The 133,856-nt window shown below is 64.8% G+C and overlaps 9 protein-coding genes across 27 annotated transcripts; 2 read left to right on the top strand and 7 right to left on the bottom strand.

Annotated features, from left to right (window-relative positions):
• Positions 1–34,156: 34,156 nt before the first annotated feature.
• MAFA (MAF bZIP transcription factor A) lies at positions 34,157–35,176 on the bottom strand (the record flags this gene model as incomplete). The annotated part of the gene is made up of 1 exon (XM_081111705.1): positions 34,157–35,176. The coding sequence occupies one exon, from the start codon at positions 35,174–35,176 to the stop codon at positions 34,157–34,159; it is 1,020 nt and encodes a 339-aa protein (XP_080967831.1).
• Positions 35,177–39,172: 3,996 nt separating this feature from the next.
• On the bottom strand, positions 39,173–81,979 carry ZC3H3 (zinc finger CCCH-type containing 3). 2 transcript variants are annotated; one of them, XM_081111680.1, is made up of 12 exons: positions 81,913–81,979; positions 79,147–80,449; positions 77,891–78,087; positions 66,802–66,955; positions 54,775–54,962; positions 49,964–50,006; positions 49,712–49,873; positions 49,549–49,618; positions 47,707–47,838; positions 41,889–42,304; positions 41,081–41,424; positions 39,173–39,598 (listed from the first exon to the last, which is right to left on the bottom strand). In XM_081111680.1, exons 1-12 carry the CDS (start codon positions 81,956–81,958, stop codon positions 39,567–39,569), a joined length of 3,087 nt encoding a protein of 1,028 aa, XP_080967806.1. In that variant the 5' UTR covers positions 81,959–81,979; the 3' UTR covers positions 39,173–39,566. The 2 variants fall into 2 exon arrangements, with proteins under 2 accessions (XP_080967806.1, XP_080967807.1); XM_081111681.1 differs by having other exon boundaries at positions 41,889–42,073.
• A 3,123-nt stretch (positions 81,980–85,102) lies between these two features.
• GSDMD (gasdermin D) lies at positions 85,103–90,694 on the top strand. 2 transcript variants are annotated; one of them, XM_081111702.1, is made up of 12 exons: positions 85,103–85,443; positions 86,173–86,443; positions 87,259–87,497; positions 87,674–87,866; positions 88,438–88,606; positions 88,700–88,805; positions 89,065–89,118; positions 89,341–89,436; positions 89,565–89,770; positions 89,850–89,991; positions 90,082–90,170; positions 90,287–90,694. In XM_081111702.1, exons 3-12 carry the CDS (start codon positions 87,284–87,286, stop codon positions 90,524–90,526), a joined length of 1,509 nt encoding a protein of 502 aa, XP_080967828.1. In that variant the 5' UTR covers positions 85,103–85,443; positions 86,173–86,443; positions 87,259–87,283; the 3' UTR covers positions 90,527–90,694. The 2 variants fall into 2 exon arrangements, with proteins under 2 accessions (XP_080967828.1, XP_080967827.1); XM_081111701.1 differs by having other exon boundaries at positions 85,160–85,474.
• A 1,061-nt stretch (positions 90,695–91,755) lies between these two features.
• Positions 91,756–97,269, bottom strand: MROH6 (maestro heat like repeat family member 6; the record flags this gene model as incomplete). The annotated part of the gene is made up of 14 exons (XM_081111699.1): positions 91,756–92,847; positions 92,989–93,054; positions 93,168–93,270; positions 93,459–93,578; positions 93,806–93,973; positions 94,238–94,411; positions 94,484–94,627; positions 94,725–94,839; positions 94,947–95,084; positions 95,165–95,349; positions 95,531–95,648; positions 96,393–96,547; positions 96,678–96,830; positions 97,015–97,269. The coding sequence occupies 14 exons, from the start codon at positions 97,267–97,269 to the stop codon at positions 92,612–92,614; spliced, it is 2,130 nt and encodes a 709-aa protein (XP_080967825.1). The 3' UTR covers positions 91,756–92,611.
• A 1,774-nt stretch (positions 97,270–99,043) lies between these two features.
• On the bottom strand, positions 99,044–102,699 carry NAPRT (nicotinate phosphoribosyltransferase). Of its 2 annotated transcripts, XM_081111703.1 has the most exons (13): positions 102,448–102,699; positions 102,121–102,248; positions 101,960–102,042; positions 101,643–101,773; positions 101,442–101,557; positions 101,026–101,222; positions 100,799–100,939; positions 100,442–100,526; positions 100,257–100,337; positions 99,685–99,787; positions 99,446–99,600; positions 99,252–99,359; positions 99,044–99,169 (listed from the first exon to the last, which is right to left on the bottom strand). In XM_081111703.1, exons 1-13 carry the CDS (start codon positions 102,671–102,673, stop codon positions 99,107–99,109), a joined length of 1,617 nt encoding a protein of 538 aa, XP_080967829.1. In that variant the 5' UTR covers positions 102,674–102,699; the 3' UTR covers positions 99,044–99,106. The 2 variants fall into 2 exon arrangements, 1 of the variants encoding a protein (XP_080967829.1); XR_013997107.1 differs by lacking the exon at positions 99,446–99,600.
• Positions 102,700–103,873: 1,174 nt separating this feature from the next.
• Positions 103,874–116,010, bottom strand: EEF1D (eukaryotic translation elongation factor 1 delta). Of its 15 annotated transcripts, none has more exons than XM_081111692.1 (9): positions 115,587–115,638; positions 109,616–110,703; positions 108,029–108,152; positions 107,596–107,667; positions 104,944–105,043; positions 104,768–104,868; positions 104,419–104,634; positions 104,066–104,260; positions 103,874–103,968 (listed from the first exon to the last, which is right to left on the bottom strand). In XM_081111692.1, the coding sequence occupies exons 2-9, from the start codon at positions 110,701–110,703 to the stop codon at positions 103,930–103,932; spliced, it is 1,935 nt and encodes a 644-aa protein (XP_080967818.1). In that variant the 5' UTR covers positions 115,587–115,638; the 3' UTR covers positions 103,874–103,929. The 15 variants fall into 15 exon arrangements, with proteins under 15 accessions (XP_080967818.1, XP_080967817.1, XP_080967808.1 ...); XM_081111691.1 differs by lacking the exon at positions 115,587–115,638 and adding an exon at positions 112,427–112,591; XM_081111682.1 differs by lacking the exon at positions 115,587–115,638 and adding an exon at positions 112,427–112,441 and having other exon boundaries at positions 108,029–108,149.
• Positions 116,011–116,177: 167 nt separating this feature from the next.
• On the top strand, positions 116,178–118,079 carry TIGD5 (tigger transposable element derived 5; the record flags this gene model as incomplete). The annotated part of the gene is made up of 1 exon (XM_081111079.1): positions 116,178–118,079. One exon carries the CDS (start codon positions 116,178–116,180, stop codon positions 118,077–118,079), a length of 1,902 nt encoding a protein of 633 aa, XP_080967205.1.
• A 3,272-nt stretch (positions 118,080–121,351) lies between these two features.
• Positions 121,352–126,336, bottom strand: PYCR3 (pyrroline-5-carboxylate reductase 3). Its single transcript, XM_081111708.1, has 6 exons — positions 126,205–126,336; positions 124,011–124,075; positions 123,286–123,465; positions 122,860–123,072; positions 122,497–122,589; positions 121,352–122,353 (listed from the first exon to the last, which is right to left on the bottom strand). Exons 1-6 carry the CDS (start codon positions 126,302–126,304, stop codon positions 122,171–122,173), a joined length of 834 nt encoding a protein of 277 aa, XP_080967834.1. The 5' UTR covers positions 126,305–126,336; the 3' UTR covers positions 121,352–122,170.
• A 1,853-nt stretch (positions 126,337–128,189) lies between these two features.
• On the bottom strand, positions 128,190–133,286 carry GFUS (GDP-L-fucose synthase). 2 transcript variants are annotated; one of them, XM_081111706.1, is made up of 11 exons: positions 132,635–133,286; positions 131,779–131,934; positions 131,349–131,463; positions 130,338–130,466; positions 130,183–130,256; positions 129,830–129,963; positions 129,622–129,686; positions 129,221–129,287; positions 129,060–129,139; positions 128,830–128,929; positions 128,190–128,557 (listed from the first exon to the last, which is right to left on the bottom strand). In XM_081111706.1, exons 2-11 carry the CDS (start codon positions 131,922–131,924, stop codon positions 128,502–128,504), a joined length of 966 nt encoding a protein of 321 aa, XP_080967832.1. In that variant the 5' UTR covers positions 131,925–131,934; positions 132,635–133,286; the 3' UTR covers positions 128,190–128,501. The 2 variants fall into 2 exon arrangements, with proteins under 2 accessions (XP_080967832.1, XP_080967833.1); XM_081111707.1 differs by having other exon boundaries at positions 131,779–131,862; positions 132,635–132,744.
• Between the last annotated feature and the right edge of the window lie 570 nt (positions 133,287–133,856).

The raw sequence follows: 133,856 nt of genomic DNA, 5'->3' as shown, positions 1-133,856 counted from the left end.
TCTCTCCCTTCCTCTCTGTAAAAAACCAATAAAATATATTTAAAAAAATAATAATAATTAAAAAAAAAAAAAAGAACAGCCCGCAGGCCAACACTCTGGGACTGGTTTACGGACCCTCCTCCCGCCACCCCAGACGCTTGGTCTCTGCTCAAGGGGAGCCCAAACCTCAGGTGTCTCTTCAGTAAATGTCCCACCCCAATAATGCTCCACCCCCATAATGCCCCACCCCCATAATGCCCCACCCCAATAATGCCCCACCCCAATAATGCCCCACCCCAATAATGCCCCACCCCCATAATGCCCCACCCCCATAATGCCCCACCCCCATAATGCCCCACCCCCATAATGCCCCACCCCAATAATGCCCCACCCCCATAATGCCCCACCCCCATAATGCCCCACCCCCATAATGCCCCACCCCAATAATGCCCCACCCCAATGGGCTGGGCAGGGGCAGAAGGGGGGGGGTGGGGGAGGTGCTCAGGGACAGGCATGGCCTCTGGAGCTCGGAGCACAGGCACCGATCGCTCGCCCACAGGGAGGCACAGTTCTGCTGGGGAGGGGCACCAGAAAGGGTTTTGACGGATGACTAGGAGTTCTCCAGGCTGACTGAAGACGCTCCAAACAGCCCGGCCATGGTGGCTCAGTGGTTGAGCGTTGACCTATGAACCAGGAGGTCAGGGTTCAATTCCTGGTCAGGGCACATGGCCGGGTTGCAGGCTCGACCCCCAGTAGGGCACGTGCAGGAGGCAGCCGATGGGCGATTCTCTCTCATCATGGATGTTTCCATCTCTCTCTTCCTCTCCCTTCCTCTCTGAAATCAATAAAAATGTTAAAAGAAGCAGCAGCAGCAGCTTGAAAAAGCCTGGTGTGGAGAGGGGAGGGGAGGGGAGAGGCGACGGAGAGCAGAGGACCAGTTCCTGGGGCTGCGAAGGGGTTTGCAGGGCCAGGGCCGCCCTCCGAGGGCCACCATGGGTGCGGGTGGGAGCGCGGCTGGGAGGGGTCCTAGAACCGGACACAGCAGCTCCAGGCCGTGGGCTTGGCGTCTCCTTTAGCGCCCAGAGCGAGGCCCAGACCTGCCCAGGGTCACACCGCATTGGGGCAGGGCTGGTGGGCGGACACTTCGGGGCCCTTTGTTGGGGTTTGACTGGGAGCCCCCAGGGCAGGCCCAGGCTCCACCCCCACATGTGCAGCTCCCTGTGCTCCGCCCTGGAGGGAGGGTGTGGGGGCTGCATCCAGCCCTGCCCCCCGCACCGCCCCACCCCTGCCCCCCCTACCCCCACAACTGAGCAGCTGGGTGACTAAGATTCACCTGCTCTTGGAACGGGTGCTAATAAATATTCTTAAAGAGGGAAACCAATCAATGGCCCGGACACGGCCATGTCTCCAACTGGCGGGCAAGCAGTTTCCCACACCTCGAGGGGGGGCGGGCGGCCACGGATCGAGGGCCAGCAGGCTGCCCTGTGAACCCTCTGGGGGCTGCCAGCTGCCGCCCGGGCTCCAGGGACCCGTCCACCCTCCCGGGCAGAGCACAAGCTGCAGGCCAGCAGCCCAGACCTGACCCCTTGGCCTGCGGGCTGCCACCCACTGCCCACCAGGAGGCGGGCTGGGGAGAGAATGAGAGACTCCCATTCCCTTGTCAAGGTCAGCATACACAGGAGCCTCCAGCCAGAAAGGGACAGGCCCTGGCAGTATCCAAAGCTCCAACCATCCAGCCAAACAGTAATTTACGTAATCAAGGAGCCAATTCGACATGTTTCCACCAAGAAAGCAGTGGTTCCCGGGGCAAAACCAGTGACGCCCAACAATGATTGTTACAGTCACACTGATGGTTCAACACAAAAACCTTAACACAAATACTAACACTAACCCTAACCCTAACCCTATCCCTAACCCTAACCCTATCCCTATCCCTAATCCTAACCCTATCCCTATCCCTAACCCTAACCCTAACCCTAACCCTAACCCTATCCCTAATCCTAACCCTAACCCTAACCCTAACCCTATCCCTAACCCTAACCCTAATCCTAACCCTAACACTAACCCTAAACCTAACCCTACCCTAACCCTAACCCTATCTCTATCCTTTTCCCTAACCCTAACCCTAACCCTAACCCTAACCCTAACCCTATCCCTATCCCTAACCCTAACCCTAACCCTAACCCTAACCCTAACCCTATCCCTAACCCTAACCCTAACCCTAACCCTATCCCTAACCCTATCCCTAGCCCTAACCCTAACCCTAACCCTAACCCTATCTCTATCCTTTTCCCTAACCCTAACCCTAACCCTATCCCTATCCCTAACCCTATACCTAACCCTATCTCTATCCTTTTCCCTATCCCTAACCCTAAACCTAACCCTAACCCTAACCCTAACACTAACCCTATCTCTATCCTTTTCCCAATCCCTAACCCTAACCCTAACCCTATCTCTATCCTTTTCCCTAACCCTAACCCTAACCCTAAACCTATCTCTATCCTTTTCCCTAACCCTAACACTAACCCTAAACCTAACAATAACCCTATCCCTAACACTAACCCTATCCCTATCCCTAATCCTAACCCTAACCCTATCCCTAACCCTAACCCTATCCCTATCCCTAACCCTAACCCTAACCCTAACCCTAACCCTATCCCTAACCCTATCCCTAACCATAACCCTAACCCTAACCCTAACCCTATCCCTATCCCTAACCCTATCCCTATACCAAACCCTATCCCTAACCCTAACCCTAACCCTAACCCTAACCCTATCCCTATCCCTATGCCTAACCGTAACCCTAACCCTAACGCTATCCCTAATCCTAACCATATCCCTATCCCTAATCCTAACCCTATCCCTATCCCTCACCCTAACCCTAACCCTAACCCTAACCCTATCCCTATTCCTAATCCTAACCCTATCCCTATCCCTATCCCTAACCCTAACCCTAACCCTAACCCTAACCCTATCCCTAATCCTAACCCTATCCCTAACCCTAACCCTAACCCTAACCCTAACCCTAACCCTATCCCTAATCCTAACCCTATCCCTATCCCTATCCCTAACCCTATCCCTAACCCTAACCCTAACCCTAACCCTAACCCTATCCCTATCAAAAACCCTATCCCTAACCCTAACCCTAACCCTAACCCTATCCCTAACCCTATCCCTAACCCTAACCCTAACCCTAACCCTAACCCTATCCCTATCCCAAACCCTATCCCTATCCCTAACCCTATCCCTAACCCTATCGCTAACCGTAACCCTAACCCTATCCCTATCCCAAACCCTATCCCTAACCCTATCCCTAACCCTAACCCTAACCCTAACCCTAACGCTATCCCTATCACTAACCCTAAGCCTAACCCTAACCCTATACTAACCCTAACCCTAAACCTAACCCTATCCCTAACCCTAACCCTAACCCTAAAACTATCCCTAACCCTATACCTAACCCTAACCCTAACCCTAACCCTATCCCTATCCATAACCCTATCCCTAACCCTAACCCTAACCCTAACCCTATCCCTATCCCTATCCATAACCCTATCCCTAACCCTAGCTCTATCCTTTTCCCTAACCCTAACCCTAACCCTAACCCTAACCCTATCCCTAACCCTAGCTCTATCCTTTTCCCTAACCCTATCCCTAACCCTAACCCTAACCCTAACCCTATCCCAATCCGTAACCCTAACCCTAACCCTAACCCTAACCCTATCTATCCTTTTCCCTATCCCTAACCCTAACCCTAACCCTAACCCTAACCCTATCTCTATCCTTTTCCCTAACCCTAACCCTAACCCTAATCCTAACCCTATACCTAACCCTATCTCTATCCTTTTCCCTATCCCTAAACCTAAACCTAACCCTAACCCTAACCCTAACACTAACCCTATCTCTATCCTTTTCCCTATCCCTAACCCTAACCCTAACCCTAAACCTATCTCTATCCTTTTCCCTTACCCTAACACTAACCCTAAACCTAACCCTAACCCTACCCCTAACACTAACCCTATCCCTATCCCTAATCCTAACCCTATCCCAATCCCTAACCCTAACCCTAACCCTAACCCTATGCCTATCCCTAACCCTATCCCTAACCATAACCCTAACCCTAACCCTAACCTTATCCCTATCCCTAGCCCTATCCCTAACCCTAACCCTAACCCTAACCCTAACCCTATCCCTATCCCTAGCCCTAACGCTATCCCTAACCCTAACCCTAACCCTAACCCTATCCCTATCCCTATGCCTAACCGTAACCCTAACCCTAACCCTATCCCTAATCCTAACCATATCCCTATCCCTAATCCTAACCCTATCCCTATCATTCACCCTAACCCTAACCCTAACCCTATCTCTATCCCTAATCCTAAACCTATCCCTATCCCTATCCCTAAACCTAACCCTAACCATAACCCTATCCCTAACCCTATCCCTATCCATAACCCTATCCCTAACCCTATCCCTATCCCAAACCCTATCCCTAACCCTAACCATAACCCTAACCCTAACACTAACCCTATCCCTATACCTCTCCCTAACGCTATACCTAACCCTAACCCTAACACTAAACCTAACCCTATCCCTATCCCTATGCCTAACCCTAACCCTAACCCTATCCCTAATCCTAACCCTATCCCTATCCCTAACCCTAACCCTAACCCTAACCCTATCCCTAACCCTATCCCTAACCCTAACCCTAACCCTATCCCTATCCCAAACCCTATCCCTATCCCTAACCCTATACCTAACCCTATCGCTAACCCTAACCCTAACCCTATCCCTATCCCAAACCCTATCCCTAACCCTATCCCTAACCCTAACCCTAACCCTAACCCTAACGCTATCCCTATCACTAACCCTAAGCCTAACCCTAACCCTAAACCTAACCCTAACCATAACCCTAACCCTAACCCTAACCCTATATCTAACCCTAAACCTAAACCTAACCCTATCCCTAACCCTAACCCTAACCCTAAACCTATCCCTATCCCTAACCGTAACCATAACCCTAACCCTAACCCTATCCCTATCCATAACCCTATCCCTAACCCTAACCCTAACCCTATCCCTATCCCTATCCGTAACCCTATCCCTAACCCTAACCCTAACCCTAACCCTAACCCTATCCCTAGCCCTATCCGTAACCCTATCCCTAACCCTAACCCTAACCCTAACCCTAACCCTAACCCTAACCCTAACCCTAACAGTAACCCTATCCCTATCCCTATACCTAAACCTAACCCTAACCCTAACCCTATCCCTATCCATAACCCTATCCCTAACCCTAACCCTAACCCTATCCCTATCGCTATCCGTAACCCTATCCCTAACCCTAACCCTAACCCTAACCCTATCCCTAACCCTAGTTCTATCCTTTTCCCTAACCCTATCCCTAACCCTAACCCTAACCCTATCCCTAACCCTATCCCTAACCCTAACCCTAACCCTATCCCTATCCCAAACCCTATCCCTATCCCTAACCCTATACCTAACCCTATCGCTAACCCTAACCCTAACCCTATCCCTATCCCAAACCCTATCCCTAACCCTATCCCTAACACTAACCCTAACCCTAACGCTATCCCTATCACTAACCCTAAGCCTAACCCTAACCCTAAACCTAACCCTAACCATAACCCTAACCCTAACCCTAACCCTATATCTAACACTAACCCTAAACCTAACCCTATCCCTAACCCTAACCCTAACCCTAAACCTATCCCTATCCCTAACCCTAACCCTAACCCTAACCCTAACCCTTTCCCTATCCATAACCCTATCCCTAACCCTAACCCTAACCCTAACCCTATCCCTAATCCTAACCATATCCCTATCCCTAATCCTAACCCTATCCCTATCCCTCACCCTAACCCTAACCCTAACCCTATCCCTATTCCTAATCCTAACCCTATCCCTATCCCTATCCCTAACCCTAACCCTAACCCTAACCCTAACCCTATCCCTAATCCTAACCCTATCCCTAACCCTAACCCTAACCCTAACCCTATCCCTAATCCTAACCCTATCCCTATCCCTATCCCTAACCCTATCCCTAACCCTAACCCTAACCCTAACCCTAACCCTATCCCTATCAAAAACCCTATCCCTAACCCTATCCCTAACCCTATCCCTAACCCTAACCCTAACCCTAACCCTAACCCTATCCCTATCCCAAACCCTATCCCTATCCCTAACCCTATCCCTAACCCTATCGCTAACCCTAACCCTAACCCTATCCCTATCCCAAACCCTATCCCTAACCCTATCCCTAACCCTAACCCTAACCCTAACCCTAACGCTATCCCTATCACTAACCCTAAGCCTAACCCTAACCCTATACTAACCCTAACCCTAAACCTAACCCTATCCCTAACCCTAACCCTAACCCTAAAACTATCCCTAACCCTATACCTAACCCTAACCCTAACCCTAACCCTATCCCTATCCATAACCCTATCCCTAACCCTAACCCTAACCCGAACCCTATCCCTATCCCTATCCATAACCCTATCCCTAACCCTAGCTCTATCCTTTTCCCTAACCCTAACCCTAACCCTAACCCTAACCCTATCCCTAACCCTAGCTCTATCCTTTTCCCTAACCCTATCCCTAACCCTAACCCTAACCCTAACCCTATCCCAATCCGTAACCCTAACCCTAACCCTAACCCTAACCCTAACCCTATCTATCCTTTTCCCTATCCCTAACCCTAACCCTAACCCTAACCCTAACCCTATCTCTATCCTTTTCCCTAACCCTAACCCTAACCCTATCCCAATCCGTAACCCTAACCCTAACCCTAACCCTAACCCTATCTATCCTTTTCCCTATCCCTAACCCTAACCCTAACCCTAACCCTAACCCTATCTCTATCCTTTTCCCTAACCCTAACCCTAACCCTAATCCTAACCCTATACCTAACCCTATCTCTATCCTTTTCCCTATCCCTAAACCTAAACCTAACCCTAACCCTAACCCTAACACTAACCCTATCTCTATCCTTTTCCCTATCCCTAACCCTAACCCTAACCCTAAACCTATCTCTATCCTTTTCCCTTACCCTAACACTAACCCTAAACCTAACCCTAACCCTACCCCTAACACTAACCCTATCCCTATCCCTAATCCTAACCCTATCCCAATCCCTAACCCTAACCCTAACCCTAACCCTATGCCTATCCCTAACCCTATCCCTAACCATAACCCTAACCCTAACCCTAACCTTATCCCTATCCCTAGCCCTATCCCTAACCCTAACCCTAACCCTAACCCTAACCCTATCCCTATCCCTAGCCCTAACGCTATCCCTAACCCTAACCCTAACCCTAAACCTATCCCTATCCCTATGCCTAACCGTAACCCTAACCCTAACCCTATCCCTAATCCTAACCATATCCCTATCCCTAATCCTAACCCTATCCCTATCATTCACCCTAACCCTAACCCTAACCCTATCTCTATCCCTAATCCTAAACCTATCCCTATCCCTATCCCTAAACCTAACCCTAACCATAACCCTATCCCTAACCCTATCCCTATCCATAACCCTATCCCTAACCCTATCCCTATCCCAAACCCTATCCCTAACCCTAACCATAACCCTAACCCTAACACTAACCCTATCCCTATACCTCTCCCTAACGCTATACCTAACCCTAACCCTAACACTAAACCTAACCCTATCCCTATCCCTATGCCTAACCCTAACCCTAACCCTATCCCTAATCCTAACCCTATCCCTATCCCTAACCCTAACCCTAACCCTAACCCTATCCCTAACCCTATCCCTAACCCTAACCCTAACCCTATCCCTATCCCAAACCCTATCCCTATCCCTAACCCTATACCTAACCCTATCGCTAACCCTAACCCTAACCCTATCCCTATCCCAAACCCTATCCCTAACCCTATCCCTAACCCTAACCCTAACCCTAACCCTAACGCTATCCCTATCACTAACCCTAAGCCTAACCCTAACCCTAAACCTAACCCTAACCATAACCCTAACCCTAACCCTAACCCTATATCTAACCCTAAACCTAAACCTAACCCTATCCCTAACCCTAACCCTAACCCTAAACCTATCCCTATCCCTAACCGTAACCATAACCCTAACCCTAACCCTATCCCTATCCATAACCCTATCCCTAACCCTAACCCTAACCCTATCCCTATCCCTATCCGTAACCCTATCCCTAACCCTAACCCTAACCCTAACCCTAACCCTATCCCTAGCCCTATCCGTAACCCTATCCCTAACCCTAACCCTAACCCTAACCCTAACCCTAACCCTAACCCTAACCCTAACAGTAACCCTATCCCTATCCCTATACCTAAACCTAACCCTAACCCTAACCCTATCCCTATCCATAACCCTATCCCTAACCCTAACCCTAACCCTATCCCTATCGCTATCCGTAACCCTATCCCTAACCCTAACCCTAACCCTAACCCTATCCCTAACCCTAGTTCTATCCTTTTCCCTAACCCTATCCCTAACCCTAACCCTAACCCTATCCCTAACCCTATCCCTAACCCTAACCCTAACCCTATCCCTATCCCAAACCCTATCCCTATCCCTAACCCTATACCTAACCCTATCGCTAACCCTAACCCTAACCCTATCCCTATCCCAAACCCTATCCCTAACCCTATCCCTAACACTAACCCTAACCCTAACGCTATCCCTATCACTAACCCTAAGCCTAACCCTAACCCTAAACCTAACCCTAACCATAACCCTAACCCTAACCCTAACCCTATATCTAACACTAACCCTAAACCTAACCCTATCCCTAACCCTAACCCTAACCCTAAACCTATCCCTATCCCTAACCCTAACCCTAACCCTAACCCTAACCCTTTCCCTATCCATAACCCTATCCCTAACCCTAACCCTAACCCTAACCCTATCCCTAATCCTAACCATATCCCTATCCCTAATCCTAACCCTATCCCTATCCCTCACCGCTAACCCTAACCCTAACCCTATCCCTATTCCTAATCCTAACCCTATCCCTATCCCTATCCCTAACCCTAACCCTAACCCTAACCCTAACCCTATCCCTAATCCTAACCCTATCCCTAACCCTAACCCTAACCCTAACCCTATCCCTAATCCTAACCCTATCCCTATCCCTATCCCTAACCCTATCCCTAACCCTAACCCTAACCCTAACCCTAACCCTATCCCTATCAAAAACCCTATCCCTAACCCTAACCCTAACCCTAACCCTATCCCTAACCCTATCCCTAACCCTAACCCTAACCCTAACCCTAACCCTATCCCTATCCCAAACCCTATCCCTATCCCTAACCCTATCCCTAACCCTATCGCTAACCCTAACCCTAACCCTATCCCTATCCCAAACCCTATCCCTAACCCTATCCCTAACCCTAACCCTAACCCTAACCCTAACGCTATCCCTATCACTAACCCTAAGCCTAACCCTAACCCTATACTAACCCTAACCCTAAACCTAACCCTATCCCTAACCCTAACCCTAACCCTAAAACTATCCCTAACCCTATACCTAACCCTAACCCTAACCCTAACCCTATCCCTATCCATAACCCTATCCCTAACCCTAACCCTAACCCGAACCCTATCCCTATCCCTATCCATAACCCTATCCCTAACCCTAGCTCTATCCTTTTCCCTAACCCTAACCCTAACCCTAACCCTAACCCTATCCCTAACCCTAGCTCTATCCTTTTCCCTAACCCTATCCCTAACCCTAACCTAACCCTAACCCTATCCCAATCCGTAACCCTAACCCTAACCCTAACCCTAACCCTAACCCTATCTATCCTTTTCCCTATCCCTAACCCTAACCCTAACCCTAACCCTAACCCTATCTCTATCCTTTTCCCTAACCCTAACCCTAACCCTAACCCTAACCCTATCCCTAACCCTATCCCTAACCCTAACCCTAACCCTAACCCTATCCCAATCCGTAACCCTAACCCTAACCCTAACCCTAACCCTAACCCTAACCCTATCTATCCTTTTCCCTATCCCTAACCCTAAACCTAACCCTAACCCTAACCCTAACACTAACCCTATCTCTATCCTTTTCCCTATCCCTAACCCTAACCCTAACCCTATCTCTATCCTTTTCCCTAACCCTAACCCTAACCCTAACCCTAAACCTATCTCTATCCTTTTCCCTTACCCTAACACTAACCCTAAACCTAACCCTAACCCTACCCCTAACACTAACCCTATCCCTATCCCTAATCCTAACCCTAACCCTAACCCTAACCCTATGCCTATCCCTAACCCTATCCCTAACCATAACCCTAACCCTAACCCTAACCCTATCCCTATCCCTAACCCTATCCCTATCCCAAACCCTATCCCTAACCCTAACCCTAACCCTAACCCTAACCCTATCCCTATCCCTAGCCCTAACGCTATCCCTAACCCTAACCCTAACCCTAACCCTAACCCTAACCCTAACCCTAAAACTATCCCTAACCCTATACCTAACCCTAACCCTAACCCTAACCCTATCCCTATCCATAACCCTATCCCTAACCCTAACCCTAACCCTAACCCTATCCCTATCCCTATCCATAACCCTATCCCTAACCCTAGCTCTATCCTTTTCCCTAACCCTAACCCTAACCCTAACCCTAACCCTATCCCTAACCCTAGCTCTATCCTTTTCCCTAACCCTAACCCTAACCCTAACCCTAACCCTAACCCTATCCCTATCCCTAACCCTATACCTAACCCTATCGCTAACCCTAACCCTAACCCTATCCCTATCCCAAACCCTATCCCTAACCCTATCCCTAACACTAACCCTAACCCTAACCCTAACGCTATCCCTATCACTAACCCTAAGCCTAACCCTAACCCTAAACCTAACCCTAACCATAACCCTAACCCTAACCCTAACCCTATATCTAACACTAACCCTAAACCTAACCCTATCCCTAACCCTAACCCTAACCCTAAACCTATCCCTATCCCTAACCCTAACCCTAACCCTAACCCTAACCCTATCCCTATCCATAACCCTATCCCTAACCCTAACCCTATCCCTATCCCTCACCCTAACCCTAACCCTAACCCTATCCCTATTCCTAATCCTAACCCTATCCCTATCCCTCACCCTAACCCTAACCCTAACCCTATCCCTATTCCTAATCCTAACCCTATCCCTATCCTATCCCTAACCCTAACCCTAACCCTAACCCTAACCCTATCCCTAATCCTAACCCTATCCCTAACCCTAACCCTAACCCTAACCCTATCCCTAATCCTAACCCTATCCCTATCCCTATCCCTAACCCTATCCCTAACCCTAACCCTAACCCTAACCCTAACCCTATCCCTATCAAAAACCCTATCCCTAACCGTAACCCTAACCCTAACCCTATCCCTAACCCTATCCCTAACCCTAACCCTAACCCTAACCCTAACCCTATCCCTATCCCAAACCCTATCCCTATCCCTAACCCTATCCCTAACCCTATCGCTAACCCTAACCCTAACCCTATCCCTATCCCAAACCCTATCCCTAACCCTATCCCTAACCCTAACCCTAACCCTAACCCTAACCCTAACGCTATCCCTATCACTAACCCTAAGCCTAACCCTAACCCTATACTAACCCTAACCCTAAACCTAACCCTATCCCTAACCCTAACCCTAACCCTAAAACTATCCCTAACCCTATACCTAACCCTAACCCTAACCCTAACCCTATCCCTATCCATAACCCTATCCCTAACCCTAACCCTAACCCTAACCCTATCCCTATCCCTATCCATAACCCTATCCCTAACCCTAGCTCTATCCTTTTCCCTAACCCTAACCCTAACCCTAACCCTAACCCTATCCCTAACCCTAGCTCTATCCTTTTCCCTAACCCTATCCCTAACCCTAACCCTAACCCTAACCCTATCCCAATCCGTAACCCTAACCCTAACCCTAACCCTAACCCTAACCCTATCTATCCTTTTCCCTATCCCTAACCTTAACCCTAACCCTAACCCTAACCCTATCTCTATCCTTTTCCCTAACCCTAACCCTAACCCTAAACCTAACCCTACCCCTAACCCTAACACTAACCCTATCTCTATCCTTTTCCCTATCCCTAACCCTAACCCTAACCCTATCTCTATCCTTTTCCCTAACCCTAACCCTAACCCTAACCCTAAACCTATCTCTATCCTTTTCCCTTACCCTAACACTAACCCTAAACCTAACCCTAACCCTACCCCTAACACTAACCCTATCCCTATCCCTAATCCTAACCCTATCCCAATCCCTAACCCTAACCCTAACCCTAACCCTAACCCTAACCCTAGCCCTAACGCTAACCCTAACCCTAACCCTAACCCTAACCCTAACCCTAACCCTAACCCTAAAACTATCCCTAACCCTATACCTAACCCTAACCCTAACCCTAACCCTATCCCTATCCATAACCCTATCCCTAACCCTAACCCTAACCCTAACCCTATCCCTATCCCTATCCATAACCCTATCCCTAACCCTAGCTCTATCCTTTTCCCTAACCCTAACCCTAACCCTAACCCTAACCCTATCCCTAACCCTAGCTCTATCCTTTTCCCTAACCCTATCCCTAACCCTAACCCTAACCCTAACCCTATCCCAATCCGTAACCCTAACCCTAACCCTAACCCTAACCCTAACCCTAACCCTATCTATCCTTTTCCCTATCCCTAACCCTAACCCTAACCCTAACCCTAACCCTATCTCTATCCTTTTCCCTAACCCTAACCCTAACCCTAACCCTAACCCTATCCCTAACCCTATCCCTAACCCTAACCCTAACCCTAACCCTATCCCAATCCGTAACCCTAACCCTAACCCTAACCCTAACCCTAACCCTAACCCTATCTATCCTTTTCCCTATCCTAACCCTAAACCTAACCCTAACCCTAACCCTAACACTAACCCTATCTCTATCCTTTTCCCTATCCCTAACCCTAACCCTAACCCTATCTCTATCCTTTTCCCTAACCCTAACCCTAACCCTAACCCTAAACCTATCTCTATCCTTTTCCCTTACCCTAACACTAACCCTAAACCTAACCCTAACCCTACCCCTAACACTAACCCTATCCCTATCCCTAATCCTAACCCTAACCCTAACCCTAACCCTATGCCTATCCCTAACCCTATCCCTAACCATAACCCTAACCCTAACCCTAACCCTATCCCTATCCCTAACCCTATCCCTATCCCAAACCCTATCCCTAACCCTAACCCTAACCCTAACCCTAACCCTATCCCTATCCCTAGCCCTAACGCTATCCCTAACCCTAACCCTAACCCTAACCCTAACCCTAACCCTAAAACTATCCCTAACCCTATACCTAACCCTAACCCTAACCCTAACCCTATCCCTATCCATAACCCTATCCCTAACCCTAACCCTAACCCTAACCCTATCCCTATCCCTATCCATAACCCTATCCCTAACCCTAGCTCTATCCTTTTCCCTAACCCTAACCCTAACCCTAACCCTAACCCTATCCCTAACCCTAGCTCTATCCTTTTCCCTAACCCTAACCCTAACCCTAACCCTAACCCTATCCCTATCCCTAACCCTATACCTAACCCTATCGCTAACCCTAACCCTAACCCTATCCCTATCCCAAACCTATCCCTAACCCTATCCCTAACACTAACCCTAACCCTAACCCTAACGCTATCCCTATCACTAACCCTAAGCCTAACCCTAACCCTAAACCTAACCCTAACCATAACCCTAACCCTAACCCTAACCCTATATCTAACACTAACCCTAAACCTAACCCTATCCCTAACCCTAACCCTAACCCTAAACCTATCCCTATCCCTAACCCTAACCCTAACCCTAACCCTAACCCTATCCCTATCCATAACCCTATCCCTAACCCTAACCCTATCCCTATCCCTCACCCTAACCCTAACCCTAACCCTATCCCTATTCCTAATCCTAACCCTATCCCTATCCCTCACCCTAACCCTAACCCTAACCCTATCCCTATTCCTAATCCTAACCCTATCCCTATCCTATCCCTAACCCTAACCCTAACCCTAACCCTAACCCTATCCCTAATCCTAACCCTATCCCTAACCCTAACCCTAACCCTAACCCTATCCCTAATCCTAACCCTATCCCTATCCCTATCCCTAACCCTATCCCTAACCCTAACCCTAACCCTAACCCTAACCCTATCCCTATCAAAAACCCTATCCCTAACCGTAACCCTAACCCTAACCCTATCCCTAACCCTATCCCTAACCCTAACCCTAACCCTAACCCTAACCCTATCCCTATCCCAAACCCTATCCCTATCCCTAACCCTATCCCTAACCCTATCGCTAACCCTAACCCTAACCCTATCCCTATCCCAAACCCTATCCCTAACCCTATCCCTAACCCTAACCCTAACCCTAACCCTAACCCTAACGCTATCCCTATCACTAACCCTAAGCCTAACCCTAACCCTATACTAACCCTAACCCTAAACCTAACCCTATCCCTAACCCTAACCCTAACCCTAAAACTATCCCTAACCCTATACCTAACCCTAACCCTAACCCTAACCCTATCCCTATCCATAACCCTATCCCTAACCCTAACCCTAACCCTAACCCTATCCCTATCCCTATCCATAACCCTATCCCTAACCCTAGCTCTATCCTTTTCCCTAACCCTAACCCTAACCCTAACCCTAACCCTATCCCTAACCCTAGCTCTATCCTTTTCCCTAACCCTATCCCTAACCCTAACCCTAACCCTAACCCTATCCCAATCCGTAACCCTAACCCTAACCCTAACCCTAACCCTAACCCTATCTATCCTTTTCCCTATCCCTAACCTTAACCCTAACCCTAACCCTAACCCTATCTCTATCCTTTTCCCTAACCCTAACCCTAACCCTAAACCTAACCCTACCCCTAACCCTAACACTAACCCTATCTCTATCCTTTTCCCTATCCCTAACCCTAACCCTAACCCTATCTCTATCCTTTTCCCTAACCCTAACCCTAACCCTAACCCTAAACCTATCTCTATCCTTTTCCCTTACCCTAACACTAACCCTAAACCTAACCCTAACCCTACCCCTAACACTAACCCTATCCCTATCCCTAATCCTAACCCTATCCCAATCCCTAACCCTAACCCTAACCCTAACCCTAACCCTAACCCTAGCCCTAACGCTAACCCTAACCCTAACCCTAACCCTAACCCTAACCCTAACCCTAACCCTAAAACTATCCCTAACCCTATACCTAACCCTAACCCTAACCCTAACCCTATCCCTATCCATAACCCTATCCCTAACCCTAACCCTAACCCTAACCCTATCCCTATCCCTATCCATAACCCTATCCCTAACCCTAGCTCTATCCTTTTCCCTAACCCTAACCCTAACCCTAACCCTAACCCTATCCCTAACCCTAGCTCTATCCTTTTCCCTAACCCTATCCCTAACCCTAACCCTAACCCTAACCCTATCCCAATCCGTAACCCTAACCCTAACCCTAACCCTAACCCTAACCCTAACCCTATCTATCCTTTTCCCTATCCCTAACCCTAACCCTAACCCTAACCCTAACCCTATCTCTATCCTTTTCCCTAACCCTAACCCTAACCCTAATCCTAACCCTATACCTAACCCTATCTCTATCCTTTTCCCTATCCCTAAACCTAAACCTAACCCTAACCCTAACCCTAACACTAACCCTATCTCTATCCTTTTCCCTATCCCTAACCCTAACCCTAACCCTATCTCTATCCTTTTCCCTAACCCTAACCCTAACCCTAACCCTAAACCTATCTCTATCCTTTTCCCTTACCCTAACACTAACCCTAAACCTAACCCTAACCCTACCCCTAACACTAACCCTATCCCTATCCCTAATCCTAACCCTATCCCAATCCCTAACCCTAACCCTAACCCTAACCCTATGCCTATCCCTAACCCTATCCCTAACCATAACCCTAACCCTAACCCTAACCCTATCCCTATCCCTAACCCTATCCCTATCCCAAACCCTATCCCTAACCCTAACCCTAACCCTATCCCTATCCCTAGCCCTAACGCTATCCCTAACCCTAACCCTAACCCTAACCCTATCCCTATCCCTATGCCTAACCGTAACCCTAACCCTAACCCTATCCCTAATCCTAACCATATCCCTATCCCTAATCCTAACCCTATCCCTATCATTCACCCTAACCCTAACCCTAACCCTATCTCTATCCCTAATCCTAAACCTATCCCTATCCCTATCCCTAACCCTAACCCTAACCATAACCCTATCCCTAACCCTATCCCTATCCATAACCCTATCCCTAACCCTATCCCTATCCCAAACCCTATCCCTAACCCTAACCATAACCCTAACCCTAACCCTAACCCTATCCCTATACCTCTCCCTAACGCTATACCTAACCCTAACCCTAACACTAAACCTAACCCTATCCCTATCCCTATGCCTAACCCTAACCCTAACCCTATCCCTAATCCTAACCCTATCCCTATCCCTAACCCTAACCCTAACCCTAACCCTATCCCTAACCCTATCCCTAACCCTAACCCTAACCCTATCCCTATCCCAAACCCTATCCCTATCCCTAACCCTATACCTAACCCTATCGCTAACCCTAACCCTAACCCTATCCCTATCCCAAACCCTATCCCTATCCCTAACCCTATACCTAACCCTATCCCTAACCCTAACCCTAACCCTAACCGTAACGCTATCCCTATCACTAACCCTAAGCCTAACCCTAACCCTAAACCTAACCCTAACCATAACCCTAACCCTAACCCTAACCCTATATCTAACCCTAACCCTAAACCTAACCCTATCCCTAACCCTAACCCTAACCCTAAACCTATCCCTATCCCTAACCCTAACCCTAACCCTAACCCTAACCCTATCCCTATCCATAACCCTATCCCTAACCCTAACCCTAACCCTATCCCTATCCCTATCCGTAACCCTATCCCTAACCCTAACCCTAACCCTAACCCTAACCCTATCCCTAGCCCTATCCGTAACCCTATCCCTAACCCTAACCCTAACCCTAACCCTAACCCTAACAGTAACCCTATCCCTATCCCTATACCTAAACCTAACCCTAACCCTAACCCTATCCCTATCCATAACCCTATCCCTAACCCTAACCCTAACCCTATCCCTATCGCTATCCGTAACCCTATCCCTAACCCTAACCCTAACCCTAACCCTATCCCTAACCCTAGCTCTATCCTTTTCCCTAACCCTATCCCTAACCCTAACCCTAACCCTAACCCTATCCCTAACCCTAGCTCTATCCTTTGCCCTAACCCTATCCCTAACCCTAACCATAACCCTAACCCTATCCCTATCCGTAACCCTAACCCTAACCATAACCCTAACCATAACCCTAACCCTATCTATCCTTTTCCCTAACCCTAACCCTAACCCTAACCCTATCTCTATCCTTTTCCCTAACCCTAACCCTAACCCTAACCCTAACCCTAACTCTAACCCTAACCCTATCCCTATCCCTATCCCTAACCCTAACCCTAACCCTAACCCTATCCCTAACCCTATCCCTAACCCTAACCCTAACCCTATCCCTATCCCAAACCCTATCACTATCCCTAACCCTATACCTAACCCTATCGCTAACCCTAACCCTAACCCTATCCCTATCCCAAACCCTATCCCTAACCCTATCCCTAACACTAACCCTAACCCTAACCCTAACGCTATCCCTATCACTAACCCTAAGCCTAACCCTAACCCTAAACCTAACCCTAACCATAACCCTAACCCTAACCCTAACCCTATATCTAACCCTAACCCTAAACCTAACCCTATCCCTAACCCTAACCCTAACCCTAAACCTATCCCTATCCCTAACCCTAACCCTAACCCTAACCCTAACCCTATCCCTATCCATAACCCTATCCCTAACCCTAACCCTAACCCTAACCCTATCCCTATCCGTAACCCTATCCCTAACCCTAACCCTAACCCTAACCCTAACCCTATCCCTATCCCTATCCGTAACCCTATCCCTAACCCTAACCCTAACCCTAACCCTAACCATAACCCTAACCCTAACAGTAACCCTATCCCTATCCCTATACCTAAACCTAACCCTAACCCTAACCCTAACCCTATCCCTATCCATAACCCTATCCCTAACCCTAACCCTAACCCTATCCCTATCGCTATCCGTAACGCTATCCCTAACCCTAACCCTAACCCTAACCCTAACCCTATCCCTAACCCTAGCTCTATCCTTTGCCCTAACCCTATCCCTAACCCTAACCCTAACCCTAACCCTATCCCTATCCGTAACCCTAACCCTAACCCTAACCCTAACCATAACCCTAACCCTATCTATCCTTTTCCCTAACCCTAACCCTAACCCTAACCCTATCTCTATCCTTTTCCCTAACCCTAACCCTAACCCTAACCCTAACCCTAACCCTAACCCTATCTCTATCCTTTTCCCTAACCCTAACCCTAACCCTAACTCTAACCCTAACCCTATCCCTAACCCTAACCCTAACCCTAACCCTAACCCTATCTCTATCCTTTTCCCTAACCCTAACCCTAACCCTAAACCTAAGCCTATCCGTAACCCTAACCCTACCCCTAACACTAACCATAACCCTAACCCTATCTCTATCCTTTTCCCTAACTCTAACCCTAACCCTAACCCTAACCCTAACCCTATCTCTATCCTTTTCCCTAACCCTAACCCTAACCCTAACCCTATCTCTATCCTTTTCCCTAACCCTAACCCTAACCCTAACCCTAACCCTATCTCTATCCTTTTCCCTAACCCTAACCCTAACCCTAACCCTAACCCTAACCCTAACACTAACACTAACCCTAACCCTATCCCTAACCCTATCCCTATCCCTAAACCTAACCCTAACCCTAACCATAACCCTATCCTTATCCCTATACCTAACCCTAACCCTAACCCTAACCCTATTTCTATCCATAACCCTATCCCTAACCCTAACCCTAACCCTATCCCTATCCCTATCCGTAACCCTATCCCTATCCCTAATCCTAACCCTATCCCTATCCCTATCCCTAATCATAACCCTATCCCTATCCCTATCCCTCACCCTAACCCTATCCCTAACCCTATCCCTATCCCTATCCCTAATCCTAACCCTATCCCTATCCCTATCCCTATCCCTAACTCTAACCCTAACCCTAACCCTATCCCTATCCCTATCCCTATCCCTATCCCTATCCCTAACCCTAAGCCTAACCCTATCCCTAACCCTAACCCTAACCCTAACCCTAACTCTATCCCTATCCCTATCCCTATCCCTATCCCTATCCCTAACCCTATCCCTAACCCTAACCCTAACCCTAACCCTATCCCTATCCCTATCCCTAACCCTAACCCTAACCCTATCCCTAAACCTAACCCTAACCCTATCCCTATCCCTAATCCCAACCCTATCCCTATCCCTATCCCTAACCCTAACCCTAACCCTAACCCTAACCATCACCCTATCCCTAACCCTAACGCTATGCCTAACCCTATCCCTAACCCTATCCCTATCCCTATACCTAAACCTAACCTTAACCCTAACCCTAACCCTAACCCTAACCCTAATCCTATCCCTATCCCTAACCCTAACACTAACCCTATCCTTAACCCTAACCCTAACCCTATCCCTAACCCTAACCCTAACCCTAACCCTATCCCTATCCCTAATCCTAACCCTATCCCTAACCCTATCCCTAACCCTAACCCTAACCCTAACCCTAACCCTAACGCTATGCCTAACCCTATCCCTAACCCTATCCCTATCCCTATACCTAAACCTAACCTTAACCCTAACCCTAACCCTAACCCTAACCCTAACCCTATCCCAATCCCTAACCCTAACACTAACCCTATCCTTAACCCTAACCCTAACCCTAACCCTAACCCTATCCCTAACCCTAACCCTAACCCTAACCCTATCCCTAACCCTAACCCTAACCCTAACCCTAACCCTAACCCTAACCCTAACCCTAACCCTATCCCTAACCCTAACCGTAACCCTAACCCTAACCCTAACCCTAACCCTATCTCTAACCGTAACCCTAACCCTAACCCTAACCCTAACCCTATCTCTAACCCTAACCCTAACCCTAACCCTATCCCTAACCCTATCCCTATTCCTATCCCTATCCCTAACCCTAACCCTATCCCTAACCCTGCTGTGCCGGGGGGTGGGGGGGGGGGGTGCCTGCTACTCAGAAGGAACAGTCCAAGCCTGGCCTGGAGCCCCCCTCCTGTAGCGCCCCCTCTGTCCCTGCACCCCACCTGCCGGTCCTCCTGGGACAGGGTTGGAAGACTGTGTGGGCGCCCTCAGTCCAGCCTCCATGGATTGGGGTGGGGGGGGGGGTGGCCGTGGGCCTGAGTGTGTGGCTTGGGGACAGAGTCGTGTTGAAATCAGGTAACTGTGCGGCCACCGGCGGGGGGGGGGGGGTCCCCCCAAAGGAGCACCGCCCCCTCCAACAGCCCACGGCGTCCGCCCGTCGGGCACCCTCCCACCCCCCAGGGCCACCCTGCGGGTTCGTGCTTCTGCGGCTGGTCAGCAGCTCGGCCACCACCCCCCGCACCCCTCACCCGCCCCGAACCACCGCCGAGGTGGCCCCGGGGTCAGCCTCCTGGGCCGGTCCACGTGGGCGAGCGGTTGGGAGGGAGGCCGGGCGGGGGAGCCCGGACCCCAGGGGTGCGGTGGACGGCGGAGGCCGAGCCGCAGCGGTAACTACAGTCCAGCAGCCAATGGACGTCTCGGGCGGCGGCGGGTTTAATGGTCCCTGAGGCCCGTGGCCGGAGGCGCTGAGCTCAGCATCCCCGGGCAGCCCGGCCCGGCCCCCATAGAAGGGGGGGCGCTGTCCTGTGGGTGCCCAGGCCTCTGCTGACCCTTCCTGCGGCCGGAACTGCCTGCCCCGCCCGCTGGGCGGGGGGGCGGGGACCCGTGGAAGCCCCTGGCACCCCCACCCTGTTCTCACCGGCCCATTAAGCGGTGACAGCTGCTTCCTGTCTGCCCAGCCTGGGCGGGGGCACAGCCCCAGTCCCTGCCCATCAAGGACCTGGGTCCGCAGTCCCCTCCGCCGGGTCTGGGCTGGGCCTCTGAGGGCAGCCCCCCGCCGTGGCCCCTTGCCCCCCAGAGAGCGGTGTGACCAGAAGGACGCTGTGGAAGATGGGGGAGCAGCTCCCCAGCCAGAGCGCGTTCCTGGGGAGCCAGAGCGGGGGGTCACAGGGGGCTGAGGTGGACCCTGCGGGCCGGGGTTGGGGGGTACACTTGCAGCCAGCGGGACGGGCTGGGACAGGCTGCAGCCACTGCCTTACTGGCCTGAGCAGTCGGGTGCCGGCCCGGGGGGGGGCACTGCTGGGAACCTGGCTCTCCTGGGGTGCCAGCACGGCCGGGGGACTGCGGGCCATGGAGGGAGGGCTCCAGGCCCCACTGTCTAGGGGCCTCCTGCCAAAGTGGCCCATGTCCCCCCCCCCCCCGCAGCAGTTCCCATGACCCCTGTGGGGGAGCAGGTGGGGCCACACGGGTGGGACCTGCCCCCGCCCTGCCTGCTCCCCGGGCTCCTGGTCGCAGACTCCCTCCTGCCGCGTCCCCGGGTCAGACGGACACTCCCGGGGTGTGTGGCCGCGGCTCGTTTCTAGTGTGAGCTCCCCAGTCTGCGTGGGACACACGGAAATGGTGCTGAGCCCGGCCGGTGTGGCTCAGTGGAGAGAGTCGTCCCGGGTTCGATCCCGGTCAAGGGCACGTACCTGGATGCAGGCTCCATCCCGGGCCCCAGCCGGGGCTCGGGCAGGAGGCAACCCATCCACGTGCCTCGCACATCGATGTTTCTCTCCCTGTCGCCTCCTCCTTCCACTCTCTCTAAACATCAATCAGAAAAAACAACCTCGGGTGAGGGGGAGCACAGACAGAAATAAAACAAAATAAAATCATGTTGCTGATCTGGGCTTCTTGGGTGAGTCCGGCCTCTGCGTACCTCCCTGGGCAGAGAAGGACCAGCCCCCCTGCCCGTCCCTGCCCGTCCCTGCCCGTCCCTGCCCATCCCTGCCCATCCCTGCCCATCCCTGCCCGGCCCTGCCCGGCCCTGCCCATCCCTGCCCGGCCCTGCCCATCCCTGCCCATCCCTGCCCATCCCTGCCCGGCCCTGCCCATCCCTGCCCATCCCTGCCCATCTCTGCCCGGCCCTGCCCATCCCTGCCCATCCCTGCCCGGCCCTGCCCGGCCCTGCCCATCCCTGCCCATCCCTGCCCATCCCTGCCCGGCCCTGCCCATCCCTGCCCATCCCTGCCCGGCCCTGCCCATCCCTGCCCATCCCTGCCCATCCCTGCCCGGCCCTGCCCAGCCCTGCCCGGCCCTGCCCATCCCTGCCCATCCCTGCCCATCCCTGCCCAGCCCTGACCATCCCTGCCCATCCCTGCCCGGCCCTGCCTGCCTCCTTCCCATATTTCAACCTCCCACTTGCCTGGGCCCCGCCGCTGCGGGGATTAATTTGGGAAGGACAACGTTTACATTAACCGCTCATTTATCGACGTCTGCTTGCTGGGTCAATGGCCAAATTTATTGTCTCACAAGATGGGCCTGATCGAGCCGAGTGCCCCCCCAAAGCCGGTGGACGAGGCTGTCAATAGGCAGCTGCTGACTGGCTGCTGCCTCTGCTGGGGGCGGGTCTCCAGGGACAGGGGTGCCGGGCCTCACCCTCACCCACCGCCGCCATGGCCCTTTGCGGCTGCACCCGCCCCGCCCAGGGGTGGCCCTGCCCGCAGGCCGGGGCCTGACCCGGAGGCCAGGGCAGGGCAGGGTGGTGGGGGGATATTAGCGCGCTGGCTCCCCGGGCTCCTCCCCAGTGCGGGGACGGGGGGGGGGGGCAGCGACAGTGGCCCCAGGAATCAAAGTGATCAGTTACAAAGGTGGTTCCTGCAGCAGGGGAGGAGCGTGGGGAGGCTCAGGGCCCCGGCGGGCCCCGCCCCCCACTGGGCAGGAGGGGGCAGGGGAGCGGGTGGGGGTGCAGGGGCCTGAGCCCTGGCTGCTCCCCTCTCGCCTCCTGTGAGGGTGGCGGTGCCGACACCGTGTCACCTGAGCAGAGGAGGCTGAGGGTCTGTGTGGACAGATTGGGAGCATCAGGTTCAGGACACCCGTGCCCAGGCCGGCTGCCTCCTCCCGCTCCCTGTCCCGTGGGGCCGTGCAGCTGGGTGGGGAGCGCCCTGCGGGGCACCTGCAGGTGCCAATGTCCTGGGCTGGGGCTGGTCTGCAGAGCGGGGGAGGCCGAGGGCCAAGTGCAGGACCACGGTGGGGGGAGGGGGCGAGGGGGGCAGTGCCGCTCCGAACGGAGGTGAGTCCTGGTGTCTTTTGAAGGGAGATCACGTGGGTGTGAGGGAGGCAGGCGCCCTGCCTGTGGGGGGCTGGCCAGATGGGGCCGGGGTGCTGGAGGCAGCTTCGCTGGCTGCACCTTGGGGCCCACCCCTCCCCCAGCCCCTCCCAGGCCGTCCCCTCCCCTCCCCAACCAGATAGGACCCAGAGCCTGGTGGGCAGAGGCCAGGGGGCTGGTCCCTGGGCTCGTATATCCGTGGGCAGCCAGGCCCGACCAAGGTGACCTGCTTCACTTAGAGCCCCTGAGAGCAGGGCCCAGAGCGGGGGACGGGGCCAGAGACTGGGAGACAGAGACAGGGAGAGACAGAGAGACTCAGAGACAGGAGAGGAGAGGGAGGGAGAAGGGGGAGCCCCCTCCCCGCTCCTCAGAGACCCCCCTCCCTCCCTCGGGGGCAGGGCCACCTTTGACAGAGATAAATGCATGGAATTAACACTTTTTAAAAAATATGTTTGTATTGATTTCAGAGAGGAAGGGAGAGGGAGAGAGCAACATCCATGATGAGAGAGAACCGTGGATCGGCCGCCTCCTGCCGCCCCGACGGGACCGAGCCCGCAAACCCCCGGCCTGCGCCCCGACCCCGAGGCGCGCCCTGACCTCCTGGTTCACAGGTGGACGCCCCCGGGCAGATCGGCTTCTCTCAGATCGAGCGCACCTGCGGCTCCTTTCTCTGGGCGCTGGGTCCGGGCGCTGTCTGCAGGGACCGCCCGCCTGCCCCCGCCCGGCGCCAGCGGGGCTGTCGGCTTCCCGCCGCCTCTGAGACGCTGTGGGGTCCTGTTCCTCCTCCCACAGCCCAGCCGTCCCGCCCGCCCAGGTCCTCCCCATGGTCAGGTGTGAGCCCAGCTCTGCTTGGCCTTGGCCGTGGGTCCGGTCCCCCCCTTCTGTCTGTCTGTCCCCCTCCCTCCCTCCCTCCCTCTCCCTGACACTCTCTCCTCTGTGGCCCTCCCACACCGGACGCCCCTCCCGCTCCCTCTGGGCCCCCCGCAGGCTGTCCTGCCAGAGCCCCTTGTCCTGGACCCTGACCCCTGCTCTGCTGCCTTAGGTGCCTCGACCTATGACCCAGGAGGTCAGGGCGCGATCCCCGGGCGCAGGCTCCATCCCCGTGGGGGGGGCAGGAGGCAGTCGGTCCCTGATTCTCTCTCATCGTGGACGGTCCCATCTCTCCCTCTCCCTTCCTCTCTGACATCAATAATATTTCTTAACAAATGTCCGTGTCGCAGCCCTGGAGGGCGGGCGGGACGGGGTGCTGCTCCCCCCTCCGCCTGCGACCGCCGGCCCCAGCTCTGGGCCCCTCTGCCCTCAGCTTGGGAGTCGGGGCTGGAGTGCGTCCTGCTTCACCCGCGGCCGGAAGTGGGAGCTTGGTGGCCGGCTGTCCCTCCTGGGTGGTCGGGGGGCAAGCCATGGGGACCTGGGCAAGGGGGGAGCTGCCTCCCCTCACAGGCGCCGCCCCCCCCCCGGCCGCCCCCTCCCCCGGGCCAGGTAGGCAGCCAGCAGGGAACCCTGTGTCCGATGGGCGGCCGCTCTGGGGGAGCCCCTGCCGGCTGAGGTCACCTTCCAATCTCAGCAGCTGCATTATTCATGCGCAGCGTGGAGAGCGGCCTGAAACCCAACCCCGGGGCTCCGGTTCCCACCCCGTGGGGGGCAGGGAGAGCCTGTGCCTGCGGGGCCTGGCAGGTGAGCAGGTGGGTGAGGTCACCGGCAGGGCCCTGGCTCCAGCACTGGCCTCCGGTTTCTGGGCCTGGCCTGGCCCCAGCCACCTGGGCGGCCATTTCAGAGGCAGGAACCTCCCCGGCCCCGGGGCCGCCACGGCCCCACCGCCCTGCGTCCCTCCCCACCCCCTGGGCAGGGCCTGGCCTCCGGGCTGTCCCAGCACCTGCCTGGCGCCCCCTGGTCCGGGACCCCCAGGCGTCCGTCCTTCCGTCCACTTGTCCGTCTGTCCATGGACGCCTCCCCCAGCAAGACCAATGCCCCTTCCCCTTCCGGCCCGCCCTCCCCTCCCCTCCCCCTCCCCCTCCCCCTCCCGCGCCCAGTGAGCAGCTGTGGTGAGTGTTCCCACTGGCTCCCCTGGGTCTCGAGCGTTAAGGAGACAGGAGGTGCAGCTGGAGTTGAATTTGTTTCAAGGAAAGAGCAGTGGCCTGAGAGGATTTAAAGTGAGGCTGCGCCCAGCCGGTTGGGCAACGACCTAAGAACCAGGAGGTCACGGTGGATTCCTGGTCACGGGCACGTGCCCAGGCGGGGCCTGCAGGAGGCCAGCAGTGGATGGTTCTCAGGTTCTCATCATGGATGGATGTCTCTCTCTCTCTCCCCCCTCCTCTCTGAAATCAATAAAAATATATTATAAAAATAAACAATAAATAAAAGAAGGCCGTACCCCAGAGCCCCTCTCAGGCCCCCCACCCCGTTCCCCCCTCTCTCGCCCCCGGGATGGGCGGGTGGCTGGGGAGGGAGTGGAGGGCGGGCGGGTGCACAGACCGTGTGGGCCCAAAGCCGACCTAGAGCTCTGGGCCGGCTCTTGGGTCAAGTTCACGCCCACCTGCGTCCCAGCAGATCCGGATCCGGCTACTCCCCGCCCAGTGGCTCATCTGGAAACAAGAGGTGGTCCCCGGAGCCTGCCTCCTGGGGTGCAGCTCAGGGATTGTGGCTGGGCCGCCCCCCCCCCCGCCTCCCCCGCCCTAACGGGCTGTCAGCCGTGGCCTGTGGGGACTCCTGCCTGGCAGGCGCGTGTCCAGGTGCCCTTCGGCCTGCGGCTGCTTGGAGTGGAGGAGGGGGAGCCGGGCGGGGGGCCTGGGGGTCACAGGTGGGCCAGGACCCTGAAGGGGCAAGAGCACACAGCCAGCCGAGGCCAGGACGCCAGGGCCGGAGGCTGCGGACAGGTGCCCGGGGAGGAGCAGTGCCCCCGCGGCCTTCGCCCAGCGCTGCCAGGGGGTGCCGAGCGGCAGAGCCCTGTGACTGAGGTGTCAGAGGGGACAGCGAGGCCACGGGAGGAGCCACAGGGACCGAGGCGGATGCAGAGGTCAGAGGTGACGGGACGGCCGCAGCCCAGGACAGGGCAGGGCTGGGCGGAGGGAGCGCCCGCAGGAGAGGCGTGCCCACTGCCAAGGTTGCCCTTCACCCTCCCGCGGTCTCCATCAAGCCGCTAATTAGCATCCTGACCGCTCAATTAATTAGGCTGCGCGCACTAATTATAGCCCAGTGTCTGCGGGAGGCAGCGCTCTCCCTGCGCCCCGGGCCCCCCGGAGGCGAGGTTTATTGACCAGAAAGGACCTGGTCAGGCAGCGGGTGGGGTACCTGGTGAACGAGGAGGGAGGGAGGCAGGAGGCCCGTCCTGGGGGCACCCCCTCCCCCCCACCTGCCCCCAGGCCCCTGGAAGTGAGTCCACCTCTGGCCTCCAAGTGTCTGCCTGGGCCACCCCCCGAAGCTGCAGCTGAAGTTTCCAGGCGGGTGGGGGTGGCCTGGACCCCACACTGGAGGCCACACCCCTGCCTGGCCTCCGCTCTGGGAGCCTGTGCGGGACAAGGCTCCTCCTCCCTGCAGCCTCCGTCTCAGGCCCACAGGGGCCTGGAGGGTGGGACGCCCCCCACACCCCCCCGTCTGGTCACGCTGTTCAACTCACTACCTGTCCTTCCTGACCCCCACCCAGGGCCGGGCACAGGCCTCTCGGAAAACCCAGCCCCAGACACCTCCCTGTTCACGGCTTCATGGGCGAACATGGCCAATTTGGCACTTGGTGTTTCTCAGAAATTCACAAGGTTGTCTTACGTTGATGGTGATGATGGTGGTGATGGTGGTGATGGTAGAGGTGGAGGTGGTGGTGGTGGTGATGATGGAGGTGATGGTGATGATGATGGTGGTGGTGATGGTGATGGTGATGGTGGTGATGGTGGTGATGGTGGTGATGGTGGTGATGGTGGTGATGGTGGTGGTGGTGATGGTGGTGATGGTGGTGGTGGTGGTGATGGTGGTGGTGATGGTGGTGATGGTGGTGATGGTGGTGATGGTGGTGGTGGTGATGGTGGTGATGGTGGTGGTGGTGGTGATGGTGGTGGTGGTGGTGATGGTGGTGATGGTGGTGATGGTGGTGATGGTGATGGTGGTGGTGGTGATGGTGGTGATGGTGATGGTGGTGGTGATGGTGGTGATGGTGGTGATGGTGGTGATGGTGATGGTGGTGGTGATGGTGGTGGTGATGGTGGTGATGGTGGTGATGGTGGTGATGGTGATGGTGGTGATGGTGATGGTGATGGTGGTGATGGTGGTGGTGGTGGTGATGGTGGTGATGGTGATGGTAGAGGTGGAGGTGGAGGTGGTGGTGGAGGTGGTGGTGATGGTGGTGATGGTGGTGATGGTGGTGATGGTGATGGTAGAGGTGGAGGTGGAGGTGATGGTGATGGTGGTGATGGTGGTGATGGTGGTGATGGTGGTGATGGTGATGGTAGAGGTGGAGGTGGAGGTGATGGTGATGGTGGTGGTGATGGTGGTGATGGTGGTGATGGTGGTGATGGTGATGGTGGTGGTGATGGTGGTGGTGATGGTGGTGATGGTGGTGATGGTGGTGATGGTGATGGTGGTGATGGTGGTGATGGTGATGGTGGTGATGGTGGTGGTGGTGATGGTGATGGTGGTGGTGATGGTGGTGATGGTGGTGATGGTGATGGTAGAGGTGGAGGTGGAGGTGATGGTGATGGTGGTGGTGATGGTGGTGATGGTGATGGTGGTGGTGATGGTGGTGGTGATGGTGGTGATGGTGGTGATGGTGGTGATGGTGATGGTGGTGATGGTGGTGATGGTGGTGATGGTGATGGTGGTGATGGTGGTGGTGGTGATGGTGGTGATGGTGGTGATGGTGGTGATGGTGGTGATGGTGATGGTAGAGGTGGAGGTGGAGGTGATGGTGATGATGATGGTGGTGGTGATGGTGGTGGTGGTGGTGATGGTGGAGGTGATGGTGGTGGTGGTGGGGGTGACAGACACAAGGATCCATGCCTACTGGTGCTCCTCACAGGCTTGAATTGCAGGTGCCCAGTGAGTCTGAAGGAAGCCCTGGTGTCTGGGGAGGGCAGGGCAGGGTGTAGGCCCAGGGCACGGGGTCCTCAACAGGGATTTCGTGGACTCTGGGTTCCTGTGTCTCCTGAGACCCGGGCCTGACCCCTGACCTCTCCCAGCTGGTGTTCAGCCGCGCAGGAGACCACGGGCCCTCTGCCAGCTGGCTCTGGGCCTGGTGCTGCCGGGACCTGGGCAACAGGCTTGGGGGGAGGGAAGAGCGACGCTGGGTGCGGGTGGGGTGGGGAGGCAGGAGCCTGTGGGCTGACAGGTCTGAGGGGAGGCGCAGCCCCCTGACCAGTGGCGCTGGGCGGCCCCGAGGACCCGAGGTGCCCGAGGCTCCCCCTGTGCGCTGGGCCCCGGGCGGCAGGGCAGGGCTCGGAGTCCCCGCTGGTGGGGCTCAGGTCCCAGCCGAGACGGGGCCCCCAGGACAGGCCCTTTGGGGAGTCACAGAGGCCCAGCCACACCCAGATGGGAGCCGCCCGGGAGGGAGGAGGGGGTGCTCTGTCCCGGGTGTGAGCCCCATCGGGCTCTGGGGGGGACGCTGTGGGCGCTGCCCGGGGAGGAGGCCCCATAAGCTCTGGGAGCCGAGAGCCAGGACCTTGGCCTCAGGCCCAGGAGGGCCCCCCCCCCCCCCGCCCGGGTGCTGGGCGGGCCGGTCCCAGGCCGTGGGCAGAGCAACTTGGGCGGAGAGGGCCCCGGCCTGGCCCCCACCCTCCATGGTGGGCACTGGAGTCAGAGGCAATTACTCAGTCGGCGTCCTAATTACTGCAGATCGCCCATTAGAGGGAAATTATCATCAATATGAGATTAGCCGCAGCGGGAAATGGAGGAAGGAAAGTGCTTGCCCGCCCGTTGTCCCCGTCATGTCCTGGGGACGAAACGTTTACCGACCTAAGGCCCTCCCTCCGCCTGCGGCCCAGGAGCCCGGTCCCCAGGGAAAGCCTGGGAGGGGGTGTGAGACTGGGGGGGGCACAGGCGTCCCCCCTCAGTGCCTCCCCAGAAGCCACCGGGAGAGGACCCGGCGCTCAGTGGTCAGGGGCCTGTCCTGCCCTCAGAACCCGCGCAGCGCTGACCTGTGGGGGGGTCGCCTGCCGTCAGAGTCAGGGACCCGCCCCCACGGGCCTGGCTCAGGGCAGGGCGTGCGGCTCTGGGGCAGAGGACTCCCGGTGGGGTGTTCGGCCCCAGGGCCCGGAGCTGGTTGTCCCCACCCCTCCCCTCCCCCTGATGGGGTCCCCCTGAGCCGGGGGAGGCTCCGCTGGGGTGGCCCTGGGCGGTGGGGGTGGAGCGCGGCTTGAACCCAGCGGGGGGCCTGCGACCCCCAAGGAAACCACCGGTGGCCTCTGCCCGGCCTGCGCCTCTGACCCGAGGGCCCTGGGAACCCGGATCTTAGCGGAGCTCAGGGGCCCAGAGCTGCTCCTCCCGGGCGGACCCCACCTGGAGGAGGGGGGCGGAGGGGGAGGGGAGCCCCCCCCCCCCCGCACCCGGCTGGCCCTGCCCCTCCCCCCACCTCACCGCCTGTCAGGTCGGATGCCGGGCGCCCCCCACTTCTCTGCGCCCCCCGCCGGGCCCCGGGGCGCAGGTGAATGGACTGTGACAGCGGAGCCCCCAGCAGCTGAGGGGGTCGCGGTGAATTAGGCGGCGCCGCAGCAGCCAATTACTGGTCGGGGCTCCGTGGGCACGTGGGGGGCGCAGGCACCTCGACCTGGGAGCCTGACAGGCTGTGCGCTGGGGGAGTGGCCGCGCCCCCTGCCCCCTCTCTCTGCCTTGTGCACCCCCAGCCTCACCCTCCCCCACCTCCTGCCGCACCTCCACTCTCCCTGCCCCTCCTCCTGCCTCCACCTCATGCAGACCCTCGCCCCACCGCCGCTGAGGGGACCCCCTCCCCGCTTCTCCCACATCCCAGGCCCAGCCTCCCGCAGGTCCCTTCCAGCGAGCCCCCGCCCCCGTCCCCTCTTCTATTTTTTAAAGAATATATTGTATTGATGTCAGAGAGGAAGAGAGAGAAACATCAGTGATGAGAACCACTGATGGGCTGCCTCCTGCACGCCCCCCGCTGGGGCGGAGCCCGCGACCTGGGCCTGCGCCCTTGACTGGAACTGAACCGGGACCCTTCAGTCCGCAGGCCGACGCTCTATCCGCTGAGCCACGCTGGCCTGGCCACCTGCTCTCCTTTCAGCAAAACTCCCCTGAAGTGACCCCGCCCACAGCTGTGGGGCAGGAGGAGCCCAGTCCGGACCGCCTCTCCGGTCAGGTCGCCCTGCACCCACCCGGCGAGGCCCAGGCTCCCCAGCCCTCTGGCCGGTCGCTGGTTGCTGGCCGTGTCCTTGCGCCCTGGGGCGCAGGCCTGCACCCTCTCATGGGCGGCCTAGGGGCGCTGCCACCCCCCCTGAGGGCACCACAGTGGGCCCCCCAGCCCTGCCCACCTCCCCGCTCCCCTGCGCCTGCCTCTCCCAGGCCCTCGGCTCCCACACCTTGGGGACCCCAGTGGGGGCCCTGCCCCTGGTGGGCAGTGCTGTCCCCATGCCTATGGCCCTGGCGCACAGGTTTCCCGAGAAGGAACGAGTTTCTTGGGGGCCAGGGCTGTCCACTCACTCAGACCCACCTGACTCCGGAGGGTGGGGTGCTCCTTGGAGGGCTGGGCCCAGGCCCCCTGTCCCAGCACCCCAGCAGGGCCTCCTGGCAGGGCCTCCGGAACCACCGACCAGGCAGCTGGGTGGGCCCTCAGCGGCCCCTGCGTCTCTTCCATGGGTCGCGGGGTCAGGTCGGAGTGAGGCATCGTTGATGGTCCCCACGGAGGCGTGGCTGGGGGACGAGGGGACACTTCCCACCTGGAGGGCATCGCCTTGCTGGGCACTGCGGCCCCGGTCAGAGTCTCCGAGCTGTGCTGCGTGCCTGGAGGGTAGGGGGACCCTGTGGAAGCAGGGATGAGGCCCACGGAGCCTTGGGCAGGAGCTGCTGGCCTTGGGCCCTGGGTGCTGGGCCTGGGTGCTGGGCCTGGGTGCTGGGCCTGGGTGCTGGGCCTGGGGGCTGGGCCTGGGTGCTGGGAGTGGACAGCTGGTGTGGGGTGGCCTGGTCCCCATCTTGGGAATCTAGGAACAGAGTACAGCTGGGGGGGGGGGCGTGGGAGTGACCTCCATCCTGGCTGGCGGCTGTGGTGGGGCTGGGTGCTGGGGACACGCGTGTGGGAGCCTGTCGTGTGCACACCTGTCTGGTGTCAAGTGTGTGCATGTGGCCCTGTCACCTCCCAGGTCATGTGACCCCTCAGCCCGCTGGGCCCACCCAGCTGGGCTGCACGCTGCAGAGGAGCGGCTCCTGGGAACTTGAGGTCTCAGCTGCCCTCAGGGCCCCCCAATCTACTCTAATGTCTCAGCCCTCCTCACGCCCAGACCGCTGGCATTGCTGGCTCCCCGGGTGGGTTACTGCCTACCTCCCTCGGGCACACCTGGCCCCTGCTGGGTCCTCCCTCGCTGGTCAGGAAACGAGAAGGGACCAGGGACGGAGAGGAATTCCCTCCAGAGGCGGGTGGGGCGAGGGCAGGGGCCCACCCATCGCTGCCCCAGGCCCCTCTCAGACCCATGGGCCCAGGGGGCTCCTAGCTGGGCATCTTGGTGCCGCCGCTGTCCACACTCCTGAGACCCGTCTCCGGTCCCTGGGTCCCTGTCCCGTGGCCCACGAGCTCTCAGGCCTCCAGTTCTCACGAAGCCCCAGCCCCAGCGGCTGCACTTCCTCCGCGGAGGGGAGCGGAGGGGCCTGGGCTGCCCGGAGGCGGCGGAGGAGCAGGACGGGCCTCGCTCCGCACTCGCACTCGGCGGGGCCAGCGCTCCCCACCATCGGCTGTTCTCCCCCGAGTCCGCGGTTCCCCCAATGCGTTTGGAAAAGCGTCTCCAAACGCCCAGAGCAGGCCCCCTGCGCCCTGCCTCCCGCAGCGAGGAGTCCCCGCTCTGGGGACCCTCTGCCCCCCCCAGGTCTCTCCTGGGGGGACTGGGGGGAGGGGAGGGGGGCGGCAGGACGTGAGGATGAAGGAGAAGAGGAGGGACGTGAAGTCACAGCCGGGCGCCCGGGAAGCTCCCTCCCCAAACCCACTGGCGCTTCTGCAGGGGGAAGGCTCCCGACCCTCTGGAAACCGGAGGGCCTCCTGCGGCCGCGGCCGCCGTCCTGAGCTGCTGGGACCGGCTGGGCCCCTCCCGGGTCACCCGCAGCCGATTTCGTCCCTTTACCGCCCCCCCCTCCCCACCCGTGGGCTCCGGGCACACAGCTCCCCGCTCGGCGGCTCAGCGCAGACCCTGCGCGCTGGGGGCGCTGCCTCGGGACCTGGGTGCTGCTCCAGCTTCGCTCTGAGTGTTATTCCCAAGCGCAGCCTCGCCTTTCGGAGACAATAAACCAAACGTTGGCGCCGCTCAGCTCGCGGGGCCGCAGCCCTCTACCCGGAGCGGCCGGAGCCCTTCTCCCCGAAAGTGCCAGCCGCGGGGTCACCAGCTCCCTCCCCTGTGAAGGGAGGTGACAGGCTCCGGCCGCTGTCCAGGCCTTGGCCTTGCGGGGATGGAGGCCGGGCCCCTCTTCAGAGGGGAGACCCCAGGCTCAGCGCTGGCCACCAGGACACCAGGCACTGCACGTGGGGCCACCACCAAGGGCGCCCCAGCGGCCCCTCCCCGCCTGGAGGGGCGGGCGGAGGGCGGCGGCTCCCCGTGGCCCAGAGCGGAGGCAGGGCGCGGACCAGGGTCCCCTTCTGATCAGGGAGAAGCGCGACAGAAAGGAAACCAGCGCCCCAGCGACTCGTTTCGGCCTCAGCGGGTTTATTGGTGCTCCCCCTCTTCCCTCCCCTCTTTCCGCAGTTTCCAACAGCCCAACCAGACGGAGCGCGTGGCCTTGCCGCGGCTCCCCACGGGCAGGAGCCAGGACCGCGGGCCTCCCCACCCTCCCGCTCGCCCATAAAGGTCGGGCTTTTTTAAAAAAAAACAAAACCCCACAAACAAAAAGAAACAATTTAAATGAAAATAGAGACACTTTTTTTTCACCCACCCCCATGCCGGGAGGTTCAGGCCAAAACCTCCGCTTAAAATGGTTTTTCTGCTAGAAACGCGGTCACACTTTTTTCTTTCATTCCTCTTGAAGGTTAAATAAGATGCATCTCCCCGAGTCATAGTACCCTCTGGTGCATAGAGAACGCGCGGCGCGGGTCCGAGCCCCCCTCCCCCCTCCACAGGCAGCAGGACTGGGTGCAGCCCCGGCTCCTGGGCCTGCATCTCCCAGGGACCAGGCGGGGCGGGGCGGGGCGGGGCGGGCGGCACATGCTGGGAACGCGGACGTCCAAGGGAGACCCCGGCGGGCAGGAGCGAGCCTCTTCCGGGGCCTTTTCTAATCGCCAAGCGAAATAAATTACAAACACGTCGAAAACAAGCCCGCTTCAAACGGAGTCGTAAACAAGGGCGAGGACTGGAGGCGAAGGAGAAACGAGCGAGGGCGTGCACGTGGGGCTCCCGGGGAAGTCGGGCCCGGAGCCACTTTCCTGGAAATCACTGCGCTCCCCGCGCGGAGGAGCCGCGGCCCGGCAGGTGCGCGGGGAGGGCCTCCGGCCTGGCGCCCGCGGGCCGGGAGCGGGTGCCCGGGGCTGGCCCACGGCGGCGGCGCTGACTCCGGGCGGCCTCGCGTCCTAGTCCCGGCCCGCGGGGTCTAAGCCTCTCCCGGAGGCGGCGGCGCGGGCTCGGGCCCGAGTCACAGGAAGAAGTCGGGCGCGCCCTTGGCCCCGCCGGGCCCGGCCTGCGGCGGCGAGGACGCCCGCGGGAAGCCGGGCCCGCCCGCGCCCCCGGAGCCGCCGCGGCCCGCCAGCTTCTCGTACTTCTCCTTGTACAGGTCCCGCTCCTTGGCCAGGCGCCCCACCTCCAGCGTCAGCTGCTCCACCTGGCCCTGCAGCTGGCACTTCTCGCTCTCCAGGATGTGCCGCTGCTGCACGCGCTTGAAGCGGCAGGACTGCGCGTAGCCGCGGTTCTTGAGCGTGCGCCGCTTCTGCTTCAGCCGGATCACCTCCTCCTTGCTGACGCCGCGCAGCTGCCGGTTGAGCTCGCGCACCGACATGGACACCAGCTGGTCGTCGGAGAAGCGCTCCTCCAGGCGCACGTGGTGGTGGTGGTGGTGGTGAGCCGCGTGGTGGTGGTGAGCCGCGTGGTGGTGGTGGGCGCCGTGGGGGTGGCCGGCGCCCACGTCCCCCGCGCCGCCGCCCGCGAAGCCCTGGCCCCGGAAGGCCTCGTAGGCCGCCGCCGCTGCCGGGTGGTGCGCGCCGTGGTGCCCGGCGTGCTGGCCGCTGCCGATGAGCGCCTCCACCGCGTCCTCCGGCGTCAGGCTGAGCGCCTCGGGGTTCAGGTGGTGCTGGTAGCCGCTCATCCAGTACAGATCCTCCAGCGCCGGCTTCCCCGAGGCGCCCCCGACGGCGCCGGGACCCCCGCTCGCCGCGCCCGGGGTGCCCCCGGCCTGCGCTGCACCGCCGCCGCCCGCTGCGCCGCCGCCGGCCCCGGCGCCCGGGCTGGGCGCGCAGAAGCTGGGCGAGGAGGGCACGGAGGAGCAGGGCGTGCTGAGCGGCGTCGAGGACAACGAGCCGGGAGGCAGGCGGTGGCAGAAACGCTCGGCCTCGGGGGGTTCCTTCTTCACCTCGAACTTCATCAGGTCGAAGTCGTTGACGTACTCGATGGCCAGCGGGCTACTGGGCAGCTCGGCGCCCATCGCCAGCTCCGCGGCCATCGCCCGGGCCCGACCCCGGCCCCGCCCGGTTGCGCCCCAAAGGAGGGCGTGGGGCGGGGGGGAGCCGCGGGCCTCTCCCCCGCTCCGATCCCCAGGGGCGCTGGGTCCCGGCGGGTGGCAGGGGCGGCCAGTTCCTGGCTGCAGCGCCAAGGCGCGCGTGTAAAAGTTTCGCGCGCAGTCAACTCAGTCTCGGCCGCTGGGGACACGGGGACACGCCAGCCGGGTCCTTGGGCGGCTCGGGCCGCGAGCGCGCCCAGGTCACCGCGGGCGCAGGCCAGCCGCCCTCCCCTGTCCCCACGCCGGCGCCCGGGCAGGTGGCCGGGCGGGTGGCGGGGCGGCCGCCGCCTCGGGCTGCTGGGACTCCCCCGCGCTCCCCCCACGCTCGGCCGGCCCCGCCTCCAAGGCCGAGCGCCGCACCGAGCGCTCCCCTTTTATAGAGCCCGGCACCCGGGCCCGCCTCCCTGGGAGGGGCGCGCGCCCTCGGGCCAATAAGAGCCCCAGATCCGCCGCCCTCATTTGCCTATCCCCATGGCAACCCGGATCCCAGCTGTCAATCTCCTGCGGGGAACAGCTGTGGGAAGGGGTGGTGACGGCCACGGGCTGGAGGAGGAGTAGGGCCCTCTGGTGGCCACCGCGGGGGACTGCAGCGGCGGAGGGCGCGGGGGCGCGAGGCAGAGGGTCGCCGGGTGTGGGCACCGGCTCGCGGCCTCTGGGGCCTCGCGTCCGCGACGGGGCGGCCGTGGAGTCGGGAGCAGAGGGTGTCCCTTGGTGCCTCGGTCCCCACCCGCCCCGCTGGCCGGGACCCAGCTGTCCCTTCCCGGCGCTGCCCGGCTGGCGGGAGGCCGCGTCCCGCCGCTGGCGTGGCCGTGCGGGGACCTCCCGGCCTCTTGACGCCGTGACACCCGGCCTGGCGGGCGCTGCGCGGGGCGCGCGGCTATTTTTAGCGCGCGGTTCAGGCGGCTTCGGGAATTCAGTCAACAAAGTTTCATCCTGGCGGTGGGATCCAGGGGTGCGGACAGGTGGGGAGGGGACCGCGGAGGGGGTGCTCGGGGACGGGGTGCGGGGCGGGGCCTGGCGGGCACGGGGTGGGGTGGGGGTTTAGGTGCAGTCGGTGGCCCAGGGCTCGGACAGCGGAAAGGGCAGTGAAGCCAGGGGCGCCCTAGCGGGTGGGGTCCCTGCCCCTGCCCCCCAGGGTCAGTGAGGGAGGGGCCTGAGCAGCGAGCCCCTCCCAATTCTCTCTCCTGCTGTTACATGACTTTTGTAAAAAGTCAGTGTTAAGTGCGGTGTTTATGCAGAAGAAGGAAAGTGTGGCAGGCCGCGGGCAGGAAGCCGCCAGGGGCCGACCACCACCCCCCCCCCGGCCCCCGCCCCCCGCCCCCCCCCCCGCCCCCCGCGTGCTGGGCACTAGCTACCAGGGCTGTGCCTGTTCTGTTCGAACGTCTGTCATTCATCATAAAAATGTCCCTCCACTGGGGCCGACACCCACCTAATAGGCCACAGGCGGCCCAGCCCCGTGTTAGCGGCGCCTCTCTGCCTTCCCTGCGGGCGGGGCGGGCAGGGCAGGGCAGGGGGCAGGGACTCCTCGGACAGGGCCAGGCAGCGCCGGGCAGGATGGAGCTCCCGGGCCCGGCGTTCGGGCCCCAGGACACAGGTTGACAGAAGCATCACAGGGTTTGGGCTGCCCCTAAAGCCCCGTGTCCAGTGAAGCCTTTGCCTGTCGGCGGGGAGAGCGCCGGCACTGGGCTGCCCCTCAGCGCCGGGCTGCTGGGCCAGGCAGGGGTGGGCCCAAGCCCAGGAGGGTGCTGGGGTGGAGAAGCCCAACCCCAGGGCCCACCTGGGCCTCCTCCCAGCTCCTGGTCTCCAGCTGAGGGCGCGGACCCATCACGCTGGGCTCTGTGGCACCCCCCCACCCCCCCAGTCTGCCCAAGTGCCTCCCCTTGTCCTGAGAGGTCACACTGGCGGCTGTGGCCAGGGCGGCCTTGCGGACCAGCTGAGCCCCCATCAGAGACCCCGAGGTCCTTGAGGCCTGTGCTCAGCGACCACCAAGACAGCTGCCCCTACAGTCTGCCCCAAATGTGACGTGCTCCGCCAGACAGTGCTGCCCAGCGGCCAGGGCGGGTCGGCAGGGCATGTCTGTCCCTGGGAGGCAGCTCCTGAGAGGGGCCACCTGCGTGGACATGGACAGGAAGCTGCGCGCCTCTCCTCTCGCACTTCCTCCCCAGGCTATGCCTCCTGGGCACAGTGTCTGCAGGGCCGCACCTGCCCCACCTGGGAGGCTGCTGCCTGCCCGCTGCCATTCTGGGAGTGCCCCTCCCCAGTCCATGCCTCCTCCAGACCCACATCTGGAGTCATCTCTGTCCTCCAGGCCCAGGGCCGCTGCCCTGCCCATGGCCCCACCGGGCACCTTGCCTCTCCAAGGCCAAAGGCCCAGATGCCCGAGGACCCACCAGCTTGGAGCTGAGACAGGCCGCTCCCAGTCTCCTCTGCAGCTGCAGGCCCCCAAACCCCTGGTCCACTCTGCTGGTCGCGCAGCTTCAGGCCTCCTGGACGCGGGCCTGCCCTGCCTGGGGGGGCGGGGGCGCCTGCTCCTGGCTGTCCCCTCAGGTGAGGCTGCGCAGGGACGGCTGGAGAGGGGACAGCCCAGCGAGGATGGCAGGAGCCAGGGGACGCGGCCCTTCCCGGGCGAAAGCCTGCTCCTGGCCAAGGCCCGCGGCGCCCCTTTAGTCTGGGTTGGGGGTGACCTGCACCTTCATCCCCAAGGATCTTCGTCGCCCTGCCTCTTGGCGAGGGGAGCCCAGAGTGACTGGGGCACCCTCGTTATCCCCCCTTGGCGTCCACGCGCGACTAGTATGTTGCTCAGCCGAGGCTGAGGCTGAGCAGGTCCCCTAATGGGTCACAGGGAGTCGGGGGCGGGGGGGAGGGAGTTGGGGCTCAAGGTGGCCATCGGCCTGGTATCTCCCACTGAGGCCCAGCCCTTCCAGAGCCTTCCATGGTGGCTGCAGGCAGTGACTGGTGCTCCGGGCGCTGGGCTACAGCGGGGGCAGTGGGTCCCGGCTTCCCCCCCTTTGCCCCAGGCCTCCCACTGGCAGCCCCAAAGCTTCGCCCTTCGAGGACAGCTCAAGGGCATCCAAGGGCATGTGGAGAAGGCGAGGGGACGCAGGCAGGTCCTGGGCCGTGACCAATGACCAGACGCTGCGCTGCTGGATCAGCCGCCATCGGCTTGGCTCCCGTCACCTTCGGGGCTGGTGCGGAGACCCCACCTCGCAGGGGGCCTGGGGGAAGCAGGGCTCCAGGGTCCTCCTGAGTCCGCCCCCCGCCCCCCAGAGCATGGCCTGGGCCAAGGGGCCTGCGTCCCCAGCTCTGGACAGGGCTGCCCCTTCTACCTGGGCCGAGGGCAGGCAGAGCAACCCCAACTCCAGGCAGCGGGCGGAGCTGCTGGCTCCCAGACCAGGTGGAGCCCCTCCCTCCTCTGCAGGGAACGGGAAACACCCTAAGGCCCGTGCTCAGTCCCTGTCCCAGGTCCCCAAGCTGAGCCCCACCCTCAGCCAGGCTCGGGGTCCCTGTGGAGACGCCTGCAGCGTGGGAGGTGCCAGCTGCCTCCGCCTCAGCCTGCCCGACCTGCCCGGCCCAGCCACTCTCGAGCTGCCCAGGGGCCTCCGGGCGGGACTCGGTGTGGGGACCCCACCCCAGCCAGCTGCAGTCATGGCCCCTGGCTCCCCTGGGCCTTTCCCCACAAGTCACGGTGGCGTGGCCATGAGGGACAGGCAGGGGGGCACCTTTACCCTGCCTGGCCCTGTTCGGGTCCAGAGCCTGGTGGGCAGGTGGGAGGACAGAACAGTGGTCACAGCTCTACCTCCGGGGTCTGCGGCCAGCCCCTCCCCTCCTCCAGGGCGACTCAATCGCAGGCCTCCAGGTCCCACCAGGGGCTCCCAGAGGACCCGTGGGCAGCGGCCGTCCGTGAGCTGTGGCATGGCGACAGGCAGGCAGCCGAGCAGACATGGGACAACCTTTATTGCTGAACAGAAATGCCCGCCAGGGAGCCTGGCTGGTGGCCCCGTGCCCAGACGGGAGTCCTGGGTGAGGCTGGGGGTGCAGTGACCACCACTGCCCCACCCACAGAGGGCGGGGAGCTGGGGGCCTGCGCTGGGTGGGAGGCTGAGGACCCAAGGGTGGGAGGTGCGGGGTGCAGAGGGGCCGGCCAGGCAGCGCCCAGCCCGAGGGAGGGGGAGGCCTGGGCTCACGCTGGTCAGGGAGGCTGGGAGCCAGGGGGCGGAGCGATGGCCCTGCGGCCCCCAGGGCGTTGTGGCAGGCGGCCCTCCTGGGGCGGTGGCGGTGGGGTGGCCTCCTTTCTGTCCAGCGCTGAGGGCTGAGGTAGGCGTGGGCTGGCCCCTCACAGCCGGGGCTTGATGTGCAGAGGTTTCCCTGTTCCGAGAAGGGCAGAGGTCAGGTGCCAGGAGCCCCCTGGCAGGCGGAAGCCCCCCAAGCTCCCTGAGGGGCATGCACAGCAGGGGCACTGGAAGTGGGGACAGTGGCTTCGGACAGGCCACCCGGGATCCAGCGTCCAGCGGGCGCAGGCCTGGCCCGTGGCCCAGGAGGTGGGAGCAGAGCCCTGGGCGGGGCAGGCCCTGGCGGTCGGCAGGAGGAGCTGGGAGCAGGTGCACACCTGGCACCACGCTGCGCCTTCGCGGGAAAGCAGGTGTGTGCAAGCAGCCGGCTGGGGGGGCAGGGCACCGAGGTCCCCGTGGGGGGGGGGGGGCCAGGGCACCGAGGTCCCCGTGCGGGGGGGGGCAGGGCACTGAGGTCCCCGTGGGGGGGGGCCAGGGCACCGAGGTCCCCGTGCGGGGGGGGGCAGGGCACCGAGGTCCCCGTGGGGCGGGGCGGGGAGGGGGGCAGCCTGTGGCCAGGAGCAAGGAGCCAGAGGGCGGAGAGCTGTGTCCAGGGGCTGCTCGGGTCCGCACTCCTGGGGGCCACCGCCTCTCCCTTCCCAGGAAGCCCCCTCACAGGCCGTGTCCACGCAGCTGCCCACAGGCGGCCTCTCCACGTGCCCCGCAGGCTGAGCCCCCAGCCACCTGCTCCGCTGAGCGCAAGCCCAGGAGTCAGGCCCGGCAGCTGGGGCCCCAGGCCTCTGGCCCTCACGGCTGTGGGACAGCCTGGGCGGTGAGGCTCGGCCTCCTGCCCGGGGCCCTCCCCGCCCACCTCCACGGAGCAGGGCGGGCAGGAGGATGGGGCGCCCCACCTGCCTCCTCTGACTCTGGGTTGGCTGCCGGGTTCGGGATCTTACAGAATAAAAGTGGCGGCAGAGCTCCCAGCGGCCCCTCTGCACCCCAGTGAGCCACACCCGAGGGCGGGCCAGGCGGCTCCTTGCCCGAGTGGGGGGTGAGAGGAGGCGGGCGGGCCGGGCCCCTCCGCGTCCGCGTTTGAGCGTGCTCAGCGGAGCTGCTAGAGGAGGCTGCGGCAAGCATCTTCCATTAACGTTACGACCGTGAAATATGACAATAAAATGATGGCCGTATGGTCGCAAATTTGCAGCCCGCCGAGCTGCGTGGGGTTTATCGTCACTCAAACGCGCGGAGAGCTGTAAAATGTTTACAGAAAGGGTCGTTTGCAGCCATAAAATCCTCTTTTCTCTCCTCAACAAGGCTGAGTGGAGCCATTTACCAAGCCCCAAATGCTCATCAGGGAGAGGGAGCATCTGTTCTCTCCAGGAGCGTGAGCCGAGCTTCCAGAACAAATTAACAGAAATGGGTGCTTTCTAATTAAATCAGCCCTTGGCCGCTGTGCGCTCACACCTCAGCCCCGCCCCTTGGCGGCAGGTGCTCAGCCATGGGCCACCTGGAGACTCTGATTGGTGGGTGGGAGCTGGGCACGGAAAGGCCCCTGGCCATGCTGGGGCCGGCTGCATACCTGAGTCCTTGGCAGGGGCGCTCCTGGTGGTCGGGGCCCTGGGCTGGCCGCCTGGGCTGGGCGAGGACTGCAGGGAGATGAAGGAAGGCAGCTTGGAGAGGCCTCCGGAGCCCTTCCCCGCAGAGGCAGCCTCCTCCTGGAGCACCGGCTCCTCCTGGTCTGAGGAGGGGGAGTGGGAGGAGGGGGAGGAGGGGGAGGGGGAGGGGGAGAAGGGAGCCTTCGAGGGCAGGGCACAGGCTGCAGCTGACCCCCGTGCTGAGCAGAGAGGGGAGGCCAGGCCAGCAGCCTCCGAGGCGGGGGAGCTGGGTGTCTGCCTCGCAGGGCGCGGGGCAGCCGAGGGCTTCCTGGGGGAGAGAAGGGAGAGCACCCATTGAAGGGCGGCCGCTCGCAAGGCAGGTCTGGAAGCCCCGGCCAACCACCTGGAGATCCCCTCCCAGCGGCCAGGCTCCCAGCGCCCCCTCCTGGCCCCAGCCACTAGGCATCACCATCCAGGTGCCAGGCCAGCCTGAGCTTGCCCTCCTCTTCCGCAAGGCTCCTTCCCACCCTCGGGCAGGTGGCCACAGGCCCCACCTCAGCAGGCCCTCCCCTGGGAGTGGGAGTCATGGCTGAGGACCCCCACCTCCTCCCTGGGGTAGGGGCAGGGCAGGGGCAGGGGCTGGCAGCACCACACTAGCTGGTTGGGGCCAGGGATGCCCTTGGCTCTGTCCAGCTTGGAGGCCACTTAGGGCTGAGGTTTCTTTTAGGATCTGAAGCCAAAAGAGCTGGGTGGGCTGTGGGGCTGCCCAGGGCCCTGAATGTCCCCCCTCACCTGGGCCCTTGCCCAGTGGAGGCCCTGCTCCTGGGAGGTGCGTGGCTGGGCTCCGGGGCAGGGGGTGCGGATGCCTGGCGGCCGGGGCGCTTCTGGTTGCGGTGCAGCAGCTGGCACTGGGCGCCCCGGGGGCAGGAGCCCCGGCGGGAGAAGTCGGGGCACAGCAGGGTGTGCTTCTTCTTGCACTGGGGAGAGGGCACAGCTGGTGAGGCCTCGTGGGCGGCAGCGTCCTGCTTGGTTGGAGCCCAGGCTCCCTGTGGGCTGGCCGGGCTCCAGCTGCCATCTCTCCAGCATGTGCCCTGAGCAACCCGTATGGCGAGGGCAGCGCCCTGCTGAACTGAGGGCCTGGGGGGCCTGCCAGGCTGGGTGGGGGTGTCCAGGGTGTGAACCCCTCCTCCTGACCACCATCGCCCGTCCTGAGGAAGAGAGGGCAGGGTGAGGAATGGGGTGAGTGGGACTTGGGCCTTGAGGCCTGGGAGAACCTCACTGGGAGGGGTGCAGGCTTCAAGCCCAGGGGTGCGGCCGGTCATCCCAGGCCACTGCCACCGGATCCACCACACCTGTCAGGGCGGCTAATTATACCCTCGAGGGGCAGGCGCTTCGGGCACAGCTTCAGCCCCTGCCGTGGGCCCCCCTCCAGCCAAGGGGGTCCTTTCTCCCCCTCTCCCTGCAGCTGGCTCCGTGGGCAGGGCAGGGGAGAGGGCAGATGCTGCGAGCCTGGGCACCCCAACTGCCCCTCACGTGGTGGCAGCAGGCAGCCGGGGACCCCCAGAGACGAACCTGGAGGAGAGCCACTGCCGAGACCACTGAGCCCACCCAGAACCGAGTTCAGACCCACCAGCGCCGGAGCAGCTACGTGCTTGGGGGCAGCCACACACCGAGAATGCGTGGCCGTGGCCAGGGACACCGCCCTCCAGTGGAACCTCCCTCCTGCACTCGTCCAGAGCCCGGCCTCGGCCTGGGCCCAGCACCCACGCTCTGAGGAGATCTGTGCACTGGCCCACTCTTGTCCCCACCTGGCCCCATGGCCGCAGGGACCAGAAGCTGCCATACTAGGGTGCAAGCCAGCAGGCCCTGCATGGACAAACCTCTAGCAAAACAGACAAAGAAGAGAAAAGTCATACGTTTCCAATAAGGAGTGGACATGGGTAGTTGTCCCTGCAGACACGGGGTAACTAGGGGACACTTCCACTCTCCTACACACGGCCCTGACAAGTTCATGAAGTGGACCAACTGCGCGCACAGCCACCAGGCCTGACGCAAGAAGAAACAGGGCCGACTAGACCTGTGGGCGGCAAGGAGGCTGGGTCAGCATCAACCTCTGAGCAAGAAAGGCCCCACCAGATGGCTTCCCGGGGGAAATTTCCTGAACATGGAAAGGTCAGACACCCACCCCCCAATTCTTCCAAAACTCTGGAGAGTCCGAGGAATGCCTGCCAACCTGAATGGCCCAAGCAATCTCGAAGCTCAACTTGTTACCTCGATACCAATACCAGACAAAGATGCTACAGGAAAAGGAACTACGGTTCATATTCCTTGTGCACAGATACAAAATCCTCCACGAAATGCCAGAGGACGGGTTCAGCACATGTTAAAAGGATTATGTATCATGACCACGTCGGAATCATTCCCAGAATGCAAGGATGGTTCAACACCCAAACAGCCATCCATGTGACCGACCACCCTGACGAAGGGAAGGGGGAAGCACAAGGCTCATCTCAACTAAGCAAAACAACAGACAGGATTCAACGCCTTTTTATGATAAAAACACCACACAAACTAGGATCTAGAAAGGGAGCCCCCTGCACATGACACAGGCCTTCCAACAGCCCGCAGCTCGCCCAGCTCAGGGTGCAGGCTGGCCGCGGTCCCTCGAGGGCGCCCCCTTCTGCCCCTTTTATTCAACGTAGTACTGGAAGTTCTGGCAGAGCAATGAGGCAAAAATAGATTAAAAAACAGCAGGCATCCAAATAAAAAGGAAAGAAAACGATCTGTTAGCAGAGAAGCAGCCACAGAATAGCTGCTAGGTCAGTAAATACACTCAGCCACGTTCCAGGATATAAAACCAACAATCACATCATCACACCCTCGCGATGAACAATGTACAAAGGAAGTTTCAAAACTCTCACTTACAACGCTTAGAAATAAGCCCAAGCAAGGCGGCAGAGGCTGGCACACTGAAAGCTCCGGAACACGGCCGAGAGGACTGAGAGACGCCGCCTCGTGTGGACGGGCAGCCTGACCACTGCAGATGCTCCCAGAGGGAGCCTAACTCAGGACAGTCCCGGCAAAATCCCAAAGGCCTAGGCCAGCGACGGCGAACCTACGACACGCGTGTCAGAGGTGACACGCGAACTCAGTTTTTTGGTTGATTTTTCTTTGTTAAATGGCATTTAAATCTATAAAATAAATATCAAAAATATAAGTCTTTGTTTTGCTATGGTTGCAAAGATCAAAAAATTTCTCTATGTGACACGGCACCAGAGCTAAGTTAGGGTTTTTCAAGATGCGGACACGCCGAGCTCAGAAGGTTCCCATCACTGTCGTAGGAAAACTCACCCAAACGGCCACAGGGAACCTGGAGGCCCCGAGGAGGCAACGCAATCCCGGGAATGACCAGTGTCTGGGGGGTTGCTCCTCCTGATTTCTAAACTTACGCTGAACCTGCTGTGAGAGGGACAGACCGACCAACGGGACAGACAGGCCAACGGGACAGACAGACCAAAGGGACAGACAGACCAAAGGGACAGACAGGGACCAACGGGACAGACACACCAACGGGACAGAGAGGCCCGGAACAAGCCCTCCCACGGATGTCAACGGACCCGACAAGGGCGCCACCATCAGTGGAAAGTACAGTCTTTTCGCGAATGGTGCTGGGACAACGGGACCCCCACAGGCAGAGAAATGAGGTGGCCCCTCTACCACCACAGACAAAAATTAACTCGAAATGGGCCAAAGACCTACACTTGAGGCTGAGACTACAGCACCCCATGCGGCAGGACGGGGGAGCCGCATGGCGCTGAATTTACAAAACGGCATCTCCGGACACGGGGGCGAGGGGGCGGGGAGGCAGGAGCCACAGGAGAGTGACAGGACGGCTCACTGAGCAGCTCACTCTCTGGTAAGGGCTTGGGTTCTAGAATATGTTCATTTCCGTTCAAAAATGGCCGAGGACTTGAGTAGACGTTCTCCCACGAGGACACCCCAGTGATCAGTGAGCACCTGCAGGAATGTCAGCACCGCCGGTCGCCGGGGAAATGCCACCCCCCCACGCGAGCCTCCTCAGGTGCGACTGTAAAAGGGGGGCAGCAGCCGGGAGGGAGGGGGGGCCGCCGCACACGCTGCCGGATGTCGCAGCAGTCGCGCAGGAAAGCCGCGTGGGTCCTCAAGCGCTAAGAGCAGGATCACCCGCCGGCCCCTGGGTTTCACTGTGGGGCGTCTGCCCCGAGAACGGCACCCACGTCCACCCAGAGACTCGGCACCAGCGTGCACAGCAGGATGGTAAAACAGCCGGGCCAGGAGGCAAGGAGCACCGCTCAGCCGCAGAAGGAATGCAGTCCCGAGACCACAACACGATGACTCCCAAACACGCTAAACCAGAGAAGCCATGACCTGCCCACAACAGACCATTCGGAGAGGAGGCGGGCGGGCTGCGCGAGGCTGCACAGCCTTGCACGTGGACTAGACTAGACCTTGGGGCGTGCGCCTGCCCTGGGTGAGCAGGAAGGTACGCACACCGCCCTCTTTACACAGAGCAGCGGCTTTGTGACCCTGGGCGCCCGGATCGGAGGGAAGGCTGGGCAGTTCGCACGCGGTGCGGGGAAGGGCCCATGTGTGAGAACACCTGGCCCCAGAGGGTGGGCCGCGAGCAGCGGACACGGCCTTCCCTTCCCCCGGCGCCTGCACAGAGGCTGCCGCCCCCCATGTGGGGGGCTCTGCACATCCCCGTTTTACAGAAAAGAAAAGGGGCCGGAGTGGCAGGCGTGGGGCCGGCGGCAGAAGATGAGGGCGGGGCCTTGGGTGGGACAGATCCTAGGACAGACCCACAGGGTGAGAAACGGAAGAACGGTGCCCCAACCAGGAAGAGTTCAACTGAAAGGCAAAGCTACCAGGCGGTGGTCAACGGGGGCGCTGCTGCGATCAGAAGGCAGGGAACGAGCGACAGCCAGAGGGCACAGCGTCTGTGAGGCAGGAGAGGGACGCCTCACTGCTGGGAGCCCCCAGGCAGCATGAGCAATAGGAAGTCCAGGGAGGGCCGGAGTGAGGGTGTGGGGCGTGGTTACGGTGTTTTGTCCAGGTTCAAGCCTCGGACTAATGAAGGGACAGGGTCCTCTCACTGCCACGTGCAAGTCCCAGCTGGAGGGCAGGGCCCCCCCGGCACAATCATAGCCAACGGCTGTGGTCGTGAGCTTGACCCTATGGTCTGAACACGTGGCCCCACGTGCCTTGTGCTAGAGTTCGGGTGCATGTAGTTGAGTGGAGTTGGAACTCACGAGAATGCTGTGAACAACGTGATCACGCCCCTGCTTTGCCCCGTGGCATCTGCTACAAAATAAAGACACGGCCTGTGGGCGCTGGCGCTGTCTCCTCATCAGGGAGCAGCGTCCCACCGAGACCCAGCTTTCATTCTCTTATCTGTCTTTCCTTAATCCTTTCACCCCCCCACTCGGGGTCACCCTTGGTTGTGCTGGCGTGGCACATGCGGGCAGGCTGGTGGCAGTGGCAGTGGCAGTGTGACTCGAGGTTCTGTGCAGAGGGGGCTGGAGGGTGCAGGGCTGCAGCGGGAGAGCCAGGTGAGCCTGCAGCACCTGCAGTGCCTCAAACGCAAGGCGAGGCCATATGCCCCTAAAGTGGACAGGGACCGGGAGGGATGTAACCTGCAGAGTTCACACTGATGCAAACCCGACTGAGCTCTCCCTGAGCCAGCGCCACCAGAACCCACGGACGGTACGACGGCTTCGCACGCAGAGGACAAACACAGCAGCTGCGGAACTAGCGGGTGGAGTGGCTTCCGGAGTCTCCCCCGCCACAAGCACACACGCACGCACGCACACGCACACACATGCACACACACGCACACGCACGCACATGCACACACACACGCACACACACGCACGAAGCAGAAGGCCGACACCACACTGAGTGACGCGGGTCAGCAGGCCCCGTGGCCGGTGAGCCCCAGCCCAGGGGCCAGAGCAGCCCGAGTGACTCACACGAAAAGGGACGCCCCCCTTTAACAAGCCGTGGCTCCAGGAAGCAGGGTTAACAATTCCACTCGATCCAGTGGAATATCACCAACTCTCTGGGGCCATTCGGCTGGCACTCCAGGCGGGAGGTGCCCACTCAGCACTTCTCATATTATTTAGAGAATCGAGTTAACCCTCCCGGGCCCGGCTCGCGCCCGCGCGGCCTGCTCAGCGCTTTCCCATCTATAATTACGAGCCGCTATCCATCATGTGGGCCGCGCAGCGCCCGCCCCGAAAGGGGCGCAGTAAGCACTTCCTCCAGGAGCAGCACTGAAACACAGCTCTGACCTTCCTTTTAAACCGGAGGATTTTACAATAACCACCCACCGCCCGACCCCGCACCGGGCGTCCCTCAGGTGACCCGTCCACCCCGCCAGGCCCATCTCGGCCTGGTGGCAGGAAGGGGTCAGCCCTGCCCGGTGCCCCCACTTCCCTCAGAGCCCGGCCAGGCTGCAGGCCCCTGAGGCGGGGCAGGTGAGCAGCTGCCTGTTGGGGCGCCAGGGACTGAGGAGACCCGTCCAGCCCCCACCCTCAGGCCCACGTGGGGACAGGAAGGGGGAGGGGCTCACCTTGGCGCCCAGCGGGCAGTAGCCTTTGAGGAAGTCGGTGCAGACCTCCGCCTTCCGAGACACGTAGACGTGGCTGTAGGGGCAGTCGCTGTTGCTGCAGATCCCCTTCAGGAAGTAGGAGCACACGGGCATCTGTAGGGGGGGGGGGGGGGCGGCAGTGAGGGCGAGGCCTTCAGCTCCTGCACCGGTCAGGCGTCTGCACCCCACTTCCCAGGTAAACACCCCGACTCTAGGGTCCTGCCACATGCTCCACAGCCAGGAATGCGCCGCACAGACTGTGGCTGGAGGCCTCACAAGGTCCTGCCCCAGGAGGAGGGGACACAGCAGGGCCAGCAGGAGCCAGGGCACCTCCTTGGACGGGAGCCGGGCAGCCCTGCCAGGGGCTCAGGACCTGCCCGTCCCAGGCTGTGGGCCGCACAGGGGCAGGCTTTCCAGTGACCTGAGGAGTGGACGCCTCAGTGTCCTGGGCTGGAGACCTGGCCCCTCCTGGGCAAGGGTGGGCGGTGGGCGGTGGGCTCAGCGGGCAGGGAGCCGCCGGGAGCAGCCCCGGTCTGTGGAGGCCTGGCAGGGGCCCGGCCAGCACCCTGGCCTGTGGCAGGTGGCCCAGCTGGGACAGGAAGATGCACAGCCCCCCTCCTTCCCACTGGGAAACAGCCCCGAGAGCCAGCGGGAGTCTCTGACCCCCCCCCGCCCCCCCACCGACCTTTGCAGCTGCCACTTTTCCAGCGACTCCTCTCTGGGACCTCAGCCGCCCACTGTCCTGCAGGAGCCACGCAGGGCCCTGCGGGTCTCCCCCTCCCACTACTCTGCAGGGGCGGGGCAGCACCCCCAGTCGGTCCCCCTGGCTCCCCACGGGCACTTTTCTGGGGGAGGGGGGAGGGGGCTGAGGAGGGAGAGCAGAGAAACAAAGGCGGTTTCCCTGCGTGCGAGTTTGTTTCTAATTGTCTTTTAACGGCAGCGCAGAGCGGAGAGGGGCCGGTGGAGGGGGGGCTGCAGACAACCCCCTTAATGTGGCTTTTGATCTAGAGCCCAAATTAGCTCTAATAAAAAGGATAATGAAGCCAGCTCCACGCCAGGCGGAGCTCCGCCTCGCTGTCAGCACGGCCGTTATCCAGAGGAGACGGCCTTCTCGTTTCAATTAACCTTGTTTGCACCCACGGCGTCCACACAAATAACAGCAACGTTAACGCAGAAGCCGCGGCCACTAAGACGGCCCGGGCGCGGCTTTGGAGCCGAGAGCTAATGAGCCCGAAACTCGACGTGAGTCTCCAAATCGCTAGCCAGAGCTTGGAGCTCCATTAGGGAAAAACGCTGATTCTCCCCAAGCTCCTCAAGGGGAAAAGCTGTTGCCACAGCAGCACTGCCCGCCGCCCGCCCCCCTCCCCCGTAGGCCCCTCCCTGGGCTCCCCGGCCAGCACTGGCCCAGCCTGAACTCCCGTACCCACTGGGACCACACGCCACCCTGGCTCTGCCCCTTGGGAGCCTGCAGATGGGGTCCACTCACCTCAACCCACGGGGTAGGGGCCTGGGACCAGAGGCCCTCTGCGCCCCCGCCCGGTTCCCTGTGATTGGGAAGCCTCTGGCCTCTCAGCACCCTGTGCCCACGGCTGCCGCTTGCCCATCGCAGACCTGTCCTCACAGCGAGGGGCCCTGTGGGCACTGGCAGGAGGCATGGCACAGGACCCCGCCAGGAGGGCTGGGTGAGAGCCGGCTGAGCAGAGTGGGGGCCCCCCCGGGGGATGGAGGGCAGAGCCTTCCGGTCACAGCCCAGCTCCTGGCCGACGCCAGGGGGCCTGTCGGGAACACACCAGGTGCCCCCGCCCCCGCCGGAGCTGCGCTCACCTTCTCCTTGGAGACCTGGTGGGAGAAGGGGCAGGTCCCGTCCGTCTTCTTGCACGTGCCCCGGAGAAACCTATGCGAACGGACGGGGAAGAGGGTTGAGGGCGGGTGAGACAGACGGCCCTTGCAGACCCACGCCAGCCAGCCGCCTGGAGGCCGGGCTCACCTGGTGCACACGGCCACCTTCTCAGGGTCGTGGATGTAGGGGCAGCGCTCGCCGCGGTTGCACCTGCCAAAGCGGTTGTAGTACATGCAGTACTCCTGCTCCGCCCGGCGCCGCTTCTGCCGGGCCTGCCGCACGATGGCCAGGCTGCGCTGCACGGCCCGGCTGCGGACAGGGGGTGGGGTGAGGCCGACAGAGGTGCACAGACCACGCCCCCCCCGAACCCCCCCCCCCCGGGCCACCCCAGGAACATACCTGGCCAGGGAGCGGCTGCAGCTGCCAGGAGGGTCCAGCCGGCCTGTGGGGAGAGGCAGGTCAGGCCTACCCCCAGCCTGGGCTCTGCCCGCTCCTCAGCTTGGCACAGGCCCCTGGGTCTCCACCCTGAGCTCAGACCCGGCAGTCCCCTCCCGGAGACCACCCCCTTCCCGAGGCTGGGTTCCTGCCAGGCCCTGCCTCTCGCCCACACACGTGGCCACAGGCGTGGCACAGGGACCGGCTCTCCAGGGCCATACTGTCCCCTCTGCCTGGGGCAGAACCCAGGGCATGTGGCCGAGTGGCTCTGGAGACGGCCCTGGCTTCCCATGAGCCAGTGGTCTTGTGCATTTAAAGGGAGTGAAATCAGACAGACAGACAGAGGTACGTGGCCATGAGCCAGACACCCTCAGCCCGGCTCTGGGGCCCTGACAAGCAGGTCCAGCTCCCAGGCCTCAGCAGCCCAAAGGGCAGCTGCTCACTAAGTGGATGTGGGGGGGCTTGGGCTTGCCCTGCGGGGGGTCCTGTGGACACTGAACCCCGCCTGTGACACGTCCCCTCCCAGGCGCAGGGCAGGGCGGGAGCCTCCACGGCCACCAGGTCCCATTTCCCGGCAGCTGCTGAGATGGCTCGGCCGGGCGACCCCACGGGAAGCTGGCGGCCGGACGACCCCACGGGAAGCCGGGGCCGGGTGATGACAAAGCACCGCGGCAAAGGCTGTCCCTGCACTTCCTGGCCCGGCAGGCACCCTCCTGGCAACCTTCCCAGGGCCACTGCCTCTGCAGCCTGTGCCGCCCAAGTCCCTGCCCCACCTGGGCACTCGGGAGCCCTCTACAGGCCCGGCCCTCACTGCCTGCTGGAGCGACACCCTGCCACTGCCCCCCCGGCCCCCCCCCCCCCCCGGCACCTCAGTCTCCTCCAGTTAAAAGGGGGCCTGCGCCCTGGCTGCTAGGGCCCAACCTGGAGGTTGCTGGTTTGAGTCCCGATCCCAGTGGGGGCGTGTGGGAGGCAGCAGCGGACCCCTGTCTCTCTCACACCCGTGTCTCTCTCTCCCTTCCTCTCTGAAATCAATAAAAAAACGTTTACTAATAAAAAAAATAAAGGGGTGTCTCCAAGGCTGAACAGCAGGACCCCAACAGGAGGACATGCTCTGCGTGGCAGCCAGGCTGGCGGCGGTGCAGGAGGCGGGGCCGGCGGGGGACAGAGGGGCTCTGGGGAGCGTAGGGCAGCCCAGACCCAGTGGAGCCGGTTCCCAGGCTGGGACACCCCCGGGGCTGTGGGTCCGGCCCCGGAGCACGTGGTGCGTGCACCTGCCCGCTGGCGGGACGGTGCGATGGGATGGCCGGTGCTGGAGGTCCCGGCTGCCACCCAGGCCGTGCTGAGGCCGTGGCGCCGCCCGCTCCTGCCAGGGGTGCTGTCACCACGTGGCTCCTGAGGGGGCCGGCTCACTCCCCTCCCACTTTCTGCTCTTAGAGATGCCAGTGTGGGGCTCGGGCGCTTTGCCAGGCACAGGAGGCAGCTTTCAGACGCTCCGGGTGTTAAAAATGCACATCAAGTGGCGGCAAGGGGGCCGAGGTGCTGAAACATTCAGCTGAAAGCGACCTGGAGCAGGAGGTGTGAGCCTTCGAGAGAACGCGCTTCCCAGGATCTTCCCAAAATAGGCAGCCCCCGCCCCCCCCACCGTGCCCTCCCTGCGGGTGCCTGGCCCTGACAGGCTCTGGTCAGAGGGCGCCCCTGGGCACAGTGCCCCCGCGGAGAGACGGACACCCTAGCCTGGCTCTGGTAACGGGAGCCTAGGAGGCGGCGTGTGGGAGGGAGGGGGGGGCAGGGGTGGGGTGCGGGCCACAGTCAGGCACTCTGTGACCTCGAAGCAGCCATCTTGGGGCCGACAGGTCACAGGCGAGAGGCATGCAGTCAGACCTGCCCAGGAGGAGCCTGCCACAGCGGCCGTGCTCTGGGGCGGGGGCCAGCCTGCAGCCCTGGCAGAGACGGTGGCCCTGGCAGGGGACGAGGCTCCTGCCCCAGCGCAGGGACCCACAGCTCTGGGGCCGGGACTGCACAGGCCCACGAAGTGCCCATCAGAGCCACACCCAGTGCACCAGGTCTCAGCAGGGCCTGTGGGAGGGTCCTGGGGCTGGGCCTGTGGAGGGCAGGCCTTGGACCCAGGAAGGAAGTGCCTGGCCCCAGGATCAGGAGCGGGTCTGCCCCAGGAAGACAGGCTCTGAGCTCTGCGCCCCCCAGAAAGCAACGCCCCCCAGAAAGCCACGGAGGCAGGAGAGGCCGAGGGAGGGTCAGGAGGCTGCTCCTTCCTGCTGAGGCCACAGCTCCTCTCACATGAGGAGAAGCTATTCGGCCAAGTGGGCGCGGGTCAGGGCACAGTGCCAGCTGGAGCCATCGGCCCCTCCCAGTGAGGAGCCCCGAGGGCTCACTCCCCTCTGTCCCGTCCTGTCCCCGCCTGCCCCGCCCTGAGCTGGGAGGGCTGAGCCCTAGGCCTGCCCCTCAGAGGCCACTGAGGCTGGTCAGCAGGTGGCAGCGCGACCTACAGGGCAGGTCTTTGGGGAGGGGCCTCCTGGACCGGTGGCCCCAGGCCCCTGAGGCTGGGGGTGGGGAGAAGGGTGGGGGCCGATTCTGGGGACTGTGCAATGTGGCCGCCACCCTGTGCGAAGAGAGACAGCTCTACCCCAGCAGGTGGGCAGGTGGGGCCTGACTGGGGGGAAGGGTGCACCCCCATAGTGCCCCCGGCGCCGGCCCCTCCCACAGGCTCTGCCTGCCTCCCCAGGTGGCACCTGGGTTTCTCCCTAGGGTTGGACGCAGGGCCCAGCGGCAGCTCTGTGAGGAGGTGCAGACCGCCTCTTCCTCTCTGGCCGCCAGACACTTCTGCCACGGGGACCAGGGGATACGGAGGGGAGGGGCGGGGCCTGCCGGGCGTGGCTCCCGGGTTAGTGTTCGCCCACGCACCCAAGGGTCTCAAGTCTGATTCCCGGACAAGGCTGTGTATGTCAGGCCAGGGAGGAGTCCCTGAGGCCTGGTTTCAGTAAGTGGCACCAGACCCCTGGGGCTGACGGGGTGGGCATGTGGCCCCATGAGATGCCCACTGAAGGGCATTCTGTCTGCAGGCCAGTAAGCTCGTCCAGCCCGTGAGGTGAGGACGCGAGAGCAGAGCCAGGTCCTGCCAGCCAGGCCAGCGTGGGGGTCAGGGGACAAGGGCCAGTGCCAAGGAGGCCCCAGGGGAGATGGGTCAGCGAGTTCAACTACAGGGGCCAACCAGACATCCCTCTGCAGCGCGGCCATGGGCCCGCCCTCTGTGGCTCCGTCACCCAGGAGGAGCCCGCCCTCTGTGGCTCCGTCACCCAGGAGGAGCCCGCCCTCTGTGGCCCCGTCACCCAGGAGGAGCCCGCCCTCTGTGGCCCCGTCACCCAGGAGGAGCTGCCCTCTGTGGCTCCGTCACCCAGGAGGAGCTGCCCTCTGTGGCCCCGTCACCCAGGAGGAGCCCGCCCTCTGTGGCCCCGTCACCCAGGAGGAGCTGCCCTCTGTGGCTCCGTCACCCAGGAGGAGCTGCCCTCTGTGGCCCCGTCACCCAGGAGGAACTGCCCTCTGTGGCCCCGTCACCCAGGAGGAGCTGCCCTCTGTGGCCCCATCACCCAGGAGGAGCTGCCCTCTGTGGCCCCGTCACCCAGGAGGAGCCCGCCCTCTGTGGCTCCGTCACCCAGGAGAAGCCCGCCTCAGGGGAGAGGCAGGTGGGGAGGCCTGCTTCTGGGGAAGGCCGTGGATGAGACCCTGCCCTCCACCATGCCACCGCTGTGTGTGGAGCCTGAGGGCCATGACTACGGGTGCCACCAGCCTTTCAGCTCTGACGTTAGAGGCAACCGACCTGCTGGTGGGAGGGGCTGTCCTGACCCAGCACTGCGCCCTTGGGGCTGAGCCTAGGAGGCCCCGTAGGGAGGCCTGGCCAGCGCCCTGCAACTGCTTTTCGCCAGCAAAGGGATGGTGACGCTGAGGCCCACGGGCAGAATGGAGCCAGGCCTCCCAGGCCCTGAGTGTCTCCCTGGGTAGCCCAGCGGACCTGCCTGGAAGAGGGCTGTGGCGCCCTGAGCCCCACAGACAGAGGCCCTGGGAGCCTGGCCGGCAGGGGCGGGGCCGGGGCCCTGGTGCTGCAACCCCCCCCGCCTGCAATCCTGCCCTTTTTTCTGACAGAACGGGAAGAAGGTAAAAGAGGACTGAAACCACAACATTCCCCGAGTTAATCTGTACCGTAAGCGAACCCAAAGCATCCCCTCCTGCTCGGACTGTTTCCGGGGAGGCGGTGCCAATGTGATTCCAGGGCCGCAGCCCCAGGTGCTCCCTCGCCAGCCCTGCTCACCATACCTGGCTCGTTGCCTTTGTTCAGGAGCAAACACGGGAAATCAGGGACCGCTCAGCCCAGCGAGAGCCCTCGCCTGCCTGAGGGGCCTTCCCTGGGAACAGAGGCTGCAGGGCCTCCCGTCAGTGCCCGGCCTGCTCCCCGCCTCGCCCAACATCGGGGCGAGTTGAAGTGATGAATGCTGCTGGGATTTGAGGAGCAGCCCCTCAAAAGGGGGAGCAGCCACTCAGAAGGGGGAGCAGCCACTCGGAAAGTGAAGCAGCCACTCGGAGGGGGGAGCAGCCACTCGGAAGGGGGAGCAGCCACTCGGAAGGCGGAGTACCCATTCGGAAGGGGGAGCACCCAATCAGAAGGGGGAGCACCCCCTCGGAAGGGAGCACCCATTCGGAAGGGGGCCCAGGAGCATCTTGGGAGTGAAGCCAGGAGAGGCGGGCCGGGCCTCAGGGAGCCTCACCTGTACGCAGGAGGGGCCTACAGGCCCCCTCAGCACTGGGCCGGCCGGGAGTCTTGGCGAGCTTGTTGGCTGTCACCCGGTAGAGCACCCCTCCGATACAGCGGTAGCCTCTGTCCCGCCAGCGGGGGGAGCCGAGCTGGACCCTCCCACCGCCGCGGGCAGGGCGCAGGCGATTCAGCACCAGGGACCTGCAGACACAGGAGATGCCAGTCAGCTGAGCTCCAAGACCCCAGGCGGAGGCCTCTGCTGCCCTGCCCCCCACAGCACAGGAGGGGTGTCCCAACCCCACCAGCCAGGCTCTGTGAGCCCCTGAAGGGTCACGGGGAAGAGACAAGCCTCCCCTCCAACAGGCACACCCCGGAGCCAGGACGGCCTGGGCCCTGGAGAAGGCCCGACATCCTCACTTAGAGACGCCCTGCAGGCACCAGGGCCCCCACAGTGGGATCGGCCACAGGCTCCCGGGCTGGGCTCGGTGGCCCTGAAGCATCCTGGCTGACCTGCCCCCAGCTGTCCCCTGAGCAGCTGCCACCAGGAGGAGGGGTGGGGCGTCCAGGGTGGGACCAGCCAGCCTCCTGACTCCAGAGGGCATGGGGCTCACCCCTCAGGACAAATCCCAACAGTAATTTATTTCTGCGAATGGAGCTTCATTCCATGCCAGCTATGACCACTGTGCAGCCTGCCCCCTGGCAAAGCAGCCTGCCCGTCTTTCTGGACACGCTGCCTCTCCCCCGAGGCCCTCCTCGGGCCCAGCAGGGAGCAGTGAGGTGGAGGCCACAACGTGCACATGGAACCCAACCCCACGTGGGCAGCAGGAGGGCGCCCCTAAACGAGGATGTGATGAGTGCGGTGGGGCAGCACCCAGGCACCCACATAGGCGCACCCAGAACTGAGGTGCTGGGTCAGTAGCCCTGCTCTTGGGCGTGGCCGCCCCCCCCCCCCACCACCACGCAGCCTGCACCCCTCTCCCCAGGCCCTCGGGACGAATCTGCGGATAAGGACAAGCTCCGGGGAGGCACGGGAGGCAGCCGCCTGGAGCACTTCACCCCGTTTCCCTTCATTAAAGTCCAGTCCCGAGCACTGACCATGGGCCCCACCCAGGGACCCCAGAGATGGCCCAGGCCGCCCCTGCCCGTGCGCTCCAGCTGCCCCACAAAAGGCGAGTCTGGGCGGGAGGGTGGGGTATGTGGGCACCCCCTGGGGGAGGCAGCCAGCCCTCCAGGCTCTCCTGAGACCTCGGGCCAGGCCAAGGGGTGAGGAGAGAGGGCAGGGCTGGTAGGGGAGGGTCTTCTCCCGCGCCAGCCCCTCCCTGCAGGCCCGCCAACGCTGGGGCTCTGAGGGGCTCTGCACCCTCCGGAGGCTCTGTGGCCCCTGTTCTCAGGGCAGCTGTGCCTGAGCCCCCATCCCACAGCCCAGAGCGGAGCCCCGGCCAGCGGGGTCAGGGAAACCCTGTCCCTGCAGGGTCACGAGGCCGCCCCGAGGAGGGGCGCACCCACAGAACTGCGGGGAGCGGGCCAGGGCCCGGGGAAAGCCCACCTGCCCTGGAAGACAGGCCCAACCTGCAGTGCCCTGACCACCTGTGTCCTTCCTCACCCGCTGTCCCTGACTGAGGGCTGGGACGGGGCAGGGGGCACCCGCCCGCACACAGGAGCCTCTCGCTGCCTGGGTGTCAGAGCCTCAGCCAATGGCTACCTAATGGCGAGGACAGCCTGTGGGAAGGAGCTGGGCTGAGGAGAGGGGTGAGATTAATGAGGTAATAGCGGGGCCAAGGGCCTGGGGACGCTCCTGCCCTCGCCCAGGGCCTGGTAATTCCTTTTCTCCAGCAGCAGCCTCAGGTCTAAAGGCTTCTCCCTGCGTCCGGTGGGCCCACGCCGCCAGGAAATTTCATTAACGCTGGGAAATAGGAAAGGTATTAAGCGTGGATAATGAAGGCCAGGGAGGGAGCTGTGCCTTCAGACGGTCTTCTTTCTCGCCTCTGTAATAGGAGGCATGAACTTCCCCTTCAAATCCATTTCTAATCCATTTGAAATACTACAGCAAATTATCTTTCCTTCAGCCTGAAAGAGGCCAGCCAATTTACTCCGAATAGAAGTGACGATGCCCCAGGATTTATCACCATAACCTTGACTACACCCCCCCGGGGGGGGGGGGGCACGAAGGACGGGGGGTGGGGGAGACAACACTTTAAGTGAAAATGGGCAGCAATGGGGGCGACACACCAGAGGCAGGTGAAAGAGGAGCTGCCCACGTGTCCTCCGCATGGGGAGCAGCGGGCAGTTCCCGGCCGCCCACCCGCCCGCCGTGAGCACATGGGTGGGGCCAGGCCATGCGGGAGCGGAGGGGGAGGTTCCAGGGCAGAGACCCAGAGGAAGGCACCAGGGTCCGGGCAAGATAGGAGGCTGCGCCGAGAAGCCAGGGACCAGGGAAGGGTGTGCAGGGCTCACCTCGGGCAGACCCGAGAGGGCCACTCTGCCAGGCCCCCCTGGACACCAGGCTCTGCTCCTTCAACCCTGAGGTCCCTCGTGGCTCAGCACACCAGCCCCACCAGCCGCCTGGCACCCTCCTCAGGGACTAGAGAGGGCGGGGCCTCCCCTGGGACAGGGTCACCCGGGGCCAGAGACCCCACACGAGAGTGTGGTGGCGGGCGGGCCGGGGCCGAGGCCGGGGCCACATTCAGGGAGACCCGGCCGCAGGGGCTCAGCCTGGCTCCCAGGTGGAGTCTGACCGCCGACCCCCCTTGGCTGGGGCAGGGGCAGCGAGTGGCCAGGCCGCCCAGGCGGTGCTGACCAGCCAGGGGCGGGGGGCTGGCTGGGGAGCAGAGAAAACAAGCGGGGAAGCAGTTTCAGGAAATGGAGCGCGGTTCTGCGAGGCTGCGAGGCGCAGGGAGTGCGCCGTCAGCAGAAGCGGAGGCGGCTCCGCACAGCAAATCCCAAGTAGGTCAGGCAGCACCACCGTGACGGCTGCAGGCTTAGCACGCTCTCCACAGAAACGCTGACGCCCCCCGCCCCCTGCTCCCAGGCCCGGCGCAGGGCTGCAGGCTTAGCACACTCTCCACAGCACGCTGACGCCCCCCGCCCCCTGCTCCCAGGCCCGGCGCAGGGCTGCAGGCTTAGCACGCTCTCCACAGCACGCTGACGCCCCCCGCCCCCTGGTCCCAGGCCCGGCGCAGGGCTGCAGGCTTAGCATGCTCTCCACAGCACGCTGACGCCCCCCGCCGCCCCCTGCTCCCAGGCCCCGGCGCAGGGCCAGTGCAGCGTGTGCCCACCTGCCTGGCAGAGATGTGGCTCGAGCTCAGAGAGAGCCCACACCCCTCCTAGGCACCCCTCAAGGCCAGCGCAGCTCAGGCCTCCCCTCACGAGGCCCCCCACATGCCGGGTGGTCTGCAGGGCAGGGCTGACAGAAGGTCCTGGGGGAGACAGAGTCCCCCAGGGAGCAGGGGTGCAGCATGGAAGGTGAGGGGGCGGCCCCCCTGCAGCCACTCCCCTGCAGCCGCCTGGCTCTCGGGGCCGCCCCCTCCCTTTCCCGCCACCTTGGGACAGAGGCAGGACCACTGCTGGGCACTGAGGCCTGGGGAACACGGGGCTGTGTACCCTTGGGGGGCTGGCCCGCAGGTCGCCTGGAGGCTCCCCCAGGTGCCGCTCCTTCCTGAGGGAGGCCCCCACCTCTCCCAGGCAACCAGCAGCAGTGACGCCGGGCGCCCTCCAGCCACGCGCTGTGGCCACACTAACTGCGCTGCGTCCATCAGGCCGCGGCCCCGTCACAAGGGCTGGGCTATGTGATGTGCTCACATCTGCTCAATTGGTATTTCGATCGATGGATGCATTACAAGCTTTCCCTATAAGAGCCTAATAAACAACAAGATGGAAAGTAAAATTCTCCATAAAATGACACTTTAAACATCCATTCCAGCCAAAGCTATTGGTGTTTTGTACATTAGCTGCAAAAAACAGGTATTATTGGGCCTTAATGGCCCCACAAGGGGGTGCAGAGTTCAGCTTGAGGGGCAGAGGGGCTGGGGCCCAGGGCTGGGGCAGGTCCTCGACTGAGTGTCCGAGTGTCCCCTCAGCCTTTGGCCCCTCCTCTGCTCCCCCGCCCCCAACTCTCTCCATCACCCCTCTTCTCCCTCTCTACCCTCTGTCTCTCTGTCCCCACCCCACCTGGCCCCGCAGTGGCCATCCCCTGCCCTGATGTGAGCTCCTGAGGCAGCCCGCCACCTGGGCCCGAGCCCGCAGGACCCCTGGCAGGGCTCCGCGTGGGGACAAGCCATGGATGGGAGGCACAGGCAGAGCCTGGCTGGGTTCCCTGGGAGACAGTCCCCATGGGGGTCCGTGCCAGAGGCCCACCCGACCCGGCACCTGCCCTCCCACAGCAGCGCAGCCTGAGGCCCGCAAGGCCTCGCCCCAGTGCCTCCCTCCACGCCCAGCCCTGAACCCGGAGACACCTGCCACCCGCGGCCTGCACCCCGTCCACCATCAGCCCCTGCACCCTCCACCCCGATGCCTCCTGCGGGCCCTGAGCCGCACCACCAGGATGCGGAGACGGCCCATAGACCAGAGCCCTGGCGGCCAAGGCCCCTGAGAAGCTGGCACCGTGGCGTCTGCAGCAGGCGCCTCGAGCTGCTCCGATGGCGCCTCTCGCCTGCTGGGGCCGTCGCTGGGCCTTGTCCTCACCTCTGGTCAGCTGAGGTGCCACCGGCCTGACCCACCAGGACAAGCCCCGCCCCTGATGGGCTCCAGGTAAAGGGCCCCGCTGCCTGCACCCCATTTCTCCAGCTCCCTCTGGGTCGTGCCCCTCACCTTCTGCCCCCTGGCCGGGTTCCAGCCCCCGCCACGGCCACCATCTGCTCTGCCCCTACCCCCCGCCTCCCTGGTGACCCCTAGGACAGTCACCCCGTGAGGTCACGATGCAGCCCAGCTGAGGGACGCGAGGGCAGTCCGGAGGAGGGGTGCGCGAGCTTCCATCTTACACACGTCCCCAAATACGTGCCCAGTAGATCAACGTTTTAAACGTAAAACTTGGAAGAAAATGTCACTGGACTCACATAATCTTGAGGAGGGGCCTCTGTCCTAAGCAGATCAATATACTGCCTTAAGAGGATGACAGACTGAAGTCCACAGAAAAGTAAAAATCCTGTTAAAAATTCCCAAACAAAACTGAAAGGCAAAACTGAGGTTGAAGAAAAAAGAGTCTGATGAAAGGGCGACACGCAGGCCGCCCGACGAGCCTGGCAGACACGCCAGGAACACGTGGAGGCAGACGGACAGGATGCACCTGACAAGGCCTTGAGGGAACAGACGGGCCTGGCGAGCGCGGCCGAGCTGCCCAGAGGCTCCTGGCTGGTGGCCACACTGAGGGGCCAGAGAGATGCAAACGGCCAGCAGGAGGCACTGCCCGGCTGGGCTCCAGGCAGCAGAGCAGTGGCCTGTCCTGGAGGGGCGGTCTCCCCGGAGGAAACCCCAAAAGTGATGAGGAGCGGCTGCAACAGCCTGGCCAGGACCTGCATGGAGGTCCAGCTGTGTCTGCCTAACAGATGGCCAGCGCTCCTCCAACAAGCCTCCCCGGCGGAGACAGGAGGGCCCAGGACGCCTGGGGGCAGGCTGAGGGGGTGCACGCTAGCGGAGCAAGGTGCCCAATTCTTCAGGGAGCCCTCCAGGGCCAAGCAGGCCTGCGCGGCCCCACCCGCCCACACCCCCCCTCGGGCGGGGCAGGTTAGGGACGGGGTGGGCGGGCCTCTGGCCGGAGGGTAGGAGGGGCTGGAAGCGCGCCCCCAAAGGAGCAGCGGGCAGAGGGGACGAGGCTGGCCATCCTTTAGGCCCCGGCCGGTGCTTTATGGCCTTTTTAATTCGGCTCCGGCTACTATTAATGCGGGTAACGCTGAGATTATATCTATTTTCTGGCGTCAGGCTGTGATTTACTCGCGCCGTCTTTCCGGTGGAGGCCCCCGCGCTGCTAAATCAAGCGCCTGCCAATTAAGTGCTGACTGGGGAGTGGACGCGGCCCACAGACATCGCCGCAAATTACCCCGCTCGGCGGGCGGGCGGGCGGGCGCTCGAGCGGGCCTTGCTGACTTCAGGAAAGTCAGGAGCATAAACCCTGCCCCTGCCGCTGGCTCGGCTGCCCCGCCAGGAGCAGCAGGAGCTGGGCCGGACCGAGGGCTGCCCGCCGGCTGAGGGTGGCCGGAGGAAGGGCAGGCAGGGGTCACCTGGCCTGGCCCACAGGGGCTATCTGCAGCTGCAGTGGCCCCGCCCTCAGACACCCCTGGATTCCTGAACCACCCCCACCACCTGCACATGAAGCAGCTGCACAGCCCCTCAGCCCTGATCCTGGGGGACCCACATGGAGAGGGAGGGCCCCGAAGGACACAGCCACACGGCAGGTGAGGGGGCAGGTACAGAAGGAAGGGGGATGGGGCGGGAGGGGGAGGGGAGGCACCAGAGCCACGCAGGGGACGGACACCGCCCAGGCCCAGTGCCTCCTGGGGCCTCCCAGCCAGAGAACCTTGAGTGACAGTGGGACATGGGCCTTGGGACGAGGCGGTGGCCAGGCCGCCTGAGGCTGCCAGGGTCGGAGAGAGCCTTTGCTGTTGGAGCCCCTTGGCCGTGGCCCCCAGGCCCCTGGGCAACGCCCCCCGCACTCCCTCCCCCGGCCACCTGCAGAGGCCCCGGCCATCCTGAGCAAGGGCGGGGGAGGAGTTTGGGGCAGATGAGGCTGGAGCTGACATGGACGCCCAGCAGGACACAGACGCGGGGACGCTGCTCTACCGCCTCAGGACCCGGAGAGGAGCATTGGGACGGTGCTGGACTGCGTGAGGCGACTGGACAACTGGGTGGCGAGGACACTGTACCTCTGCCTGTCGGGCAGTATTCTCAGTGTCATCTGCTCGTCGTTTCCAGGGGCACCAGGGGCACCTCGGGGCCACACGAGGCCCTTAGTACTGGCACGGGGCGGCCAGGGGCCGGGTGCAGCCGAGGGCAACCCTCGCGTGTCCCGTGGGGAAAACCACAGGGACCACCTTCTTGTCCGTCAGGAAACACCCGCCAGCCCACCTGCCGGCCCCAGCTGGTTCCCCTCCCTCCCCTCGCAGACTGCGGGGGGGGGGGGGTGCAGGGTCGAGGCCCCCATCCCCTCATCACCCTCATCCCCCTGCGAGGAGCACGGGCAGGTGACAGCAGAGAGGCTGCCGCCTCCGACAGAGAAATAAGTAAACACCCGGTGCTTTGAACTGGCTTCCAAATGAAGAGTTGCACCCGGCTGTCAGGCCCGCAGGCAGCCCGCACCTCCCGTGCAGGACGGCGGCGCGGCCGTCCATTAGGATGATGGAGGCAGAGGCTGCCGCGCGCCTTCCCTAATGAGCAGCGAAGGGATCGGTAAGCATAATCTCACAGGCAGTCATATTTTATATAATCGCCAAGCAGTTTAAATTGAAAACCCCCAACTGAATCAATATTTACTGCATTGAAACGAAATGAATAGTAATAAGTCACTAAGCTCCCTGTCCTGTTTCATAAAGTAAAAAATTATAAAAAGGAGGAGCACGGCACACGCGGCCATCACGTTAGCTTTCCCGGCACCTGGGGAGCCGTGCCCGCCGGCCCCATAAAGCAGGGTCTCCAAACCCCGCCCGGACCTGCCTCAGCACCACGGGGGTCACCCCACCCCCACCCCCTGCCTCCCGCCCTGTCTCCTCAGGGCGACTCCTGCTCCAAGTTCCCCTCCTATTTCCTCACATTCCGCCCGGCAAGGGGACAGGCGGGGACCCGGACAGGTGCTCTTGGCGGACGCCCCGTGGACGGAGGAAAGCTATGCTCTGACCAGGGTGGGCGCGGGGCTGATGAGGGACAAATGTGCCCTGGGCTGGGGCAGGCTCCCCTCTGGGCTCCAGGTCCCCAGGACATGGCCTGCAGCGGGCAGAGACCAGGCAAGTGAGAGCCTGGGGGAGGGTCCCTGATGGTGCTCTGAGCCCGGGCACACCCACCCGCAGACTCCCGGCCAGGAAACAAGGCCTCGTCCAAGCAGGGGAGGCCGACGCGGCACAGATGGGAAGGGCACTGGCCTCACCACGTTCAGCTCGCTCCTGCCAAAACAAAACCAACTGCCAATCTGAAGCTGGGCAGAGGCCTGAGGTTGTCCCAGGAGAAGAGGAGTGGCCCTGTGCCACAGCACGGTCATCGGGGGACGCAAATGAAACCACGACGAGCCCCACGGCATGTGGACGAGGCGACACTGAAGAGTCAGCAGCACCCGGCTGTCACGGGACAGAAGGCACCGAGGCCGTGGGAGGCGGCAGCTCCACGTGAAGCCACTCTCGCGGCCGGAGGCCTGCACTCGTCCCAGGCAACCGCAGAGAAGCCGTGTGCCCACAGCTGCAGCCCGTCCATCCTCACTCAACGCAGAAACAGCTCCAGTCTACGGGGAGGACTGACGCGTCTTGGGACAGACCCTGGAGCGCCCGGCTGGGGACCACGCTCTGTGGAGGTGGCTGGTGGCGGGGAGGGCAGGGGCTGGGGCCCACGCACCACCCACAGCACCCGGCAGAGGCCCTGTGGCCAGGGGGCCACGCGGTCAGCCTCACACGGCTCCCACAGCCCTGAGACGCTGCACCGAGCACTGGGCCTCTGCTCCCCACAGCGGCAGGTCACAGAGACCGAGCAGGCTGAGGCTGACGAGGCGTGACCGTGACCGTGAGCCCGAGCCGTGGGCAGCACTCCCTGACCGGCCACACTCGGCGCCTGGTCAAGGGGCACCACGTCTCCACTCTCCCCGGAAATCGTGCCTGAACAGAGGGGTGTGAGGAGCAGCGGGGACCAGGTGGACCCGGTCAGTGACCCCGGCGAAGTGCAAACGGGGATCCAAAGTCACCCCAAAAAGTTAAATGTACAATCAGGAGAGGGACAGGGCCTGAGCTGGAGTCCCAGAGCGACCGTCCTCCTTCCTCCCCGCCCCCTGGCCAGCGGCCCCGACTCCTCCTCGTTTCCTCCCGCAGGGCAGCCCTCGCTGTCTGGGAAGCTCTGCCTGGGCCAAGGGGTGACCCGCGGCAGCAGGCACTGCCCCACAATGCACTACACAGCGGGAGGGGCAGCCTTGGGTCCCCTCAGGCCACAAGCCACCGAGCAGGTCTGCCTCGGCAGGGCCCTGGGCAGCCAGGTGCCCCCAGAACAGGCGCTGGGCCAGGGTCACCCGTTAGGTGGCCAGCACTGCCACGTGTGGCTCCCAGCAGGCTCCAGGGCTGGGCCGGCCCCTGCACTTGACCCTGCTCTGCCTCCTGCCCCGCTCATGGTCTCCCCCAGCCACCTGCTTCCTCCACTGGGGGCACCCTCTGTGCCTGGTCCTCCCAGGGACCCGGCGCACCGCCAGGGCAGGCAGCGGGCGGAGGGAGCCCAGCTCCACGGCCTGATCACGACAGGTCTGGGCACGAGCAGGACGCCCTGCTGTGGACGGAGCGGTGTGTCCCCCAAACTCCTGTTGGTGTGAGGGGACCTGGAGGCGGGGCCTTGGAGGTGACGAGGGTTGGATGAGGGGGTGAGAGTGGGCCCATGAAGGATTAGGGTCCTCACAGGAGGGGCTCAGCGAGGAGGTGGCCGTGTGCAGCCGGGAGAGGACTGGCCGGGGCGCCCTGACCCGAGCCTTCCAGCCTCCAGAGCTGAGAGACGATGTACAGGGAAGTCACTGGCCTGGCTCTGTGATGGCGCCCGAGTGGCCCACACACTGCGAACCACACGAACCACACGTGGCAGGAGCAGCGCAGGCCTCGCTGGCCGCGGAAGGGCATGCCTGGGAGGGACTGGCGGGCGGGAACCTGGCTCTGGGGGGACCTACCCCTCCCTGGGCTGAGTTCCTCCTTAATGAGACGTCACTTTGGAGAAGCCTTTCAGAGCCTTCAAATCACAGCCCAAACCCGTCAAGCCGCCCCAGAGAGCCCCGAAATCCACGGCACAGACACAAACGTGAAACAAGATAAAGCGAGGCGCCCGGCGACGGCAGTGCCGTGACAGCGCATTTGTAGCCCGAGGAGCAGCTCAGACGCAGCGGCTTCTGCGGCTTGTTTATTCCGCACTTTCACATCAAATGAATTTGGAGAGAAAAAAGCGACAGGCGGTTTAGGGATATAAGTCACACTTCAGCCTCCGTGCAGATTAATGAACCTGCTGGAAGCCAGCGAGGACGCAGGCAAATCCACAAATCTTACAGCAAAAGCATTCAACCCTCCTCATGAGCCCCAGCCCTGGGGTGCCCTCTGCTAGCCCCCCCAGACCCCAGGCCTGGCAGACCCCGAGCAGCAGGGCCAGTTCTGGGCAGCAGTGGTCTGGAGTCCTCAGGGCCCGGCCAGCTCCTGTGGCCCCGGATCCAGGACGTAGGCCGCCTGGGGAGCTTGAAGCTGCAGCAGCACAGGGCAGCAGTCAGCATTGGGGCCAAGGGCTCGGCCACTGTCAGCGGCTGCAGAGCCTTCCCCTGGTGAAGCTGACGGCAGCGGGTGGGTGGCATCAGACTGGCCACTGGCCCCGGAGAAGCCCTTTCCGCTGCCCCGACGAGCCGAGCCCGGCGCGCTCCTGACAGGCTGGGCAGCTGGCGAGCAGCCACCGTGCTGAGCAGGCAGCCCCGGCGAGGACACAGGCGGCCTTGGCCAGCCACTGGCAGCACTCAGCCCGTTGCACCCGCACCCCCCACCCTGCAGGCCCAAGCCCGGGGCTCCGCTGAGGAGCAGGGCAGCACTGCCTGAGGGCACCCAAGGCCACCGCCCTCCCTGGGGAACCTTCACCCACTGGGCCTGGCCCCATTTACTCATGGACACCCCCACCAGGCCCCAGCTGGACCAAAGCCTAACCCAGCCGTGGGCAAACTACAGCCCGTGAGCCGAATCCGGCCCGTTTGAAGTGAATAAAACTAAAAAAAAAGACCATACCCTTTTATGTAATGATGTTTACTTTGAATTTATATTAGTTCACACAAACACTCCATCCATGCTTTTGTTCCGGCCCTCCGGTCCAGTTTAAGAACCCATTGTGGCCCTCGAGTCAAAAAGTTTGCCCACCCCTGGTAACCCTCCCTGGTGCTCAGAGGCTGGAAGGAGAGGCCCACAGACCACCCCGGAGGCGGGGCCTGGCCAGCAGGTGGGCGGAATACCTATGGCGGGAGGGGAGGCAGGAGTAGAACCAATAAATCTGAACCTCATTCACGACGATCTCTTATTAAGTAAATTAATTTAAGTTAATTCAGCGCGATCCTGGCTCCCGATCACAGTGATTTAGTGAGGGGGAAATTGCATTAGGAAAAGGCCACGCTCACCAGACAGAAGAACGGAAGGAAATTAGACCCACTTAGCACTGTGAATTAATATGGAAATAGCAGGTGTAAATTCAACCTTATCGAGAGAGTGAAAATTATCTTCATAAATTTGTAGAAATAGCCCCCAAGATGCTTATAAATCTATTTAAAACAAAAATATTACAAAAAGTGCAGTAAAATTAACTTAAAATATACTCCCAGCTCTTGCCTCCAGAGAAGCAGGCGCAGGGCCAAGTTCCCTGCGCCTGGCGGTGCGGGAGGAGGGCAGGGGGCGCCACCTGGGCAGGCTGTGTGCCCACATCTGCAGAGGCCGCAGGCGCACCCTCTGCCCACAGCCCAAGCCAGGCGGTCTCAGAGGGCGGCCGGCACCACACTCTCAGCCAAGGCAGGTGGCGTGGGGCGGGCTGCGGCCTCCCTCCCGCCCTCAGCAGTCAGTGTACCGACGACAAGATGCCACAGGTGCTCAGGGCCCAGCCTCTCACCACAAGGGCCTCCTGAAGGACACCACAGCCTCCAGCGCCAGCTGATGGCTCGCTGATGCAGGAGGCATGAGCACGTGCGTGAGCATGTCTGCGTGGTGAGCCACGCGTCTGGGGCAGAAGCTGCTGAACAGAAAGATGAGCTCAATCCCAGCCGGCAAACTGGAGACCAGTGGTAAGCTCGGTGCCCTTGGCCTCAGGCCTGCCTGCAGCCCTGAGCGCCACCAGCCCGGCCCCAGGCCACAGGAGCCTGGGCAGGGCCTCCTACCTGGACAGGGAGAGCCGCCGAGCCCGCCAGGAAGGCAGGGACAGGGGGAAGGGGGATGCGCTGAAAGGCGACACCGGGGTCTTCTTGACGATGCGGTACCGGGTCTTGATCACTTTGCTGGTGGCAGGGGCCGGCAGGGCGTTCAGGTTGGAGGCTGCAGAGAAAACCCAGACGGGCGGTCAGCGGAGGCTGTAGGGACCTTCCAGCCTGACCCCCGAGGCCATGCACGTCCGCACCAGCCCAGCAGCCTGGGCTCCAGGAGAGCCGGGCACAGGCCTAAGCCTGACCAGCCCCAGGATTCGTGTGCGGGAGGTGGGGAGGAGGCTAGTGCCTCAGCAGCACCCCCCATGTCCCCAAGCCTGGGGCTGCACCATGGCAGCAAGAGGCCCCTCAGGCAGGCCTGGGAGGCTGGGGGTGCCCACAGGTTTGTGTACTTGGCTACATCTGTGTTCATTGCAGGGTGACGACACCCGCTTCCTGCCTGCGGAGCGCTCACACAACTGCAGGACTGCTGTGCCCGAGTCCCTTCCACTGGATGCTGACGAGGCCCCCACAGCTCGAGGAGCACGTCTGCGTGCCCAACTGTCATCATCTGCAGCTGCCCTGCCCAGGTCACTAAGCTAATGCCCCGCCTCCCCCGTGGCCCGGCTGCCTGGGCTCCCCCTGCACCCCAGCTGCCTGCACAGCGCCTCGGGCTCTGCTCCCAGGGGCTGCCGGCAAGGCCCCAGCACAGGGCTCCTCAGGATTCCACTCAGAGACCCCCACACCGGCAGCTCGGCCAGGCAGCCCATCAGTGGGGAGAGGTGGGCGGGCCGAGGCTGGGGGCGTCTGTGCCAGGCGAGGCCTCCCAGAAGGCACACAGGGATCTGCCCGGCGGCTCCCCTCCTGCCCCACAGCCACAGGCAGCGCTCTCTCCCGCCCGCGGCCGGCTGAGCGTCTGTGTAGATAATCATGTTATTTAGATAGGATGTTGGTTTAATTCCCTTCATTACAGACTCCCAGGGCTGTAATTTTTTTCTCCGCATGATGTATCCCCGTGGCACGTTTCACTCAAATCAAACCCTTCGTGCCTTTATTGCCGACGAGGCCGGGCGCGCGTTATCAGGCCCGCACACACAGCCTCCGCCCCGCCGTGCAGAGGTCACTTCTAATGACTAATCGATCTCATTAGCTTTCCTAATTAAAAACTTTACTACCGCAATGGAAGACAAACCACAAAAACTGCTGGCATCATATCTGAATGCAGTGTGAGCCCATCCATCAGCAGGGCCTCCCTCCTGCACAGCAGCCGGCCGCCGGGCCTCTCCGGTTCCCACGCTCGGCCGTGGGCAGTGGGGAGCCTGCAGGGCCCCCAGGAGCCCTCCGAGCACGGTGCAGCCACTGGGACCAGCAGGCAGGCAGGCGGCAGAGCCCAGGCCGTCTGGCTTGGCCCCCAGCGTGCACTGCCCTCTCACCAGCCCTGGGGTGGCAAAGCAGGGTGTGCGAAGTGGGGTGGCAGGGTCCCCGGGCCCCCAGCACACTGGGCAGAAGGCAGAGAAGCAGGGGACGTGACTGCCCGGAGCAGTTATGGAACTTCAAGGGCACTAACTGGGGAGAAAATGAATGGCTAATCGCACGATTCTTCCAAGGAGAAGGTGAACCCAGAGGTGCCGTCTGTGCAAAGAGCTGCCTGTGCCACTGCCCGGGAGAGAGAAGGCTGCTCCCAAAACAAGCTGGAGCGGCGGGGGGGGGGGGGAGCGGGAGGAGCAGGGGTGGCGGGGGGGGGGCACAGTGAATCTCCCCGCACCCGGCTGTCTGTCGTTCTCCACGTGCCAATGGGAGCCGGGCACGGAGTGCCTGTCGGATGCCCTAGAAGACAAGCCGCGCACCTAGAGGGTGCCAGGCCAGTCCCCCAGGGGGAGGGGACCATGCGGTGTGGCCTCCATCCAGTGCGATTCCACTTTCTCCAGTTACTGCCAATCCGCTTTTTCTCAACAGCCACCCTGACCTGGGTTCTGTGTCTGCCCACTGCCCCACCTCACCCGCCACCAGCAGCTCTAAAGGCCGCGTCCTGGCTCAGCCTTGTCTGAAGCCACATGGACTTCCGCCCCATCAACCACGCTCCCTCCCGTCACTCGGGTCCCGGTGGACACAGGGCAGCCCAGGGAGCGGGGCCCACCTGGCCCTGGGTCAGAGCCTCGCCCCAGCAGCGGAGCTGCGCTCCTGGGAAATGGTGCAGAAACAGGACAGCAGCAGGCACGTCCGGGACGCGAGCAGAGCCCGGCCTGCGGGCCTCAGGGCCCACGGCTAGAGCCGGAGCAAAAGCCACGCCAGCAGGACCCTGTCTCCGGGGATGGCCGTGCAGGCAAAGTGCTGCTCCTGGGCCAGAGCCCAGGGCCCAGGGGTCGGGGCCTCAGTGCCTCCTGGAAGGCCTGACCCAGGCAAAGGGCTGGGATTTGGCCCCCAAACCCTGCTCGGCTCCAGCCGCGCTCTCGAAGCTGCCCGTCCATCAAGGCATGGCTGAGGGTTAGTCCTGTCTAAGCTCCCTCCTCAGGGATCCCTATGGTCCTGGAGACGGTGAAACCAGGGCTGCATTTGGGGGTAACAAGGATCCTGGGACCCCAAGGGCCGCCATTGGCAGGAAGCATCAGGAGGAAGGCAGAGGGGTCCCCAGAGCACCCCCGTGTCCGCCCCACCGAGGGGAAGCGGGCCCAGTCCCCAGTGCGTGCACACACATGTGGTCGTTCCCCTCGGGCCTGGCTGTCAGCCCCCGGGCCTCGGGGCTCACACCTGTACCCCACCACCTGCACCCAGGCCCTCCAGTTCTGGGCTCAACCAGGCTGGACGGGTCCAGATGCAGGGCTGGGACCCTGATGGCACCCCACCCGTACTGCTGGGAGTAAACATCTGGAAGGGGATCCGGTCTGGGACCTGGCAGAGGGCACCAATGGCCCAGCTTCTACTGAGCTGGTGAGATGCTGTGTGCCCTGCACCTGCCCTCTCAGTGTAAGGTGGGCAGCAGGGTTCCTCAGGAGGCTGAAGGGCAACCTAACCCCCTCTCTCCCCCTGGGCTGGACTGTCCCTCTGCTGCCCTCCAGCCCCACCAGTGGGAGAGCTTCAGCAGAGGGTCCGGGTGGGTGGGCAGGGTGCTCAGAGGACGGCTCTCTCCCTGCCAGCCGCTGCCAGTGCCAGGCAGGGAGCCAGGGTGTGGGAGCCAGGCTGGCGTGAACGCTCATGGGGCAGGCTGGCTCTGGCCGGTGGGAAAGGGAGGACTCAGGAGGCTGGCCCTGGCCGGCTCTGGTGGAGCATCCTTGCTGGGAGCAGTGGAAGCCTCTGTCCCCATCTCCTCTGCACAGACTAGTTCCCATCGCACGGCACGGTGGGCAGGGCACGTCGCTCCCAGGGGCATGGCACAGCGCTCCCAGGGGCATGGCACAACGCTCCCAGGGGCATGGCACAGCGCTCCCAGGGGCATGGCACAGCGCTCCCAGGGGCAGGGCACGTCGCTCCCAGGGGCATGGCACAGCGCTCCCAGGGGCATGGCACAGCGCTCCCAGGGGCATGGCACAGCGCTCCCAGGGGCAGGGCACGTCGCTCCCAGGGGCACAGATGGGAGACGGAGCCCAGGGAAGGAGAGGGACTGCCCGCCAGGCCCAGGAGACCTGCTCCGGTCGCAGGAAGGGCGGCGGCTCCACGGCCACGGACCGGCCTGGAGAGCAAGGAGGCCCCGCCACGCCTGTGGACGGCCGGGCACACACCGCAGACCGCGCCCGCCCCTGCAGGGAGGGGTCCTGCTGCCCAGCCCGGCTGCAGGGGTGGGACACGCAGGCCACAGGGCCTGGCCCTCCGCTTGCTCCTGCCAGGGCAGAGCCAGGCTGACAGCAAAGCCCTGCCCACCCGGACGTTCCCTCCTGTGCCTGTAGCATCCGTTCCTCAGAGGAGCCTCAAAGGCAGCCCAGGCAGGAGACGGGCACGCCCCACCCCCGCGCTAACACGGCGGGAGCTGCCAGGGACGCGCTCTAACAAGCTTCAGACGGGATGACTGGAATCGCAAGCATGAATTTTTATGAGTCTAATAAATCACTCCACTTTCCCTGAGCTTGCCCATGGCTCCTGGCACTTCAAACGCAGAAAAGCGCTGCTGCCATCAGAGGCCTCGGGCCTGTGTCGGAGGGCTGCCCCGGCGAGGCGGGCACACGGCTCCCACAGGCGAGGGGGGCACACGGCTCCCACAGGCGAGGGGGGCACACGGCTCCCACAGGAAGGGGGCACACAGCTCTGCCGGATGGGGGGCGGACCCAGGCCCTGCAGGAGCCCTCAGCGCCTCTCCCTGCGTGGCGAAGACAGGTCGGGCTCCACCTGCAGCCCAGAATCGGGAAGGCACTCGGCACCGCCTTCCTGCAGCCGAGGTGTCCAATCGGCCGGGATCAGCCTGACAAACACTTAGCGATGATCAAGTCACAGCGGCGGCAGCCGGCAGCCGACAGGCACACGTCACCTGAGCCCGCACTGCAGGCTGCGGGCAGGCACCTCGCGATGACAAACAACGTGTCGGCCGCCTGTCCCGGGGCGGCCGTCCACACTACCTGGTGTCTAATGACAACGCTGTCAGCCTGAGACGCAGCCGCCGCTGCGGCCTGTCAGGCCTGTTGGAGGGAGATGGAGGCCCTGCTCTTACACCCACTCGGGTGGCGCCAGCCTCGTCCTGCACTCGCCAAGCAGGAGCCGTGGACGGCGCACATCCCCCCCGACCCCCAAATCTTGTGTCTGGACGGACCAGGTGGTCTGCTCCCTGACAGTCGCTGTAGGTTGTGGGGTGGGTTCCCCTCCCCTCCCCATCGCTCTGTGGGGGCAGGGAGCCCCAGCACACCCCCAGGCTCAGGAGGCGTACCCCAAAGACAGAGGTGACAGCCTGGCGGGAAGCGAGGGGATCCAGGCAGAGCACTCTGCAGCAAGAGATGGCGCTCCCGCTCCCACGGGCAGGGCCGGTGCCAGGCAGGCAGCTCGCGCCCCGGAGCCTCCGTCTCAGGCGGGGAGCAGGGTCTGCACGGAGCAGTGTGCCTACATGGCCGCTGCCCCCCGCAGACCCGGGCAGCCTGGCCGTGCTGTTGGCCCCGGGACCCCAGCCGCTGCTGCTGCAGTGCCTGCCGGGCCCCCGGAGCAGCTAAGACCGTCTCCTGGCGCTGGGGTCCTTCAGCTGGGCCCCCAGGCCTCAGTCACATCACGTTGGCCTCTGACCCTTCTCTGGAGGCGCCCCTAGCAGCCCCCTGCCTCAGGCGGCGCCCCTAGCAGCCCCCTGCCTCAGGCAGCGCCCCGTCCATCCGTGCGTCCATCCTTCCGTCCATCCGTCGGGGTCAGGCCTGCTGGCTGCTCTCACAGGGGCTGTGGGAGGGCACCATGCATCCACGGCCCTGCCCCAGCCTCCATGTAACCCCTCGGATTCAGAAAGGAAGCCCAGAGCAGCGCGGGGTGCACTGAGAGAGGGGAGGCTGCAGCTCGCGAGTTCACCGAGGAGCCACGGAGCCTGCAGCATGGCCCAGAGGACCTGCCGGGACCGCGGCTCTCCGGGCACAGGGCTGGCCCCGGAGCGGTCCACCCCAGGCTGACACACGGAGGCACATCCCTGACAGGCCCCGAACACACAGCCAACACGGAGTAGGCCGGCCGCTCCCTCAGGGAGCCCAGGACTTGCTCGTGGCCAGTGGGACACAGCAGCTCTGCCACAGGCCAGGAGGCCCGGCTCCCGCCCCGAGGCTGAGGAGGGGCAGGCGGGAGGACGCAGGCCCAGGCCGGGGCTCCTCCTGGGGTTTTCCCAGGTGCTGGCCAGCCCTGGCAGGAGCCTGCAGGCTGGTGCTGGCACTGCCCTGCCCCTTCCCCACCGGCTGCAGCTGTGCTGGGGGCGGCAGGAGGGCAGTGTGGCCGGCAGCCCTCTCTTCATCCCCCTCCCTCACAGCACAGGGGTGCGCCCAGGGCCCTGCTCACAGCCACCCAGGACACAGCACAATGTGGGGACAGCAGCCTGAGCCCAACACAGACAATGACCCCCACCTCCCCTTAACGACAAGCAGCAAGGAGAGCAGGCTGGAGATCAGAACTCCCCCCGCCCCTCCAGGCCGCCTCCGGGCAGAGGGCCAGGACCGCACCGCTCGTCCCACAGCCAGTGCGGCCCAGTCCCCACGCCAGAGGCCTGCCCGGCCCCGGGTGCAGAGGAGGCGCAGCGGGTGCCCGGCCCCTCGCGCTGCACCTGGCGCTCGGCCTCAGCGCCTGCCGTTGGCATCCCGGAGGAGCACGTCCACTGGGACCCCCGGCCCGGACAGCAGCCAGGCCGGCCACCGCGGCACCAGGTCCCGGCTGAGGGCGGCCGGCCGCGCCCCTCCTGGCTGCTGCCTCTCCAGGGCTTCGCGGGCACAAAGCAGAGCCCACCCGTCCCTTTAGTGCCGTGCCCTGTGCTCAGCCGCACTGGCAGGGAGGGGCCTGGCACAGCCGGAGGAGCGCCCAGCGGGCCACACAGGTGCACAGGCCCACGCTGAGGTGCCGACGGCTGCCCACACAGGGGGGCCCAGGGCCCGCAGCTTCATCTCCGCCTCAGGAAGAGGGTGGCTGGGCACAGGGTCTGGCACAGCAGTCACTCAACCAGCAGCGTGGCTCCCTGCCCACCCCCCGCCCCCCGCCCGCCTCCCGAGAGCCCAGAGCCCAGCAGCAGCACTCACGGCGCCGACAGTGCTGGGGTCCACGAGGGCACCTCCCAGGGCGGCACCACAGAGAGCGCAGCAGGCAGGGGTGGGGTCCTGGGAGGCCTGGCCGCCTGTGGGAGGTGGGGCAGGAAGTTAGCATCAGATGATCGGGGGCCTCGGCCTGGCTCAGGCACACTCAGTGTCCCTCCCTACGTTCAGGCACCAGCAGGTGGAGGACAGCCGCGCCTGCTCCAACCGCCCCACCTTGTCCTCGCTGTGCACCTGCTCAGGAGCCCCTCCCCGCACCCAGGCTGCTCCACTCTCGGCCTCAGGAAGCCCTGCCCGGCCTGGCACCTCCTCCCTGCCTCCCGGCCAGCTGGCCAGTCCCTCTGTCTTCTCTCTGCCACCCAGAGTCACGTCTGTGCTGCCGTCACCCCTTCTGTCCCCAGGCTGACGGGGCCTCACCAGGCGGGCCCACTGGCCACGTGCCCAGCACAGTGCCCGGAGCAGATGACATTCCGTGACCGCCACTTACCAGGGCAGGGATGGCACAGAGGAGCGCGTAGCAGAGAGAGAAGGCGTCCTGCGGGCGCGAGCTGCCTCCTCCCACAGCCCTGCTGGCCAGCCCTGCTCTGGGCAGGAGACGCCAAGGGGCACGGTGCTTCCTGCTCACCAGGATCTGGCCCGCACCGTCCCCCCCCCCAGACCCACACCCACGTGGAGGTCTGGCCACGCCCTGCCCTGGGGGTGGGAGGGCTGGGCCCAGGAGAGCCGGTGGGACAGACCACAGGGTGGGGGGCTGCAGGGAGAGCCCTGAGGGAGAGGGCAGAGCTGGGCAGCCAGGAGGCCCTGACTCAGGGGCCAGAACACCAGGTGTGACACCTGGGCCACCACCTCCGTCGTCAGACACAAGGAACAGCCCACACCATCCCTACCTGGGACCCAGCCCCCTAGGAGGGTGCTCCCCAGGCACCTGGGTGCACGCTCCAGGCACCCTGAGAACACAGCCCTGCTTCCCGCTCAGCTCCAAGAGGTCGCGGCCGCCCTAAGGCTCCGAGCCTGCCGGGCGTCGCTCGCTCTGGGCAGCGCACTCGGACCCGGACACACACGCGACCCTGCCCGGCTCCAGGAAAGCCATCAGCGCGGCCCGGAAACGCAGCCCCGGAAACGCAGCCCCGGGGCCTCGACAGCCCGTGACTTACACAAAGCTCAGGACTGTGGTGCTGCCGCCCAGCCCCTAACTCAGCATTTCCTTTTCCCTGACGCAAGCCAGACTCCAGGCTTAACTGCTCTCACGCCCTCACGGTGCAGCCGTAGGAAACTGCACCCACTGCACACGCAGGGGCAGGCGAGCATGGGGGGGGGGGGCAGGGGAGCATGAGGGGGGGCAGGCGAGCATGGGGGTCGCAGACACCCCCCAGGCCACACAGCAGCCCCGGGCAGTCACAGCCAGGGAAGGGGCAGGGCGGTGTCAGCACCAGCCTGCAGGCTCCTGCCCAGCTGGCCAGCACCTGGGAAGCCCTAGGAGGAGCGCAGGACGGGCTGCTTCCCAGCACCCGTGGGAGCTGACAGGACACCCGGGAGCCCGGCCCTGGCTCTGCTGAGCTCGAGGTGCCTCTGCTCCCACCGTGCAGAGCCAGTCAGCCCCGGCTCCTGACCGCCCACAGCACCCTGGGAAAGCACGTCGGTGAGGCAATGCCTCCTTCCTGTGGGAACCCAGGGCAAGGCTCCCTCCACGCACTGACCCTCCTAAAGCCCTGAGGCCAGTGTAGGCCACACACAGGGCTGCCCAGTGCCCAGCGCAGGTCCTGGGCTGCCTCCCCAGTGAGTGCAGCTGCTGCCTCGGCCAGGATCGCTGTGCGGCCTGTGAGAGGGAGGGGCTGTGAGAGGGACGGGCCGGTCAGAGATGAGCACAAGGCCTCCTGTCCAGCACAGTCCTGCCCCACAGTGGTGAGCAGCTGGCCAGGCCCACACCCGCCCTCATCACTGTGCAGTCTGGGGCTTCGCAGGCAGGCCCGGCTCGGGACAGGCAGGGGAAGGAGAGGTGGGGCTATGGCCAGGCGTCCACTGTCTGGGGCAGGTGGGCATGGGACCTCCCGCCCCAGCGACTTCTGGGAGCTGATGACCCACCGCCCACCATGGCTTCTCTTTGGCCGCCACAGCACACGCTGCCCACTGTGGAGGAATCGCGTGACCTGCTGTCACCACGAAGCCCCAGCCTGGGGCCCAGGGGTCGGTGGGCTGCCAGCCCCACGGAGCAGGCGGGGACACAGCCCTCCGACCGGCCTGGGTGCCTGGGTGCGGGAGCTGGGCAGCACCCTCTCTGCCTTCGGGAGCCAGGCTCAGGGGCACAGGTGCAGCCTCTGCCATCAGGGTGCCCCAGGGACAGCGCTGGGCCCAGCGAGGCCAGAGGAGGAGGCATCTGGGAGCTGGCCCTGAACCCCCTGGGCGCTGCACTGAGAGAGCCGGCTCCCACGTGGGGGCCGAGGCCGTGAGCACCCCTGGCTGGGTTGCTAATTGCCGCAATTACACGGGCGGTAAATTGGAAACCACTGCTGAGGTCTCGGAAAGGCTCTCTCCTCTCCTGCCTCCTCCAGCGCCTGCCCACCCGAGACAGGCCCCACGGGGGCCCTGTGCAGCCATCAGCAAGTGCTCCCGGCCGTTCCTCAGGCACCCTCTCCGGTCCCCCAGCTGCCCACCGACAGCTGACGGCAGAGTGAAACCGAGGCCCTCAGCTCCCTTAGCACATGGTGGCCCAGGGCCCCCACCCAGTCCAAGTCTGACCGAGCCTCCGAGCCCACAGAGCCAGGCCGCGGGAGGGCAGGGAGCGAGGAGGGGAGCGAGGAGGTGGAGGGAACCCTCACCACTCCGTCCCCAGGCGCCTGCAGCCCCAGCCTGCTGAACAATGCAGTTTTGAATTCAATTAAAGCGATTATCTGTTGTGCCAAATAAATTGTGTACAGCATACATCCTGCAGCACGATACACCTCCGGGCTCATTATTCCCTAACTGTTTCCTCCTGTTTATGCGCTCTCAAATTAAACTGCTGATAATGTGCGCCAAAATAAAAAATGAGCACACCTTGTCCCAGGAAAATTGATTCTCCCTTTCCCTGAACCGCGATTGCCAGGTTTTATACACTCTGTTCCTGGTGATCATTAGTAATTCAATTTTCTTTTTATTAGCCCCTTATCTGCTGAGCAATATAGTGGCAGAGCTGACCTCTTTCGCACGGGTAAATGTTTAAAATCTTTTCCCTGATTAATTTTGCCAGTTAAGAAAAAGAGGAGAAATGGCCCGGCTCTTAGCCATCACAATGAATAAAGCTTAATGTTGATTGTGATGGAATCTCTAATGCCAGGGAAATTGATTGAACGCGGCAATTACACCGCAACAGCCACTCCAGGGAGATGGGCTGGCCTTCTCCTGGCCGCAGCCTTTTGGTTATTTAAAACAATCCAATTTGCAAGGATAATTATGTATTAGTGTTTTATCTGCCACTTGAAATGAACAGGGGAGTTTCGATACTGGCCCCGCATTAGCAGGTTATTGCTGCAAATTACTTGATATCTGCTTTCTTTCACATAAACAGGAAATTAGGCAATCAATCACCAGAAAAAAGAGGGACCGAGGGCTAGGAGGGGCAAGAGCGCCCTCTGCTGGGCACCCGGCCGCACGGCAGGGCGTGGGGCTGGGGCTGGGGCTGGGCTTCCCCACCTGCACCACACGGGGCGCCCTCTCTCTCCTCACCTTGCCACGAAGTCCACGCTCGCAGGCACACGGCGGCCAAAGGGCAGGGGGACAACAGCCCTGCAGCCTGGCCTCAGGCCTCGGGGCCCACGCCCGCCCTCTAGCGGCAGCTCCCCACAGGCCCTCCCGGAGGCGCCCGCCAGCCTTCTCCGAGCCGAGGAGAGCGTAGCCTCCACCCGCTCAGGGGGCGCAAGTCCCAAGTCAAACTGCCTGGGGCCACGCCTGCTCGGCCCCAAACCCTGCTGCCTCCGTATTCCACAGGCGTGGGCCCGGCAGTCCTACCCCACGCTCCCCGCTGGGAAAGGGGACCCACAGGACCAGTGTGCGGGGGCGGGGGGCGGGGGGAGCCTGGCTCTCCAGGGCGGCATCCAGTGACCCCCGCCTCCCCCTTGACCACTCTCTGCGGCCCCAGACCTCCACCACCAGCCCCGCCCGTGCCAGCAGCCCCCCATGTGCTGCCAGCGCCTCACAGCGGGCCACGCCCACCACACTCCCCTCCGCTGGCCCCTAACCAGTGACTCAGCGGGCAAAGCCGGCCCTCCCAGGCCTCCTCCTTCAGGACGGCCGGGCAGCCACCCTCTCATCCACTTCCCACTCCTTCCACCAACAGGAACGCAGCTGGGCCAGCGTGGGGCCAGCTCGGGCTTCCCAGAGCCCCCGTCCCAGGGCCCCTCCTGTCCGCATACCTTCCTTGATGGGGAGGTGGGTGCGGCCAGGAGGCAGGCAGCACAGCCGGTGCCGGGGGACCTGCATCAGGCCCTTGGGGGGGGTCTTCTTCTGGGCAGGGCCGCTCCTCCCCCGCAGGGCCTGCCTCCTGCGCAGGCTGAACTGGCTCTTGGCGGTGGCAGTTGGTGGGGGGCTGCTCTTCTTGTCCCCAGGAAGGCTGCGGAGACAAAGCGGCAGCTCTCAACAGGCCCTCCCCACGGAGGGGGACCCCCCAGCCCACTCGGATAGAGCCCCATGGAAGCCCCATGGAATCGGCCCCAGGAGTTCCCGTCTCGGCAGCACCAGCCTGCAGGCTCCCAGCCACAGCGGAGGATCCCAGGGTCCGAGCCCAGGCAGGCGGGGAGCAGAGCAGTGACCCAGCCCTGGCCCCACCCAGTCTGTCTCCTCCCCTCCGCAGGCCAAGAGCCTCCAGTGGAGCTGGGGAGGGGGCAGAGGAGACGGGGTGTGCACAGGAGCTGCCACCGCATCCCCAGCCTTCTCCGCAGGAGGGACTGTTCCCACAGCTCCTCCTGTCCCTGACACAGAGGCTGCCACCATCCAGAAAAAGATGGGGTCATCCAGAAGGGACAGCAGGGCAAAGACCAGGGTCAGACGGTGGGAAGGACCTGCAGAGGGGCACGCACATGAGGATGGGCATGCGCCATGTCCGATGGCAGAGGCAGGCCCTCTGCATGGCCAGAAGTAGCCACCTGACCCCAGGCCTCACGCCAGGCCATGTGCCATCTTTGAGCCTCCTCAATCCACAGGGTGGGGCTGGGAGGGGACACGTGGTCACCGTGGCAGCTCTCCTCCCAGGGGGGACAGCTCCTCCCACAGACACACTACAACCCCACGTATGTCTAGCCAGCACCGGGCCAGGCAGAGCCTCCTGCCCACAGATCCCGGGCCCAGAGGGAAGCTGCCCAGCAGCCTCTCCGAGCAGAAGCGGGGATTGCTGGCACCAGCCTCCACCCCTCCTGCCTGGCTGGGGACTGAGGCAAGCCCCTGCCCCTGCCGAGCCCCCACAATCACCAGCAGCCCGGCCTCATCCCTACTAACAAAGCTCCCCTCACTCAGGCTCAACCAGCAGAAACCAGGAGGTGGCAAGTGATGCTTCACCTCCCCTCCCCTCCCCCCATCATGGCAGGTGATGCCTCCCACCAGCTGAGTCACCGGGAGGGGGGTGCCAGGCCCAGCCCCGCTGCCCACTCAGGACCCGTGCGGCTGGGACACGTACTTGGCACTCCCCCGCCTCTTGATGATCTTGGTGCGGCTCTTCACTTTGTAAGCCGAGAGCCCTGGGGTCTCACTGAAGAGGGGCTTCAAGCCACTGGGTCCCACTGCTGGCTTGTCCCCCGGGGGGGACCTCGAAGGGACTGGAGAGAGCTGGAAGGCATGGTCCTTGCTGCCAGCCTCCGACTGCCAGCGGAAGGAGGAGCAGGAGGAGGCCGAGGGGCTGGAGGCCTTCCACTGGTACTTGCTGCGGGGAGCGCCCGCGGGGCACCCAGCCGGCTTCTTGGGTTTGGTCTCCGGCTCGGCTCTGGGCTGCAGCTTCTCGGCTCGCTCCGCTGTACACACGTTCTCCGCAGCTGCTCTGGGGCTGAGGGCCCTGCGAGGCGCCCGGGGGCTCTTCGTCGAAGCAGCCACCCATTTGTAGTTGTTTTTCCGGAACTTGTTGTTTGGACAGGACACAAGCAGGGAGGCCTCCGGGGCCTGCCTGGGTCCAGAAGCTGGTCGGGCTGGGCCTGCCACGGAGCCAGCGTGAGCGGGCTGATCGGGGTGGCCGGCATCGGCTCTCCTGTCCCCAAGGAGCTGTGCAGCACAGCCGGCCACAGGGTGCGAGCTCACCTTCACAGTCAGGGCCACGCCACTGCGCTGGGGCCCGGGGGCAGGCAGGAGGCGGGCCTTGACGGAGATGGCGCTCTCGCTGACCGTCCGCCGGGACTCCGAGGGGCTGTCGCTCAAGCTGCTTACAGACTTCACCACCCGGGGCTTGCCGGCCTCCTTCTGGCAGACCAGCTGGCAGTCCTCGGTGCTGTAGGCCCCCTTGGCCCTTCCTGGCTTTGAGGGCGGGCGCTGCCCACCAGGGGGCTCGCCCTCCCCTCCGCGAGGCCTGCGGTCGCTCCAAGGAGGGTCCCGGGGAGCCCCTGCAGCACCAGCCACGCTGGGCTGGGACGGGGGTTTGATCTTGATGACCATGCTCTGGTCAGCACTCAGCTGGACCTGCCTCTCCAGGACACACTGCTGGGGGGTGGGGTCCTGGCCGCCTCCAGCCCCGGGGGTGGGGTGCACAGCACAGTCCCCGGGCGGGTCCAAGGAGTCACCAGGTGGGTCCAAGGGTCCCGGGGGTCGATTCACGAGGGAGTATTTCTTGCGCCACGCAGGCCCGTGGCTCGTGGAGAAGCCCCTGCGGCCGGGACGAGGGTAGCGAGCCCCGAAAGCCCTGCTGCTGTTGTAGACGGGCGGCTGCCAGCGGCCGGAGGCTGAGGGGCCTGGGGCAGGGGTGTTGCCATGGAGGTTCTTGTAGTCGTCAATCAGACCTAGGAGACAGAATCGCAGGCTGACCGGAGGCTCAGAGCAAAATTAGCAACAGTCGGGGGTGAGGGGGCATCAGCTGACAAGACACCCCACAGACCCCCATCTCTCTCCTGAGCCCCTCTGCGGCGGAGACCCTCTGACAGTTCAGCCTGATCCTCTTGGGCCTGTCTTTCCCCTGAGCCTTTTCCCATCAGATCTACTCCAGTCCTGTTTCTGGTTGCCCATCCTGATCATGCACCCCTGTGGCATCATGTTCCCTATTTTCTGGGTCCACAATCCTTTGAAGCCATAGGTGGTGTGGCTCAATGGGATAGAGCGTCGGCCTGTGGAATGAAGGGTCCTGGGTTCGATTCCGGACAAGGGCACAAGCCTGGGTTGCAGGCTCCATCCCCAGTAGGGAGTGTGCAGGAGGCAGCCAATCCATGATTCTCTCATCATGGATGTTTCTATCTCTCTCTCCCTCTCCCTTCCTCTCTGAACTCAATAAAAACATATTAAAAAAAAAAAAAAAAAAAAGATCAGTGTCTCTCAGCGTGAAAAGACCAGCAAGGCCTCCACTGCATACCTCGGCCCTCTGGCTGCCCGCGGATGGGAGGGGTTGGGGCGACACAGGACAACGGGTGCACGATGACCGACAGCGCTGGGCACGCAGCACTTGACAAGAATGTCACAGCGTCCTCCTCGGGAGGCGAGGGCTGGCCCGGGCCGCGGGGAGAACCGGGGCAGGGGCTGACGACCACCACGGCCTTTCCAAGGAGCCCCCCGACAACTGTCCTCGCAGGAGGCCGCCAGGGCTGCGGGCATTTCAGCCCAACGAGCAGCGAGCAGCCAGCCCCCAGCCCCGGGCACCACACCCTCGCAGCCCCAAAGCCGCGTCCACACCTGGGGACACCTCGGGGCAGTGGCCCCACGCGCCAGTCCCCCGAGGCTCTCCCCTACGCGCGTCCCGGTTCCTCAGTCTTCTTTGTGGAAATAACGGGGGCGGGGGGCAGTTTAAGTACAAAAAGCCCGATTGGGTCTAGAATTTGAAACGTTTGGAAGCTGAGGCCTGGCGTCTGGGTCTGGCGTATGTGATGTGCGGAGCGAAGGCGCGTGGAAACGGGGCGCCCGGGAAGCAACACCGCCCTCGCCCGAGCGAGCTGGGCCGCCCGCACCTGCGCCCGCTGCCGGGGCCGGGAGCGCGGGGGCGGGGGCAGCCTCCGCCGGTTACTAAGCGACCGCCCCGCCGCCCCCGCACGGCGCCGGAAAGGCCCGCGGTATCGGTCCGACGAACCCGGGCAGGGCCGACCCCGCAGGCCGTGGAGCCCCTCGGGCTCCACCGCCCGCCCGGCCCACATCCCGCCCGGCCCACCTCCCCGCCCGGCCCGGCCCGGCCCGGCCCCGCTGTGGAGACCGCGGGCGGGCGGAGGGCGTCCCCTCAGCGAGGGGAAGAGCGGGACGCGCGACCCCAGCCCGGCCGACTCACCCTGCAGGAGGCGGATCTGCTGCCGTAACAGCTCCTTTTCCTCCATCTCCCGAGTCTGCGACGCCCGGCCAGGCCCCCGCGACGTCATCGCCGCGCGACCGTCTCCCTGTGGGCGGGGCGGGCGGAGCGCGAGAGGCTCCGAGACTGCGCACGGCAGCCGGGCCCCGGCCTCCGCGGTCGCCCTGGCAACGCCTCAGCTACGCATGCGCAGAGCAGAGGACTGGGCGCGGTCACCGCGGGGCGGGGGAGACGGCCGTGAGGGTCACCGGTGACGGCGCTCTCGATCCCCGCGGGACGGGACGAGTCGCCGCGCAGCTTCGCAGCCTCCGCCTGCCCCCTCTCTGTCCCGCCGCCTTGACCAGCCCAGCCGGCACCCCTTTGAGAATTCCTCCCGCCAGGCTCCCAGGGGGCCGCGGGTTGGCCGGCGGGGACCACTCCTCGCGGGTGCCCCCCTCGCCTGTACCCCGCGCGGAGGGGGAGCAGGAAGTGGTTGGGAGAGAACTGCCCCGGAGGCCATCGTGGGTCCTTCACCCCAGCATCTCGCCCCGCGTCGACCCGCACTGCCAAGTGCAACTCGGCAGAGGCAGATGCTCCCGGAAGGAAATGCTGTTGCCCGGCCGGGGCTAAGAGCGTCGCCGGGTGAACCCGGAGGCCGGGATACGAGCGGGGGTTGCGGCTGAGTCCCCCGGGGGCGCGCAGGAGGCAGCCGATCCCTGATTCTCTCTCTCTCCCTCTCCCATTCATTCTGAAATCCATAAAAATGTGTGTTTTTAATAAGAAAATGGCCCTGACCGGTTTGGTTCAGTGGATGGAGGGTCGAACTGCGGACTCAAGGGTCCCAGGTCGGATTCTGGTCCAGAGCATGTACCTTGGCGGCGGGCACATCCCCAGTAGGGGGCGTGCAGGGGGCAGCTGATGATGTTTCTCTCTCATCGATGTTTCTAACTCTCTATCCCTCTCCCTTCCTCTCTGTAAAGAATCAATAAAATATTTTTTTTTAAAAAGAAAGAAAATGTCATTGGCCAGCTGTTCCTGCAGCCCGGCATTCCCATGAGGCTCCCAGGACCACGACGAGGGTGGCGTGAGCTACACGGGACCGTCCTCCCCTGCGCTCCTCCGGGCGAGGCGCGGGAGAGGCTGCCTGGATGCCGCAGCGCTTCCTCCCGCCGGGCGGACCCGGAGCTCCCGCACCTGAAGCCGGACGAGGGCCCCTCCCGCCCGGGCCCAGCGGTTGGGCTGGGTTCCGCGTGCCCCACCCCCGGGGAGCCGGGCAGGACGCGTAATCCCGCGGCTACGCGCGGGGCCCTCTGCGTGCGGGCGGGGGTCTCCGTGGCCAGCGGCCCAGCAGAGACGAGGGCGCAAGCGGGGGGCGGGGGGGGCGGGCACCGGGAAATTCCGGAGGGAGGGAGGGAGCGGCTGCCCGGGCGCGGACTTCCCGGCACGGGGGCGGGGCGGGGCGGGGCGGGGCGGGCTGCTCCACAGGCTCGGGAGGCCGCGCTGGAATCCGCGGAGCCCGCAGCTGCGCCCGCCCCGGGTCGCTGCGGCCCGGACCTCCCGGCCTCACTAGCCTCGGAGTCCAGGTCTCGGGCGGCCCGCCGCGCGCTCCTTTGAAGCGCAGGGGGTGCCTGGAGCCCGCTGCCCCCGCCAGGTCTCAGCCGCCTGGGCTCGGACCCACTCCTCTCCCGGAGCCCGCTGACCCCGCCCCCGAGCACGCCCCGCGCTCGCTCCAGCGCGCACTCGGGTTATCTCCGCGGTCTGAATGCCCTGCTCTTCCCTCCCAGGTCAACGCCCGCCAGGCCCCATTCCCTGCGAGTCTGGCCGGTCAGCAGCCCCTGACACGGGTGGGTGGGGACGGGCCAGCGGCAGGGGCTTCCTCTCCCTTAGGCCCGCTCGGAGCGGCGTCACCCCCCCCGCCCTCCCCGCCCCCCCAACCCTCCCACCCCATCCCCCCACCCACCCCACCCCCCCCACCCCCCCCCCACCCCCCGCCAACATGCACACGCGGCAGCCCCCTCCCAGCTTCCCAGTCCCGGGACACAGTGTCCTCCCCAGCTCCGCACCCCACCCAGGTGGCCGGACCTTGCCCTGGGCGACCCACCACCTCCACATAACATGGCAGGGGAGGGGGGGGCGGGCGGGACGTGTGCCCCAGGGTTTCTGGGTACCTCCCTGCCATGCGCCATGGGCCATGGGCCTAGGAGGATGGAGTGCACCCCAGCCCTGCCCACTTCCTCCCTTCCTCCCCAGGGGCTCACTTCCTGCCTCTGGGGCTGACCCCCAGCTGTCCTTTGTGAGCCGGGCAGAGGCAACACCACCCCTGGCCAACACGTTGCTTCTTGTTTGGGTTGTTACTAAGAAGCGGATACGACCATAAATGGCGTGGGCCAGGCCCGGTCCTGCTCACCCAGCTGGGCTGTGGCAGCCGAGGGCACTGCCTAAGGCAGGTGGGCACAGTGTGCCATGCTGTCCCCCGTTGCCACATGAATGGCACCTGCCTGACACTCTGCCTCAGACCAAGGTTCTGTGCCCCCTCCCCCCAGTTCTCCCACAGCAGCAAGGAGGCCGTGCAGACAAATGACCGCGCTGGTCACACCCCTGCTGGAAGCCCAGGCCAGGTCACCCCTGAGGAGGCTGCCCCTCCTGACCTGACCGTGGCCTGGAGGCTGCCCGCTGCACCTGGCCACACGGAGCTTTATCTGGGAAACGGAGAAGCAGGTGTGGCTGGAGGAGTCGGACCCACCGGTGGGACCAGCATGCAGCCCCCAACACACGCAAACACAGCACATGCAAACATGCACATGCAAACAACACGTATGAATACACATGCATGTGTGCGCATACAGCGTGCATACATGGACACACATGTGGACACACACCCAGCCCTACTCAGGCTCTTGGAGCTCCTGGCACCACCAGCAAGGATGTCCCCTCCACCAAGGGCTGGACCAGAGCCGGGAGCTCCTCGCCAGGCTGGACGGGCACCCACGGCCCCAGAGGCCCTCAGCTGGCAGCGCTCAGCCCCAGGCCTTCCCCCAGGCCCCCAGCAGGAGGAGAAACCACAGGCAGGCACCGGAGCAGGCCAGCCCCCTGCCTGCCACCCCCAGGGCCTCACCTGCCCGTGTCCTGCCCAGGGTACCCAGCAGTTGAGGACTTCTGCTTGCACAAGATATTGTTTCCTTTGTGTGTGTTGGGGGGGGGGGGCGTGTTTAAAACATTTTTATTGATTTCAGAGAGGAAGGGAGAGGCAGAGAGAGATAGAAACATCAATGAGGAGAGAAAAACATCGATCCATCGGCTGCCTCCTGCAAGCCCCACACTGGAGACCGAGCCTGCAACCCGGGCATGTACTGTCGGAATTGAACCCGTGACCTCCTGGTTGATAGGTCGACACTTAACCACTGAGGCACGCCAGCCAGGCGACAACATTTCCTTTGAATCGGCCTTTCCAGTCACTGCAGCTGCAACAGGCCAGGGCAGGAAGCCACCTTCTGGCTCACAGTGACAGCTCTCACGGTCGGGCACCTGGCACAGGTGCTGATGGGGTGTGTGCAGCGCTTTCGGGGTGCGTGTCAGCCAGCAGCCCCGTGTGGCCTCCCCAGTGAACTCCTGGGTTCAGGGCGAGAGGCGAGGTGTGGAGCAGGACGAGGGGCGCGGCCGCTGCCTTGGCCCAGACAGGATTCGCTGGTGACCCATGACCCAGGGCGGGAAGGGCCGGGTAGTGCCGCCTGCTGCGCTGTGTAACCGCCTCCTTAGGGGAGAACTCAAGGGCCTCGTCACTCCGCTGAGAGCGCACGACTCCGTGGGTGTTCGCATCCTCAGGGTTGTGCAACGCTCACCGCAGTCGGCTAGAACTTTTTCATCACCCCAAGGGAACGCGCCCCTCCCAGCTGTCTCACACACACACACACACACACACACACACCCGCTGCGTGCTGTGTGTGTGGCCTCTCCTGCTGGCTCCTCTCACGGAGGGGGTGGTCTGAGTTCCCCCCTGCTGTGCAGGCACCAGAACTTCACTCCTTTCCAGGGTGCGTGGCTGACGGGGGGGGGGGGCGGGGGGCGGGGGGGTCTGTGTCCCGCTGTTATCTACAGCATGTGCAGGCCGACGTGGAGGGGCTCATCTCCTGACTACACACCCGGAAGGACTGGCTGGGGCGTGCCACGGGCTCCTGTCCCCGGAGCTGGCGGTGCCTGCTCCCTCCCCAGCTCTTGCCCGCACCCCTCACCGCGGTCTGATGTGCTGGTTGTCTGTTTGGACAGCACTCGCAGAAACGTCTGCTCCTCGGCGCTTCCGCGTGCCACAGACATTTGGAAAGGAACCGCCTGGAAGCTCAGCTGGTGGGCGAGGCCCATGGTCATTTCCGGCAGCGACTGGCGGTCCCAGCCGCGTCTGCAGGTTTCACTTTTGGGTCCTGAGCCCACAGCCGGCTGAGCGCTGCTTTGGAGGCTCCAGAGCACAGCCCGGCAGCCCCAGCCCCAGTGACCTCACTTCCTGCGCCTCCGGAACCTGGGCACCAAGTTCAAGGACACGGTGAGCTGCCCCGCATCCCCCTGGCACCCGGGTGGCCCTGCTCGCTCACACTGGGTCAGGGGTGCCGGCCCTTGTGGCAACAACCTGGTCACAGCCCCCTCTGATAACTTCCCCCGCCCGCCCTCCCGCGCCCTGATCCAGGCCCACCCGGGGAAGCCCAGGGCCCCTGGGAAGTGGCCCCCTCACCAGCCAGACTGCGGGTGGGCCCTCCAGGCACCCCTTGGCCCCGCTGATTTCAGGCCGGCCCTGGAGGGGCCCTTGCCTGGGGCCCAGGTCTGCCTGGGTCTCTAAGCCCTGAAGCCTCAGCCTTAGACAAGTGGCTCCTCAGGCTCAGGACACAGAGGAGCCAGGCGTTCTGGGGAGGCGGTGACTCTGTTTCTCCCTCTCCCCCTCCTCACTCCCCCCCCCAACCCTTTGAACACCTCAGCCAGGGAGGCAGTGGCTACAGCAGACAGAGCAGCAGTCTGGGGTCACCCCAAGGCCCCTGCCTTGCCCTGCCCTCCCTCCGGGGTGGCCCTAAGCCGCGTTGGGCCGACAAAGTGATGGAGGCCTGGCTGTGTGACACGAAGCTGACTGCCCCCGTCACTGACTGCCCAGGGCTTTCCTGGGCGGCCCTTGAGGGTTGTGGGAGAGGGTCCCCCGGAGGGACTCCAGGCTCCTTGGAGGGAGGGAGGGGGGCAGGGAGGACACGGTCCCTCTCCGTGCTGGGTCGTGCAGTCAGAGCGCCCAGGACTGACCCTGCGGTGGCTTCGGAGGGAAACAGTGCCTGGTCCTTGGAGGCATCCAGGCGCCCACTGTCCCCCCCTCCGTCCCAGCCCGAGGCCGCCGCCTCCGGGGAGCATGTCCGCCTTCGAGCGGGTGGTGAAGAGCGTGGTCCAGGAGCTGGACCGCCCAGGAGAGCTGGTCCCGGTGGACAGCCTGCGGAGCTCCAGCAGCTTCCAGCCCTACTGCCTGCTGGCCAGGAGGCCCCCCGGCTCCAGGTTCTGGAGGCCCCGCTACAAGGGCATCAACCTGTCCATCAAGGACATCCTGGAGCCCGATGACCCCGAGCCAGGTACCGACGGCGGGCCGGGGGTGGAGCCTATGGTCCAGGACCCGGATGCCCCCCACCCACCCAGCCACCTGGGCCTCAGGCTCTGTGACCCCAGAGGGCAGGTCCTTTTCAAAGGTCCGGTTCCGGGTGGGCAGGTGGGCGTGGCGGGCGGGACCTCAGCTCCGGTCTCCTTCCAGCCGTCCAGTGCATCGGTCCCTACCAATTCCAAGACGCGGTGGATGGGCAGCTGCAGGGCCGCGTGGAGCTGAGCGTCCCAGGGCAGGGCGGGTTCTCGGGTGGGGCCTCCATGTCCGGCAGCTCCAGCGCCTCCATGAATGTGTGCACGCTGCGAGTGGACCCCAACACCTGGGAGGCCATGCACCAGGAGAGGTGAGCCCCCAAACCTGGGGCAGGCGCTGCAGACGCCAAGTAGCCCGGGGTCACGGGGGTCTGTGCTGGGTGCAGGGGAGGCCCAGGCAGGGGCTGCTGGGACCGGCAGAGGGAGGGAGGCCGCAGAAGTCGGGGGACCAGGCCGCAGAGGAGGCGGGGCTGCTGGGGGGAGCGGACACGGGGACACGGTGAGGGGTGTTACCTCAGAGTGGAGACCGAAACGTGAACTCAAGGGGTGGAGGGAGAGAGCGGCCCGTGAGCCGCCGGGGGAGGGGTGTCCACGTGTCCCCGCTGGGCCTCGGCCCTCCTCCCCGCACCCTCACCCCTCCTCCCCGCACCCTCACCCCTCCTCCCCGCACCCTCACCCCTCCTCCCCGCACCCTCACCCCTCCTCCCCGCACCCTCACCCCCACCAGGACCTGGGCCTCCCCAGAACCCCCGGTCCCTCAGCCGCCAGCCCCGTCATCCCTGCCGGGGGACACAGAGGCGGAGGGTGGGGAGGAAGGCAGGTCCCTGGGCGGGGTGTGGAGCGGGTGCACCCCTAACCTCCTGCCCACCCTCCTCGGCGCAGGCGCCTTCGGCAGCCGGAGCACAAGGTCCTGCAGCAGCTGCGCAGCCGCGGGGACGACGTGTTCGTGGTGACGGAGGTGCTACAGACGCAGAAGGAGGTGGAGGTCACCCGGACCCGCCGGCAGGAGGGCTCGGGCCAGTTTGTGCTGCCGGGAGCCACGTGCTTTCAGGTGCGGGACGGGCCCTGCCCAGGGCGGGGGAGGGCAGGGCATGGTGCCAGGCAGATCCGAACCCAGCAGCTCTGAGCCCAGCTCTGTCCCCAGGGCCAGGGCGAGGGCCACCTGAGCCGGAAGAGGACCGTGACCATCCCCAAGGGCAGCATCCTCGCGTTCCAGGTGGCCCAGCTGGTCATCACCGGGTCGGGCTGGGGTGAGCTGGGCTCGGGGTGACTTCTGGGCCCAGACTCCCTGGCGAAGGTGCAGGGAGGCCTGGGAAGAGCCACGCTGGCTGCGGGGGTGCAGGCATCTGGCTGTGCAGCTCTCTGGGTCGGGGGGCCGAGGGTCCTGGGTTCTGGTGTGTGGGAGGTTGCGGTGCACTTGAGGGACAGTGAGGGGAGCCCCAGTGGGTGAGGGGAAGGCCAGAGCCTCGGCCAACCTGCCCCCCACCTCCGCCCCCACCCGGCCGCCAGACATCCTCTTCAGCCCCAACAAGAAGCAGAGGACCTTCGAGCCGCCCCCAGTAGGTGAGGCCCAGGGACCGCAGCCGGGTCAGAGCATGGGGCAGGCTCCCAGCTGCTGAGGCACCTCCTGCACAGCATGGGGCAGCCGGAGCCTGCAGCGGGGAGTGTACACACACACACACACACACACACACACACACACGGCCTCGCCCCTGCTCTGGGCTCCAATGTTGGGGTGTTGGGGGGACGGGCTGCGCCCTGTGCTGACAAGCTCTGCCCGGCCAGGCGACCTGCTTCCCGGAGGAGCAAGCAGCCATCCCCGGCGGCCATCCCTCCGCTTCTCCATATGGTCCATAGTTAAGCAACTCAGTCTCATAGGAGGTCAGTACCTTCCTGCCCAGCCCTGGGGCACCTGGTGGGCTCGCCCTCTTCCTCCTGGGGGTCTCCCCGTCTGGAACAGGGCTCTCAGCCCTGTGGACACCCAGGCAGTGCCAGCCCTGTCCCCACAGATGGGCTGGAGGATGACAGGCAGGCGCCCGCGGAGGACTTCCCCGGCCTGCAGGCGCCAGCGGAGGACTTCCCCAGCCTGCAGGCGGAGGTGAGGGCCTGTGCCCGGCGCCTGGAGAGCCTGTCCGGGCCGCTGTGCCAGCAGCTGCTGACGGGCCTGAGGCAGGTGCTGCAGGATGAGCCGGCCCTGGAAGCCCTGGAGGAGTCGGTGAGCAGCCCTTGGGGTGGGGTCCAGGGGGCGGGGTCTGCCCCGGCCAGTGGGCTCAACGGCCCCCCTGTGCCCGCAGCTGGAGCAGGGCCTGTGCTGCGGGCGGGTGGAGCCCCTGCAGGGTCCCGTGGGCGACATCCTCGAGTGCCTGGTGCTCCCCGGCCGGACGCTGGTGGAGGAGCTGGCCGGCCCCATCGCCTACCTGCTGGAAGCCCTGGCTGGTGAGGGGCCCAGGGCTGGGCAGGGGGGCGCCAGGGTGGGCTTCTCAGCGGGGCCTCCTGGAGCCCCTCTTATCCCGGGTCTCTCCCCAGCGCTGAGCGAAACCCAGCACGTGCTGCTGGCCCAGGCGCTGGAGGCCCAGGCACTGGAGGCCAAGGCGCTGTCAGAGCCCTTGCAGCTGGTGAGAGGCCCAGATGCTGGGGGAGAGGTTGGGCTGTGGGTGGGGCCTGGGTACCTCTGGAAGGGGGTGATGCGGGGGGGGGCCTCCAGGGACACCCTCCCACCCTGTCCTGGCAGGTGGAGAGCCTTTTGGAGCAGACCACGCCGGGGCAGGAGCCCAGGGCCGTGTCCCTGCCACCTGGGCTCCTGGGGAGCAGCTGGGGCCCAGAGGTGCCCACCTGGACCCTGCTGGAGGAATGCGGCCTAAAGCTGCAGGCGGACGCCCCCCAGGCGTCCTGGAGGCCCGAGGCTCAGGGCCGCACGTGTGCGCTCTACGCCTGCCTGGCCCTGCTGCTGCAGCTGAGCCAGCTCTGCTAGCCGCTGGCCTGCCCCGGGCAGCTCTGGGCAGGGAGCGCTGCTGGCTGCCGGCTGCCGGCTGCTGGCTGCCAGCCTGGGAAGATGGAGCCCAGCCCAGCCGAGGCCCGTTCCCCACGGGCCTGGGGGGCTGGGGGGCTGGGGGAGTCAATAAATGTGCTACACAAAGGGAAGATGGGTCGTCGAGTTTTTGAGGGGCTCTAGACCTGGGAGAGGGGGGCAGGGGTGGGACCTGCTCACACAGGAGAGGGAGGGATGTGGACCAGAAGCAGGTGTCCCCCATGGTCTCACTCGGTCACACCCTGGCCCCTTGGGAGTGACCACACGCGGCTGGAGCCCTGGCCCCTCCCCAGCGTGCTGGAGAGAAGATGGGGGGGCGGTGGGGGCAGTTCCACCAGCACAGTTCTCCCCCTGCCTCAGGGACCCTGAGGACACACCACGGCAGGCAGGGCCCATCCTCAGCCTGAGGGGCCCAAAGGGACCGGGCACGTGTGGTGAGCAGTGCACAGACCCTGCACTCCTGGGGCTGCCTGAGGCCCCCGGGGAGGCAGGGACCCGAGCCCGAGCTGCTGGCCCCCGTCCGCGCCTCATCGGGCACATCTGCTCTGAGTCACAGGACCCAGAGCACTGCGGGCCAGGGCCGTGGAGTGGCCGTGCGTGAGGACAGATGGTTATTGATCAGCTGGGAGTCTGCCCTCCTCCCTCAGTGGGCGGGGCCCCCTCACCGGACAGGCAGCTTCAGGATTCACCGAAGAGGAGGCCCTGGATTCCAGGGTTCGGCTGGGACATGAACCCCACACAAACCCAGGGTCCAAGCCCAACAGGGACTTTAACGTGAAAACAGAAGACAGTGCCCCCCAACATGCCAGACCCAGGGACAGGAAACCCCTAGAAATGGACCCCACACGGAGAAGAGGCTCGAGGCCTCTCCAGCCCATTTGTCTCTCCGGGGCCCCGGCCTCCTCTGGGGACCCTCGTGGGGCGACTTGAAAGGCAAAAGCCCGGTGAGGGGTCGGGAGCAGTCCAGGTCTGGGAAGCAGTGAAAAGCGCTGCAGATGCGCTGCTTCTGGGCCCGAGACGCTGCCTGAGGCCCGGGGCAAAGATGGTCCTGGGCAGCCCCCCCAAACCCACCCATACTCCTGCCCACATGCGGCCTTATCTACACCCCCGCCTGAGCCCCATCTCCGCAAGGCCCAGACCCCGGCCTTAGACAGACGGGACAGGACCCCTTCGATCACACGTGTTTACTTCAGGCTCTTTCCGCCGAGTGGGCCGGACCCCAGGCCTTCCTGAGGGTCCCAGCCCGGAGGGGCTGCCCAGCCTCCACCAGGCGGGGTGAGTCCCAGCCCCTCTGAGGCAGCAGCTTGGGGAGGGCTTCCTCCCTGCCCATCAGTCATGCTCTCCTCGCTCAACCCTTGCAGGGCGCTGGGTGCCAGCAAGCAGGCTCAGTCTGGTGAGGTGCAGAGGCCAGCGCCCCACCGGCACCCATAGGTGTAGCACCAGGCCTACGGTGTCCCGTGGGGAGCTCGGTGGCCCCTCTGGAGGAGGCTCGGAGGGCGTCTGACGCTGTGACCAGGAGCAGGGACAACGGTGCGGGCCCAGGACCCCAGGTGTGCACAGGCCAGGACACAGGCCAGGACATGGGCTGGAGGGGGGGTGGGGGGCACAGGGTAGCGGGTGCAGGGCTGCAGAGAGTGGAGGCCCGGCGAGGGCCAGGAGGAGGCAGCCCATCGGGCAGCAGCTCACGGGGCTGTTTCGGCTTCACAGTGTCCTCCACCAGAGCCCAGCGTGGCCGGCCAGGTGTGGTCTGGGCCAGGGGCTGGGAGAGCAGCAGGCCCTGGGAGGGACGGGTGGCCCACGGGTGCACGGGGCTGAGGGTGGACGGTGCGCACAGCGCGCTGATGTCCCTGCAGGAACGTGGCCTTCACGGTGGGGAGCTCCTACTGAGGAGTCCGGGTGCAGCAGGCCTTGCCGGGGCTGGGGCGGGTTTGGGGTGGGGTGACACCCGCGCCCAGGCCCAGGCTGCCCACAGAGCGGTGGGGCGCCCGACTCAGATGCCCAGACCCCCGGAGGACGAAGGGCGTGGGGTCAGGCTCGGCCGGGTCGGGAGCAGCCCCACCGGCCCGCGAGGCTCGCGCGTTGGAAGGGGTTGTCGGGGTAGACGGGCGGGGGCCGGGCGGGGCGGGCGCGGCGCAGGCGGAGGCGGGGCAAGCGCAGGCCCTGCCCACTGCCCTGCGCGCGGGCCAGCAGCGCCACCTGCTGGGAGGATACTTGCGCCGCGGCGACCACGGCCGGCTCGGGGTCGCCCTGCAGCTGCCCCAGGTCTGCGGGGAGAGGGCGGGGGACAGAAGGGTTCAGGCGGGAGGGGCCTCTCAGAACCGACCCCTTGCGCCTGCACACCCGCCCCCTCTGCCCCAGCTTTGCCACCACCTCTCCGGCGCACACCCTGGCGCCTTGGGACTCACCCTGGAACAGGGAGTCCAGCAGGTCCTGGCTGAAGCGGCTGGGGCTGCTGTGATGGACAAGGAAGCCTGGATGAAGGCAAACCCGTGAGTGCCGGCCCCGCCCCCAGCGGGCAGGTGCGGCCCAGCTCCCGGACCTCCGGACCTCCGCCCGCAGGGACAGCTTGACACCGGGGCCTCACCTATGAGCACAGCCGCCGCCCGGCGCAGGGGGTCCTGTGGGCTCCGCAGGTAGCCCTGGGTCTGGCTCAGGAAGCTGGGCACATGGCTCGGGTACCACTGAACCTGGGACAGAAGGGTTCATGGCGGGAGAGCCGTTCTCCGCGGAGAGAGGGGGGCAGGGGGAGTGCCCAGGCCAGGGGTCAGGGCCTGAGGGCTTAGACCTGCCCACCCCCCTTGGCTGGGAGGGTGGAGAGACTCGGTTTGGGGGTGAGTGGGCCACACCCCATCACTGTCACTGTCCCCCTACCTACCAGGCAGTGGCAGATGCGACTCAGGGCCTCGGGGCTGTCGTAGTGGGCCACAGTGACCATCTCCTCCAGCAGGCCCCAGCGCAGGGCCCGGTCACAGCGCACCAGCGTCCACTCTGAGCTCTGGAACAGGGGGGGCGGCGGGGAGGGGACCACACAGGGGCAGAGGTGACTGGGGTTGGCCAGCACGAGGGTTGGACCAGCCCAGGGCAGGAGGCCCAGGAGATGGGGAGCCCAGGAGGCCTGCGCCTGAGGTCCCTGGGGCAGCCCTGACCTGCCAGCTTCGGAGAGGCAGTGGGGTGGGGCCGGGTGGGACCAGCAGCCCTGGGACAGCTGCAGGGGCGACTGACCTCGGCAGCATCCAGGCTGGGGTCATGCAGGCGCAGCAGCAGCGGCACCAGGCTCCTCAGCACCAGCTTCCGCAGGGGCCCTCGAAGCCCCACGCGGAGCCCGCCCCGGCCCCGCCGCACCAGCGTCCCGAGGAGCCCGACCGCCGAGGCGCGGACCGAGTCCCTGGCCTGCGAGGGAGGGCGCTGTCAGGGCGGGCGGGGAGGAAGAGGGTCTCAGGGGTCGGCTGTCCGGGGGCGAGGTCTGGGGGCGAGGTCTGGGGGCGGAGGGATCCTGGGAGAGGGGCGGTACCCTGGGGGCGGGGCCTGTGGAGGGCGGGGCTTATGGAGGGCGAGACTGTGGGGGGCGGGGCCTGTGGAGGGCGGGGCTTGTGGAGGGCGAGACTGTGGGGGGCGGGGTTACGGGGCGGAAGCCTGGGGTCCGGTGGTGCTCACGTCGTCCAGCAGCGGAGGGAGGCGCGACCCCAGCTCGGTGCTCAGGCGCCGCACGGGCGCCCGCGGCTGCTGCAGGACCCTCCGTAGTGCGCCCAGCGCGGCGCCCACGAGTCGTGCGTCGCCCTCGCCCAGGGCGCCCAGAAGCGCGGGGAGCAGCGCCCGCACGTGCCGCACCTGCGGAGGCAGGGGTCGTGGGTGGAGCTCGCAGCCCCGCCAGGCCCCGCCCCGCCCGGCCCTGAGCCTCACCTTCCCGCGGTTCAGCGCCAGGTGGCCGAGGCCCAGCAGGCCGAGCCAGCGCACGGTGGGCTCGGGGTCGCTCCGCCAGGCGCGCAGCCGCTCCAGGATGGCCTCCTCCCGCAGGAGCCGCGCGGTGGGCCAGCTCTGCAACAGCTGGGCGGGGGCCCGGGGTCAGCGGCTCGCGGGCCGGTGCAGGCGACCAAGGCCGCGGTTCCTCCCCACCCACCCACCCACCCGGGCACGGGCTCACCCCGATGAAGAAGGCCATGGCCGTGAGGCGCTCAGTGTCATCCCCGCTGCGCAGCCGGGGCAGCAAATCCGCGAAGAGGCCCCGCAGGTGGTGGTCCGCGTGGGCCACCATGGCGCTGGTGGGAGGCAATGGGAACTCTCCCTCTGCTTGTCCTCGATCCCGGAGAAGCCTCCACCCGACCACCGTCAAGCTCCCGCCTCCGCCCGCCCCGCTGCCTCGCACCTGGCCAGCAGCAGGACACCCTCCAGGTGGGTGTGGGCTCCTGCCAGCCGCCTCCAGCCTCCAGCCTGCTCCATGCACGTGACCACCATGCGGCCGCCGTCCCCAGTGAGCAGGGCCTTCAAGGCCTCCACGGCGCAGCTGGAGGGGGGCGGGAGAGAGGGCCGTGAGGGCGGGTGGGCAGAGGGCGGGCCACCCCCGCTCCCCCAGTGCGCCCGCACCTGGCGTGGCTGTGCGGTGGTCCACGGTCAGAGGGGGCCCAAACCTTGTGGGCGTCGGGGGAGCGTGGGCCCTGGGCCAGCTCGTGCAGCTGTGTGACCAGCGCCAGGAGCAGGTGCGAGTAGAAGCCCCGCGTGGCGCCCACGCAGCCGGACACAGACAGCATCTCCCCGAGGGCGCGAGTGGCCTGTGGAACAAGCCGCGCGCTCAGGCCCCACCGCGGGCAGGAGGAGGGGACGCGCCCCGGACACTCAGGCTCATTACAGATGCGTGTGAGCCTCCAGCCCAGGCCCCCTGTGGCCTGGCCGGTCCCACCCCTCAAGGTGGGGTCGGGGGGTGGCCCGGAGGTGCCGGCTGGAGTCACTTACTGCCAGTGCCTCCTGCTGGGGTCCCGCCCGGCCCTTCAGCGCCCACAGCAGCTGCACCAGCACCTGCCCGTTCACACGCTGGTTCCGGCTCAGGCTGCGCCACAGCTCGGCCGCGGCCCTGGGGGCACGGGGTTCATGAGACATGGTCCCTGCTGGTGTCCCAGGTCAGGGTGGGGGTGGCCACCGAGACTCCAGCAGGGGAGGAGCTGGTAAACCATCCCGCCCCCGCATGCACCCCCAATTCCAGAGGAACAAGGTCAGTGGCTTCTGCGCAGCCGGGGGGCGGGGGCAGCTCGAACCCGTCCCGCAGCGACAGAGACACACCGGCGCCACAAGCACCCACATAGCCCTGGCGGGGGCTCAGGGGTGAGCATCATCCCTGTACAGCAACCAGTAGAAGGGTTGAGGGTTCGATTCTGGGTCAGGGTACATACCTAGGTTGTGGGTTCTGTCCCTGGCAACCAGTCAGTGCTTCTCTTTCACACTGATGTTTCTCTCCCCCCCCCCCCCCTCTTTCTCATCTATAAACATATCCTCGCGTGAGGATTTAAAAAACAACACCACTCCCGTGGAGACTTGTGACCAGATAACTTCTGGAGCCGATTAAACCAAAGAGCCAGGGGTGTTGGGCACAGAAGGCACTCAGCTGGCTGGCCCCCCGCCCCAGGCTGGGCCCAGGGGTGACCAGGAGAGAAAAGCCAGGAACCCAGTGCCCAGGTCTGAGGGGGGGCGGGTAGGAGGTTCTGCCCCATCACAACCTGCCCCCTGGGGCCAGACTCCACCGACAGGTGAGAAGGAGGAGGAAGCTGCGTGGGGAGGGCCATGGGCTGCAGCCCTGGCGAGTGGGCGGGGCGGGAGTTACCGGTCCGGGGGCAGTGAGCAGGGCAGCAGCGCGCCCACCACGTCCCGAGCGTGCTCCAGGGCCAGCGAGCTCAGCACCCGCAAGGCCGCTCGCCGGGGCCTCCCCTCGGCCAGGCTGGGCACCTGCGCCAGCAGCCCCAGCACCAGGGCGTGCACCTGGCGTGGAGAGGCAGGTGTCAGTGAGCGGGCCTCCTGACCCCGGACGGACGTCCCCTCTGCCGCTCCAACCCCCCACCTCCGAGGGGACCAGGCAGGAGCCTTGGGGGCAGGAAGGGTTGGGGCTCACCTGGTCCTCCAGCCGCTGCCCCCGGGCTTCCAGGGCTGAGGACAGGGTGAGCGCCGTTGCCTGTGTCCCTGAAAGGCCAGCCTCTTCCAGGCAGGCCGCCATGTACAGCGCCAGGTCAGAGAGGGCCCCCTCCTCCCAGGAGCACTGGGGGGCCTGGAGCGGGTGGGTGGGGTGTATGAAGTCCCCTTGCCTCTCCCAGTCCTCCCCCCACCCTCTACCCCCACCCCATGAAGTCCCTGCCCTCTTGTTCCTCAGAGCAGCTCCATGCCTGCCCCCAGCTGCCCCCCTTTTCAGATCCCTGTCCCCCAGACCACCCCCCAGCTTTCCTTCCACTCACCTGATGGGCCCCCTCAGGGGCTGGCTCCTGCCCATGGGGAGGGGAGTGGGGCTCCCCGGCAGCTGTGGGGGTGGCTGCGGCTACACCTCCAGGCTGTGCCTCAGGTTGGAGTTCAGGTTGGGGCTGAGGGCCCTGGGGAGGGGGTCTGGTGGGCTGCCCCTGGTTGGTCTGGATCCCCTCAGCCAGAGCTGTCAGGGTGAGGGCCCCCACAGGGCCTCCCCGGGCCCGGGCCCGGCCCCACACACCCCCAGCCATGGCTGCCACACAGCCCTTCGCAGGCCCGGCCACAGCACCGGCCACGGATCCTCCCAGGAAGTCATGCCTGAGCCTGACCTAGAAGCAGCTCTGGGTGGGCGGGGCGGGGAGGCGTGGTGGTGTGTAAGCCTCTGCTCCAAGTATGTGGGGGGTTGGGGAGCCACATAGGTGTCCCCGGGCGTGGCGCCCCCGGACAGACCCAGTGGCTAGCCTGGCCCACGGGTGGTGAGTGGCCTAAAGCCCAGGGCCCAGGGGAGGGACAAGATTCCCAGGAGGTGGTCCATCTGTGAGGGGTGGGCAAGAAGGACCCTTGGCCCTGACCTCAAACCCCGCTGGGCAGGGGGACCCTGGCAGGTGTGGACGCCCGAGGAGGCCCCAGCAGGGTCTAGCAGGCTGGGCCCAGCCCCGGGCTGAGTCAGGTCCAGGCTGAGTCACTGCATTCTGACCCAGCTGGACATCCTGGGGGCAGGGTGACATGAGAGCTGGCACCACCTCTGAGCTGGGGGCAGCCCTGGGGCAGAGCGCACGGGGCCAGGGGAGCTGCACCTGCTGCCTCCCCAGCACCTTGCAGGTGACCTTCAGGGCCCTGGACGGTGTGAGGTGCCCCTCCCCCCAGTGCTGGACCTCGGGGTTTCTGGGAAGTGAGCACACAGCCAAGAGGTGGTGGCCTGGAGGGACCTGGTTCTGCGGTTGGTGTCTCCGACCCTCCACTGTCACCTTAGCCCAGCGACAGGGCAGGCATCGCCCAGGCTGACCCTGGAGCAGGAAGAGCTGGTTGGGCCAAATACCTGGCAGTGGAAGTGCTGGGGAAGCGCCCCAGGCAACACGCCCCACGCCCTGGCCTGCCTGCCCGCCTGCACCTACTGCTGCTCAGACAGGAGCCTGGGCCTTCCCTGTGTCCCGCAGCCTAGACCGTCCTCCTGAGCACGTCCTTTGGGTTTTTCTTACACTTTTATTGATTCCAGAGAGGAAGAGAGAAGGAGATAGAAACATCCATGATGAGAGAAAACCATTGATCAGCTGCCTCCCGCACGCCCCCCACTAGGGATCGAGCCTGCAACCCGGGCATGTGCCCCGACCGGCAATGGAACCACAACCTCCTGGTTCATAGGTCCATGCTCAGCCACTGAGTCCCGCCGGCCGGGCCTGAGCAGTTCTTTGGAGCCCCAGCTGCCAAGGCAGTGGGGATGGACAGGCTTGTCTGCAGGGGCAGGGCCGCCACAGCCCCCCGGCGGCGCCCAGGGCAAAGGTCGCCCAGGCCGAGTTGTGGGGGGCTGGCGGCAGCAGTGGTGGAGGCCTGGGCTTCTTCTTGGCTTGGGAAGCGTGGTGTCCCACTGACCCAGAGCCGGGGGCAGGGCCCTTGGTGGGTGTGGGAGCCCGAGGCCTCGCTGGCACGCAGGAAACCCTGGCAGCTCATCCCCGACCCTGGCTCCTGCTGCTGAGCCTCCAGCAGGGCGAGGCCTTCCACAGCAACTCCCCCAGCTCCCGGGAGGGCCCCCCGGCCCCCCAGAAACTCCCCCAGCTCCCGGGAGGGCCCCACGGCCCCCCAGCAACTCCCCCAGCTCCCGGGAGGGCCCCCCAGCAACTCCCCCAGCTCCCCGTGGCCCTGCCCTGTCCAGCCTCAGATCTGCCCCCCAGGGCCCAGCTCTCGGAGCTCAGCCGCTCCGGCCTTGGCCTGGCTCCCGGCCTCAGCGCAGGCCTTCCTGGGAGCATGACCTCTCATCTGATTGCACCCCCCGAGGCCCTGGGAGAAGAAATGACACGTGACACGTTGTGGGGACTGTTAGCAACTCGTGTTAACTTCCGGCAGCTCCAGGGGGCTCTCCCAGGGGGGCTCTCAGAGGGGGGCTCCGGCGCTCAGCCGCTGCACCAGGGCCCGCAGCTTCTCCGACAGCGCCACCTGCAGGAGGAGAGGAGGCGACGCTGGGCGGCCCTGGGGCAGAGGGCGCACCAGGAGCGGCAGGGCTGGGCGCTCCACCCACCTGGTACCCGGCTGGCGGCTCCAGCCACCTGTGGGCGGGGCTGAGCTGGCTCAGGGACCGCTGGGCGAAGGCCCTAGATTCGGCCAGAGATGGGAGGGGCTCGCACAGCTGAGGGGAGAGAAGGGGCTCAGGGTCAGGGGTCAGGGCTGGATGTGGGTTGCGGGTGCAGACAGAGCGGTGGGTGGAGGCGTCACCTGCCCCTGCTGGACCCAGAGTCGCAGAAGTGGCTCCACTCGGGCCGGCCTCACGGTACAGGCCTCCTGGGCCCCTCGAGGCCAGACCCTCAGCTCCTGGCCGGCCTGGGGCGCCGGCTCCTCCGCCAATTGCAGCAGGTCCAGCAGCAGAGACCCTGTGTCGGGGGTTTGAGGGGTGGGCACCAAGAATGAAGTGGGGGCCTGGGGCGTGGGGGGGCCACAGAGGTGTGGGGCCTCACCGTCCGAGCCCAGGAGCCGGAAGGCGGCCTTGCTCCCAGGCAAGGTCTGCTTCTCGGGGTCCTCGGTCAGCTTCATCCGAGGCTGGCCTCCCACGGACACCAGCTGCAGGGACAGGGTGTGGAGAGAGCTGGACCCTCCCCAACCCATGATGCCCACGGCGGCTGCAGGAAGTGCAAGCAAGGGTCCCAGGACCCTGGTGGACCTTGAACCCATGGCAAGGGCCAGAGTTCTGCACTGACTGTCTAGTCCTGACAATGGGGGCTCAAGCTATTTCCTGACCAAATCCTTCCAATATTCACTGACCTTTAAGATAGTCTGTCTGCTACCGCAATTACCTGCCTAAGAGCTAGATGTGTATCCGACGTTGAATAAAAGGCTGGCGAGGCCTGGGCACCAGTGGAAGTCCTTCCCCTTGATTTGGGCTTGCCCGCCTGGCCCCCAATATTTCCAAATTATTATTTCTTGTCTCGTCTGTTTCATTTGCATGCGGCCCCTCCTCCAGATCCTGAACCCTGAACCACCCGGGCATGGGAACATTCACAGCCCACCCCCCATGGGCCCCTGTCTCTACCTTGTAGACACAGCCCAGGGAAGGCTGGCGGGGGCAGGTGACCACGCTGGTGCCAATGCCAATGACATTCACTTCGCTGCCCTGGAAGGGGAGGGGGGGGCACTGGGCTCAGCCCGCATCTGCAGGCCCAGGGCCCTCCTGGCCACCTCTGCCCGCTCCGCCCGCCCCGCCCCACCCAGCCCCACCTGCTGGGACAGCCGGGCCAGCTCCTTCTCGTCGATGTTGTTGCTGACAGCGATGGGGACTGACTCCAGCCAGGGTGCCTGGAACCTGGGATGGGGGGGCTCAGAAGTTCCTGATTCACCAGGGCTCCCTCCCTCCCTGGTCACGCCCCTCCCACGGAGAATCTGCCCTCAGCCACACAGGCCACTGTGACCCTGCAGGGCCACCATGTCTGCATGGAAATAGGCCCAGATCAGATCTCCTCACTGTGGGAAAGGCAGGCAGCAGAGGGCAGGGGGCAGAGTCCCTCCCTCTCCTTGTCCCGCCCCTATAGCTGCACCCCTGAGGGGGTCTCTCAGCAGACAGCCCCCTGGACTCACTGGGCCCCCGTGGTCCGGAAGAGCGCCCGGATCTCCTGGGCCTGCTGCAGCAGGTCCCCACTGTCCAGCCGCACGCCCACAGCCCGGTAGCCCAGCTCCCCCAGGGCCAGGGCCACCGCCAGGAAGTTGGGAAGTCCGCTTCTGCAGCCGGGACAAGGAGGTGAGGGTCCTGCAGCTTCTCCACCGAGGCCCCCGCCCCCACTGTGTGTGGGGGCGCCTGGCCTCACCTCCTCACGCTGTAGGTGTCCAGCAGGCCCTGGAAGGCCCGGGGGAAGGCCAAGGCATAGGCCACAAAGGCCGCCCGCTCCCCGGGGTGTGGATCCTGCACCCCCAGCCCCAGGTGGGCGCACACACGTTCCAGCCACGCCTCCACACGGGGGGCCAGGTCCACTCTGGGGCCCTGACCAGCAGCCGGAGCCAACATCTAGGGAGAGGGGTCAGCGAAGGGTGGGGACTGAGTTCACCCCTGGGCGAGGGTCTGAGCAGGGGCGATGCCACCTGCCTGCCAGCTTCCCAGGGCCACACTGTGGCTACCTGCCCAGGTGGCTTCTGCCCTTGTGCAGAGGACGGGACCCCCTCCTCCAGGCCGGCCTGGCCTTGGGGTCCGCCCTCTGGAACTCAGGGGGAAGAGAAGGGTACTGACCGGGTCAGGAGGCACCTCCTTGCCGGAAAAGGAAGTGACGAAGGAGTGCGCCAGGGTCCCCACCACGGGCACGCCCCGCAGCTGTCCTGCCAGCACGTTGCTGCTGCCGTCAAAGCCTAGGGCATGGGGCATCGGCCGTGTTCACAGGGCCCTCGGGCTGGGCGTCCTCCTCTGCCTCCCTCCCCTCCTTCCCGGCCTCACCCCCCAGGTAGCTGTAGGTGGAGGCCGTGAGACCCCCGTCGGGGCCCTGCGCGCGCCGCAACCCCATTTCCAGCAGCCGTTTCTCAGGCCCTGCGATCAGGCGGAGCCGCGCCGCGTTGGTAGCAATGAGGCTGTGGGGGAGGCAGGAGACCAGGGTGAGGGTCACGTAGGCCCCAGAACCCGCCCCTCCTGGAGGCCGTGCGAGGCACCCACGGAGCTCGGACCCTGGCGCATGCAGCCACGCCCACACCCCAAAGGGTCGACCTCCCGGAAGTCCAGGGTCACCCCGGCTGGGGGTAGGGGCGAGGGGGCCCCACCTGGCGTAGCTGACCAGGCAGAGGAGGGGCGTCTCCAGCAGCTGCACCACCAGCAGCGGCCCCGACACCTGCAGCAGCGGCACCTGCGGGGAGGGTGTCAGTGGCGGCCGCCCCGCCCCCTCGGGCTCCCCTCCGCCCCGCTCGGCCCGGCCCGCACTCACGCCGGGGAAGGCGAGGGAGCCCTCGGGCAGGGCCCGCACCGTCACCCCGGAGCCGTCCAGGGCCCGGAGGTGCTCGAAGAACGCGGGGTCGGTGTCTGGGGGCAGCACCGCGGCCAGGAACTGCACGTCTGGGGGCGACAAGGGCCGGCGTGGGCGGCGGCCAGAGCGCGGCCAAGGGGGCTCGCCGGGCGGCATCGTTTCCCGACCGAGGGGCTCACTGGGGCGCAGTGAAGGGCTCATCGGGGTCCCCCCCCGGTCGCGCGTGGGGCGAGCTGGCCGGTGGAGGGTCCTGCCCGGGGAGTCCCTGGCGGCGAGCAGGGCCGGTACCTGCGTCGAGCAGGCGGAAGGCGCGCAGGAAGCGCACGCAGTCCCGCAGCCCCGCGGCCAGCGCGAAGGCGCCGCCGAACGGGCTCTGGCGGAAGAAGAGCTCGAACTCGGCGGGGGCGCCGGCCCGGCCCGCGCGCCAGTAGCCCAGCGCCATGGTGACCTGGTACAGGTCGGTGAGCAGCGGCCGCGCCGCCGCGCGCCCCTCGGGGTCCTGCTCCGCCGCCATCGCGCCTGTCTGGACTCCGGCCTCCCCGCCCCGCCGGCCCACGTGACCCCGCCCCCCCAATAGCCGGTGCCCAGGCCTGCCCGTCACGACGCCCTGTTAGCCCTGGTGGACCCGCTCCCGGGAGGCGAGGACGCCCGGGAAGCCACCGCCTTTCCTGGCAACGGAGGGGCGGGGCGGGGCTGCCGGTCTCTGGACGGGGGTCCCCTAGGCCGGAGCGGGCTGAAGTGGGGAGTGTCCCCGTCCCAGGTCACCCAGCTCCTCAGCCCCTTGAAGCACGGTCCCCTCCTGCCTCCCCCAGCTCTGTGCACCGGGTGGGAGGGCACAAGAGGGCAGTGGTGATCCCACCCCCTGCTGGACTGTCCCCGCCCCTCCTGGGAGCCACCGGGCGCGGGGAGGGGCAGATGGTGAGGTGCTTCCCGTCAGCTCCTCCCAGGTGTGGCCGGGAAGCAGCCAGCCTGGTGCCCACCCCCAGCTGGCACCGCGGCTTTCGCCCTGAGCCCCACAGGAGCCCTGTAATACAGAGCAGCCTCAGGGGCCCCACCAAGAGGTGCAGCTCCGGCCACAAGTGGCTGCAGCCCAGGCCTTTCTCGAATGCCAAGAGCAGCTGTCTCACCAGCAGGACTGGCCAGTCCTGGGCTGGTAGGCGGGGCTGGGGGTGGGGCAGCAGGCAGGACTCCACAGGAGTGTCATGACTTGTCCCAGGCCGTCCTCCAGCAATGGAGCACTGTGCTGGGGAGGGGGTGCCCTCTGAGGGCTGAATGAGGACCAGGGAGGGAGGCAGGGTCTCACACAGGTCAGACCTGGGAGCAGATGCCTGGTCACAGCAGGAGGGCCAGGCCGGCCTCGAGGGCCTCTCTTTCCTGGACAGCTGTGGGCCGCACGGGGAGAGTGGAGGGCTGGGTGCCTCCTGGGCCCCAGGGAGGAGTGAAGGGCCTGCCTTCTTCCTGGCCCACAGCTTGAACGGGACATGGCACTTGCTGGGTGAGTGAACACAGGCCGAGACGGGAGAGGGCAGCAGGGTGAGGTCACAGCCACAGGAAGGCTGTGCAGAGGCCAAGCAAGGGGTGATGGTCATGGCCCCCGGGACCACTGCTGTAGGACAGACGGGCCCCCAAGTGGGACACCACTGAGGCCGGGCCTGGCAGCGCTGCTCACTGAATGCCCCCGCCCACGGGGCCCAGACCAAACAGGAGCCAGACAGGGAATTGCAGTCTTTAATGGGGGCAGGGCCAACCGGCTGGGGCTGGGGCTGGGGCTCAGATCTTGTTGAAAGCAGCAATGTCCACACTCTGCACCTGGAGAAAGGAGGGCGGTGGTCACGTGAGGCCCAGTTTCCCAAAGGCCGCCCTGCCGGGCCCTGGACCTGCCCCCCATGCGGGCCTGCTCACTCACATGCTCCTCGAACTTGGTGATCTCCTCCTCCAGCAGGTCGGTGCCCACCTTGTCGTCCTCCACCACGCACTGGATCTGCAGCTTCCGGATGCCGTAGCCCACGGGCACCAGCTTGGAGCCCCCCCAGGTCAGCCCATCCAGCTGGACGGAGCGCACGCATGCCTCCAGCTGGGCCATGTCTGTCTCGTCATCCCACTGGGGAATGAAGGGAGGAGAGGCTGGGTCAGGGGCCCACAGGCTCCCGGCAGGCCCGCCCGGCAGCGCCGTTTACTCCTGTCCTGCCCCCACATTTCTCTCAGCCCGAGATTCCTGAACCCGGGCGGGGAGGGGGGAGGTCCGAGGCGGGCACTCACGGGCTTCACGTCCAGGAGGATGGAGGACTTGGCCACCAGAGCCGGCTTCTTGGCCTTCTTCTCTGCGTACTGCCGCAGCCGCTCCTCCCGCAGCCGGACGGCCTCCTTGTCGTCCTCCTCGTCACTGCCGAACAGGTCGATGTCATCGTCCTCGTCGTCCTCCGCAGCCGCCGCCTTCCTGGTGGGCGGCTCTGCTTGGCGCATGGGCGACACGTGCTGCCAGAGGGGAGGGGGCTGAGACGCAGGCCCCTGGCTGGCAGGCCTCTCACCCTCACTACCCCGGGGCCGGCCTCGGCTCCTCTGGAGCAGCACCAGGTGTGGGGGCTCCGGTCTGCGGGGCAGCGCTCACCTGGGTCTGCGGGGCTGTGGCCCGGTGGGCAGGCGAGCTCTTCTCCAGCACGCTCAGACGGGCCTCCAGCTTGGCGATGGCCTGCTGCAGGTCCTGCACCACTGCGGGGCGAGGGGATGCTGGTCAGACCACAGCAGCCGGGCCCCACCCCTCCCCCACCGAGCCCAGGGCCTCACCTCCTCGCAGGCTCTGGTTCTCCACTTCCAGGCTGGCGATCCGGGTGACGAGCTCACTGTGGTCTCCGCTGGGCCCGCTGGAGGCGCCAGGGCCTGAGCTCTGCAAGGCAGGGGGAGTTGAGGGTGTGGCACCCAACCCACTCCAAGGCCCCCACAGCCACTGAGCAGCACAGCCCCGAGCTGGGTAGGAGGCCTGAGACAAGAGACGCAGTTCCTGTCTTCCCAGCCAGTCACCTGCCATGCCCCACCAGGAGGGGAGGCGGCAGCCCTGTGGGGCCAGGGTGACTTCTCGGCCAAGCAGGAAGCAGGGGGCCCAGGGCAGAAGCTCAGAGCCACGGCTCCCACTGCCCGGTGTGAGGCAAGGAGCAGGACTGCCAGTCCCAGGGGCAGCCTGGTCTGGGGCCGCAGGGGGGCTGGGCAGCATGGCTTTGAGGTGGAAACGGGAGGGGAGAGCAGCTGAGGGGCCCGTGACCAGGAAGGATCATGCCCCAGCAAAGGGCAGCCCCCTCAGCAGCCAGCACAGCGCCTGGCCTTCCCTGCCAGGCACACACCGCCACCCAGGGAGCTCAGCCACAGGGCGCCACAGCTCAAGCCAGAGTCACGCACTCGTGGAATGGCTCTGGGACACGGTGCACCTGGCCCGTTCCCCGGGGTCACTGTCCCTCCTCCAGTGTCCAATCATGATACAGACCTTGGCCTGAGGCCCACCCAAGCAGCCATAGGACAAGCCACTGCTCCGCACCCCTGACCACGGAGAGGCTAAAGGTCTCCAGGCAGGACAGGTGCCGGGTGCCTGGCTCTGTCACTCATTGCGGCAGCGCAAGGCTGACGCTGTCCCATGACCCACCGAGCAGAGCCGGCTCAGGATGGCCAGGGCGCCGTGTGGCTGGAGAAGGAGCACTGACCAGCCAGGGGACCAGGTGGGCTCTGCTCACGCCACTCCCCTCCTCTCGGCGCACCTCAGTGCCCTGCTATAGTCAGTCAACAGCACCCATCAACTCTGCAGCTCCCACTGGACCACCCACACCATTCCCACTAAGACCTCCGATGGCCTGGATCACACAGGGATGGAAGCCAGAGCTACCGCCCCTGCCCACTCGTCCGGCCCCAGCTCCGGAGGCTCCTCTCCCAGGGGTAGTGCCGGGAGCAAGTGAACGGGGTCCTGGCAAGAGGCTGGCGCCTCGAGCCCTGCTGCGCGGCAGGTAAGTGGTGGGAAGACAGCAGGTCGCTGGTACCAGCCCTGCGTCACCAGTCCTCTCCATGAAGGCTATGTCCGCGCCACCCCAGCATGAACTCGCACCCAAAGTTCTGGAGCAGGGCCTCTACAGGGCGACCCCGTCACACTGAGGTCGTTAGGGTGGTCCTAGCCCACTGGCTGGTGTCCTCGTAGGACACACAGAGGCAACAGGATGCAGAGACAAGGGAAGAAACGGCCATCTGCAGGCCAAGGAATGCAGCCTTGGAAGGAACCAGCCCTGCCCACGCCTTGATCCTGGACTCCAGCCTTCAGATTACGAGAAAACGAGTGACGCTTACGCTGTGGTCCGTGGTGCTTTGTGACCCAAGCCCCAGCAGCACACCATAGCTGTCCCCAAAGACCACGACCCAGCAGCTGGCCACCACAGCCAGGCCCGAGGGTGGGAGGAGGAAGAGCCTCCTGGGTGCAAAGACCTCATGCCGCCAGGGCCTGTGTCTGCCCGGCTCACCCTGGGTGAGGTAGGGGGCAAGGCAAGTAGGGGCCACGCCCAATGCAGGGCCTGCTGGGCAGCTGGCGGTGGCACCACTTCCCAGAGGACACCTGCCCGGGGCTGCCCAGCCTGTGGCCAGGGGCCAGTACACCCGAACCAGCTGTGCAGGCAGGCGACCTCACACGGCAAAAGGACTTGGCAGACGTGACGAGGCAGGGAGATGGGAGGCGACCCTGGACTTTCCAGGTGGGCCCAGCGCCACCCCCAGGTCCACAGGAGAGAAAGGCAGGGATAGGAGCCGTGACAAGAGCAGGCCGTGAACTGCTGGCGAGGAGCCACGGGCCACGGAGTGGGCAGCTTCTGAAGCTGGAAAGGCGGGAAGGGTGCTCCTGGAGGCTCCAAGGAGCACAGCTGTGCGGACACCTGCCTCCAGGGCCAGGACACTCCCACGTCCCAGAGAGAGGCCCGGCTCCTCTGGCCAGGGAGGTGGACCAGTAGGTCCGCTGCCTCCTAGGGACACCCTCCTGGCCTGGCAAGGACGGAGGTGGCCATGGTCCATCTGGGACCAGGGAGCCAAGCTGGGCTGCAGGGCCCCTGCCTGGGCCTCAAACTTGATGGTGCTCGCGCTGTGATTTGAACTCCACCCCCTGGGAACCCGGCTCCTCTGGGGCGGTGACGGCCTAGGAGGGCAGGGAGGCTTCCCTTAGCAGAGCAAGCGGAAGGAAGTGGCTGGCGGGAGGGAGCAAAGGAGGGGACCCCGCTGAGCGCCAGCAAGCAGGCGATCCGCACAGCAAGGAGGCAGAGGAAGAGGTGCCTGTGGCCTGGGCCCAGGTCCGTGCCTGCGCGGCAGCCTCGCCCTGGCTTTGCTCCAAGGGCAGAGCCATCAGCAGCACTGGGGGAAGTCATGCGCAGTGGCATGAGGGCGGCGGCAGCGCCAGCCTGGATGCTCGGCCGCGGTACTCACTCCGGCCAGGGATTTCTGGATGTTCTCTCGGGCTCTCGCAATGTCCCGGAGGATCACGCTTGCGCCGTTCTCCTGCAGACAGTGCAGAAAGAACCAGTCTTTTCTTTCATTAAAAATTTTATAATTTCAAAAAAAATAGGAACCTTATGTCCCTCATGTGGAGAGCAAGGAAGCGACGTGCAGGACGGAAGCTCAGCGGGGCAGAGATGCGCGAGGTGCCAGAGCCCTGCCACAGTGGCCTCGGCCCCCAGGCTTGCGCGTGCTGTGCTCCCAGTGGCCTGCAGACCGTGGGTATGTGCTGCCTCGTGCTGAGACAGGAGCAGTCAGGACCCCTCCACAGACCCCAGGAGCAGCTAGGACCCCCCCACAGACCCCCACCTCCAGCACCTGGGGCAGTGCCAGAGCCACCCAGCGCCCCAAGCACAGCCCTCACCTGGCGCGAGGAGCCCGTCACAGGCCCGTTCATCTGTTCATAGAATTTCCTTTCTGCATCGTCGTATTTGAACTTGTCGAACCAGATCTTCTCGTGCACGAGGAAGTTTGTGGCCATTTTCCTGCTGGGAGGAAAGGAGAGGCTGACAGCCTGGACTGCACAGGCCCCTTCTCGCAGCCCAGATGCCAAAGGTGCAGGGTAGCCGCCAGTGCCTGGGAGACCAGGCCTCCAGGCCCCACGGCAGAGCAGGGAAGCCCCCCATCCACGCCACCTGTTCCCACTGCCACGCGGCCCCCTTCCGTGCACAGGCCACAGTCCCAGGCTCGCCCCAAAGACCAGCGGCTCTCAAAGTGTAGCCAAGACCTTCTGGGGATCCTGAGGTCCCCCCTTTTCCAAGCACACATCAGTGCAAAGCTGGATTTGAGTCCGACAACACACACTCACAGCTGAACACACTGCCTCTTACTGAGCAGACACTAAAGATTTCAAAACGTAAAACAAGGCCACCTGCTCAGTGAGTCCTTACAGGAAAGCTTTCTCATGAAGTGTCCACCAGCGTGTAGCAAGCTGGTCACTATTCCCAGTGCACACTTGCAGCACCTCGGCCAATGTGGTGGACCCGCAGATAAAACAAAAGCTCTCCAGGGTTCCGAGATCAGTCAGTTTGAGAACTACTGCTCTAGACCTGGGCCCAAGCCACAGCCGGCCCGGTGTCCGTCTATGCACATACTACCGGCACAGACGCCCCTCTGCTGCGTTCCCCCAGCCCAACAATGTGGGGCAGCTGCCCAGACCTGGGCCCGCAGAGCCCTCTTGCTCCTCACCCGTCCCACCGCTCCCTGTGCCCAGGAACCCAGGTCCTCAAGTGGCCTCTTGCTGACAAGAGGAAGTGGGTCTCACCCAAGAAAAGCCAGCTCCATGAACTCGGCTCCTGCCCCATGCCCCCTCCTCCACGATGAGCCGTGCCCTGTCCCTCACGAGGCCAGTCCTGTCAACCCATCAGATCAACCCTTCAGAGGGCAGAGCAAAGGGGCTCCCACCGGGAATCGGGGGCCAAGCTGGCGCCCCTTCCCTGGAGACCCAGGGAGCCTCTGCAAGTCCCACTGGCCCAGCCCCTGCACCACAGGGCCTCTAGCTGCCCTCGAGTCCATAGTCTTTGCCCACCTGCCTGGGAACCCCTTCCCTGGCCAGGCACTGGATGCCCCCCCCCATCCCCCTCCAGGCCCCTGACCTGGCTTCCAGAGACCACGGCTGCACTGAGTGGAGCTGTCCTGGGAGGAGGCCCCGGGGCCACCAGGCCGAAAGTCTGCCTCGCTCAGCGCATCCTTCAGACTCAGGCCAGTAGCCTGGCCATGGGCGGTACCGGTGGGCCCAGGAGCCTCCGCTGCGCCCCTAGGAACTGCTGACAATACCCTGCATGGGGCAGACTCAGCCCTGAGCTGTGACCCTGGAGGCTGCACCGCCCAACCCACTCCTGCATCCAACTTAGCCGGGTCCGGGGGTCTCGGGAAGAGCTCGCTGGGGTGGGGGCAGGGAGGGGGTGCACGCGGCCCCAGCCCAGGCACCCATCCAGCATGTTTCTCCTACTTGGGTCTCACGCTGGACATGGACGGGCCAGACCGGGCACTGGGTCGGTGAACCAGAGCCGTGGATTCGAGGCGCCAGGCCACGCGCAGGGCCTCGGCAGCGTGGTGGCGGCACTCTGCACCGTCGTAGGCGGGCTTGCTGAGCCAGGGCGCCTCGGCGTCCTTGTGCAGGAAGTACCAGTAGGGCAGGGCAGACGAAGGGACGCCCCCCTCGGCCCGCCTCAACTCAGCCCGCTTGCTTCCCACGGCGTTCCGGGCCCGCCGATCTCGGCGGGCCCGCTTGGCATTCTCGGCCTGGCTGGCTCGCTCCTGCAGGCGCACCTTCCCGGGGGGGTGGCCGTCGAACAGGGCCTCGTAGAAGCCCCTCTCAGCTGCGTCGTAGCGGGGCTTGTCCAGCCACACCTCCCGCACCAGCGCCTGCAGGCTGCCCAGCGGGGGCTGGCCATTGGCTGGCGAGCTAGGCTGGTGGGTGAGGGCCAGGGCCAAGGCAGGTGCCTGCTGGCCCGTGTCAGGAGCCCCCTGCCCGCCGCTGCCTTCGGTGGCCAGCAGCAGAGCCTGGGACCACTCCACGAAGGCCCGCTCGGCCCGGTCAAAGGCAGACTTGTTGACCCAGATGCCCCAGGTCACATGGTGGCAGGCCACCTGGCTCCCGTGGGTGCAAGGACCCCTGGGGGCCAGCACCGGTGGCCGGGCTGCTTGGGCAGCCAAGTCTGCCAGCCTCTGGCGGTAGGAGCTCTCCGCCCGGTCGAAAAGCGGCTTGTCCAGCCAGACGTGGTCGGCCGAGAGGCCCACGAGGGCCAGGTCTGCCCTGCACAGCCCGCTCTTCGGGGAGCGCTTCCGCTTCTTCTGCAGGGGCTGCCGCCCCTGATGGCTCTTCCGGGGGCTGCCCCTGCTGCTGTCCGGGGCCCCGGCCTCCTCGGCGTCCTCCGGCCCCGGCCCGTTCACGGCTGGCACCTGAGCCGGGAGCTGCTGGGCAGTGGCGGCGGCTCGCGTGGCCTGGTGCTCGTGGGCGCGCTGCTCGGCCTCCCCATGCTTCTGCTTGTCCTCCCAGACGGTCTCCAGGGCACAGGAGGCCTTGCCGCTCCTCATCTGCGCGCAGCAGTGGAAGCAAGCACAGAAGGCAGTTGAGCACAGCCCCCCGCGGCCGCGCCCGCCCCGCCCCCAGCAGCCTGGCTGGTGCCGCGGGACCCTGCAGATGCTTCCCAAGGGGGGTGCCATCCGGCAACATGCAGGACCCCAAGTCAAACCCGCAGGGACCTCAGTTAGGCAATAAGCAGATAACATACACGTATGGGTGTATAAATATTTGTATTCTTTTAACTGCAAAACTTTTCTAACCCAACATGCACCATGCTCTCCAAAGGGGTCTAGAGAAGATGGTTTCCAAACCTCAGAAACCTTTTCTTAAAGAATGCCCGACTGGATGCCAGGGACCAGTGCACTCCCTCCACCTGACCCTTCACAACAAGCCTGGCCCATGAGATAGGGAGACTCACGTCCACGAACAGTTACTATTGATCTGAAATGGTCCCTGGACGGCCTGTGCCTTTGCTAAGCCCGGCCACCTCCAGGCACTGGTTTTAACGGAAGCACTGGGCGGTCTCTGAGGTGGCCATCGTGGTGTAAGGGGCACCATCAGTGGGGCAGTGGGAGGCAACTGGGGGCTCTGAGCCCCACCATCCTCATGGAGGGGACATTCGTTGCCTGCCGTCCTCGTAGCAACAGCCCCCACCCCCCCCCTCCCCCGCTGCCAGGCGTGGCGCTGTGGAAAGGGGGCTGGCACTCTGGGGACCGGCCCCGAAATGGGAGGCAGCCCCCACTGAGCAGGAACAGAGGAGCCTGGGCCGCAGCCAGGGATCCCTGTGAGTCTGCTGTGAGGCTGCCCGGGATCCCTGCTCACCCAGGGGCCTTCCTAGAAGATGGCGGCGACCTTCCCTCCCAGCCACAGCCCCACCCTGGGCCTGCTCCCCAGAGCAGAGGGAGGCATCCTGACCAACACCCAATGCTAACTCGCCAGGGCTGCAGCCCTCCCTCAGGACACCCCTACCGTCCCCGGCTTCTGTGGGTCATTGGTGCAGCCTAAGCAACCGTCGGCCCAGGGGCCCACAGAGCCAGGCAGGCCTCAGACCTAGGAGGCAAGGTCTCCAGAGCAGGGCAGCCTTCAGCCAGAGGACAAACCCTCCCCCTCCTCGCCTGGGCCCACACGCTTCCCAACACCAGCAGAAGTGGAAGCCATGGACACGTGGACAAGCCCACACCTGCCCAGCACTTTGGGGAGACCCCTTATCCCCAGCAGGGGTACGCTGGGGGCCTTTAACGGCACATGCCCCTGGCACCTTCCTGCCCAGGCTGGTGGCAGCACTTACCAAGGCCAGGCTGGCCGCAGAGGCAGTGGTGGGAGGCAGGAGCTTGTGCCCAGAAGGCAGGGCATTGTGACATCACTCACTGTCCCGGAAGGGGGAGCAGGATGACCAGGCAGGGCTCATGTGCCCTCTGACCTCTGGCTCAGCCCACAGGGCTCGCCCCTAGTGCCCAAGCCCTGCCAGGCCCCGCTGGCCTCCGGCACCAGACCAGGTGTGCTCAGGGCGCTGGTGGCCACAGCTCAGGGGAGGGGAAGTCGGTCTCTAGACGCCCCAACTAGGCCCGAGGCCCAAGGCAAGGGCTAGCGGGGCTGTCACCTGACCTGCCCAGGAGGCAGGAGCCGGCTCAGCCCAGGGAAGCCCTGAGGGGTGCGGGGCAGAGGAAGGGCAGTGCCGCTACCTGGGGCCCCGGCTCAGGTGACGGGAGCGCGGGCAGGGGCAGGCATACTTACTTTCACTCTGACCTCCTAGGACAGCATGGAGAGAAAGCAGCAGGTTAGAGGCAGTCAGACAGGCGGCCCAGGGGCTGCGGGCCCTTCCAGAAGCTGCTCGCTGAGGCGGCGTGCGGCGAGGTGGCTGGAGGAGCAGAGGTGAGCACCACAGACCCACCACCGGCATCCCAGGAGGGGCAGCTCTCCCTGCTCAGGCACCGTCACTGGGGCGGGCACTTCCTGGGAGGCGCCATCTGAGCACCCTCCCATCTGCTCTGCTGGGGCCTGAGCCCCCGCTGCCCACTGGAGCTGCGGAGGGTCCGGTGCGGCCCCGCCCTCTGCACCCGCGGGCTGAGGGATGCGGAGCAAGATGAGGCGGCCCACGCCACGAGTGTCGTCACCAGAGCGCTGTCCGGGGAGCCTCCCTGCCCTGAGCACAGGACACAGGACCAGCCAGCCAGGTGCCGACCCCGGAGCTGAGAGCCAGCCAGCTCTGCAAGGCCCTGCGGGCACAGACAGCAAGACCTCTCGCCCCGGTGGCCAGAGCCCTAAGAACCTGCCTCCCTCTCCAGAAGGCGCTCTGCCACAGGAGGCGCCCTGTGGAGCCACTGACGAGAACGCGTACCGAGGGTAGCAGCGGCCGCGGAGGCACGGGAGGTCCCGGCTGCCGGGCTTCCGAGGTGAGGGTGGCAGATGGCTCTGGGGAGAGGGCACGCCGGCCAGAGGGGCAGCGCCCAGAGCCTGGCCCCAGTGGGGGCAGCAGAGCGCCACGTGGGCATGAAGCCGGTGTGGGGATGGGGCCGAGCGCCCACAGGGACATCCAGGGTCCCAGCCCGGCGGCCAGATCCCCCAGGACAGCTGAGCGACGCAGGGCCCACCTCTACTTCCTCAGCACCGGGCTCCCGATGGCCTGCGTTCCATGAGGCCTCCCAACCGAACGCCCATCCTCCCGGGAGAAAAGCCACTGGGAGTTGGGGCACTTCCCTCTGAGAACAAGCTCGCAAGCCCACAGCTCAGGAAGGGCGCCGGCCCGGGCTGCACCAGGAGCCAACACGAATGGCCCGTGAGCCCGCTGGCTGCCCACTCCCCCACTGGGGTCCAGCCCTCGCCCCGAGGCACACTGACACCTCTCCCATAGAGGGATGCCGCCCTGCCTGGCCCCCAGGCCCAGGGCAAAGGCGCTGACGCAGCAGGGCTGGTCCTGGCTAGAGAGACCTCACTGGCGGCTGCACTGACCTGCAGGACCTCGGTCCCGGGCCCTCTCGCCCCTGCGGAGCCGGGAAAGCAGCTTGCGGGGCCTGCTGTCGGGCGGGCCCTGCGGGAAGCTGAGGACCTGGCCTCGGAGCTGTGCCAAGGTGCTGGGGGAGCCCGTGGCTGGGCTAATGAGGAAGGTTTCTGGAAGAGGTGGCCCCCCCAGCCCTGACCAGACCACCTTCCCATCCCCCGACCCGGCAGCCCGCTGCCCACCTCACCCCCCTGCAGTCACACACCGGCTGCCAGACGGTACACCCGGGGGTCAAAAAAGCCGCCAGCTCCACGGGAAGTGGGAATGGCATGAGGTGTGAGGTGCTGGGGCCGGGTCTGCAGGCGGCTCGGCTTTCTATCCTCCCCCCGCACCCCCCAAGGCTGGAACCAGCGCTGCACAATGGAGCTGTCTGCAGAGTCCCAGACGGCAATGAGCACCCCCAAGCCTGAATGTTCTAGAACTGCCACGTCGTGGGGCAGCTGCGTGGACAGGAGGCAGGGAGGATGCCCTTTGCCTCCTGTGGGGACGCTCCACAGCCCCAATTCCCACTCAGATGCTTCTGACCGGACTCGGCCCCGCAAAAATGCCAGCCTGTCCTGAGGCCCTGCACCCCCAGGCCTCACACTGGGGCTGCCCGTCACCCCGCCCCAGGCCCCCGCCTCCAGCACCACCGCTGGCGGGGGTGTGGCCAAAGCTGACCAGCCAGGCCCTTCCAGTGCGGCAGCTCTAGGACTGCACACGTGCTCCCACCCTTCTCTGCACACATCACACGTGTGGTGTCCAGGCCTCTACACAGCTGGGAGCCAGGACTGCGGGGTCTCCATGCCTGCACTCGGCCTCTGCACGCTGCCACCCACTCCGACACATCCGTGTCCTCGCCAAGTACCAGCGCGGGCCAGGGCTGGACAAATGCCCAGGCCGGCGCTTCCTGTCTGCAGCCCCCGAAATGCTGACGCTGGCACCTGACACTCCGGACGTATTCTTTTTGTCGATCTTTTCGAACCTCACCTTCAAGTAACCATTTGCAAAAACACCAGTCCAGCAAGCGTGCCCCCCTGAAGGCGCAGCCTCTCCCAGCAACCCAGGCGCAGAGCCCAGCGGGGAGGCGGGGATCCAGGCCCAGCGAGGCGCGAAGGGACCAATAGCCGAGTGCCCACTGCCCAGGCCCCCGTGAGGCCCACAGCGGCCACACTCCAGGGTGAGGAAGGCGGCCTGGCCAGGCGGGCACCGCCCAGACGGGCACGGGGTCCAGGACGCGGCTCTGTGCCCGGGAGTGTGCCCGGCGCCCTGGGAAGGCACTTCCCCCGGGACGTTCTGTCCCGCGCGGGCCTCCCGGCCAAGCCACCCTTCCGCGCCCAGGCCCGGTCCCTGCGCCCGGGCAGCCCCCCTGCTGGAACCCCTCACGCGGCCTCCGTGGGTCCGCACCCCGCCGCCCCCCGGGCTCCCGCAGGAGCCCTTCCCTCCTCCTCACTGAGGTGCCCACTTGCAATGGACGGCACCGCCTTCCCTCGGGGCCTGCCGCCAGGTGCGCCTCCCGCCGGACCCGGACCCAAGTCGAGACCCGGTCACCCTGAGGCTCCTGTCTCGGTCGCTCGGCAGTCGCTCCTCACTCCTCCGCGCTCAGGGGCCCTCACGGTTCCTACCCGGCCCGGCGCGGCGAGTGCTCCGTACACACGTGCCGGACACAGCGGGCGGACGCCGGTCACCACCGGGGCTGGCCCAGATGGCTCCCGCTTCCCCGCCGCGCTCCGGGCGGCCACGTGGCCCGCGGGTCCCGCCCCTCTGCGCCGGGCCCGGGAGCCGCACTTGGCCCACCGCCCCCGGCCGGCACTTGCGCCTGGGTCCCCGAAGGCGCGGAGCCGCCGGCGCAGCCCGGGCCGCCCGTCCCCTGGGGCCTCGCGGCAGGCGCGGCGGCCTCGGCGCGGGCTGCGGTACTCACACGCCAGCCAAGGACGCGGCGACCAGACACGAGAGCTCGGGGCGCGGGCTGCGGAAAGAGAAGGCCGCCGGGGCGCGCACGGGAAATGAGACGGCGGGGCCGACCGCGCGACGCGGACGGGGACGCAGGGGAAGCGGCTCGCGCGCCCGCCCCGCCCCGCCGCCAGGGTCGGCTCCGCGACCCTCCCCGCAGCTGCAGAGACGGAAGCCAGAGGGAGACCCCCACGCAGCTCGTCCTTCCCCGGAGGAGCCGGAGCAAACGGCTGGGAACCCGACCGCAGCTCACCAGGCCCCCCTCCGCTGCGGGCTCAATGGACTCGCCGGGATGGGGCGGAACTGACCGGCCTGTACGCGCTGCGCGACGCACGGGGGCGGGTCCTAGGAACGCTGGGGGCGGGGCCAGCTTGCCTGCACCGCCCCCATCCCACCCCCGAGCCAGCAAGACAAAAGGGAGGGCCGCAGCCAGCCCCGCCCCCAGCGCCGCGCCCCGCCCCCAGCGCCGCGCCCCGCCCTCAGCGCCGCGCCCCGCCCCGCCCGGCGCGGCCGGCCGGCCCGGCTTCTGGCTCCCGCGCCCCCACCGCCGCCTCCATGTACCCCACGGGCCCTCTGGCTGGCCCGGCCCCGCGCCGTGGCCGCCACGCCCCGCCCGGGCGCTCCGCGCAGACGCCGCGGCCTCCCGCCCCCGCTCCGGCCCCCGCCGCGCGGCCCCGCGTGGCCGTGAAGATGGCCTTCCGAAAGGCCTACTCCATCAAGGACAAGCTGCAGGCCATCGAGCGCGTCAAGGGCGGCGAGCGGCAGGCCAGCGTGTGCCGCGACTTCGGCGTGCCCGGCGGCACGCTGCGGGGCTGGCTCAAGGACGAGCCGAAGCTCCGCTGGTTCCTGGAGCAGCTGGGCGGCGAGGTGGGCACGCAGCGCAAGAAGATGCGCCTGGCCAACGAGGAGGAGATCGACCGCGCCGTGTACGCGTGGTTCCTGGCGCTGCGCCAGCACGGCGTGCCGCTGTCGGGGCCGCTCATCCAGGCGCAGGCCGAGGCCTTCGCGCGCCAGATCTACGGGCCCGAGTGCACCTTCAAGGCGAGCCACGGCTGGTTCTGGCGCTGGCAGAAGCGCCACGGCATCTCCAGCCAGCGCATCTACGGCGAGGCCGAGCCCCCCGCCGCCGGACCCGCCCTCGGCCCGCCGGTCAAGCAGGAGACCCCGCCGCCCCCGGGCGCCGCCCCCCTGCCCGGCCGCTGCCCGGCCCCGCCGGCCCCGCCGGCCCCGCCGCCCCCGGCGGAGGGCGGCTATGGTGATGAGCAGATCTACAACGCCAACGTCACCGGCCTCTACTGGAAGCTGCTTCCGGAGCAAGCTGCCCCCCTGGGCGCGGGGGACTGCGACCGGCGACGGCGGGGCGACCGGGTGACCGTGCTGCTGGCCGCTAACCTGACTGGCAGCCACAAGCTGAAGCCGCTAGTCATCGGGCAGCTGCCAGACCCTCCCAGCCTGCGGCACCACAACCAGGACAAGTTCCCGGCCTCCTACCGCTACAGCCCCGACGCCTGGCTCAGTCGCCCTCTGCTGCGGGGCTGGTTCTTCGAGGAGTTCGTGCCCGGCGTCAGGCGCTACCTGCGCCGCAGCTGCCTGCAGCAGAGGGCGGTGCTGCTGGTCGCCCACCCGCCCTGCCCGAGCCCGGCCGCCCGGGTGCCCGCCCTGGAGGAGAGCGAGGAGACTCCCCGGCGGTTCCGGCCTGAGCCTCTCGGCCCCGCTGAGGAGCTGCAGACCCCCGACGGGGCCGTGCGAGTGCTGTTCCTGTCCAAGGACAGTGGCCGGACGCTCATCCCGGCGCCGCTGGAGCAGGGCGTGGTGGCTGCGTTCAAGCAGCTGTACAAGCGGGAGCTGCTCCGCCTGGCCGTGTCCTGCGCCGGCGGCTCCCCGCTGGACTTTGTGCGCAGTTTCATGCTCAAGGACATGCTCTACCTGGCCGGCCTCTCCTGGGACCTGGTGCAGGCCGGCAGCATCGAACGGTGCTGGCTGCTGGGCTTGCGAGCTGCCTTCGAGCCTCAGCCAGGGGAGTGCGCTGGGCAGCGCGCTGGGCAGGCGGAGGCTGCGGAGCACAGCAGGGTGCTCAATGACCTCACCCACCTGGCAGCCCTGGCCTACAAGCGCCTGGCACCTGAGGAGGTGGCCGAGTGGCTGCACCTGGACGACGATGGGGGGCTGCCTGAGCGCTGCAGAGAGGAGGCAGGCCCTGGCCGGCCCCCTGAACTGGCCCCTGTGGCCCCTCTGTCCCTTGGCAGCCTACCCTCTGTCATAGAGGGAGGGGAAGAGGAGGCAGCCGCCATGCCCACCGCTGGGGAGGCCGTGCGGGGTCTGGAGACAGCTCTCCGGTGGCTGGAGAGCCAGGACCCGCGGGAGGTGGGGCCCCTGAACCTGGTGCAGCTGCGCTGCCTGATCAGCACAGCCAGGAGGCTGGGGGGCATTGGGCCCTCCCTCCCCAGCAGCCCCTGACGGGGTGTGACAAGCCAGGCCTATTGCCCCAGGGGTGTCGCACCTGGAGGAGGGGCACAGTCCCCTCTGCCCTTCCCAGAGTGGCCACCCCATGGCTGGGGGTTACGGGATCCCAGCCCCCACAGGCTTGGGGGCTGTTGGTGAAGGGTTGTGCTGCTCACTGGTCCCCAGTCTCCTGGAGGAGCTGGAAGAGAGGCCCCTGCTCCTGCTCCCGCCTGTGGGAGCCGGGAGGTCTGCGGCTCAGCCAGGACCCCTCCAGCACACTGGCTGGCACTCACCAGGGCACCTGTCAGCACAGCACAGCTCACGGTTCCTGCCCTGGCCACCAGGACCCAGGCCTCCCCCATGGCCTGTCAGCTTGCACTGGACAAGGAACGGCCTGGCCCGGCTGTCCACCCTGAGCCTCTGTGCTGTGGGTTCCTGTGCCACAGCCACAGCCACAGCCACAGCCATGGCTTCTCAGTGGGGAGGCACGACCCCTGGGTTTTTAACACATTAAGGCCGTTTTCACAGATACTTGGGGGCAGGGGTGGTCGCAGTCCGCAGCCTGGGTCCAGCCTCACTCGGGTCTGGGAAACGGTGCCCAGCACGCAGGCCTCCTAACATTCTGGATGCAGCAGGAGCATCTGTTCCACTCTGACTTCTAATTTTCCTAAGAAAATACGTTCTCCGAGCAGCTCTCTTGTTCTGTGGGGTTAGCATGCAACTGGATCTGGGCCCTGGTGACCTGACCAATGACTGGACAAGCTCGCTGGACTCTCCCAGCAGCCACAGCCTACTTTGTTCAGGCCCAGGGCCCAAGGCCACTCACCCACCCACCGACCGGAACAGGGAACAGGCTCCTGGCAGCCATACGGAGCCACCCTGCAGTGCCTTAGCCCTCGGGCGCCTCCCCTTGCTGGCAGCTGGCACAGCCAGGGCGCCGCCCGGCACCTGGACTTCTGGGTGGCGGTGTAAAGTTTCCTGCGTTTCAGCCCAGCTCTTACAGGGTCCGCTGCCCTGTCCACTCGATTCAGATCCCTGTCCCTCCTGAGAGCTGCCTTTGCAGAGGCGCTGCGGGTCCTGGCCCCATGTCTTCCGGGTGGCCAGAGGCTGCAGACGGGTGTTGGTGGAATGGCTGCCCTGGGGTGGCCGCTAGAGGGCGCCCCCGAGCAGATTTCACACAAGTCAAAGACCATGAACTTAGGACTCCCCCAGTGCACGCACACCTCAAATCTGAAAGTGAGGGAGGGTGTGGAGAATGGGAGCAGGGGAAGGGCGGCCGCCCCTGCCAGCTGTGGAGCCTGCACACCTAGGCGGCCTCTGCAGTCAGACCCGCCCCCCAGGAGCCCTGCCTTTACAGACTCTGACCAGATGGACAGCAGGCGAGAGTGCACGAGGTTCCAGGCAGCCTCTGGCCAAGGCTCCCAGCCTTTGCAGCCCTCGTGGGCCTGTGCAGGGGGTGCTGGAGTCCATGAGGCCATGTCAGATTTCTTGCATGGGAGCCAAGGCTGCACCCCAAGAGGAGGCTGGGGCCTGTCTGGAGGCCAAGTGGGCACTGGGTAAAGCGAGGCTGGTTCACACTGGCCTGGGGCCTGAGAAGCTAGTTTGAGTGCCAAGTGGGGGTCGGAGGCTGTGGCTTTGCTCGACAGGGGACACCCTCATGAGGCCTGTAAAGGTGTCCCCTCCAAAATGGAGGCATGGGGGGGTGCCTTGGGGTGGAGTCTGCTGGCGCCCGGCCGTGGTTCTGGCATGCCCTGGGCCCCATCCTGGTGCTGCTAGTTCAGTCACGTCTCCCTGGGCTAAGCTCCCTGTGAGGTCATAGGGCACCTGCCAGAGGCTGCCTGTGGGGGACCCGAGTTTGTCTGCAGCAAAAGCTGAAATGAACCCCAGGTTGTGGCCTCATCCACAGCCTGCCCCTCACTGTATCTGCGGGGCCCGAAGGCATCTGAGCTTGTCACCGGGTTTGTGATGACCTGAGAGTGAGGCGGGATTTGGGTTGATCTGCTCGAATCCCTCATCCACGGTCTGCAAGTGGGAAACCTGCCTGGAGGATGGAACGCTCCCTGCCTGGCACAGGGGCCCTGCAGCCTGGAAGGCGCGGGGACAAAGCCATCAGCCCCCTCCTGTTCACGATCCTTGACGAAGGCACTGCTCTCCACATAGCAGCCCTGGGTCAGGGTCAGGGTCAGCGTGGGAGACCCCCTCCATGCGTTCGGCAGTGGCAGAGGTGTGTGCACCGGCTTCTGCTGAAAGCACCCCTGACCTATGTGGCTTTTGGGGGTGAGGCCAGGCTGCAACAGTCGGGGGGAGGGGCACTGCTTGCCTAAGGGGCTCCATGCTTGGGAAGTGGCCCTCCAGAGTCAGCAGATGAACTACCTGAATGAAATGGGAGAGGAGGGGGAGGGCCTCAAGCTGGGAGGCCCGTCACCCAGGGGCCCCAGCCTATTGGCCCACATGCAGGTCGGGCTGGCGAGAAGAGCCCAGGTGGCAGCAGGGCCCCGGCAGCTTGGTCCTTGGTAAGGGTGCCCCCGGGTGAGCCTGGCTCTGGTGCTGTATCCCTGAGGGTGCTGTGGGCAGCCTGCTCTGAGGGGCACATTCACACCTAGCCTCGCTGAAGGCGGAGTTCACCTGCTCAGATGAGCCCAGTGTATTTTGTAATAAAGGCTGAACTGCCAACTTCACACACATCCCTATTCTAAAGTCTTATTTGTGTAGCTCTGACCGAGCGCTTGAGTCTAAAACACCTCATATGGCCCAGCCGCTGTGGCTCAGTGGATGAGTGTTGACTTATGAGCCAGGAGGTTAGGGTTGGAGTCCTGGTCAGGCACATGCCCGCGGGCATGCAGGAGGCAGCCAATCAACGATTCCCATCATTGATGTTTCTACCTCTCCCTTACTCTCTGAAATCAATAAAAAATATATTTAAAAAACAACACCTCACATGCTGAAAAGTGGGAGGGCATACAAACGGGACAACACGGAACAAAGAAACCGTCACATGCACCAGTGTCTCCGGGAAGCCATGTTAGCTGTGGGGCAAGTGAAGAGACCTGGCCGGCCAGGGGCTGCGCTGCGAGCCTGCCCCCCTTGAATCCACGTGTTCTCCAGGTGGCTGGGGCTCACCACGGACCTCATTCAGGGAGTGGCTGCTGGGCCGAGCCCACCCTGGGCCCCAGGACTGTGAGGCGATGCGTGGCTGGGTGCTGGGGGTGACGGCGGGAGTCACTGACCGCTGCCAGGCCCAGGGATTTGGCTTTTCCGCCTCCCGCTAAGTACCGGCCACTCGGTGCTACAGGACAGCGACTTTATTCCCACTTCACAGGAGAGAAAGCCCTCCTCTGCGAAATGGACTCTGGCAGACCCTCCGACCAGAGGCAGGAACGGTGGAGGAGGCCTGGGAGGAGGGACCGCCTGGGGCTGCCTGGATGGCGGGTGGCTGCTGTGGAGGGCCCCAGCGCCCTCCAGGTGACTCCCTGAGGCCTCGCTGGTAGGTGGCAGCGGGAACCGGGTGGAAGCCAGGGGAGCGCCAGCCTCTGGGGCCTTGGCGGGCGGGAGTCCTCAGTGAGCCTTGGGGGCAGAGCTGCAGGCCACCCCCACCAAAGGCCCCACAGCCCCGCCTCGCCCCAGTGCCCAGCCCGACAGTCTGTTCAGGGACATGGGGAGGGCCAGGACCTGCAGTCAGAAGAGGCCTGGGACCCTCAGGACTTGACAGAGAAGGCTCACCAGAGCCAGTGACACCTGCCCCTTGCCAGGAGCCTGGGGTCTCGGGGAGGGCCAAGCCAGCTGAAGCCAGGGTGTGGTCCCTACTGGCCAAGGCCCATCCTTCCAACCCTGATGCGGCCCTTCCCCCACAAGGCCCCCTCAAGGCCCCAGGCCACCCCACTAACAGGACAGACTGGCTTCACTAGGGGAGCAGGTCTCGTGCGGGCCCGACCAGCACCACAGTGCTCAGGCCTCGGAGCTACGGCCCCTGGATGGTGGCCAGGTGATGGACGCTCAGGGTCCCTCCGGTCCTGCCCCTCGCATTCCCCGTGAGGGCCCAGGGGTCAGAGAACCAGTCCTCAGGGAGGGGCTGGGAGAGGACATGGGGGCAGGGCTGCTCTGGGACCCTACTTCCTGCTGAGCTCCTTGGCCCGGCAGGTGGCGGCCTCCACGGCGCTCATGGTGGCTGCCCGCAGCCCACCCTGCTCCAGGGCGTGAAGGCCATGAATGGTGGTGCCGCCCGGCGTGCACACGTCCGTCCGCAGCTGGGCCGGGTGCTGCCCCTCCTGCAGCAGCATCTTGGCTGTCCCCTGGGAGAGGAGCACGGGGGGCAGTGACGGGGGACAGAGGAACCCCTCTCCCTCGCCGCCCTGTGCAGCTTTGCCACGCGTCCCCTCTGCTCCGGGAGGCCCCCAGGCTCACCCCTTTCCCTGGTCCCGGGCCAGTCACTCACCAGCAGGGTCTGGGCGGCGATGCGGTGAGCCAGGCCACTGGGCATGCCCATCTTGATGGCGCCTTCAGCCAGGGCCTCAGAGAACACGCACACCTGTGGGGGCGGCGGAGTCAGAGCCAACGCTCCCCTGGGCGCAGCCCCCGCGGGAAAAGGCTCGGACCTTCAGGAGCCGGCCCGGATCCGGCCCAGGCACCGGCCACAGGGCAGGGCCCAGAGCTGAGGCCAGGAGGGCAGTGACTTGGGGGAGCCGGGCTCATGGGCAGCAGGGACCACGCTGTCGCATCTGAGGGTAGGAGCGGCCACAGGGACTTGGCTGATGGCTGGCCTGGGGGCGGGGGGGGGGGGGGGGCAGGTAACACTCACGAAGGCCACTCCACTGCCACTGAGGCCCGTGTGGACGTCCACCTGGGCCTCAGGCACCTCCTCGCACTGCCCGCAGGCCTCCAGCAGAGTCCGCAGGAGCTCGACCTCGCTGCTCCCCGCGTGGCGGCCCCGGGCCAGCACCATGGCCCCCTCCTGGACCACGCAGGGCAGGTTGGGGGAGATCCGCAGCACCCGTGTGTGCGGAGGAAGCAGCTGGCCAGAGAGAGGCTGTGGTCAGAGCCAGGCCACACCTCAGCCAGCTCCCTCCCACTTCCCTGGTGTGGCGCCAGAAGGAACCCTAACCCCAGGCCCCGTGGCCGCCTGGCCGTTCTGCAGGCTGGCTGCCACCTGTCCCCCCATGCTGAGCCCAGGCTGGCACTGGTCTGAGGTCACAGCCTCATCGCCCTCCTCCCATGGGCCACTCACCTCCTCCAGGGAGCTGAGAGGAACCCCGGCAGCCACAGACACCAGGACGTGCTCGGCGGTGACCACAGGGGCCACCTCGGCCAGGACGGCGGGCAAGACGTGGGGCTTGGTGGCAAAGAAGACGAGGGAGCAGCTCTGAAGCACCTCCTGGTTGGAATGGGTGGTCTGGCAGCCCAGAGCCTGTGCCGGGACGCAGGGGCCAGGACGGGTAAGTGGGCACCTGCCTGGCCCTCCCTCGGCCCTTCTGGCTGGAGGCCACCCTGCACTCCCCTGGTTCCTGTGGGTCTCTCCTGTGGCAAATGCCTGCACCACCCCACGCCCAATGCCGCGGGCTCGCCCAGGCCACCCCCTCTTGCTCAGGATCCAACCCTGAGCCTCACAGACTCCCTGATGGCAGCACCTCTGCAAGCTCTCCAACCCGTGAGTGCCCACGACCATCCCTGCCCACCCCAGCATAGGCATGCGTGCACATACACATACGCACACGCACACGCACACAAGCGCACAAACCCACAGCCCTTTACTCTGCCATGGCCCTCCACAACCTGGACTTTCCTCCTAGCCTTTGACCTCCGCTTCCCCAGCCCAGCCCAGCCAGCCTCACACCTTAGCTACGTAGGCAGGACTTCCCTGGCCTCAAGAAGTGTCTCAGAGGGGCAGGAGCCAAGAGCCCCCCTGGGTCCCCGGAAGGAGCCTCAGTTCAGAAGAGCTGGGCCCCGGCTCACCCGGAAGTGACAGAGGTTCCTGTCCGTTGGTGCACTGGCCAGCACGTGCTGGGCTTCCACCTTCCCTGGAGAGGAAGGGAAGGACAGGTGTTATTGAGGGGGTGGGGGGCGGGGGGCAGGGAGGGGCGGAGCCGGCCTGGCTGCCCCTTCCTGAAGATGGCCCTCGGCTGGCCTGAGACTGTCCAAGAACCCAGGGCTCAGCAGAGGTGCTCCGTGCAGCCGGGCCCAGGCAAGCAGGCGACTGAGTTCCACACGCAGTCCCGGCCATTCGTGCTGCCGCGTCCAGACGCCCTGCGGCCACGGGAGCAGAGCTGGCCTCATCCTGTGAGGACACAGATCCCAGGGGCCTCTGCCTCCAGGGACTGGGAGCTGGAGGAGGGGGACCTGATGGTGGTGAGGCCCAGTGGGGGTGGGGCTCCCCTGGGAGTGGGTAAAGCACCCGGGTGTGTGGAGGACCGGCCTAGGGAGGTCTAACGGACGGCAGAAGTGCACCCCAAACCTGAGCCCGTGATGTCCACTGTGCTCAACAGGGAACCGGCCCGGCCCTGGAGGCAGGAGATACTGATGGTCTCCACAGTAAAACGCCCGAGACTCGCATAAACTGTTCTGTGACTGGTTTTGACCCTCTGGCCTTCAGTAGACGGCGAAAGGCAGAAGGCCAGCCCGTTCTCCCCAGGACAGGACTTCTAGTTACTGCGAAGCAGCAAACCAGTGTCTCCAAAGGGGATGACCTGGCCCCCCGCGTCCTTAGTGCAGAGGCAGAGGGATCCTGCGGGTCGCGGGGAGGGAGCTGGTGCAAACCCGAAAGAGAATCGGGGCTCAGGGAGGTTAAGCCACCCGACCAAGGCCAGGGAGCCCAAGGCCAGGGAGCCGGCGCGAGAGCCCGGACTCGGCCAGCGCTGCCCCGGAAAGGACACTCGCTCCGCGTCTGTAACAACATGTCCAGTCGCCACGGGAGCGCGGAGGACGGCCCGGGAGGTTAACTGAACCCCCAAGTAGGGTCCCTCCAACACATAACTCATAAGATACCTTACTTTTCCTTCGTTTGAGCCAAACCTTGCAAACCCGGAGGTTATTTTATTCTCTACACTCATAGCTTCTCAACTCGGCCCCGCCACCCGGGTGCTCTCTGGCCGCGCGGGTGGCTCCTGTGGGGACAGCGACTCCGCCTGGGCCCCCGCCGCCTGCACCGGACCCACCTGGGACCCCAGCCCCGCCGCCCGCACCCGCTCCACCCTGAGACCCCAGCCCGCGCCGCCCGCACCGGACCCACCTGGGACCACAACCCCGCCGCCCGCACCCGCTCCACCCTGAGACCCCAGCCCCGCCGCCCGCACCGGACCCACCTGGGACCCCAGCCCCGCTGCCCGCACCCGCTCCACCCTGGGACCCCAGCCCCGCCGCCCGCACCCGCTCCACCCTGGGACCCCAGCCCCGCCGCCCGCACCCGCTCCACCCTGGGACCCCAGCCCCCGCCGCCCGCACCCGCTCCACCCTGGGACCCCAGCCCCCGCCGCCCGCACCCGCTCCACCCTGGGACCCCAGCCCCCGCCGCCCGCACCGGACCCACCTGGGACCCCAGCCCCCGCCGCCCGCACCCGCTCCACCCTGGGACCCCAGCCCCCGCCGCCCGCACCCGCTCCACCCTGGGACCCCAGCCCCGCCGCCCGCACCCGCTCCACCCTGAGACCCCAGCCCCCGCCGCCCGCACCGGACCCACCTGGGACCACAACCCCGCCGCCCGCACCCGCTCCACCCTGGGACCCCAGCCCCGCCGCCCGCACCCGCTCCACCCTGGGACCCCAGCCCCGCCGCCCGCACCGGACCCACCTGGGACCCCAGCCCCCGCCGCCCGCACCCGCTCCACCCTGGGACCCCAGCCCCGCCGCCCGCACCCGCTCCACCCTGGGACCCCAGCCCCGCTGCCCGCACCCGCTCCACCCTGGGACCCCAGCCCCGCCGCCCGCACCGGACCCACCTGGGACCACAACCCCGCCGCCCGCACCCGCTCCACCCTGGGACCCCAGCCCCGCCGCCCGCACCCGCTCCACCCTGGGACCCCAGCGTGCAGATCCCTGGCTGCTAGGCTCCGCCGGAGGTTCTGCCGGATCCATCCCCGCGGGCAGGTGAGCTCGGCCAGACAGGCTCGTCCCGCCCACACCAGCCCGGCGCCGGACGTCCCCGCGCGCCCCACCTGCTCGGATGAGGCCCTGCGCGATGGCCTCCGCCATGCGGCCCGCGCCCACGAAGCCCACGCGCCGAGAGGTCGGTTTCGCAGCCGCCACCGCCGCCATCACGCCGACCGGGCTCCCCAGGCCACGCCCCGTCTCGCCCCATCCCGCCAATGGGCTACGCCGTCCCGCCCCTTCCTCGTCATTGGCTCTCGGGACCTCACGCTCCGCCCCCTCCCGTCGGGCTCTGCGCTCCACAGCTCGTGGAGCAGTGGGTCCCGCCCCTTCTCCGCTCATTGGTCGGAGGGTTTGGCGTCAGACATCCGGTGGGCGTGGCGTGGGCGGGACGCGTCCCGGGGCCGAGCTGGCGGCGCCCGGAGTCGTTGCGCGTGGAGCGCGGCCGGCGGGAGCCCGGTCCCAGCAGGAGAGCGGCGGCGAGCCGGACCCATCCGGGCGGGTGTGTGCAGAGCAGGTCCTGGTTTTCCAAAGGGGGGTCTCCCCCGACCTGTCCCGGAGGTCGGTGCCCCGGGGCGTGCCCGGTGGTGTCCCTCGTGGGGACGCTGCGGACGGAGCCCGGAGCCGCTGAGGGATGGTCGCCGGGCAGCGGGGAGGCAGGAGAGCTCGGGGCCCCAGGAGTGCCCGGCGGCAGGGCCCGTGGTAGAGGCCGACCAGGGCCGGGGCGGGCGCGGGGAAGGAAGGCGGGAGGTCCGCGATGGCAGCTGGTGCGGCTCTTTGCTGCTCAGCCTGATCCACTCGTCGTTGTCCCTGCAGAGTGTGGCCTGGGACCGCTCTGGTCGGGATGGGGCCACACAGAGCGGACCTGACACCGGGCGGCTGAACCTCGGCCTGAGCACCCGCGTTCTGCGCGCACTGTCTGGGGAGACGGCGCCTCTATGTAAACACACACACAACCAGGGGCTCAGGACACACTGCTCGCGTCCTGCCGGTGTGTCCAGGCCTCTGCTCGGTCTGGCCTCCTTCCCACTGTCCTCACCTGGCGGATCCCGCTCCAGCTCAGGCGCCACCCGCCCTGAATCCCACAGGGGAGCCCAGAGGTTACACTGGAGGGTCCTGGAGCTCCAAGTGTTTGCAGACAAGCAAATGGATCGCTACAATCCCGCACAATCCCGCACGGCAGGGTGGGCGCCCAGGAGGGAAGGACCAGCGCTGAGACCACGGGGAGGCACTGACATGGGAGGGGCTCCCTGACCAGCCGTGGGGAGGCCCGTGGGATAGATGCCTGGGCTTGCCTGGGTGGTGGCAAGTTCAGTGGGAAGTCAGTGGGGCCTGGGGAGAGAGGTGGGCTCCTGGGCCTGGCACTGTGAGACAGCCAATACCGGGTAACAGACGAAGGAAGGAGTGGACGAGGCAGACGCCTCTGGGTCGGAGCAGAGCTAGGTGAAGGTGGCACTGGGCACGGCAGAGAGGGGCCCTGACAAGAGGCGGGCCCCAGGCCAGGGAGGGTGCCTGGGTCCTGGGCAAGGCAGTCCAGCCACCAGCTTTGGAGCTGGGTGCGCCAGGGCCCACACCAGTGCCAGCTGGCTGGCCGAGGCAATCTGTCTGAACTTTGCCCGGCTCCTATTGAGAATGGGAGGCCCAGACACTCACCTCAGTGACACCTGTTACTGTTCATGGAATAAGCTGCCGCCTGAGGGGTGGAGGGAGGCTGAGCTACCCAATCACCATCCTCCCCTTGGCCTGTCCAAATCCAGCCCCAGCCTCTTTCCCCAAAGCCCTTGGGAGCTCAGGTCACCAGGCCTGCTCGTGGCCAGGGGTCCAGCAGGGAGCGCCCAGCCTGTCTCACCCCTGTGGCCTGCCTGCTTCCTGCCCACACACGGGCCTCTCCATGTCTCCACCTCCTCCGCCACCCCAGGCGCGGTTGGCGGCCGTGGCCCAGCACCTCTCAGGGGCTGGGCAGTCAGTAGGGGCAGCGGGTCCTGGGGCTGGCCAGGCTCGAGCAGGCAGTGCCTGGGGTGGGGGACAGCTGGCACAGAGTGGCTGGGGCCGGGCCTGTGAAATGCACTTTATTGGCTCCTAGGAAAACAAGCTCAGAAGTGGACACACGCAGGACCTGGGCACTGGACCTGAGGAGCAAGGTGCGGGGCCTGGCCAGGCCTTGGTTTCCCTGAGGAATGACGTGAATGCTGGCTCCACTGGACAGCTGCCTGGAGCCTCCCTGGGGGAGGGGTGGCATGTGGGCCGAGTTGCTGGGCAGTGCCCTTGACTCCCGGCAGGGTCTGAGGGTGCAGCCCCTGGGCTCTGCCAGCTGAGCAGCCGCGGGGTCTGGGGCAGGGGCGCCGGGCCACCACCAGCTCACTGCTCACTTCCGCGCCTGCTCGTAGTTGTCACTGAACCAGGCACAGGTCTCCTTCACAGCTGCAGGGGGAGGTGAGGGGCGGCAGGTGAGGGCAGGCTGCAGGGAGCTCCAAGGGAGGCAGGGGCGGTGGGGTCCCCAGCCTCAAAGGGTAGTCACCCCTGTTTCCTGCTGCCTGATGAGGGTTTGAACACCAAACCTGCCAGCCGTCCACCCCTGGCTGGAGTAGGAAGCTGAGGCCTCGGGCCGGGCAGTGGTCGCCCAGAGCCAGGAAGGAGAGGCCAGGGGGTCTTGAGGGACGGGGGCGGGCGAGCCGTGAGGGGCAGGGGCTCACCCTGCTTGAAGGGCGTGAACCGGAAGTCGGGCAGGTAGGCCCGCAGCTTGCCGTTACTGGCCGTCTTCTTAAACTGCCCGTCCGACTTGGTTGTATCAAACTGGGAGCCTGGTCAAGGCCATAGCACAAGGGCAGCCCCGCCCCCAGCCTGCCCTTGAACCTCCCCCGCCTTTCCCGGGAGGCTCTGCCCTCCAGCTCCCAGGGTGAGCCCCATCCGTTTATCAGGATACGGTGACCTCCCCGTGGAAGTCCATGGCCTCCACCACGGCCTCGGCAGCCTCCTGGATGGAGACTTCATCCTCCTCGCCCACTGCAGGGAGCGCGGCCGAGGCCAGGTCAGCCTCCGCTGCCTGGGCCCCCGCCCCCACCCCACGCCGAGCCCGGTGCCCACCTGACAGGATGATGGGCTCCACCTCATTGTACTCCCGCAGGACCCAGAGGAGGAGCCGCGCCAGGTCCTAGTCAGCCAGGCAGGGTCAGAGGCCACAAGTCACGGCCACAGGGGCCCAGTCACCTCTCCCAGCAGCCCGGCTAAGCCCGGATCCCTCCCTTGGGGCAGCCCTTGGCCGGCTCATCCCCCACGGGTCCAGTCCTCGCTCCCGCTGAGCTCGGCGCTGCACCCAGCAAACCCATGGGGCTCAGCGAGGACCAGTGGCTGCTCCTCCAGGTGTCAGCCAGGCCTCCCCACTCCAGGCTCCCCCCCGCCCCCCTTGTCCCCCCCCACCCCCCCCCCCACCCAGCGAGGCCGGCCTGGGCTGCTCTGGGGACAGCTGTGTGCCCTCCAGCACGAACCAGTGAGTAGATGAACTGCCTCCGGGGCTTCCCGGTGCCCCACACCGTCAGGGCGGAGCCGCTGCCTGCAATTCGGGGAGGGGCTTGTCAGGCGGAGGGGCGTGTCAGGGGAGGGGCTTGTCAGGGGGCGGGGCAGTCAGCGCACACCTCCCCCAGCTGAGCCCCAGGGGCCCATCGGAGGGCGGGGCCTGGGGCAGCAGGCACTCACTCTTAGCCAGGTGCACCTTGTGGATCAGGCCGGGCAGCACGTGGCCGTCCTCGATGTTGAAGTTGTCGTGGGGCCCGAAGACGTTGGTGGGGATGACGGCGGTGAAGGTGCAGCCATGCTGCTGGAAGTAGGCCCTGCAGAGCACAGCGTCCCTCCGGCCCTCCGGCCCCGCTCTCCGCGGCTCGCCCCGCCCCGCCCCACCCCGTCCCGGCCTCCTTGCGATGGAATAACCAGAGGCCAGCAGAGGAGGGAGAGGAGGCCTGGGAGCCCCACGGGTGACCCACTGGGCCCCCCACCCTCGGGCCCTCTCCCCCATTCCTGGCGGGCTCCAGCTGGGCGGGTGGCGGGAGGACCTGTTCTGCACGTCGATCATCCTCTTGGCGTAGGAGTAGCCAAAGTTGCTGCTGTGCGGCGGCCCGTTGTGGATCTGGGGGGTGGGGGTGGGGTTAGAGGCCGCTGCTTCCCGGCCCCGCCCAGCCCTCACGCCCCGCCCCGCCGGCGGTCTCACCATGGTCTCGTCGATAGGGTAGGTGGTCTTGTCAGGGAAGATGCAGGTGGACAGGCAGGACACCACCTTGCGAGCTCCCACCTCGAAGGCCGAGTGCAGGACGTTGTCGTTGATATGCACATTTTTCCTCTGGGGGTGGGGGGGGGCAGGTTCAGGCCCCTCCAGGCAGGACCCCAACCCCTACCTGCTCCTCCAGGGACAGAAGTGGGGACACACCCTGGCTCCTCCAACGGGGGCGGTGCCTGAGCCTGCTTGTCCTCCTGCCCCTCAGTCTGACATCCTGAGCTGGCGGTCCCACTCCCGGCTGTGGGAGGGGCCTGGAGGAGAGGACCCCACCCCTCAGCTCAGGACCGGGCCCCAGCTCCGGGGCTGCTCAGGGCAGGGGCAGAAGGAGCTCAGTGGCCCAATCTCACCGACCCAGAGGCGCGCACCCGCTCTCCTGCCCAGGAGCAGTGAAGCCTTCACTGTCCCCACCCTCCCAGGGCCCCACCTGCCCCCTGGAAATTGGACATGAGGTGGCCCAGCTTTCGGACTGGCCTGGGGAGATGGGAGGGAGGGTGGCTAGGCTGCAGAGAAGGCTGTGTCTGGCCGGGCTGAACCACACCAAGACCAACACGCAGGCACAGCCTGACAGCGCCCCATCCTCCTCCTGCCCCTTACAGCACGCCCCATCCCCCAAGAGCACATGGCACAGACCGGAGCCCAGCTCACACAGCTGCACGCGGCGGGCCGGGCCGGTGCAGCTGGACCAAGAGGTCCCGGAGCAGGAGCATCTGGAAGCGCAGTGGCAGGAACCAGCCCCGAGCCCCACAGCGGAGGCTGACTTCCTTCAGTTCCCCGCCTGCTGGGCAGCTCCGCGGCTTTTTCTATTCGGCCAAGTGCCCCCAGACCCACCTGCATGCCCTCCGCCCACAGGCTGTGCCCAGCCCTGACCATGCGTGTGGGAAGCCAGCCAGGAAGCTCCCAGAAGCCGGCTCCTGGCTCCAGGGCTCACCGCGGCCCTTCACTCACCCAGAAGTCCAGGTTGTATTTAATGTTCCGGAACAGGCCCCCCACCATGGCAGCAAGATGGACGACGTGCGTGGGCCGTACCTTTTCGAACAGGGCTCGGGTCTGTGCAGCATCCCTGGGGAGAGCCGGGCTGTCAGCGGTCCCTTGAAGGCCGAGGGGACCAGCCCCTGGGGTTGCGGAACTGGAGATGGGGCTGGGCAGGGCCCCTGGCGGGATGGGCTGCCCCAAGATAAGGGGGCCAGTTCAGGCACTGCTGCTATGAGGGTGTGGGAGGATGTTTGCCTGGGAGCAGAGCTGTGCACACCCAGGCCACGCCTGCCACCTGGCGGGGAGGTTGCAGACAGGAGGCCACCAGGCTCAGGGGTGGGCCTGGCCCAGAGCTGTCGGAGAGGGCCTGGGGGGTGGGTGCGCTAGGGATGGGCCCACTCACGTGAGATCGGCATCCTTGGAGGAGACGAACACCCAGTCCTCGCCTGGCATCCTGGCCCCGTCTGCCACCACCTTCTGGATGGCTCTGCCCACCAGCCCAGAGCCCCCTGTCACTAGGATCCGCATGGACCCCTGGGGCTCACCCATGGCGCTGCTCCTGCACAACCAAAGGGTGTGAGGCTGAGGCCATCGTGCTTCCATCCGACCGAGCTCTAGGCTCCTGGGATGCTGCTGTTTAGGGTCATCTGTCCAAAGGCTGGCCCAGGACGCTGCCCCCAGGAGGGGAGAGACCCAGCTGGCTCGAGTCATCCCTCCTACCCTCCCAGCCACACAGCCTGTCCCCCGTTCCACCTGTCCCAGGCCTCGGGGCACCGCCACCCCCGCGTACCCTATCTTGGGGCCTGGAAATCGGCTTGAGTCCCTACTGGAAGGCCTGAGCCCGCTGCAGGGCCCCCTGCCCAGCCCCGACAGGAGGGGTCCTGCCCAGACACCCGCTGCTGCTCCCGCCCGCACAGGCAGTCCAGCAGCAGGCCTGTGGGGAGACCCCACGGGTCCAGCTCCCACCGCTCCCTCGGATCCCTCCTCAGGCCCAGGGCCACCTACAGCCGCGGGTTCCCGCCCACGCCCCAGGCCCTTGCCGGGCCCTCCACAGGCACCTGGGAGCCAGGACCCCTCCCGGGTCTCCAGGACCCTCCCACGGCCGGGATACCCGCCAGCGCCCTCGGGTCCCGCCCACGCCCCCGGGGCCCCAGCACCCCTCGGGCTCCGGGCAGTCGGGGAGGGCCCAGGCCCGGCGCGCGACGTCTCACCCTCCCTCGGTGTTCAAGGGATCTCCCCTGCACCCCACGCCACCTCACCTGCCCCGCTGCCAGCTGGCTACTTCCGGCCCTGGCGGTGTCCAGCCGCGCGCCAGAGCCAGGTGGAGGGGCGGGGCGCGCGGTGCTCCCGGGGCATGCGGGGACTTGGAGTCCTCCCTGGCGCACAGGCGCTCCGTGAAGAGCGGAAACTGCGGGAACCGCGCAGCAGCCTGGGAAATGTAGTTCTCGCCGGGTCTGCATCCGCGGGGCGGGTCCTGGGGAGCTGATCCCGGCGCGGTGGCCTCCGGACGCTCGGGCCACCACCGCCCGGGCGCGGGGCGCGATCCCGGCTGGGAGGCTCGGAGCCCGAATGAGGAGGAGCGGCAGTTACTGCTGGAGAAGCCGAGGCGCGCCGTCTGGAACTGGCCGCTGGTGGCTGCCGCAGAGCCGGCCGGACTGCGGGGCAGGGTCCGCAACGGGTGTGGAGCCCACGGCCTACCCGGCTACCGACCGGGTCCAGCGGGCGCCCACGGTGGTCCCGCCTTGGTCCGGGAGCTGCGACCCCAATGGCCTGAGCTCGGCCAAGAAACTCCAGCCAGTGAGTGGGGGGGTGGGGGCAATAGGGGGGGATAAGGACACATATGTAATGCCTTAATCCATAAAGAAAAAAAAGAAACTCCAGCCAAGCCGACCCATTCCACGCGCGGTGGGCGGGTCCCCTACCGGCCCCGCCCCCATCCTGGGCTCAGGCCACGCCCCCCTTCCCTGTCTCACGCTGGGGCTGCCCCACAGGCCCCGCCCTTCGACTCCGTCCCTGGACTCCGCCTTCCCCGCCCGTGCGCTCAGTCTACGCCCTACACCACCTCAGGCCCCGCCCCCTCACATGCACGCGCTCAGGCCCGCCCCTGCGCCGGCCTTCGACTCCGCCTCCGCTCAAGCCCCGCCCCACACCACATCAGGCCCCGCCCCCTCACATGCACGCGCTCAGGCCCGCCCCTGCGCCGGCCTTCGACTCCGCCTCCGCTCAAGCCCCGCCCCACACCACCTCAGGCCCCGCCCCCTCACATGCACGCGCTCAGGCCCGCCCCTGCGCCGGCCTTCGACTCCGCCTCCCGCTCAAGCCTCGCCCGCACCATCTTTAGGCCCCGCCTCCATCGCGGGCAGCGCTGGGGGCCTAGCTGTCTTCCGTTACCTGCCCTGGCTCACCGGGATGCTTGCTTATGGCACAGAGTTGTTCAGATTTGAGAATCTTGTCACGAATTCCTTTTAAAGCTACGCACGG

The sequence above is a fragment of the Myotis nattereri genome (assembly GCF_964212035.1).
Source record: "Myotis nattereri genome assembly, chromosome: 17".
In the NCBI taxonomy this organism is placed as follows: domain Eukaryota; kingdom Metazoa; phylum Chordata; class Mammalia; order Chiroptera; family Vespertilionidae; genus Myotis; species Myotis nattereri.
This window is presented reverse-complemented; position numbering and strand designations above follow the sequence as displayed.

Excerpts from the sequence above, each read along its gene's own strand:
- ZC3H3 (XM_081111680.1), bottom strand. The coding sequence starts at position 81,958 with ATGGAGGAAAAGGAGCTGTTACGGCAGCAGATCCGCCTCCTGCAGG. Across the intron at positions 50,007-54,774 it reads TAGGCCCCTCCTGCGTACAG|GCCGGCTGGACCCTCCTGGC; the intron begins GTGAGGCTCCCT and ends CTCTCCCCACAG. Across the intron at positions 41,425-41,888 it reads TCCACTGGGCAAGGGCCCAG|GAAGCCCTCGGCTGCCCCGC; the intron begins GTGAGGGGGGAC and ends TCTCTCCCCCAG.
- GFUS (XM_081111706.1), bottom strand. The coding sequence starts at position 131,924 with ATGGGTGAGCCCCAGGGGTCCATGCGGATCCTAGTGACAGGGGGCTCT. Across the intron at positions 129,964-130,182 it reads ATGATCGACGTGCAGAACAG|GGCCTACTTCCAGCAGCATG; the intron begins GTCCTCCCGCCA and ends TGTGCTCTGCAG. Across the intron at positions 129,687-129,829 it reads CAAGGTGCACCTGGCTAAGA|GCAGCGGCTCCGCCCTGACG; the intron begins GTGAGTGCCTGC and ends CCCGAATTGCAG.
- PYCR3 (XM_081111708.1), bottom strand. The coding sequence starts at position 126,304 with ATGGCGGCGGTGGCGGCTGCGAAACCGACCTCTCGGCGCGTGGGCTTC. Across the intron at positions 123,466-124,010 it reads GGAACCTCTGTCACTTCCGG|GCTCTGGGCTGCCAGACCAC; the intron begins GTGAGCCGGGGC and ends GTCCCGGCACAG. Across the intron at positions 122,590-122,859 it reads GTGGCAGTGGAGTGGCCTTC|GTGTGCGTGTTCTCTGAGGC; the intron begins GTGAGTGTTACC and ends CCGCCCCCACAG.
- GSDMD (XM_081111701.1), top strand. The coding sequence starts at position 85,450 with ATGGGGTGTGTGCAGCGCTTTCGGG. Across the intron at positions 87,498-87,673 it reads GCCCGATGACCCCGAGCCAG|CCGTCCAGTGCATCGGTCCC; the intron begins GTACCGACGGCG and ends GTCTCCTTCCAG. Across the intron at positions 90,171-90,286 it reads TGTCAGAGCCCTTGCAGCTG|GTGGAGAGCCTTTTGGAGCA; the intron begins GTGAGAGGCCCA and ends CTGTCCTGGCAG.
- NAPRT (XM_081111703.1), bottom strand. The coding sequence starts at position 102,673 with ATGGCGGCGGAGCAGGACCCCGAGGGGCGCGCGGCGGCGCGGCCGCTG. Across the intron at positions 100,527-100,798 it reads TTCCGGACCACGGGGGCCCA|GTTCCAGGCACCCTGGCTGG; the intron begins GTGAGTCCAGGG and ends CCCCCATCCCAG. Across the intron at positions 99,601-99,684 it reads CCGGCTCCTGGGCTCGGACG|GGTCTCTGCTGCTGGACCTG; the intron begins GTGAGGCCCCAC and ends CCCCCGACACAG.
- EEF1D (XM_081111692.1), bottom strand. The coding sequence starts at position 110,703 with ATGAGGAGCGGCAAGGCCTCCTGTGCCCTGGAGACCGTCTGGGAGGAC. Across the intron at positions 107,668-108,028 it reads TGACGGGCTCCTCGCGCCAG|GAGAACGGCGCAAGCGTGAT; the intron begins GTGAGGGCTGTG and ends CACTGTCTGCAG. Across the intron at positions 104,261-104,418 it reads TCCTCCTGGACGTGAAGCCC|TGGGATGACGAGACAGACAT; the intron begins GTGAGTGCCCGC and ends TTCATTCCCCAG.